A 115,387-nucleotide genomic window follows, 5' to 3' on the forward strand; every position below is an offset into this window, starting at 1 on the left:
GCAAAAAGGGTCAATGCAGAAAGTCTGGGTAGCTATTTTGTTAACTATTTAACAGACTATTTAGCAGTCTTATGACTTGAGGGTAGAAGTTGTTCAGGGTTCTGTTGGTTCCACACTTGGTGCATCAATACTGCTTGCCGTGCTGTAGAAGAGCGAAAAGTCTATGACTTGGGTGCTGGAGTCGTTGATCATTTTTAGGGCAATCCTCTGACATGTCCTGGTATAGAGGTCCTAGATGGCAGGGAGCTCGGCCCCAGTGATGTACTGGGCTGTACGCACTACCCCCTGTAGCGCCTTGCGGTCGGATGCCAAACAGTTGCCATACCAAGTGGTGATGCAGCCAGTCAAGATGCTCTCAATGGTGCAGCTGTAGAACTTTTCAAGCATCATGCCAAATCTTTTTAGCCTCCTGAGGGGGAAGAGGCATGGTGGTGCCTTCTTCACGACTGTGTTGGTGTGTGTGGATCATGATAGATCCTTCTTGATGTGGACACCGAGGAACTTGATGCTCTTGACGCATTCTACTACCGCCCCCTCGATGTGAATGGGCCGTACTCGGCCTTCCGTTTCCTGTAGTCCACGATCAGCTCCTTGGTCTTGCTGACGTTGAGGGAGAGGTTGTTGTCCTGGCACCACACTGGTGGATGTGTTATTGCCTACCCTCACCACCTGGGGGCGGCCCGTCAGGAAGTCCAGTATCCAGTTGCAGAGGGAGGTGTTCAGTCCCAGGGACCTTAGCTTAGTGATGAGCTTGGAGGGTTCTATGGTGTTGACCACTGAGCTGTAGTCAATGAACAGTATTCTCACATAGGTCTTCCTCTTGTCCAGGTGAGAAAGGGCAGTGTCGAGTGTCTGAGAGGATGTTGTTGATGTGAGCCATGACCAGCCTTTCAAAGCATTTCATGGCTACAGATGTGAGTGCTACAGGGCGATAGTCATTTAGGCAGTTTACCTTGGTGTTCCTTGGTGTTCTTGGGCACAGGGACTATGACGGTCTGTCTGCTTGAAACATGTAGATGTTGAGTGGTTGGTAAATGGGAGGTATTTCATTTAAATTCTATTGATTGTCATGTAATAGTCAGCAAAGCACTCCACAACACATTTGCCAGTTGGTTTGATGTGAATTAGTTGTGCCAGCAATAAGCTCTCTGAGGACATATTTATGAACAACATCTGTTTCTCAGGGAAGGACATCTAGATTAGAGCACACGTTTGAAAAGTATATCAACACATAATAATAAATGCCATTTAGCAGACACTTTTATCCAAAGCGAATTACAGTCATGCGTGCATACATTTGATGTATGGGTGGTCCTGGGAATTGAACCCCACTACCCTGGTGTTACAAATGCCATGCTCTACCAACTGAGCTACAAAGGACCACATGACCCTGTCATAATGATGATCCTTACAGTGAACCATCTATTCGTTTGTCTAGCTCTATATGAACTAGGTTCATGATAGATGTCCCGAAATGAACATCGTAAAGATAATAGGCTGCTTCTATATTACCTTTCTTTAAACAGCAGGGTCAAGGGTGAGCAGGTGGCATTAATGGTTTGATTGCACTGGCCTTGATCTTCTGCCTAGTCACAGGGCTCTGTTTAAACTGTATAAAGTAACACATGTCAAGCATTTGCATGGGTGAAGTTGGACATAAATGGTTAACACATGACTCATTCGTCGAGCCCTACAGCTGCATTGGCTCCAGAGTTATTGGACAAATATAATTTTCCTCAAAGCTACTCCTCAAAGCTTTTCAAATGTGGGATCTGAAATAAAGCGACAGAGAGGGGATTTGCTGTAAAGAATAGTGTTCCATGTATTCCGATCCATGTACATTTTTCCTTTACTCCTTGTTGAATCCTTATGAATTTGACAACTCTTATACTGTCAGCATTAGAAATCAAAACAAGGCTCAGGGTTGCTACTTGGCTCATGTTCCCTCACAGTAAACAGCTCACAGATGTTTAACATTGATATTAACGATCTAAATTTGCCCTCTGTTGAAAAACTGAAGCTTAGCAGGGATTATGTTCTTCTCAACCAATTAGACAGCAGTACTACCATCTAATTTAGCTTGAGTGAAGTTTACAGTGAATGGTTTTTGCATAGGTCATTAGCTGTCTCAAAATACCCTGTCACCATAGCAACTTCAAGTGAGTTCTAAATTGCCGTATAAAATGGATAAATTATTAATGCTGAGTGGTTTGCTTATGTGCTTTGTTCTGAACACTGTTTTCACATTTCCTCTGCATTTGGACTATAGCTATAATTCATAACTTGTTTCCCGATCACTGTCACTCCCTATGAAATGTACCACCTTCATTAAACCTATTACAAAAACCTTAATTGATTCTGCATAAAGACTTCCAACAGAGGTGTGACATGACTATTGAAGTTGAGGAGGCCACTCATTTTTATCACTTGTACTTTATTGAACATACTGTATAATATACACTGAGTGTACAAAACATTAAGAACACCCTCCTAATATTTTTGCCCATAGAACAGCCTTAATTTGTCAGGGCATGGACTCCTCTACAAGGCCCATGTTGACTCCAATGCTACCCACAGTTGTGTCAAGTTGGCTGGATGTCCTTTGGGTGGTAGACCATTCTTGATACACATGGGAAACTGTTAAGCCTGAAAAACCCAACAGCGTTGCAGTTCTTGACACAAACCAGTGCGCCTGGCACCTACTACCATACCCCATTCAAAGGCACTTAAATCTTTTGTCTTGCCCGTTCACTCTCTGTATGGCATACATACATAATCCATGTCTCAATTGTCTCAAGGCTTAAAAATCCTCCTTTAACATGTATCCTCCCCTTCATCTACACTGATTGAAGTGGATTTAACAAGTGACATCAATAAGGGATCATATAGTTCGTTCACCTAGATTCACCTGGTCAGTCTATGTCATGGAAAGAGCATAATGTTTTTTACTCTCAGTGTAGAAATGAAAAGACATTGAATCTTACCACCAGTGACCCCATTTAAAGTCAAATTCAAATCCCACAACCTCCCAGTTCACCAGGACTTTGGTTCTACTACTGACGATCTATACACAGTATACTGTATTATATTAGCTGCCAGAGAGTAGTAAAAATGCAAAATATATACAACTAAGGCAGCATTCAGAAGTCAACTTTGATGGTTCCTTTTAATGATGTTTTCACAGTAGAAGTCTTTGAGTCATCAGGGTCTTGTAAATTATCAATTTACCAGCAGCTGTAAATCAAGGCAACAACATTCTTCAATCATTCTCCTCTTCTAGAGTTATACACCAGATATTTGCATAATACATTATTCATTATTCCGCTAATCCCAATTTCAGATGGAGAGATACTGTGTATGGTTGGGTAGTATTCTGTAGGTAGTTAGCAAATTCAGATTTACGCAGTGCTTTCATTCCTGATGTAATTTGCATTTTATATCGCTGCAATACATCTGCAGTGATGTTAACACTTATATTCACTAGAATATGTGTTTTGTGATGCATGATTACATTCCTGTGACGCTTAATAAAACGACTCACTTGACATTATCAAACAATTCAGCTGTAATAAGGGCTGTGAATATGAAATTGCATTCTGCAGTCAATTAATTCATTATAATGGCAGCCATTCAGACCACATTTGAGAATAATTTCATCCAATGTTTGTGTTATAAATGATGATAAGTAAGATGCATTTAGACGTACGACATTGACTACGGTCCCTAATGGGGATGCAATGGCCTGTTTGAGATGTTGGGACTATAAGGTTCTATCTGATATTTGTGTCGAAAGAGATAGTCACATATAATAGATATTCATATGTCTGTGAAGTTAGATTTTTTTCTAAACTACATTTTAAGTAAAAAAAATAATAATAAAAGTTCTATCTGCAATCCAATTACAATCCTGAACAAATACAGACGGACCAATCAGAACACATGTCTTTGCCATCTCCCTCTTACATATGGTCTAGGCTAACCTAGCCAGCAATAATGACATGCAAGCAAAAAACAACACCGGCAGAAATGATGTCACATCGTTGTTCAGTGATTACGGTAATTCATCGGATGATCATTATACATTTCTTAATGTATTTGATGATGTTTTGACTCTATCTTGATAAAATAGTGTTATTCTGTCATTTATGTATTCAAATAGCTACAGTCGTCTTAAAAACTGAACATGTCTAATTCAGAAGTGTCAGACAGAACCTTATGGTTGAACCCAGATTGACATTTCAGAGCCATAAGGTTCTATCTGCTATTGCACCCCCCTAAAAAAACGGATTTACAAATCTCAGGATTTGGATACTCTGTACTTTAGGTACCATTAAAGTGAGTACCTTAATGGGTTATGAAAAAAATATTCACTACAAAACAGTTCTGAGTTCTGGGATGTGAGAACTTGGATTCTCAATATCTCAGGACTATGCTTTGCACAGATAGAACCTTATAGACCCGAGGTCACATGTTGGTGAAAATGTGGCTGGAGCGTGTCCATGTTGACTTCCGGGGGTGGATTTTAACAGAGAAATATAGTGAGCTGGATTTATATGATTAAGAAAAGTAAATGCAAGCAGAAGTAATGTATAATCTTATTATTTAGGGTAGGAAATGGTAGATTGAGTTGTTTGAATCTGTGCACTGATGCAATGTCAACCAAGGTTAAACACCTGTACAAGAAGCACAATCTATCTAAAATGGCAAAACATAATTCAACTTGATTGTGAGTGGGTTTGTGTTTGTATGTTGAAGGACTTAGTAAAAATCGATAACACACAGATGTAGCTGTCATGGGCGTCGTATGAATTGGACCAAAATGCAGCGGGTACGTGAATGCTCATTTTCTTCTTTATTAAAATAAAAATGAACACTGAACAAAAAGACCGATGAAAACAGTCTTGTCAGGTGCAATAAACACTAAACAGGAAACAACTACCCACAAATCCCATAGAAAAAACACCCCTACTAAATAGGACCTTCAATTAGAGGCAACGAGGAACAGCTGCCTCCAATTGAAGGTCAAAACAATAAACTAGACATAGAAATAGAAAACTAGAAAATAGAACATAGAAATACAAAACATAGAACACAACCGAAAACCCCCGACAACACAAAACAAACACACCCCTGCCACGTCCTGACCAAACTACAATAACAAATAACCTCTTTTACTGGTCAGGACGTGACAGTAGCAATGTACTTTGGTGGTGGATGAGACCATAAAAATATAACTAATTATATTTCTATGGATGAGACCACCCCCCTTACCCCAGTGCAAAACATGTTTAGCACTTGGAAAATGCTACAGTGAGGGGAAAAAGTATTTGATCTCCTGCTGATTTTGTACGTTTGCCAACTGACAAAGAAATGATCAGTCTATAATTTTAATGGTAGGTTTATTTGAACAGTGAGAGACAGAATAACAACAAAAAAATCCAGAAAAACACATGTCAAAAATGTTATAAAATGATTTGCATTTTAATGAGGGAAATAAGTATTTGACCCCTCTGCAAAACATGACTTAGTACTTGGTGGCAAAACCCTTGTTGGCAATCACAGAGGTCAGACGTTTCTTGTAGTTGGCCACCAGGTTTGCACACATCTCAGGAGGAATTTTGTCCCACTCCTCTTTGCAGATCTTCTCCAAGTCATTAAGGTTTCAAGGCTGATGTTTGGCAACTCAAACCTTCAGCTCCCTCCACAAATTTTCTATGGGATTAAGGTCTGGAGACTGGCTAGGCCACTCCAGGACCTTAATGTGCTTCTTCTTTGTTGCCTTGGCCATGTGTTTTGGGTCATTGTCATGCTGGAATACCCATCCACGACCCATTTTCAATGTCCTGGCTGAGGGAAGAAGGTTCTCACCCAAGATTTGACGGTACATGGCCCCGTCCATCGTCCCTTTGATGCGGTGAAGTTGTCCTGTCCCCTTAGCAGAAAAACACCCCCAAAGCATAATGATTCCACCTCCATGTTTGACGGTGGGGATGGTGTTCTTGGGGTCATAGGCAGCATTCCTCCTCCTCCAAACAGGGCGAGTTGAGTTGATGCCAAAGAACTCCATTTTGGTCTCATCTGACCACAACACTTTCACCCAGTTGTCCTCTGAATCATTCAGATGTTCATTGGCAAACTTCAGACGGACATGTATATGTGCTTTCTTGACAAGATCCTCCCATGTAGTTCTGGGCTGATTGCTCACCGTTCTCATGATCATTGCAACTCCACGAGGTGAGATCTTGCATGGAGCCCCAGGCCGAGGGAGCTGGACAGTTCTTTTGTGTTTCTTCCATTTGTGAATAATCGCACCAACTGTTGTCACCTTCTCACCAAGCTGCTTGGCGATGGTCTTGTAGCCCATTCCAGCCTTGTGTAGGTCTACACTCTTGTCCCTGACATCCTTGGAGAGCTCTTTGGTCTTGGCCATGGTGGAGAGTTTGGAATCTGATTGAATGAATGCTTCTGTGGACAGGTGTCTTTAATACAGGTAACAAACTGAGATTAGGAGCACTCCCTTTAAGAGTGTGCTCCTAATCTCAGCTCGTTACCTGTATAAAAGACACCTGGGAGCCAGAACTCTTTCTGATTGAGAGGGGGTCAAATACTTATTTCTCTCGTTAAAATGCAAATCAATTTATAACATTTTTTACATGCGTTTTTCTGGATTTTTTTGTTGTTATTCTGTCTCTCACTGTTCAAATAAACCTACCATTAAAATTATAGACTGATCATTTCTTTATCAGTGGGCAAACAAACTAAATCAGCAGGGGATCAAATACTTTTTTCCCTCACTGTAGCTATATCAATCCAATTCATCATGCTGCCCCCAAAGCAAAGGATGGGGAATATGAGACTGTATGCACAGGTCTTATATGATCGAGTAAGAAATGCTAGACCACCTCATAATGAAGGTCTTATGTGCTAAACTTAGGCTACAACGCTATTCAGGTCTCCTGTTACCTGTTCTGAATGCATCTTACTGACCCATGCCATTGTCATTTAATTATGCAAGCACAAAGCCAAGTCTATGGTTACAGCTGGAACGTGTGTGGAGGAACAAATTTGCCTGATGGATTTTTAATGATAGTCCTAAACTAAAACAGGCGCCCATTGTAAAGGGATATCTAATCAGCAGTGCATTTCTGAATGAGGCTGTGTGGAGAGGGAGATACTTATAAACAAAACTCCAATATAAACCTATTCTCACAGAGGAGACCTGTCAAATGCTATAATTTGACATTCATCACAATGCATGTAAACACAATACTATCACTATCGAGATTGATGTAAATGTACTGTATGTGATTTATGTGATGCTTATTATTAGTATAATAACAGCTACTAGCTGTCAATGATAAAAAATTTAGTGTCATGGGCATGGCCCTAAACTACCTCGCACATTCATAATTCATGAATGCAAATGTCAGCTTATTCCAACACCCAGCACAGATACAGATGCAGTAGCAGTAGCATATTCACCGTTATTGACATAAGTGATTTAAAGTTATGTTCCGATTCTGTAGGGTCCTTGAATGAAAGAGTTGTTCAATCTAAAATATATAGGTACTACAAAGACCATACAATAACTTCCCAAATGTGTAATAAAGTAGGCTATTAAATCATGTATCTTTATAAACCACTTATAAACCACTGTAAACCATGTATGTACGGTGCCATCTTATTGTAGTGAAACATGCTGAAGAAGTTACTGTGGGGTTCGGTAGCTCCCATACTCTATTCTAGAGAATACAGTGCATTCAGAAAGTATTCAGACCCCTTGACTTTTTCCACATTTTGTTACTTTACAGCCATATTCTAAAATTCATTAAAAAAATCCTCATCAATCTACACACAATACCACATAATGACAAAGCAAAAACAGGTTTTTAGAAATTTTGCACCAAAAATAATGGAAATATCACATTTACATAAGTATTCAGACCCTTTACTCGGTACTGTGGATGCGATTACAGCTTCGAAGTCTTCTTGGGTATGATGCTAAAAGCTTGGCACACCTGTATTTGGGGAGTTTCTCCCATTCTTCTCTGAATATCCTCTCAAGTTCTATCAGGTTGGATGGAGAGCGTCTCTGCACAGCTATTTTCAGGTCTCTCCAGAGATGTTCGATCGGGTTCAAGTCCGGGCTCTGGCTGGACCACTCAAGGACATGGAAATACAATGGAGGCCACTGTGTTCTCGGGGACCTTCAATGCTGCAGAATGTTTTTGGTACCATTCCCCAGATCTGTGCCTCGACACAATCCTGTCTCTACAGACAATTCCTTCGACTTCATGACTTGGATTATGCTCTGACATGCACTGTCAACTGTGGGACCTTATATAGACAGGTGTGTGCCCTTCCAAATCATGTCCAATCAATTGAATTTACCACAGGTGGACTCCAATCAAGTTGTAGAAACATCTCAAGGATGATCAATTGAAACAGGATGCACCTGAGGTCAATTTCGAGTCTCATAGCAAAGGGTCTGAATACTTATGTTTAGCATTTTTAATACATTTGCAAAAATGTCTAAGAACCTGTTTTCGCTTTGTCATTATGGGGTATTGTGTGTTGATTAATGAGGATTTATATTTTTATTTAATCAATTTTAGAATAAGGCTGTAATGTAACAAAATGTGGAAAAAGTCAAGGGATCTGAATACTTTCTGAATGCACTGTGTATACAGTATGATTGCTATCATATGTTCTGCCAGCATGGTAGAAATGTCCAAAAGTCAATGTCTCTAATGGTGATTCCACAATTCAATTATCCTCTATAACCATTAGTGTTATGTTACATTTTTTTTTAAACATTTACATTATAGTCATTTAGCAGACGCTCTTATCCAGGGTGACTTACAGGAGCAATTAGGGTTATATGCCTTGCTCAAGGGCACATCGAAAGATTTTACACCTAGTCGGCTCGTGGATTGGTTAAAAGCTATGCCACCCCTGGGCAGTGTGAATACATTAAGATTGGAATGTATCCTATTAGTAAAAGTGTTATAAGGCAGCGTTGTATCCTTCAATGTATCTTGCCTCTCAAGTCATTATTCATAACTACTGTGATTAAAGATTTACATTTATGACTAATTTCATTACAAAGCAAATCAAACTGGGAATTTGTCTTACACTGTGGTGATCACTGTTGAGTCATCTCTATTGACAACAGGCACATTCAATTACTAGATAAGGGGCAAAGTAGTCTCATTGATTGACCAGGAACTTCATTAACTTCATGTCCTCTGTCGTTAATAAAGGTCCATTGATTTTGTCATTTAAATGGGTTGGAGATTCAGGAAAGATAATAGTGAATAGTGAGACTGAGGGCATGATTCAATCTAAACCTACACTGTAGTAAAAACATACTGCAGAAAACTCACATTATGTCTTCCCAGAGAAGTTGCAACCTTTCATTGAAATCAAAAGTAGTCATAAACATGTTTATTATTGTCTAATTAACAGCAACACTTAAAAAATGAATTTTGTGTCACGGGAACAATGTAATTGTGGGTCAACAACAGTACAAGTAGGACTGCATACTGTATAATGTCAGTCATTTTATCTGTTGGTGTCTTTTTATCCACTCACTGACTAAAAGCTTTAAGTCACTTTCCCCAAATCAGTCAATTTCTGAAAAGAAATAAAGTAATGCTGATAACTGGAATGGGATCAATACGCCCTGCCTCCATAATTTCAAAGAGTTTACTGCATAAAACTGCGCTTAAAAATAGCCCTTGTCATATGTCGCTGTTGCTCTGATCTTATTCACCGCGAAGAGGGGGGAGGGGGGGGGGCAAGGGTGAATAACGAATGAAAAAAACTGTTGGCAGCTGGAGTCGATGAATGAATGACCCATTCAATCAGCAATAACCAATTCTCATGATCGTAAGTCAAATCACCATTGACAATCGTGTTAATTAACAAACTGTTCTAGTATGAGTGCCTTTAGCTACATTTGTTTGAAACTCACACAAATCGTAATAAATATCTACCTCAGTGTAAAAGAGATGAATCCCAAAATTGTTACCCCCGGTCTCTCCCTTACACAGTTCTCGGTCTAAAGGTTCAACTGATTTTAAAACCGTAGAAAAATACCAGGCATGTTTTACAAGTTTCACATCTCAAACAATAATAGTCCTCCTAATCGATTAGTGCATATCGGTCCTCAGCACAATTGAGATTAGCCTATAGCCTATGCACAGCCTGTAACCTAATAAGAGAGGCTATGCTTGTTATTTCAGTATAATGGCATGCTTCATAAATGTCCGTAGGCACTCGTGACGCTAGGATTTACCAACTCGGCCAAATTTGTCTTTGAACATTTGTCACTTATTATTTATAGGCTACTTCGTTCGAGAGCACAACCGAACGACTTTGTTCCCACATTAGACTACCTTTGAGAAAACGTTTGATAGCTTTTTTAACTAGTTCAGAGTGTTTCTTTGAGGAATCCAGAGCGAGCGCCCTTGTATCATTACTGTGAGAAATGTTCTTTCATACAAACGATCTTTACACAGGTCCTGGAAGAGATAGACATTCAAATACATTTCTTAAAAATTATAAGGTAACACAATATTTTTCTATTGCACATAACTTAAATACACTATTGAGAAATTATCAGACTGATGCACAGTGTTAATCTCATAGTTACTTTTGTCGAATTCAAATGATATTAATGGACATATGTGGTTTTCCTGATTGAAAAGGGACGGTTTTATGGGCACAATATTATCTAATGTTGATTCTTATTAGCTTAATTTATGCACAGCAACAAAAGCCATGCATTTGGTAATTTAGGAGCAACTCAATATTTTTGTAAGTGTTTAATATTATCCACAAAGAGCTTTTAAACTTAAAATAAATATAGGGTCCTTTCAGGACCTTCGGCAATCCATTCAAGCCAACAAGTTTGGAGAGCGTGTTGAGTTTAATCAATTCAGAACGTCGAGATGGAGCCTAACTCACTCAAGGTAACATTATAATCATACACCAACATATTCTATTTTCGCATGATATTAACAATATGGAGACAAACCTTTGTGTTTGCAGCTCATTTACAATTCTTTGGTGTTTTTGTTGTTTTTACATCATATTACAATAAGTAAATATATAGTTACATGGTTCTAAATCAGTCCTAAAATCAGATGCAGGTGGTATTTTGTGCGTAATTTAATGATTTGTCAAGCCAAAGTCATTGCGCATGTCGTCCCATTCAATGTTTCCACATTTTTGAATATGAATAACTCATTCATTAAGTTGCTTATTGCTATTTTCTCCACAGTGGGTAGGCTCGTCTTGCGGTTTACACGGACCATACATATTCTACAAGGCTTTTAAATTTCACCGGGACGGTAAACCAAGGATTCTGTCCCTCGGAGACTTTTTCTTCGTAAAATGTAAACCCGGAGATCCAATTTGCATAGCGGAGCTACAGCTGTTGTGGGAGGAAAGAACTACTAAGCAACTTTTATCAAGCTCAAAACTTTATTTCTTACCCGAAGATACTCCCTTGGGAAGGACAGTTAGTCATGGAGAGGTAATAACCTTCAAACATTCTGTTGATACATCGATGTGGCATTTTCTGCATTCTTTGGTCATTCGTTGTATAACGTGCATGCATTATGTGATAGCCACATTGATCCATCGCAAACTGCATAATGTGTCTGTCTATTACATTGTTATTGACTGCTTAGCCTATTTGTTCCTCATTGTGTCAACTGCTGAATGTGCAGTTCAATCGTATCCAGCTGTGCGTAATAACGCTCGTGCGCTGTATGAGGTTAATTGTATTAGGGGAAGAAAAATCCCCTACAAGTCCAACGCGTAGGCTATGTCATTTTATTTCTTCATGGTGCGTGTCAAACGGTGATATTGACTGAAATTGCGAAATGGTAAAGCATATGAGATCAAAACGCTTCGATTCAACAACACCATAAATATAATCTTTCATCATATCATATGAATGGCTGCTGAGTAAGCGCACACAACCTATTGAAGACGAGTGCTAGCACGTCTAACTTGTTCATCATTTGCATAATTTCCATGAAATCATTCGCATTCCTAACAATGTGATATCGTTGTCAGCTCAAACGTTCTGCCCTCTTATCCAGAGATTAAGATAGGTCGAAAAGACAAAGCGTTACAAAATAAGATTTACTGTAGTCTGATATGTTGCCATTGGCAATATGATTAACTGAGGTATTTTGTTAAGTGGCTAAATATGACGCCTGTATCACATTTCATAACCGCATAGAGCGACAAATATTGGTTTTGTATATTCATTTATTGTGGGGTATATAAAACAATCAAACATTTGCTATGTGCTACTGTAGCCTACACAAATAGGCAATTCTACCGAAACACATTTCACTATGCTCTGACTTGATTTTGAGGTCACATGAAATATGCCAGCGGTTGCATTTGTCATTTAGGAAGGACAAAGCCTAGTTTGTATTTGATTAGCAATGCAAACATAGAAACCGACTTTTCCCCTGCTGATGGTCCTCTTGTGTAATGCAGTAGCTATCATATTTCCTTATAGTGGACACTGCTATGAATACATGTAATTGAAACCTTTTATTTTCTTCACTCAACTAGAATCATCCAAATCCTTACTTTGCATTAGCCTTTAACACAATGTAATGACTTTGTAAATACTTTGAGTGCATGCACAGTCCATCATTAAGAAACACACTTGTGCAATAAGGGACAAGTCAGCCCCACCCCTTGAGAAGCCTGATTTGCATTGCAAAGTGGTAACATCACACACGATTGGATATCTGGACAATATTATTTGACTCCTTCCAAGATCAAAGGACAGAGTGACTCCAGAGTGTTGGCGGTTGGAAATTGATAGTTATAGCAATAGCCTAGAGCAGAGCTGAAGTAGAGTATGACACAACATACGATGACATCTAAAAGTGTGATGTTGATGCCGACGATCCCCTTAAATGTGATTTTAAACTTGATGTTCTCAGCAAATTGCCCTATAAAGATTACATTGGAATTTTACTCAAACAAGTAACTGGCTGCAGTTATTACCAGTCAGTTAATGATCTTTATTTTATGACTGCTCTAATATGCAAATCCGCTTAGCCCGAGACAGCTTTCAGTTTGTAAGATATACGTGGTAGTTATAGCCTCTGACTAATGGGTACGTGTAAGACTACTTATCTACAGCACAAATGTGCTCATGTCATGAATACAATAACAAGTCATTTTCTCAGTGGGATAAAAGGAGGTTATAAATCTCTCTGGATATCCCTTCTTGAGTTCAATGCTCAACATATTATGTCATTTCCCCTCAGGCCTGGGTATTTGTATGCTCTTTGCCCCTCCCAGTGTAGGCAGGGACAAGAGAAACCCATGTCCTACTGTGCTCATTTTGCTTTCGCTGACAACCCTTCTACTCCACCATACAGACTGACCGCATGCTATGTATAAAGGCATTGTGTTATGTGGCGCACCCATTATGATACAACCTCTATTTGCGTCTCTGCATTCTGTGGTCTGAGAACCGCTTCTTGCAAAGCAGTGACACAGTATTAAGTCTTGCCCTCAACGCCCCCCTCCGGTACATGTTGGCTCAATACGCTATCTTTTTTTGGCTCATGTTTCAAGAGAGCTTTTTTAGATAACACTTACGGCTACAACCATTTCAGTGCTGCTACAGCTAATTGCCTGGGCCTTATCGTTGTACTGCTTAAGGTACCCATCGTGGAAATAGAACATTGGCAAGTAGTCTGGTATTTCCTGTTCATACACTAATAATTTGTTATTATCTGTGATGTCACTTCTTGTTTGGCACTCTATTCCTGTAAATGACAAAGCAGTGAGGTATGAGAGCAGTGACTGCAGCAGTTGTATTGATTGCAGTAGAAAGAAATGGTGGCATCTGTCCAGAATCAGCTTTGGTTTATGGCAAATATCCATGCTTGTGGTGTTTGAGTGCTGGGGACCTGTAAATAGGGAAATCAGATTATATGTTGTTTATTTTCTTCTTCTCTGATTTTCCTGGAGGGAGTATGTTTGCAAAAGTAATTCTAGCCATAGGAATGTTTTTTTCAGTTATGTTATCTGGTAGTCCAGATATACAACCAATAGCTCAATAGAAGATTTTATATGGATTTATGTAAGATTCATACTGGTCAGTGAGCATGATACCAAGTCACCCTATTCACCCAACAATGTCAGTAATTTAGGCTGGGGTGGGGGGGTGGGGGGTGAAAACTATCCCTCCACTGCAGAACAAGCCATTAAGTCGGAAACGTTGCCCTCAAGTGAATTCCTTTTGCGTTTCGAAAATACATGTAAATTATTGTCAGGTTTTTAGGGCAGTACTGGGGATAATTTAAAATGTAATTTAAACTGAATGTCATGCACTTCAAAGTAAAAAAACACATCATTTTGGTTTGTGTTATTTCCATACACATAAATGTGTTCTTATATGCAGCTATTCTGTGATATATGTAATGATATACAGTGTTTTTTCCCTCAACACATGAAGAATTGGTGCTCTTTGGATTGGTTTACACCTTGTCATTGACAAACCACTTTAACATCAAACACATTTCCCATAATGCATGACTCTAAAGCCCCAAGCTATAGTGGATCATTATAACCTTAGAGGACTGAAACCACAGATGAGCTGTTTCCAGAGAATGTACTTAGCATATTTTTATTCTTTAGTGAATGCTCATAGCACTGCTTCAGCCTAATATGATTTAGTCTGTGGTTATACACCCCACAGTCAAAATAAGTCAAATAGTATTCAGTTCTGTGTGTGTTTAAAGTATTTTTGAAATTACACACTGTACAAAACAAAATAGTAGCTGCTTATAGTTTATGGCAGAAATCATTTATGGCCAATATCTTGCAGGCATATAAATTGTAACAACATATAACAAATATTTAACCAAGTTCTATTTTAAAATAATTTCAGTAGAATACATCAGACCCTAACCTCTCCTGTGCTCATTTTTAGATGGTTGAGTTTGTTTTGAGACACTGTATCCAAGGTCAGTGTTGAGGAGGAAAGATAATGAACTCATATTGCGTTTCACTCTCTCAGCCTAGTGCACCAAAGAGCATTGTTCATGTCACCATGTCCATTACTCAATTACTAATCTCCTTTTGGCCTAAGGAATTCCTGGGTTGACCCCCTGAGCCACCAGACTGAAACCTTCGCAGCATGACAGGGGCTGCCTGTGAGACTCTGACTCTTAACTGAAAAGCCTGTCCAACAAATGTACCGCTTTGCCCTACAATGGTGACATTTAGGAATGTCCCTTACTGTTCAAGTACTGTGGTGCTCTTTTCACAGAATGATATGGAATAATATGGATTTTATGGACATTTAGAGATCATGAAATCATAGCACAATTGTTGAATTTTAAGTCATAAAAGCACACCTTTCTACCAATTACACAGTTGACATTCTATACATGTTATATAAGCCCTCATGCATTATTTGTTGTAAAGTAAAAAAGGGTTCATATCTGCTGTACTATTTGCTGTACTATCATGAACCTGTAATAAATCACATTGTAATATTATTGCTCCATAAACCACTGAGATTGTTGTAAGCCTAGTCACAATATCAACCTTTATTTGCAGTCTGCAAAAATGATATAGCAACAACCTCTCTTGTGAATTGTTTTATTTGAAGTGTCACATCTTCCCATTGGTAGCCTACAGAGACCTCTGACCTATATGCAGCTTGGTGGTTTTATCTTCCACTTCCTTCCAATATCAGTACCTTAACTCTTTATGGTAACTCAGTGTGGGTGTTTCACAGAATTTAAATGTGTGTTGTGTTTTTGAACTCATAATATAATGTCATGACAGCTGTTGAATGACAATCACCTGTTGCACTCAAGTAAAACACATCACAAAACAGGACAGTTTGACACCCACACGTCACATACAATTCAATGATGTTTGGGAAACATGCAGTCTAAATTTTTCTTTCTGTGAGGAAACTATACAGCAGGATTTCCCAAACTAGGGGTCGCCTGATTTGAAAGTGGGGTTGCGAGAGAAATTTTGCGCTTGGTTCATAGAACCGGGGTTACGTCAGTAACCTCCGGTAGCTGCTAGATGTGGTTGTAATAAACAGAGCGGTTTCTGTTTTCTTCCTACAAATGTGGCTCTATCTTTTGAATGGTTTAAGCTACAAGATATTATGACCCCTTCACTGAAAGATCCTCAGGAACACGTATGTACATACTTTTTCCCTCTAGTTTGCCAACAAGCCGTTAGAACCGAGTGGACAAGACCAGGCACTAAATCAGACTTCTACACAGATCATACAACATTATTGCCTGATGATCTTCTGAACTTCCCAATACCTTTCTGATGTATTTCAGTCACTTCAAACCATATCGTCTTCATATTGAAATACTGTCAAAAATACTGTCAGACTGATTTGTAATAGACTGTCATAGCCCAAAGTAAATATTGGCCATTGATTACATAACTTAATTTTACATGGTTGGGTTGCAGACTTTTTTAAATATCAAAATGGGGTCGCGGGCCAGAAAAGTTTGGGAACCGCTGCTATACGGTATGTTATGAAGACACTCATTCAAGACCTAAGATGTTAACTGTAGAAAATCCATTGTGAAATCTTCTGAGTAATGTAGTATTAAATATAATGTATACTTCTATGAGTTACCAGTTTAGTATGTTTACTTAGTCAACTGTATCAAAGCACAAGAAGAATTCCAGAGGATGTTTTTGGCTGCAGGCATCACTGCTTAACAATTTCTACTTTCTGCTGTTGATTGGTACTAAAATGGAGTTCTGTTATTTAAATGTCTTCCTTTTAAAAAGAAGACAGTCATGATGCCAGCAAACAGTTTCAACCACCAACCAACCACCACTTGACAGCACATTATAGGAGTTTATATAATCATGTTTATTTACTAAGAAGACACAGATATAGGAAGCTAACCATCACAGCTTTTCTTATTTACAGCTTTGTTTTTGATTAACTCAGTTTTGTTAGCGGTGTGGAACTGGCATTGTGCAAATTTACTCTGTGTGAAACGTAATAAAGTCACTGTATGTGTGTGTGTGTGTGCGTGTGAATGCTTAAAGGGATAGTTCGAGATTTTGGCAATGAGGCCCATTATCTGCTTCCCTAGAGTCAGATGAACTCGTGGATACCATTTTTATGTCTCTGCGTGTAGTTTGAATGAAGTTGCTAACTAGCGTTAGCGCAATTGCTAACAATCGTTAGTGCAATGACAGAAAATCTTTGGGAAGTACAGTAGACTTCCAGTCATTACGTTACCGCTAGTTATGATTGGCTCGCGAAACTGTCTCTAACTTCCTTCATACTGGACGCAGATACATAAAAATGGTATCCAATATATCATCTGACTCTGGATAAGTAGACAAAGGGCTTACTTGCCAAAATCCTGAACTATCCCTTTAAAGGTTGCTTCAGGGGAGAGGTGTACAGACTGTTGCAAGGTAAACGTTAAAAAGCATGTTTCTCCAGATGGACACATCTGTCCTCCAGATTCTGCAGCTTAATAACAATCTCCTACCACTCCGGCCGGATAACAAGCCCATTACTCCTCAAAATGGAACCACATTTCAACATTTCTATGCCACAATTTTTCCATTGGAGTTGCAATTCCTCAAAAGGGATAGATCAAAAAAGTTATTTTAGTTTGCCTCAAAGGGTTGAAAGAACCAGGAACACAACTTGTTCAAGGGTTGTAGACTCTCAAGAGTATTACATTTGAACAAAAGGTTGCTTAGAAAAGTTCACCCTGGTTACCATGGCAAGCTGCAGATGTAGGATCTTAATTTGATCACAGGAGATGTAAAACTTGTAGTGTATTAGAGGTTTCAAAAGGCTTTGTAATTTCCACTTTTAAATTTCAGACTTGATTTTCCCTTTTGAAAAATGTATCAACCACTACAAAAAAGTAAATTAATTATAATATAATGATAATTCACATTCCTGTTGCTGCAAGATTATTTTCCTGCTGTAGCAAACTGGCTCAAATTAAGATCCTACGTCTGTATGACCCCATCTCTAATAGTAACTCTTATAATAGTCTTAAGATGTTGTTATGAATTGACATATCCCTGTAATTTTATTCCCTCCTGACCTCACACTCCCTACCCTCCTTCTCTTGTCTCTCTTATAGCACGAGGTCATTGCTGTGTCAGAGAAGGTGATTGTTCGGTTGGAAGACCTGGTGAAGTGGACAGTCCCAGAGTTTTCGGGATGGTCCCACGGACTGCGGGCAGCGCCTCTGAAGCCCTCTGTCCTGAGGGAGCTGGGTGCCAATGGGCGCAGAGAGGCCCTCCACAGATACAGGGAGAGCACCTTCACCAGCGGCCTCAACTTCAGAGACATCCAAAGGGAGAGGGCTCAATTGGGTGAGGACAACTGCTTTCCTGTCTCTCAAGCTATTTTGTTTGTCTGTCTATTAGTAGTCAGAATAAGTACTAGAATTCTGTCCATAACATTTCAGTTATACATGGAATTGTAACTATTTGTTAATACTTGTAAGCCTCTTATAGATGAAGGCTTTGTATAAAATAGTTACCAGTTTGGATTACACATCACTGTTAGAACCACATGAATGCACTAACACATTTATGACCAATCAAACATTTTTCATTATGCATTTATTTTTGCTCATGTTACAGTTATAATTGCATGTACATTCCTGTATAATTGCCTCAAACCTCTGGCATCCTTAATTTGTACCATTAATGTCGTTGAGGTATTTGATAGCTGCATTGTGGTATTTCACTGCTGCAGTAAAAAGAACATGAATCACAAGATATGAAGGAGGCTGATGAGTCATGCTAATCCTTGCCGATATAAAACAAGGTTTATTTAACAAAAGAAATGTGAAGGACTTAATATTCCCTTTGAAGAATTGTATGTTTTCCCCCCTTCAGATGATAGTGAAGCAGCAAAATTGTCATAGAATGTTAATGACACATTCAGAATTCTCTAACTCCAATTTCATATTTTTCTATTTGGGTTTCTCTTTTTATTCGTAGTTAACAGAATACTGACTACAGATAACTTCAACTTTTTTGCAAAAATCTCCCATTGACATCAATACAAGATATAAGGTATAGTCACACATAGTTGTATCAATTTGGGATGGGCCCCAACATCATCACCATATTCTTGGAACATTCTAGAGATACTGCTGTAATGTTTTGCAATAAATAATTTTTCCATTACCAAAGAAACATTTGACTAGAGAATGACTGAAACAAGCAACAAAATAGAGAAAAGTCCCCTTCAGAATGTGTTATTGATAGTTGTTATTGTTTGGGGGATGTGGATGATTCATAAATCCTTTAGTAGCTGGAGAGCTTGCTTGTTTTTGCCTTTGAGTGTTATATTGCCCTTGAATACACTCTATATCGTTAGATTCTAAAGAGAAAGTGGATTGGAGAATCAATAATGGCCGCTTTGTCGTTCTACAACATGAGGAATCAATAGTGTGTGTGCGCGTGTGTGTCAGTGTGTGCGTGTGTATGCATGTGTGTCAGTGCTCTATGTCTATGTGTGTGTGTGTGTGTGTAGTGATTGTGTATTAGTCATAACAGGAAATAACAGAGGGATAAAAACAGCTGTATAGATTTATTTGATGTCAGTCAGTCTCGTCACCTTCTAATATTCTCTGTGGCTGTATGATGCTAATGAGTGATGTGGCCGTTAATGACTCCATCAGGCTGTGTGTAAATGCACTTGTCCCTCCAGTGGAGTATCTCCCAGGCTGCCTGCTGAATGTGCCAGGTCAGCAGAACTCCCCTGGCAGGGCACCAGCAGCCCTAGCCCTGTGGCATGTGTTCCCACCCCTGCCAGCTTGCCGTTGTCTCTCTAACGATAAGAGAGGGATCATTCAACAAGGACACGCTATTCCAATGAGCTTTGGTTTGGATAGCAATATAGCTGTGATGAACTGATGATTGAAATTAAATATGAATTAAAGAGATATTGCAAGTGTTCATTGAGTGTCCTGCCGCTTTCCTTGTAGGTTTTGTTAGAGCTTCTGAATCGTTATTGCCCTTTTTTGGGAAATGATCATTTATAACCCAATGAGTTTCTTATTGTCGGGAAGAGCTTTCCTGCCTGCTCAGTTCTACTCATAACATGAATGATCTGTTAGCTAATTGTTGTTATAAATACGTGGATGTCCTCTCTGGATCTTGAATATCTGAGCCATTTATTCATAAAAAAACAGGATACTGCCAGAGTTACATAGAAATCAATTGTGCACTAAAGGGTAGTACAGTGTGCTATTGTTATTAAGGGAAGCATTTTTTTATGTGAGTGTATCCTAATGTTTCCTGGCAGACAGCCAATGAGAAGTACAGTGCATGGAAAGCATAAAAAATGCTCTCTACAAATGTGTCATGAATAGCAGGATCACAGTGCTATTGTTCTTCATGTGAATTATATGATGCGATATTATAGCAACTAAGCTACGTGCTCTGTTCGCAAAGGATAGGGAAACAGAGGTCTCCACTGTCATTAATTAGAGAAAGAGTGCCCTTGCCTTGCCTGCTAGCTATAGCGCCGCATCGACCAGTGATTTTTAACAGTGTGAAGCAAGTTGAGATTGCTGTTATAATTCAAGTGCCATCTTGAGGAAGAATGAACTGTTTTCAAGGCTCTCCACATTCTAGAGTGCTGAGCAATATTACACTTATCTGGACCTGCAGCTGTAAATAAACCAATTCCACCATGCCGCTTTAGCAGGGAAAGTTTACATTCATTTCCATCCATCCCTAAGAGAACTGTCCCAATTTTTGGCCTGTCGAAATTTGTTGTTCTATTCCAGTGGACTGGACAGGAAACGGAGAGATGTGTAATACAGTGAGGAATACAGAGATTGTAAGAATATAATCTGGTGTTGAATGGACCAACTGTGTTCTATCTGATCAAGATCTAATTTCTATGGAAGATAGACATAGGAGCAACCTCAATGTGTTTTTACAAGAATAACGTGATATGGGCTCTCTACCGTACAGGACATCTGGCAAAAGACATATGGCTTTAGATGTTGTCTTTTTACATTAGAGCTTTTTACATACAGTATATAACTGTGACATCAATATCTGCATCTAGCCATCTATTGTATGTTCCTACCATTTTTTTTTTTTTTTTAACCATTATTTAACCAGGTAGGCTAGTTGAGAACAAGTTCTCATTTGCAACTGCGACCTGGCCAAGATAAAGCATAGCAATTCGACACATACAACAACACAGAGTTACACATGGAATAAACAAAACATACTGTCAATAATACAGTAGAACAAAAGAAAACAAAAAGTCTATATACAGTGAGTGCAAATGAAGTAAGTTAAGGCAATAAATAGGCCATGGTGGCGAAGTAATTACAATATAGCAATTAAACACTGGAATGGTAGATGTGCAGAAGATGAATGTGCAAGTAGAGATACTGAGGTGCAAAGGAGCAAGATAAATAAATAAATACAGTATGGGGATGAGGTAGGTAGATAGATGGGCCGTTTACAGATGGGCTATGTACAGGTGCAGTGATCTGTGAGCTGCTCTGACAGCTGGTGCTTAAAGCTAGTGAGGGAGATATGAGTCTCCAGTTTCAGTTATTTTTGCAGTTCGTTCCAGTCATTGGCAGCAGAGAACTGGAAGGAAAGACGACCAAAGGAGGAATTGGCTTTGGGGGTGACCAGTGAGATATACCTGCTGGAGCGCGTGCTACGAGTGGGTGCTGCTATGGTGACCAGTGAGCTGATAGAAGGCGGGGCTTTACCTAGCAGAGACTTGTAGATAACCTGTAGCCTGTGGGTTTGGCGACGAGTATGAAGCGAGGGCCAACCAACGAGAGCGTACAGGTCGCAATGATGGGTAGTGTATGGGGCTTTGGTGACAAAACGGATGGCACTGTGATAGACTGCATCCAGATTGTTGAGTAGAGTGTTGGAGGCTATTTTATAGATGACATCACCGAAGTCGAGGATCGGTAGGATGGTCATTTTTGCGAGGGTATGTTTGGCAGCATGGGTGAAGGATGCTTTGTTGCGATATAGGAAGCCGATTCTAGATTTAATTTTGGATTGGAGATGCTTAATGTGAGTCTGGAAGGAGAGTTTACAGTCTAACCAGACACCCAGGTATTTGTAGTTGTCCATGTATTCTAAGTCAGAGCCGTCCAGAGTAGTGATGCTGGACGTGCGAGCAGGTGCGGGCAGTGATCGATTGAATAGCATGCATTTAGTTTTACTTGCGTTTAAGAGCAGTTGCGTTTAAGAGCAGGCCACGGAAGGAGAGTTGTATGGCATTTAAGCTCGTCTGGAGGTTAGTTAACACAGTGTCCAACGAGGGGCCAGAAGTATACAGAATGGTGTTGTCTGCGTAGAGGTGGATCAGAGAATCACCAGCAGCAAGAGCAACATCATTGATGTATACAGAGAAGAGAGTCGGCCCGAGAATTGAACCCTGTGGCACACCCATAGAGACTGCCAGAGGTCCGGACAACAGGCCCACCGATTTGACACACTGAACTCTATCAGAGAAGTAGTTGGTAAACCAGGCGAGGCAGTCATTTGAGAAACCAAGGCTGTCGAGTCTGCCAATAAGAATGTGGTGATTGACAGAGTCGAAAGTCTTGGCCAGGTCGATGAATACGGCTTCACAGTAATGTCTCTTATCGATGGCGTTAAAGATGCTCTATGCAGAAATGCTCCGCCATTTCCTGGTTGAAAGAAATCGAATAGTTCGCCTAATTTCAGTTTCTGTGACAAATAAAGCAAGTATAGTGTAGGTGTAGAGCATCATTGTACCATCTCAACTGCTGTGAAATATATTTTCCATAAAATAAAATATAGCATTTTCAGCTGATGTACAAAACCGAAAGTAAAAGACGCAAAAACGAAACTTAAGAACGGGAAGCATAGGAATATAGCACATAGAACATCTCTACCACTTTTTAGACTTGCTTTCAAGAGAGAGAGAGAGAGCAAGAAGAAAAGAGAGAACATGTGTGGATCATTAGTCATGATTCATCATTCACAACTGCCGCTCCTTCCCCCAGCAAGATTTGTGCTGTGACATGATGACAGGGATTGTGCAAGGTCACATTTTTGACTCTCTACCCCCCTCTCTTACTTCTCACCTAGCTGGAGGTCGATGATGAAATGATTTACAGGAAGCAAATTAAACCATGCTGCTTTCTAGTTAACAACACTGTGCCAACATATACATTCCTACTAGAATGAATATGGTATGTTTCACAGGTGCCCCATAGAAATATAATGAATCCAGTGCATAACGCATTATACATTATTTATGTCTGTCCAGATGCAGCCACTGGCAATCTTCAGAAAATGTTTCAGTTGGAATATTTTAAATTGACGCAGTCGATGGATTATAACCTTCGCAGCATCTTTCAGAGTTCACCAAATTATTTATGCTGACACAGACCCGCAGAATGATAAAGAGAATAGAAAACAGATTTCTTTCACTGGGTTGAGTTATCCTGGAAATATACATATGATTGTAGTTGATGTTGCTTTTCTATTATACTATGGTAGAAAACCGACCATGAAAAATATTTTGTGATCCGATAGACAAAGGCATGGATTTGAAATGAAAGAATGTCTTGTTGTAAAGCATATTCTTCATTCAACTGTGTATTAATCAGATAGATGCCGTACGCTCCCTTTGTCATTTTCTCTCCCCTATGCAATTTCCTCAAACTAATTCTTGGAACTATCCAAAGCTTTTGAAGTAATTCAATGGAGTGTTCTATTGATTGTGTGACTCTGATAGCAGTGGGTTTTGGTTTATGGGCATGTTCTCTTCATTATTTTCAGACCTGTTGGAGAGAGAATCACAAGCTGTTTTTCCCTCACTGATCTGCTCATATCATTAATTCCCTTGACTGAAGTTTGGCCGGAAGCCAAAAAATTCTAAACGTGTAAGCAGTAAATTGTGTGGCGGGGTGGAAAAATCTATTAGATGTGGGGAGCGTTTGAGCATGCCTGGAATTTGAATGGGCCAGAAAAACACGTCCTAGCAGGCATGTGCTTTGTAATCAAATTTGGATTCCGATGGCAAAAACGGTTTAGTAATTTAGTCCTTTCAAAATGTCAGATAATATTTGTGTAATTTCCAGCTGTTTTTTGCCTGTGTGCTCCAGGGGGTGAGATGCTTTGCTGGTGGATTGTTAAACAATGAGTTTGGATCCCAGGGGTGACCTCACAGAGGAAGTGAAGGGTTTTGTCTGTCCATTAACTGGCTCTGAAACAACAGACTTGTTATTGATGTGACCTCTCCTAGAACATAAAAGGCATCCCAAACAGCTAGTATAACACTCACACGCTATGCTAGTGACATAGAGGGAGCGTTATACCATTCAAATATTCCCTAATCTGGTTGCCTTGATTGGATTAGTTTTGTTAAAGTCGAGCAGAAAAAAACTATAAAAATAGACATCAACATGGACACACAGACAGACCCAAATACTCAGACACCCACCCACACACATACCCTTCTCTTAAAGCCATCATAGTGACATTATTAATTTCAACCTGGGGGTATTCATTTTGCTTGCGAATAAACAATGTGGCTTTTATTAGATAGGTTGCCAAGGCTTGTTGAGTCAGTATGCCTTACCCTTTAGTTTTTATTGCCAGCCAATCATCCCACCATAATGTCCTTGAATATTTCATGAGAACATATATTAGTCCATCTGTGTTATGAATGCATTTCAAGCTGCTCCAGTTGCAGTCTTTTTGTGCACATTACAGTTACAGCCTGGAATTCAATCAGATCTGCACTGCGGGCAACCCACACTGCAAAAACAGCTTTACCATTCATATTCACTGCATAGGAACAATGGAATTGTTGTCAGTGGGGGGTTATTAGGGCTGTCAAACTCAGGTTAAATTATTGCCTTTCCACTGACATTGTTTAAAAAAAGTTTCAACATCAACCACAAGTTGCAGTATTCGTAAATCGTCTTGAATAATGTGCATATTTTAAATGGCATGGTTAGTTTGCCCATACAAGTGTTACATTGCATGAGGATAATATCACCCAATTCGGGAAGTACTTTTGGACAGTTTGAGAAATGTTTTGTTGTTTCTTAAAAAGTATGATACTTCTCCCCAGGAGAACAAAGAAAGGCATAGGGCTAGTTCATAGACTGTTTTCCGTCCTGTTGTCCTGGCAGTTATTTCATTTCCGTCCTTTGTGTGTTGGCCACTTGGTAAATCCGTATTATTCAGCAGCTCTGTTACTCTCCACCATTTCCCCCAGTCATTGTTGTGAAAACTCATTAAAAAGTGAACAGTTTCTTTGAGGCATAGATAGTGGATCTTTTGAGGAAGTTTGTCAGTGTTATTTGTGTGTTGTGTTACACATCAATATGAGCAGAGGGGCAAATAGGATATTTTAAAATGTAACGCCTCAAGGTTTTTTGGGGAACAAAAAAACCTTTGTTTTATCAATATGGCACTAATGTCATTATTCCGTTAGTAGAAATAAATGTTCCAGTAGTTGTTCTTACATTAATCCATGTAAATTGTTCATTGTACTGGATGTAATTATTTAAATAGGTCCAGTTGGCTTAGCCTATCTACTGTTTATTTTAAGCTTCCCTGTACAGATCTGCTGAAATGAGAGGTTCTTACATAATGACAGGAATTCACAATGGGCTCTGTTGAGTGACAGCCCCCACCTCGTCCTCTCTCATTATAGTCCTTAGAATGGGAAACATGCATGTCCTGAATAGCCTGTTGTTTTCTCCCCTTTCCTTTCTGTCCTTAACTGAAACATATTAAATCATGTTCCTTTCTATGTCTGTATCCCCTCAGTGGTCTGCCATGATTTACAATGGGGGGCTTTGAGGAAATATACACAGCAAGTTTCGTCAGGAATGACATGTAATTCCCTCTGACCCAATTCCCAATCTTCAGATGAATAGTTTTCTACCCTTCCCATGTAAACCTCAACTAAAGTGGGAACTCTGTGTCCCATTAAAGGTACATTTTAAGGAAACATCACATCCATTTTATTCCAGAATGCATAGAGAATGCACAGGCCAGGAACTCAGTCACAATCTTTATGATCCAAGATCACAGCTGCTCAATTGAGTTTGTGTCGAACAACGCCGCGTGACAAATGGAAAGGTCGGTCCATCAGAAGAGATTGTATATTATCATCTGGGAGAAAAGGCCTTTAGATTTAGACATAGAAATAGTGGAATTAAATGCCTCAGATTTCCACTGACCTTCTTTTCATCCTCAGAACTAGTCATTTACACTGAAAATCTCCTTCTTTTCATCCTCAGAACTAGTCATTTACACTGAAAATCTCCTTTGGGCAAGGTTTTCTATGTAACAGCCTGGCCACTGTTAATAATTTGTGAATGAGGAGCAGCGCAACAGTGCAATATCTAGATTGGGAAAGGCAAACAGAGCCATTAATCTCTCTGGATGAATAAAACAAAGAACAAGGTGCAATGTTGAGGCCTGTTTACCACAGACAATAGCTATTGACTGTCAGTTCTGTAAAATCTCTGTTTCTGCTTGTCTAAGTCGACTTTCTTGTTCCTACCAGTAATACCTCGCTGGTATATACAATTATGGGTCTCATGTTTGGAGTATGATTGTGGTTATGCAGGGTTGAAGCTATAATTTGGTTCAGGCTTAAAAGACCTCTGGAACATTGGGATGCTGCCTTGTTTGTAACCGCCATAGTCTTTGATAGTCAAAGGAACCAATTTGGCGCAAGGAGCTCTGAATAATTTTATCATGTATTACAGAGCCTATTAAATGCAAACTTTTCAATCTAGCAATCAATAACACAGACAGCTTACACTGGCCCCATGCCAACGACATTAGAGCTGCTAGCGCTTGTTGCTAGGGAGCAGAGCCCGCTTAGGGGAAGGAATGTTTAATGTAATAGAATCACATAAATCAACTCAGGGAAAGTGCTCTTGTTTTTTTTCTAAACCATTTGAAATGGGAGTATGTTTTTGAAAATGTCGTTTATTGCAATTTTTCAATGCAAACTGTGAGAACATCTGGAACCAAATTAAGAACAGTGTTCAGAGCAATTGTGCTGCATTTTTTTCTGTACGCATATAGCTGGCCTAAATTCTTGCGCAGCACACTTGAATAAATTGAGGTGAAAATTATATAAACGTTTCTTTTTTGTTTCGGGACACCCTCCCCTCCCTCCAATCCCCCCAAAAAATAGAACAGAAAGAGGCACTTTAGTGCCATTAGATAATTAAGAACAGGAACCAACTTGCCGAGAGAGCAGCCCTCTGCTGTCCTTCCTTCATACAGTTTTAATAGAACATTTCCTCTGGGCATTTGTGCCCTTTTGTGAGAATACCATTCCCTTTGAAGGCTTTACAGATATGCCTTGTGAATATAATGGCGACTAATAGTTATCTTAAGGCTGATCTAAACCAGGAAATGTTTTGATGCAACTGATATTATGGGTTGTTGTGAAGAGGCGAGTCAATACTTGATTGGAGCCCATTGAATCATGGTGGCTACATTATGCGTCATGAATATGAAGGGATAAAAAAAAAATCTCCCTAGGGAGGAGAAGCTAGTCGTTACTGAAATATGATTGTCTTTTTGCATTCCGTCCAATATTTATTACTGGCAGATGCCATGCTTTTTTGGTTCAATAAAGACAAACAGCTTGAGAGCCAGCCTGCATATAGCTCTCTGTGTCACGTCCTTTATATGAAAACCGTAGATGCTGCAGGAAAGAGAGGCGGATGAATCAGAGAGGTGTTATACATTATGAAAGGAGTCTTGGGTAAATGGAAACAGGGCAACCTCTGAAATCAATACAGAGCTGAACAGCAAAAAAGGCAGTGGATGGGGAGAGAATACAAAATAGTCTCCTTGTCCAGTTTCCCTAGTTTATTCCCTGTACTTTGATAAGCTTTACATTTTGTTTTGATATCCGTGCGGTACCTACTGTAAGAACAGATATCAACGTGTCGCTATTGCCTCATAACACTAGGCTCCAGTAAATTCCTTGTCTGGTTAGATGATGTGGAAATGTTGACAACAGCAAATTTCAGCCGAGTGAGTGATTTAGGACTTAGTGACTGAAAGACAGTATGAGAATAATGGTTTTCAGCATTTTTGCCTCAGTGAACAGAACTTCACTCACAGTGTTTGAAATAGTTTTTTTCCCTGGTGTAACAATTTTAAGCTTGTTTGAAATGTAAGCCATACAACACCAATTTCGTTAATACATTGGTCTGTTACCTAGCATAAAACCGTTTTTTGGAGACTGTGTTGGAAAATAGATGTTCTTTTACTCTTCATCATGTAATCTCTTTTGAAGGAAACCCAGAATTATGTTTGAAAGGGTTGCTAGCATTGACCGGAGAAGTGGAAAGCAAAAAAGCTCTCATTGCCTATGGTTGTTCAGAGTAATGGTGATGCAGGAAGCAGCAGTATTATAAATAGTAGGCCTATATCCCAGAATCACTGACCTTGACCTTGAGTTGTCTTGGAGTTCTGCACTTGCTTATGCAGGCACTATAATCCATCTGCTGTATAATTACGGTTGAATAGCATATTTTGTAATACACTATTATATGTCCTCGGTTATGAATAGTAATGAACTGTCTTGAATGGTTATGATGACATCCTGTCACATTGTGTTTATGCTGATGATACAGACCCTGTTGTGTATGTTAGCTTTGAGATGACTTGACGATCCATTTAAAAATATATATATATATACGTTACATGGTAGTTTAATCATCACAGAAGGGCCTCTAGGTCCTACACTAAAGGCTGCTTGTCAAAACCAGCTGCTTTAGTAAAGAGAGAGAAAGAGAAACGGCATAATGTTTTTTCTCTCCGTCTTTCAACTCTCTAGTGACAGAGCTAAGGCCCCAGCCAATTCAAATTTGTATGTAAAGATCCTTTATTTGAAAAGATCAGATTTGATGAACAAAGGGACATTAAGTGTGTACATACCATTCCATTATATACCATTCCATTATATACCATTCCATTATATTATATACCATTACATTCCATTATATTATATACCATTCCATTATATACCATTCCATTATATTATATACCATTACATTCCATTATATTATATACCATTACATTCCATTCCATTATATTATATACCATTACATTCCATTATATTATATACCATTACATTCCATTATATTATATACCATTACATTCCATTATATTATATACCATTACATTCCATTACATTATATTATATACCATTACATTCCATTATATTATATACCATTACATTCCATTATATTATATACCATTACATTCCATTCCATTATATTATATACCATTACATTCCATTCCATTATATTATATACCATTCCATTCCATTCCATTATATTATATACCATTACATTCCATTCCATTATATTATATACCATTACATTGCATTACACACACACTCTCTTGCACACACCACACGCACACGTTTTGTTCTTCTATATTTGTCGGTACCTAAAATTAATTTCCTTTCAAAATCCTATTTTCCCCTAAACATAACCCTTCCCTAACCTTAACCCATAACCCAAACCCTAAACATAACTCCTAACCCTAAACCTAACCACTAACCCCTACCCTAACCCTAATTTTAACCTTAATTGTCACCCAAACCCTAAACCTAACCCCTAAGCTTAAAATAGCCTTTGTCCTGATGGGAACATGGGAAATATCCCCACGAGGGAGAATTGTTCTTGTTTTACTATCCTTGTGGGGACTTTTGGGAATTTTAGGTCCCCACAAGGTTAGAAGAACCAACACACACACACACACACACACACACACTTAGCCCTACTATACAGTAAATCCCCCATGGCTTCTTCCCCAAATTGAATCTAATCAAAAGAATGCTGGGAGGGCCCTCAGGAGATTGCCAGGTTCCATAGTTGGCTAGTTCAAATAGAATCCTTGACATTTGGAAACAAACCATGTGCCACCAAGCAGTAATTGCATACAACCACAGAAACACACATCTGTGCTGTGTGTGTTTGAGGATGGGGGCTTTCATTGCCTGCCTTTTGAAGTATTATTAATGTGTAGTTACCTGGCTCTGTTGTCTGTGAAAGGTACCTGTATTGGACTATGGTACCTAATAGGGCTGGGCTGCGGACACCAAATTGGAGCAAATGGTGTCAAATGAAGGTGTGCCACCAAACCCTGTTCAATAGAAATGCTCATTTTATATTCAGATCATATTTCATATAAATTATTATCATCAACACTGTCAATAATATTGATAACTATGATATGAATTATTCTCCATATCGCCCAGAACCTAGTACAGGTACTTCATATTAAAAGTCTCATTGTTATATTGTGGAATGTTTGAGTAGGTGCTACTATAGAATGCCTACATTCAAAACCTCATTATGGATTACACCTCTGGCTGGATATGTGCGAAGAAATGCCACCCAGGGATTATTCAACATTTTCAGTCTATACTTATACTGTATGCAGAGTGGAAGAGAGTGAAAGTGAGGAGTAGGGAGAGAGAGGGGATGATCAATTAGTGTTTCATTTCTATGTGTGTAAGGTTTCCATTGTACTGGTCTACCAATTTGGCCAACTCAACGTTACTTTTCTGTACGAGGGTTGCATACATGGTGGATTTTTATGCTTAGATGGACAAAGGGGTATATATTATTCTTTCACGGCTAACAGTACTTGTTTGGGCTCAATACTAGTATATTTCACCACTATAAAGTATATTGTTTTTCTTGTCACACAATTGCATGATATGCTTATAGATTGGGGCGGCAGGTAGCCTAGTGGTTAGAGCATTGGACTGGTAACTGAAAGGTTGCAAGATTGAATCCCCGAGCTGACAAGGTAAAAACCTGTCATTCTGCCCCTGAACAAGGCAGTTAACCCACTGTTTCTAGGCCGTCATTGAAAATAAAATGTGTTTTTAACTGACTTGCCTAGTTAAATAAAGGTAAAAAATTGTGATGGATTGTCTGAGGTTCTCTCTAACCAGGTTAACACATTTTCTACCTAAACTTCTTGTTTCTGAAAGACAAGACTGCCTTAAGGGGCATTTCTTACATGCTTGTTTTCCTAAAGTGAGCAATCCTGTGAAAACTTCTGCTTGAATTTACTTATAAGTTGCTTATTAACACCTGCCAATCTAGATGTGAAGATCTTTTAGTTGTCTTGACATTTGCCTCTGCTATTATCAGTATATGTCATACATAAAGTCGTACACATTCCCGTATTCAAGTGAAATGTGTCATTATCAGGGGGTGGGGGTGGGTTTAAACTATATTTGTTTGGAACTAGGGCTGACTGTTTGTTTGAAATATTGTTTTGCTCCAGGTCAGGAAGATGACGGCAGGAAGGTTCTGGTGCTGAGCTATCCCCAGTACTGCCGTTACCGCTCTGTCCTGGCCCGGCTCAGAGAGCAGCCGTCGGTCCTGCTGACAAACCACACCGTGCTGGCTCTGGGCGGCATCGCCTCCCTACACAGCACAACACGCATCCTCTACTGCAGGGACACCTTTGAACACCCCACCCTGCTGCAGAACGAGAGTGTCTGCGACGAGTTCGGTAAGTCCCAAAATGCTAGGGTGCAGGTAGCACCTGCTCTGCTTAAAAAGGTTTTCTCCAATTTTGCACCGACTGAACACCACACAGGGTTGAGGTCACTTCCACTTTGATTCAAGTCACTTCGAGGGATGGATTGAATTGAAAGTCTCTGTGACCTTGAATTGAAATTCCCTATGTGGACTTGAGATGATTCAGTTCACTTCCAAAATTGACTGAATTGAAATGGAACTGATCCCAACACTGCAAAACACACCATACTGATGATTATCATCTGTCCTTAAGATAATCTTTGTTTAAAGGCCCAGCGCAGCCCAGTGATTTTCCTGTGTTATACCTATATATATATATATATATATATATATATATATCTACAGTATGAGGTTGGAATAAGCCTCTGAAATTGTGAAAATTATATTAATTCCCTTTTAGTGTGAGAGCGGTTTGAAAAGACCTACTGAAATTTCAGCCTGTTTTGGTGGGATGGAGTTTTGGCCTCCCTAGTGACATCAGGCGGTAAATTACTTAATAGGTCGTTATCAATAAAACGTCACAATATGGTGCAGAGCGTTTGATTTGCCTGTTAGGAGGCAAGGACAACCCCAGCTTCGCTAAAACCATTGACAACTGCGTGCCATTTTTAAGGATTTTTTAAATAACTGTTAACTATTTGGTTGTAATAACATCAGCTCTTGAAGAGAATAGTCAGAACTACACAGTTCTGATTATTCTAGGAAAAACAATTGTGCACATTTAGCTCTTTCATCTCTCAATATTGGCCACCATTAATTTGATATTTGTGTAATATAAATTCAAAGTGAACTATACCTGCCAAGTATGAGTGGTTTAGGTTTATTTCCTATCCTTTGTGGGTTCTGCCTGTCAAGCAGCAGAAGGGCGCATTTGCCAATGTACTGTTAGCTGGTAATGTTTACTTTGCAAGCTACCGGTAGAAACTTTGCACAGTTGGCTAAATATAGTGGTAAGTCGACCTAATGTGTTTTTTTCTCCAACCAACGTAGGCCTACCAAGTGAAGTTAGCTAACATGATCCCCTTTTCAACATTGTTTTTAGTCACGATTGGCTGCATTGATTGATGGACCACATCAAATTAACTAGCTAATAACAGGTCACGTTAATATGGCTAATTAACAAGCTAAATTTCAGGGGATAAACTAGATGGCTATATTGTTAGATTTGCTTGCCATTTATAGTGGTGATGACAGAAGTCCGACTGCCAACTTTAACGATGTCAAGCTCTTTCCAAAAGCATGAAGCAAGCTAAATATCACATATTGCTATCTAGCTAGCTACATGCCAAATGGATACGCTACCCTCAAGTATCTGAAATGACATGATAATTGATGTTTACTGATCATGAAAAGCATGCAGTTACTTTCTGTATAACTCTGATGATTGAGCTTTTAGATGTGGAATAATCTGAACTGTGTTGTTCTGACTATGCTCTTCAAGAGGTGATGATATTAAAACCAAATACACTATATATACAAAAGTTTATGGACACCCCTTCAAATTACTGGATTCGGCTATTTCAGCCACACCTGTTGCTGACAGGTGTGTAAAATCGAGCACACAGCCATGCAATCTCCATAAACAAACGTTGGCAGTAGAATGGCCTTACTGAAGAGCTCAGTGACTTTGCAACAAGTCAGTTCATCAGATTTCTGCCCCGCTAGAGCTGCCCTGGTTAACTGTAAGTGCTGTTATTGTGAAGTGGAACAGTCTAGGAGCTGTGTGGCCTACCGTGAAGTGGTAGGCCACACAAGCTCACAAAATGGGACCGCCGAGTGCTGAAGCGCAAGGCGCGGAAAAATCATCTGTCCTCGGTTACAACACTCACTATCGAGTTCCAAGCTGCCTCTGGAAGCAACGTCAGCACGATAACTGTTTGTTGGGAGCTTCATGAAATGTGTTTCCATGGCCGAGCAGCCGCACACAAGCCTAAGATCACCATGCACAATGCCAAGCGTCGGCTGGAGGGATGTAAAGCTCGTCGCCATTGGACTCTGGAGCATCTGGCAGTCTGATGGACGAATCTGGGTTTGCCAGGAGAACGCTACCTGCCCGAATGCCTTGTGTCAACTGTAAAGTTTGGTGGAGGAGGAATAATGGTCTTGGGCAATTTTTCATGGTTTGGGCTAAGCCCCTTAGTTCCAGTTAAGAGAAATCTTAACGCTACAGCATAAAATTACATTCTATAGGATCTGTGCTTCCAAATTTGTGTCAACAATTTGGGGGAGGGCCTTTTCTGTTTCAGCATGACAATGCGCCCGTGCACAAAGCGGGGTCCATACAGAAATGGTTTGTCGAGATTGGTGTGGAAGAACTTGACTGGCCGGCACAGAGTCCTGACCTCAACCACATCGAACACCTTTGGGATGAATTGGAACGCCGACTGCGAGCCAGGCCTAATCGCCCAACATCAGTGCCCGACCTCACTAATACACTTGTGGCTGAATGGAAGCAAGTCCCCGCAGCAATGTTCCAACATCTAGTGGAAAGCCTTCCCAGAAGAGTGGAGGCTGTTAGAGCAGGAAAGAGGAAACCAACTCTATATTAAGGCCCATGATTTTGAAATTAGATGTTCGACAAGCATAGTTATAACAGTTATTCAGCAATCCCTTGAAAATGGCAGGTAGTTGTCAATGGTTTTGGTGAACCCCCAGCAGCCAAATCTAATGCCCTGCACCATATTGTGACGTTTTATTGATAACGACCTATAGACCAATAAGAAAGCGTTCCAAACCTTTCTGCCAATAACATCTAGTTTTCAGTTTTTCCTTCCCCACTCAGACCACTTGCAGACATTCCTAGTTAATTTCTTGAGAAATTGATCTTTGCAAAAAAGCTGCTTTTGTTTCTTTTTGACCATTTTGATTTAAAACAATCACAGTAAGGTACTTAATTGATTTGATATTGAGATAAAAACGGCTGCCTTTAACCCATTTTTTTTTATAGCTTAACTCATTGGACCTTTTGAATTATAGCTTAACTCGCCGTAATTGTGGAACAGGTAAAACATTTGGAAAGATTGTCTGTGTGGGTAATTGAATTTTAAAAGAGAAACGAGGAGGTGAGGGGAAACTGTTTTATGCGTAGGAAAATCTGGTATGAATGAATAGCAAGCTCACATTCTCCTGCTGCTCATACTGTTGGCTCATTGTGCCAGCACATGTAAGTGTCACACCGCATTCAGGCACAAGTCTTTTTCACTCTCTGACTGAAGTGTCATTACGTAAACACCACTTCTTTCAGTACGCCACATTAATGTGTGTTTCATTCATATTAGGAGACATTAAATTCACCCATGTTTAATCCAGATTTGTATTAGGTCAAGTGCCAGGGGCAGTGAATAATGGGCCGTTGTTAAAGCTAGAAGTGACTGGAAACGATTGTATTTATGCTTTTCCAATGCTAATCCTGACCTTTAACACTGGCCAAGTCTTTTTCTAGCGTTGCTAGCATTGCCCATTTAACAGACATTCTTTTTTTATTCAAGGGAATTGACAGCCACCTCACGGTGTGTGGACAGAATGTCATTTGTGTCACTGCAGAACTACTGGAACACTGCTAATAATTACAATGCTGCTATCTAGAGAGGACTAAGGAGTGCCACTGTCATTTAGAGAACGTTAAGGGTTTATTTTGGTTTGGTTACTCAAGGCCCGTGTAATAGCAGGGCAGCTTGACATGATGTCACTTAGTATCATGTACTTACTTCCTATTTCCATATTCATGTAGCCTCATTTCTACCAAACTGTGGAGAGGATGATGACAATGTGACTATTGCAAATTATTATCATATTTTCTGTGAACATACTCTTCTGTACAACCACACAGATATGACAGAAGAAAAATTAGTCATTACATAACATAGTCTACAAAGAAAGGTTTGAAGAAATGTTAGCGTTCCAAAACATTTCCTCTTGGGAGATAGTTAGAGGCAGTAAGATTAACTTTGCTCTGTGGTAATCATACTAAAATTGTAATTCTGTGGTTGGAATATGCTGTGAGAGAACATGTTGTCTTGAACATTGGTATAATTACATGCCTGGCAACAGTGGAACCATGCGTTGAGAATATTGTGAGACAAGTTCTTCTTATTTTCCTGCGACAAAGTAATAATGTTGCTTACCCTCCCTGTCCCCACCTCTGAGAAACATAATACCCATTGCTTAAATAAACGGTGTTTTGAAAGCTGATGAGGTACTTATGTTTGAGGTGAAACTACAGGCTCATTCCTTCGTTTTAGTCTTTTATTCAAACTGCTATGTCTGGGAAGGAGATCAAATCTATATGTTTTTGTGCAAAAATTGTTGTTATTGTTTGCCTGTTTGAAATGTTTCTGCTCAGATTTTGGGGTTTTACGTTTATTAAAGTGGAACATTTTCTGGAATCCATCTGAATCCTTTTAGTAATCCTCGGGGGGAAAGATTTATTGCTGGATATTAATGCTACCCAGATGCAAAGATCCTAAAGAGATTCTATTTTTATCGTATTGTGAAATGAAGGGCACTCGCTCTGGAGTGTAAACTTTGTAAATGTTCCTGTAAAAGCACTGTAGCATGGCCAGGATGAGAGCAGAATATAAACACACTGATAAAGGAGTGATTTCCTTTGTGTGCCTGTGTCACTCCCCTCCACTGAATCCCAGTAGAGCTGGAGATTGCCTAAGACAGGCCCATTTTTATCCTGCTAAACTGTTAACATGTGCTCCCCTATAGATTGGAAGAATTCCTGCTCTGAAACCTTTCTTCCAAAGCTAAAATCAGGCTATATAGCTGCCACTGTTTTAATGTATTTGGGTAATCATAGAGATGTAAATTTCTTATCTTTCTGAACCTCCCATCAATTTGGAATTGTCATGCATTTTTTATCATCCAAATGCCATATCATTGAAACATTAGATTAAGGATTTAAGCATGTGAAGAAAAAAAATGTCATGTTCAAGAATCTCACATTGGTACTGAACTAAAAGCATTTTCAGTCCACTGATAGCATGACTGTGTGGTGAAGCATAATATCCCTCGTTTTGTATCCTAATCAGAAACAAGCTGCCCAGATGCACATTATTACAGGCCTTTTGTCTGTACATTAAACAGCCTGGAGAGGTATGATTTATCTGGACAGAGAGAGGAAGGAGAGGACTTTCACGGGCTCTTGAAGTCGCTTAATTCCTACACAACACATCGTATAGAGGTTGTGGAGTAGCATGCTGGGGCCTGGAGTCAATGAGTCACGAGGGATGATATTACACACCCTTGAAGTTTGTATTTTAAATGGGAAGTTTGAGTGAAAATAAGGCCACATGCAAAAATGGATGAACTTCCCCTTTAAGTGCGTTGTGTGGGCAGTCTTTTGCTCCTATCATATTTGCAAATAGAGGAATGTTGGTATTTTTGAACATCGTTTATGAGTATCGTAAATAGCATCACTCTTACTAACACTACTTCCTCATCACGGTACAATGAAGAAGGAAGGCATCTGTGTTATTCAGCGAGGGAAACATCTCACTATCTCTCAGAGGAATAAATTACCCTACAAACAGACAATAGGTAGTGGAAAAGCATGCCCTGACCTATTTGAAATGAGTATACATGTATTATTTATCACCACCACAGTTTAATGCTCAAAGATTTTACTTGACAAAGTCGTCACAATAGCTCTTTGGTTAACTCAATCCCATCAAATGTAACTGGAGCGTAATCCATTGGAATGCATTATGGTTTATTGATGTATGGGTGTGTTTATTCATGCATTCATTTATTTATAGGTCGCTGTGATTTCTCTTTTCCCGGTAATGAATAGCATAAGTCTTGAGCTCCTCCACTGCTGGGTAGTTATATATGAAACAGATTCTTTGATTTTTAAAAGTCCCAGCCAGACCCATTTCGTTTTTGTTTCACTCTGTCAATATCAATAATCTGGAAACGTTTGAAGGTTAGCCCGTTTTTAGCAAATCCCACATTACGTAATTTTGTCTGTTTTACATTCGCTCTCACAGAAAGACATGCCGTATTTGGGACAGCCCCTCTGTGTGTTGTTAGGCTTGACTTTCATCCTTAAAAGGGATTTTCTTCTCTCTAAACAATAGCCATTTAGTGACACTGCCAACTCAAAGGCACAAGGCAAATCTGAACTCTACTGTATGTAAACTGCTCAGATTTATATTTTTAGAACATGACACTATTAATGTATCTGTTTGATATTTTCCTCCTTTTTGACAACAGAGCAACTATTGTATCTTTCTTAATGGGACAGGGCAGAGGAGATGTATGGTGGGGTGGGGACAGAGCGCTTGGTGTGTTCAAATCACACACTGTGACTGGATCTAAATGGAGCACGGGGATGTTGTCAAGTTTTTTCGAGGTCAGAGTTCAGATCATTCCTTACTCTGCTTGTCAGCTTGGTTGTGGTTTAAAGCTGGCAGAGTTTGGAGAATGATGTCTGTTAATGAGTCCCAATGGCACGCTGCAAAGATCATGAGTGTATCACATGAGGAGGAAAGTGGACAGCGAGAATGAAAGGCAGAGGGAAAAATTGAGTGTGTTTAAGTAAAATTCAGATTTATATATGCATCATTTTAAAAGAGCAGGATTAAAGAATGCTCGTTAAACTGTACGTTTAAGTTAAATGTATGGTATTGTACATGTGAGAATGGTATAGGGGCAATTCAATGCTTGAGTGTACTTTGAGTGTATTAGTGTACACTCAAGCACTGCTACTTTATGAGTTTGCTCAGCACAATCACACACATTCACACCCTCTAACACACTCCACCCAATGAAAATGATTTCATAATCCTCACCATAATAAACGTCTTTGAACAGTTTAATTGGCTCTTCCTGGAATCACTCCGTTTCACTTCATTTGATCTGATGAAAGAGTAATGTTCCCTTCCCAAGGGGTGCATACACAACACAGCACAAATAAAGCTGCAGTGGCAAATGACAGCAATAATAAACAAGGCAAATTCATACGCACTTCTGATAATTTTAGCTCAAATTGCTTTTGTTTATTCGCTAATCATGTTAATTAGCGGATCTTGCTTAAAGTGAATTTCATATTTATTCCAGGAGGATGAAAGACCATGGTTATTCGGTATAAGTGATGTATCAGAGGGTTGTTGGGTAAGATGTGACACAAATATTCTTTTCACACAACATTTTAAAATGACACACAGTAGACACTATGCTATCTAAGAAGTATTTTGAGCCTTTGTGACATGGAAAGTAGTTCTACACGAAGACATGTATTATATGTAAAGCTGAAACAGAGGGACAGAGACATGGACAACAGAAAAGAGCATTGGTCTTCGCAGGGGAACATAATAAACCTTAGGGCCATTATTAAACAACATCCAGATATTACAGACGTGTCTTCAGCTGTATCAGGAGCTTCGAGGGCTGTTAACTTTAACTCTGTGGTTAAATAAAATAAAGATGTTTTATTGTCACACACTGGATAGGTGCAGTGAAATGTGTGGTTTTACAGGGTATCCCAACCAGATGGAATAGTAGTGGACATAAAGGAAGTGTGTATGCCCTCTTAAAGGAAAGATTCACCCATTTTGAATGTTATATCATTTTTGGGCATCTCCGAGTGATGCTCTACACTCTTAGAAAAAAGGGTGCTATCTAGAACCTAAAATGGTTCTTCTGCTGCCCCCCTAGGAGAACCCTTTGAGAAACAATTTTTGGTTCAAGGTAGAACCCTTTTGGGTTCCATGAAGATCCCTTTCTACAGAGGGTTCTACATGGAACCAAAAAGGATTCTACCTGAAACCAAAAAAAGGGTTCTACCTGGAACCAAAAAGGGTCCTCCTATGGGGACAGCCGAAGAACCCTTTTGGAGCCCTTTTTTCTAAGAGTGTATCTGAGCTCTAGCTGTTCACGCAGGCAAAAATACAGTCAGTATGACGTAGCATTGTGTAAAAGACGCTCTCACTACACTGGAACTTAATAGGGAGATTACTTTTAGATCGCAAAAACGTCTATCATACAGGTCAGATTTCAATACTGTCTGATGTCATAATGCGGGAGGTCTTCTCTCGAATGAGCCATTGATCATATTTATTTTTAGATATTCCTACCTCGAGATATGTGTAATTTAACAGAGGGTGGATCAGATTTGTCCTCTTCAGTCCAGGGTGCATTGCATGGTGCTGTTGCAAACGTCAGACTCCAATGCGAAGCACACAATCTGCAGGTTGAACATGGTGAGATTGTAGACTCCTAAATTGATAGTGCAGTTTGTTTAGGCAATTTTACAGCTAACTAGCTACTTCACATGCTGATATTGACTTTCGTATTATTGTGTGTAGCTACGTTTGCTAGCTAGCTAGCCAGCCAACTCCATACTCACAGTCGGTATTAGATAGAAAGTCACGGCTCAGGCCGCCTGTGGGGAAAACAACCTGTTGTTACCTAGGTTTCCCTCAGTGGCTCACAGCAAAAACGTAACCTTTTTCAAACGCAATTTTCTTGTTGTCTGCTTGTTTTAGTCAATTACAAAACTACATTGAAGAAAAGCACAACATGTCTAAAGATGACTTTTCAACATTGCCTGCTCCCAAGCGTTCTCACTACTTGGAAAAACGTTATATTGTAGGGCTTCCCTCATGCCCCTTTTCATGATGGTGTTAGCAGCCATGTGAGTGAGTGCTAGCTAGCTACCAACTGGAACAATACGCTAGCCAAGACCAACAACACAAACAGACTATACAGCTACAAGTAGTGAATGGAGTTACAAACGGACTATACTAAACAAGTTAAATACCTTACCAGTGAGGAAATGTTTTCCACACACAGAGCTATAGTTACGTGTAGCCTACTTGGACACCTGCTCCCCACAATTTCCCACTAAACCACACCAAATAGCCTGAAGCCACAGGGCTCTTCTCGCAGGCTGTATCTCCCTACATGGGTGCATTGCGAACCGTAGGTCGGGATTTCTGACCTGGTTACAAGTAAATCGAACAACACAGCAGCTTTTCGGCATGTTTTGTTATTTCTGTATAACTAAAAATGTACTACAAAGTTGGGTCTTTTACACTGGGGTCAATGTGCAAGAATGTTTGTTTTCCCCAATTTGTGGGCCGGTCAAGGGGAATTCCTTATTATTACTGAATATCAACTTGGAGTATAGGGTTAGGAATTAGAATACTAGAATGGACATGAACCGTCATATGATGGGATAAAGGTCAGCCATTTTGGTCAGGGAGTTGGTCAACCATGGTTTGCCAGTGCTGTGATAAGATATTGTGTAAAATTTGGAGAATTATCTGCAATGCATGTTTGTTAGTTTGCTACGATGCAGTCAATCAACAGCCATACACTGGCTGAAATCAGTTAATGACAGGACTTAGACAAGTTGTAAATGCAACAAGTACTATATTGTATCATAATTGGATTTATTTTTATTCACCTTTATTTAACCAGGTAAGCTAGTTGAGAACAAGTTCTCATTTACAACTGCAACCTGGCCAAGATAAAGCAAAGCAGTACGACACAAACAACACAGAGTTACACATGGAATAAACAAGCGTACAGTCAATAACACAATAGGGAAAAAAATTAAGTCTATATACAGTGTGTGCAAATGGCGTGAGGAGGTAAGGCAATAAATAGGCCATAGTAGCGAAGTAATTACAATTTAGCAAATTAACACTGGAGTGATAGATGAGCAGATGGTGATGTGCAAGTAGAAATACTGGTGAGCAAAAGTGCAGAAAAGTAAATAAAAACAATATGGGGATGAGGTAGGTAGATTGGGTGGGCTATTTACAGATGGGCTATGTACAGCTGCAGCGATCGGTTAGCTGCACAGATAGCTGATGTTTAAAGTTAGTGAGGGAGCTATAAGTCTCCAGCTTCAGTGATTTTTGCAATTCGTTCCAGTCATTGGCAGCAGAGAACTGGAAGGAAAGGCGGCCAAAGGAGGTGTTGACTTTGGGGATGACCAGTGAAATTGTCACAACTATCAGGTAGCGGAAAGGGTCAGAGTCAAAAGGCAGGAGACGGAGGTCCCAAAAACAAAGATGTTTATTAACACCTTCAGGGGAAAGATGCAGACGTAAGCTGAGTGCGCTTACCCACCCGACAGGAGCACAGCTCCAAAACAATAAAGCGCACGGGGCGCAACCCGGCAACAATAAACAAACAGCTCCACAAAAACGGGCAGCGTGAAATACGAAAACCCTTTCAACAGACACAAAACAATCCCGCACGAATACCTGAACAAAACGGACAAACTAAATACCCCCACACTAATTACAAACAAGGAACAGGTGCAGACCTAGAAAGACAAAACCAAACAACACAGAAACATAGATGGTGGCAGCTAGTAGGCCGGCGACGACGACCGCCGAGCGCCGCCTGACCGAGGAGGGGCGCCACCTTCTGTGGATACTGTGACAGAAATATACCTGCTGGAGCGCATGCTACAGGTGGGTGTTGCTATGGTGACCCGTGAGCTGAGATAAGGCGGAGCTTTACCGAGCAAAGACTTACAGATGACCTGGAGCCAGTGGATTTGGCGATAAATATGTAGCGAGGACTAGCCAACGAGAGCATACAGGTCGCAATGGTGGGTAGTATATGGGGCTTTGGTGACAAAATGGATGGCACTGTGATAGACTGCATCCAATTTGCTGAGTAGACTGTTGGAGGCTATTTTGTAAATGACATCACTGAAGTCAAGGATCGGCAGGATAGTCCGTTTTATGAGGGTATGTTTGGCAGCATGAGTGAAGGAGGCTTTGTTGCAAAATAGGATGCTGATTCTAGATTTAATTTTGGATTGGAGATGTTTAATATGAGTCTGGAAGAAGAGTTTACCAGACACCTAGGTATTTGTAGTTGTCTACATATTCTAAGTCAGAACCGTCCAGAGTAGTGATGTTACTCGGGGCGGGTGGGTGCGGGCAGCGAACGGTTGAAAAGCATGCATTTGGTTTTACTAGCGTTTAAGAGCAGTTGGAGGCCATGGAAGGAGTGTTGTATGGCATTGAAGCTCGTTTGGAGGTTAGTAAACACAGTGTCCAAAGAAGGGCCAGATGTATACAGAATGGTGTCATCTGCGTAGAGGTGGATCAGGGAATTACCCGCAGCAAGAGCGACATCGTTGATATATACAGAGAAAAGAGTCGGCCCGAGAATAGAACCCTGTGGCACCCCCATAGAGACTGCCAGAGGTCTGGACAACAAGCCCTCTGATTTGACACACTGAACTCTGTCTGAGAAGTAGTTGGTGAACAGGCGAGGCAGTCATTTGAGAAACCAAGGCTGTTGAGTCTGCCGATAAGAACACGGTGATTGACAGAGTCGAAAGCCTTGGCCAGGTCGATGAAGACGGCTGCACAGTACTGTTTTTTATCAATGGAGGTTTTGATATCTTTTAGTACCTTGAGCGTGGCTGAGGTGCACCCGTGACTAGCTCGAAAACTGGATCGCACAGCGGAGAAGGTACGGTGGGATTCAAAATGGTCAGTGATCTGTTTATTAACTTGGCTTTCGAAGACTTTAGAAAGGCAGGGCAGGATGGATATGGGTCTATAACAGTTCGGATCTAGAGTGTCACCCCCTTTGAAGAGGGGGATGACCGCGGCCGCATTCCAATCTTTAGGGATCTCAAACGATACGAAAGAGAGGTTGAACAGACTGGTAATAGGGGTTGCAACAATGGCGGCGGATAATTTTAGAAAGAGAGGGTCCAGATTGTCTAGCCCAGCTGATTTGTACGAGTCCAGGTTTTGCAGCTCTTTCAGAACATCTGCTATCTGGATTTGGGTGAAGGAGAAGCTGGGGAGGCTTGGGCAAGTAGCTGCGGGGGTGGCGGAGCTGTTGGCCGGGGTTGGGGTAGCCAGGAGGAAAGCATGGCCAACCGTAGAGAAATGCTTATTGAAATTCTCGATTATCGTGGATTTATCGGCGGTGACAGTGTTACCTAGCCTCAGTGCAGTGGGCAGCTGGGAGGAGGTGCTCTTATTCTCCATGGACTTTACAGTGTCCCAAAACTTTTTGGAGTTAGAGCTACAGGATGAAAATTTCTGTTTGAAAAAGCTAGCCTCTGCTTTCCTGACTTGTATATTGGTTCCTGACTTCCCTGAAAAGTTGCATATCGCGGGGACTATTCGATGCCAGTGCAGTCCGCCACAGGATGTTTTTGTGCCGGTCGAGGGCAGTCAGGTCTGGAGTGAACCAAGGGCTATATCTGTTCTTAGTTCTACATTTTTTGAAAGGGTCATGCTTATTTAAGATGGTGAGGAAATTCCTTTTAAAGAACGACCAGGCATCCTCGACCGACGGAATGAGGTAAATATCCTTCCAGGATACCCGGGCCAGGTTGATTAGAAAGGCCTGCTCGCAGAAGTGTTTTAGGGAGCGTTTGACAGTGATGAGGGGTGGTCGTTTGACCGCGGACCCATAGTGGATGTAGGCAATGACGAAGTGATCGCTGAGATCCTGATTGAAAACAACAGAGGTGTATTTGGAGGGCAAGTTGGTCAGGATAATATCTATGAGGGTGCCCATGTTTACGGATTTCAGGTTGTACCTGGTGGGTTCCTTGATAATTTGTGTGAAATTGAGGGCATCTAACTTAGATTGTAGGACTGCCGGGGTGTTAAGCATATCCCAGTTTAGGTCACCTAACAAAACGAACTCTGAAGATAGATGGGGGGCAATCAATACACATATGGTGTCCAGGGCACAGCTGGGAGCTGAGGGGTGTCTATAACAGGCGGCAACAGTGAGAGACTTATTTCTGGAGGGATTAATTTTTAAAATTAGAAGCTCGAACTGTTTGGGCATAGACCTGGAAAGTATGACAGAACTTTGCAGGCTATCTCTGGAGTAGATTGCAACTCCTCCCCCTTTGGCAGTTCTATCTTGATGGAAAATGTTGTAATTGGGTATGGAAATCTCAGAATTTTTGTTGGCCTTCCTAAGCCAGGATTTTGTCACGGCAAGGACATCAGGGTTGGCGGAGTGTGCTAAAGCAGTGAGTAAAATAAACTTAGGGAGGAGGCTTCTGATGTTAACATGCATGAAACCAAGGCTTTTTTGGTTACAGAAGTCAACAAATGAGAGTGCCTGGGGACACGCAGGGCCTGGGTTAGCCTCCACATCACCCCAGGAACAGAGGAGGAGTAGGATGAGGGTACAGCTAAAGGCTATCAAAACTGGTTGTCTAGTGCGTTGGGGACAGAAAATAAAAGGAGCAGATTTCTGGGCGTGGTAAAATAGATTCAGAGCATAATGTACAGACAGGTGTATGGTGGTGTGCGGGTACAGTGGAGGTAAACTCAGGAACCGAGTGAGGATAACAGAGGTTGCATCTCTGGACGGGCTAGTTATGCTGGGTTAGGTCACCACATGTGTGGGAAGTGGGACAAAGGAGGTATCTGAGGCATGTTGAGTGGGACTAGGGGCTCTGCAGTAAACTAAAATAATGATAACTATCCTAAACAACAGTGTACAAGGCATATTGACATTTGAGAGAGACATAAAGTGAGGCATAAAGCAATCACAGGTGTTGATTGGGAGAGCTAGCTAAGACAACAACGGGTAAGACAACAACAGCTAATCAGCTAAGAAAACAACAGGTAAAATGGCGATGAATGGGCAGAGAGGGACGGTTAACTACACACAGGGCCTGAGTTCGAGGCTAGGGCCGACAGATAAACAAAAATAAACAAAATGGAGTACCGTGATTAATTAACAGTCCAGCAGGCATCAGCTATCTAGCCAAGTGATCATAGTGTCCAGTGAACAGCAATAGATGGAACAGGGAAGCCGCGGGGTAGTCGTTACGCTAGCACGCGGGAGACACAGCGTTTAAAGTTAGCAGGCCGGGGTAAGTAGAAGCATCTGCTCCGACGTCCGGCAAAGGCTGGTTGAGGGCACAGAGGATGGAGTTACGTCGGCGGACCAGTCGTGGTGGTACGGCGGGGCGCCGTGTCGACAATGGGTCCGGGCCAGATGGCGAAAGAGGTATTGTAGTACTAGTAATTTTGTTTGCTAGCCGGGAGATGCGCCTGGCTCGCGGCTAACTGATGCTAGCTTCGGGGCAGGGGCATTAGCCACTATAGCCACTCAGTAGCAGCTAGCTAGAAGCGATGATCCGATGCAAAGGTCCAGAGTTTACGGCAAGGATCTGGTGGAGTAGGTGATTCTAGCCGTGTTGGGGTAGAGTCCAGGAGGCATCGGCTGAGTAGCCGAGTGATCACAGAGTAGGCCGGGAGGTGGGCCTGGCTCAGGGCTAGCTTCGGGGCTGGGTCACTCGGTGGCAGCTAGCTAGCTGTGATGATCAGGAGTGATGGTCCAGGGTGTACGGCAGAAATCCGGCGTTGTAGTGGAGAAAACAGTCCGATACTGGCAGGCTGGCAAGTATTATCCAGCCTAAAACAAACGGCTGGTGTCTGTGCAGAAGGTAAAGGCCGCTAGCAGTGGCTAACAATGAATAAATAGCTAGTAGCTAATTAACTGGTTAGCTTCTGATGGCTAGCTTCTGATGGAGGGTCTGGCTATAAGGTCTAAAAAATAGTGTATCTGTGTCACATTGGGTGAGGTGGGTTACCAGAAGGTATATTTAATTTTAAAATTGAAAAGAGATTGAAAATAAATAGAAATATACACAAAAAAGACGAAAAATACAAAAAGTAAACGAGAAGATGTTTAATATCATTCACAGCTTTCCAAGAAATGTATTAACTTTTATTTATTCAGGATAGCCCAATTGAGACCAGGGTTTCATTCCTAATGGTGCCCTGAGTACAAAATAAGGCTTCCATTTCCCCCCCATTCTGGAACTTTGAGGGTTTATGACAGGGTTTCCTAACTGGCGGTCTTTATTCGTTTTTTTTTTGTCTCCCCTCAAGTTTTCTGTGCAAAAAAAAAAAACATGTAAGGAAGGTTGGAAATTATGATGTTTTAGTAAAATATTTGATCTGTTTGGGATTATTGCTGTCAATTTGCAGTCTACAAATGATTTGCAATTATGTTTTCCGGCCCCCCAACCATCCGCTCAAGAAAAAAATTACCCGCGGCTTAATCTAGTTGATGATCCCTGGTTTATGACATAGCTCCTCTAGTAATTTCATATGTCGTTATCAATAAAACATCACAATATCATGCATAGTGTTCAATTTGGCTGCTGGGAGGCAAGGAGACACCCAGCTCCACCAAAACCACCTTTTGAAGAGCATAGTCAGAACAACACAGTTCAGATTATTCCACATTTAAAAGCTCAATCATCAGAGTTATACAGAAAGTAACTGCATGCTTTTCATGATCAGTAAACATCAATTATCATGTCATTTCAGATACTTGAGGGTAGCGTATCCATTTGGCATGTAGGTTGCTAGATAGCAATATGTGATATTTAGCTTGCTTCATCAGAGATTATGCTTTTGGAAAGAGCCTGACATTGTCAAAGTTGTCAGTCGGACTTCTGTCATTACCACTATAAATGGCAAGCAAATCTAACAATATAGCCATCTAGTTTATCCCCTGAAAGTTAGCTTGTTAACTAGCCATATTAACGTGATCTGTTATTAGCTAGCTAGCCAATGTGATGTGGTCCATCAATCAATGTATCTAGCAAAGACTTATAGATGACCTGGAGCCAGTGGGTTTGGCGATAAATATGTAGCGAGGACTAGCCAACGAGAGCATACAGGTCGCAATGGTGAGTAATGCTAGGGTCACCATAGCAACACCCACCCGTAGCATGCGCTCCAGCAGGTATATTTCACTGGTCATCCCCAATGCCAACACCTCATTTGGCCGCCTTTCCTTCCAGTTCTCTGTTGCCAATGACTGGAACGAATTGCAAAAATCACTGAAGTTGGAGACTTATATCTCCCTCACTAACTTCAAGCGTCACCTGTCAGAGCAGCTTACCGATCGCTGCAGCTGTACACAGCCCATCTGTAAAGAGCCCATCCAACCAACTACCTACCTCATCCCCATATTTGTTTTTGTTTTCTTCTCTTTTGCACATCAGTATTTCTACTTGCACATCCTCATCTGCACATATATCACTTCAGTGTTAATTGCTAAATTGTAATTACTCGCCTTTATGGTCTATTTATTGCCTTACCTCCTTACTTCATTTGCACACACTGTATACAGATTTTCTGTTGTGTTATTGATTGTATGTTTGTTTATCCCATGTGTAACTCTGTGTTGTTGTTTTTGTCATACTGCTTTGCTTTATCTTGGCCAGGTCGCAGTTGTAAATGAGAACTTGTTCTCAACTGGCCTACCTGGTTAAATAAAGGTGAATTTTTTTTTTAAAATAATAAAATAAAAAATGTAGCCTATCATGTCTGTCAGCAGCAATTAACCTAAACCACTCATACTTTAATAGTTCATTTTTATTTTATATCACTCAAATATCCAGTTAATGGTGGCCAATATTTAGAGATATCGTGAATCAACCCTCACATAGCTGAAGTTATATGATCAATTGATGTTTAATGATCATGTTGACTTTGGTGCATGCAATTACTTGCTGTATAACTCTGATGATAGCTTAATGTGCGCAAATGTTTTGTATGGAATAATCAGAAATGTGTAGTTCTGACTATGCTCTTCAAGATCGAGGTGATGATATTACAACCAAATAGTTACCATTGCAACCAAATAGTTACCATTGCAACCAAATAGTTACCATTGCAACCAAATAGTTACCATTGCAACCAAATAGTTACCATTGCAACCAAATAGTTACCATTGCAACCAAATAGTTACCATTACAACCAAATAGTTACCATTTATTTGCCAATCCCTTGAAAACGGCATCTAGTTGTCAATGGATTTAGCAAAGCTGGGGGTCTCCTTGCCCGCCAGCAGGCAAATCGAACACTCTGCACCTTATTGTGACATTTTATTGATAACAACCTATAGGATCTCTATGGCCAGAGCATAGAGAGAGCATTGCATTGTGGGTTGTGTAGTCAACTTGAGTTGCAACAGATTTCCACAAAGATTTTCACGTTGCTACCAACCTTACAATGCCAAAATTAAACATTTGTTCACAAAGAATATTGTTCTCACATATTAGTGTTATTTAACACTGTTCATTATAGGAATTACTGGTTTTGGGTGGATCTTTCCTTTAAGGACAATGTAGTTAAATGCTGCGTTCACCTGTGAGGTAGGGAAGAAAGAGGCTCAACTGAAAAGGCACTATTTCATTTCCTGTAAACATACATGCTGCGATGTGGGCCTGTTGCCATGGGGACTGGGGTCCAGGCAACCTGCTGTTTTGACTGGATTTTGATGATGATTGATAATTACTACCTGGCATTTGGTCCCCATCTTCATAAACATATGGCTAGATTTGCCCTCCACGTTATATCTGGCAAATTGTTCCCTTTGATAATAGGTTTTTAATGTTCCACAGTTGACGTTTGTTGGGCATAGCAATCATTTTCTCATGTAATTATATTTGCTGTGTGCGGTTATACAAGTCCCAGAAATAGAATCGATTTCACATTGAATTTATGTGACCTATCGAGGATGGTGGCAGAATTTAATTTACAAATTCTTGTGACAAAATAAAAGGATAGAGGGTGTTGTCGGTTGTCACATATTGAAATTTGAGCATTTGAAAATGGCTATTGTTGCATTGACTTTTATTGTTATTCAAATGGAGATTTGTTGTATTTTTAATTTCCTTGATAAGAGCATTATGATAGTCGTTAGCTTACATAAAGAGGCAATTGGAAGCCATCTCAGTATACAGTATTAAGCTCTGAAGGGATAACAAGCTGTCACGTTGTTTAACTACCTAAACGACCCACTGTGCACTTACTAGCATACTTCTGTACTTGTCACACTATATTTCACATCTCTGAGCTCCTGCAGTATAAGTAAACCACAGAGATGAAAGGAAATCCAAAGGCAAAGCTTTATATGAGTTACAAAGACTATAGGAATGCAAAAAAGCCCGGGTTCTGTTAGAGAGATAATGATCACTCATCCTCCCCTGTCAGTCAGCGTACTGAAGGAATCGTCTTTGAGGAAATGGAAAGGACCACATAATACACAATTTGTTGGAAATTAGGAGGTTGGCTGGTGAATAACATGTGAAACATAATGCCAGAGGATGAGAGAAGATCAAATAAAGATCAAATACATTTTTATAAAATCACAGTGCTGCCCCCATCTCCCTTACTCCACGCCTCTCTATGTTACCCTCACTGTGTGACATTTCTAAATGAGGATCAAAGGCAACCTGCATACACTGAGGGTACAAAACATTAAGAACATCTTCCTAATACTAATAATACCCCCAATTCGTCGGGGCATGGATTCTACAAGGTTCTGGCCCATGTTGACTACAATGCTTTCCACAGTTGTGTCAAGTTGGCTGGATGTTCTTTGGGTGGTGGACCATTCTTGATACACACAGGAAACTGTTTAGTCTGAAAACCGCAGCAGAGTTGCAGTTCTTGACACAGTCAAACCTATGTGCTTGGCACCTACTACCATACCTCATTCAAAGGTACTTACGTCTTTTGTCTTGCCCATTCACCCTCTGAAGGGCACACATAAAATTGTTTCAAGGCTTAAAAATCCTTCTTTAACCTGTCTCCTCCCCTTCATCTATGCTGATTGAAGTGGATTTAACAAGTGACATCAATAAGGGATCATAGCTTTCACCTAGATTCACCTGGTCAGTCGTTGTCATGGAAAGAGCAGGTGTCCTTAATGTTTTGTACGCTCAATGTATATGGAAGAGAGATATATACTTGTGTAAACATTAGGTTAAGACCTTAAGGCTGGGTGGGCCCCACCTTAGGCTGTTGTTCACTGGGGGATTTAGCTCATTTGTAGAAGTCTGTTTAATCCTAGAGTACATGTAATACTGTGTCCTGACCTGCGTCAGGAGTAGTGAGCTGCCCTCTGTTAGAGCCCCCTTTCAAACACATCAGACTCAGTGACTGTGAAAATGTCAGGAAAAACATACACAATCAGAAAGTTTGCTTCCAGTAGGGATTTTATGTGCTGTTATTTAAAAAAAAGAAAGGTTGTTTGCTGTAGAGTTGTACATATGCTTGAATAATGGGTGAATCATGAATAATGGCTGTTCACTAAAAGTGGAAATAATGGAAATGAAAAAGGAAAAATATGTATGCAAATCCTGTCTCTTTCAACCACCTTCCGCTTCCTCCATCCTAATCTCTTTCTGTCTCTCTCTCTCTCTCTGGTTAGTGAGCAGGTAGAACAGTAATCACTAACGAGTGATTGCATGCTTGGCATTATGTGTTGTGTTTCAACGTCCCCAGTGTTCACTGAGAATAAGCAAACCACATTCTTCATTAAATTTAGAATAGCTCTCAGCAACTAAATTATGTATTATGCCGTGGTTGCATTTATATTCTACATGGCCTCTTCACTAACAAATACTTTTTTCTGGGAACCTTACAAATATTCGAGTGTACACGACTATCATGCAACGTCTACAAATAGGGTGAAATACATTTTTAAAAACCTTAAATTCCTATAAGATTATAATAATAAATAAACCCTGTATACTGTTTATTTTGAAAACTGTGTCATCTGTAACAATTTGTATTCTTTTGTAAATAGAACGTATCTTTTCAATTTTGATGCATCTGATGTTCTGACCATTTTCTCTAAATGACTAGGCATGGAAATAAGCCTGAGGCTACACGAGGGGCGTAGCTGTCAAACGCCAGAGTGAGAATTATTAGCATGTCAGACAAGTCAGACGCTGACTGCTGTTCATAACTTAATAACACAGATCAAATGTGTTAGCTCACCACATACTAATGTCCTCTCTGAAAAATAAATCAACTTTATGTGGACATTAGCCTTGTTTTGTTGTTCAAATAGTACTCTGCACTTTAAACAACACTGGTGCTCAGAGGGGATTTTCTGAAGGACAAAACATGAAGTTGTTCTGCAACTAACAGGCTTTCTCACTGTGTCTCCCTTCTCTGTGTATGAACTTTGGCCTCATTTGGGTCACAGGGTTGTAGTGAAACCATCTCTCCCTTTTGTTGGGAAGATGTCGGACTTTCAAAAGCATATTTGTACGTCAATGAAATATAGGCCCTCCCCTGATTTACTTTCATAGTCATGTAGGAATAAAAACAGAGAAGTTGCTATTTTGGACCAAGAAAGTCAAAGTGGCACTTGCGTCAGCATTGCTTCAGTAAAGAGGGCAACTAATTTGTATGTGGTTGTGGATTTATTTCACTGAGTACAGCAGCATTTCACAAGATGTTGTTGCAGCAGCACTATTTTAGCGAGGAAGCATTTTAGTGTTATATTGCACCATCGCTCTACCATTGCCAGCTCAGATTTAAATAGTGTTGTTCAAAACAGGAGAGTACAGTATGTGTATGAAATCTATAATTTCAAGCTATCAAGACATAATCATGGTAGTATTTAGATTGAATGTTATTCCATTTTTTTACAGTGTTCTTTTTATTCATTGCTGCATAATCTCAGGAAATCTGTCAGATGAATGTCCACTGCTGACGAGTCTTTCAGATCCTGTGGCAGCGCTGTCTATGTGGAACTTCAGAAACCATTCGGAGGTGTCTAAGGGCTTTTTCAAACGTGCCGTCCACGGAATGATAATGGAGTTCTAGCCCTTAATTGAATTGGAGAAATTAGACATGGTACTGTCAGACGTTAAGAGGAGCGTTGGACTGCATCAAAAGATCAAGTTGTCAGCTTGCATCGCTGCTGAATTCCTTGTGACTTTCATGCCTCGGGGGTCCTGTTCATTGACAGAAATGATGGATTTGCCCCAAGGGGTTACTTTATGTCTGCCAATGCCAAGAGAGCAAGCTATTATCCAAGGTAACTTATGTATTCGACCTGCACTCTAAATCTCTGCCAGTTTTTACAGCTGGCCATTTAAACATCTGTGTATTCCTCAAGGGGTTTAAACCAGCAACCTTCATATTCAACCTTAAGTCAGGTCATTGACCCAAAAAAGGCCAGAGTAGACATAATGCATGTGTGTTATTGTGAGGAGGGTTCCTTATTTAACTGCCATCAAGGAACATGATCAGTGGCATCCAGGCCCAGAATAATAAAAGGATTCCGCACATTTCTCCACTTGACCTTGAGGCTCATTTGAAGTCGATATCCTGAAAGTCTGAGGGGAGCTTTGTGATGTTTTTTTTTTAACTAGCACAGATGTCCGCAGATCCATGTCAAACCCATGGCATCAGCTCAAAGACAAATATCTGATGTAGTCAGAGGAGTTAACACACACGATTAGTTCTGCCCCAGAAAAATGGTTTGCACTATAACCAAATCACACGTTATAAATTGTGAATGAATTGCATTATCAGTTTCTAAAGTGTCAACCTCCTCAATCCTGGACACACTGCAGTGTAAATCAAACGCACTTCTAAAAGCACTACCTGGAAATCTGTGAATCTCAGCCATAGTCATCATAAAGGGCATGTAACCTTTGACTCCCAGTCTTCACATCTGCAGCATTTGACCTGTGAAATGTGCACCGCACATAAAGTGTTTTTACGCGATACGCTCTGAGTTACATGCTCAATGTCATGAGTTTACGGATTTGGTTTCTAAAAAAGGCCCACATCAAGAGGATTATTTAGTCACGTCCCACTGTGCAAAAACTGGTTGATTCAACATTGTTTCCACGTCATTACAACCCCAAAAATGTATGTGATGACATTGAATCAATGTGCAAAAAGTAGTCAACGTAAAGGCATTTCCTATTTTTTTTCACCCAACTTTGAACCGAAATCTAATGTCATGGTGATATTTTTTGTTGATTTCACATTGAATTCACAATAGTTGACAACTCAACCAAATGTAAATCAAAACTAGTCGTTGAACTGACCTCTGTGCCCAGTGGGTTATTCCTACATAGGCCTGTTCTAGATATGAAATCTCTTGTTTAAACTGATGATACATGGTGAAAAACAAATCTAAGTGAGGTAGAGCTCAGGTCAGCTCGTTTGCATTACCATTCATGAGTCATCCATTATGCACACTATTGGATTTCATGTTATTATAAGACTTCAACTTTATAGAGAGAGAAAGAAAGAGAGAGAAAAAATACAGTACAGCAAAGCCAAGTAGCCTGAAAACTTGCAGTTACCAAGCTGATTGCAGATCTTGGTGTAATTTTCCTTGCCTTTTTCCCTGGCTGTTTTGGAAAGAACGTGAAGTTAAAGGTCATTGAGTCACAATAGCTTTCACCTCCTGTAATTACTTCCTCCTCGATTTCATTGGGCTTTGTTTTGCTTAAGTTTTTTTTCCTTCAAACCTTGATGAGAATTTGATCTGGCAAAAAATTATTCCCCTTGGCTGCCTCTAACCTTGGACATGATTTAATTGTAATTGCACACGAAATGCCTCTTTGAACTACTTGACTGAACCTGGCTCGAATCGAGTGCCTCCTCTCTCCTTCGAGTTTATCATTGTTTTTGTTACCAGGGAAGGCAGTCTGCCAAGGTGTTACAATACAGTTGTTGCTCAATGTAAAATGTGGGCGTTCAAATACTTTGGAGGTTTTAAATACTTTATGGTGTAATGAATGTATACTGTGGAATTATCTGCCTACAAAGAAGTCCAATCAAACATGTTTATGTCTTGTTAGCAATGTTGAAGGTCTCAAATCACCAAGTTACAAGGAAACTAATAATGGGAATAATGATTAGATCGGTGCATGTGTTGTGCAACAACATGACCTAGTGTTCTCATAGATTTAACTTTACAGGATGGGAATTGCTATTCAGTTGTTTATATAGTTTTAACGCTACACTCCTGCAACATAGAAAGGAAATGTTTATTTGCTAAGTGCTTATTACACAAATGATCCAGAAGAATCAGCTTGCTTGTCTTCTTTCCCTGGGCTCTGTGTGTGGTTGCCTTCCTTTCCCCAGAAACATTGCCTCTAGGATACTAACCAGCGTGTGTTTTTCCCCCATCTTCTCAGCCCCTAACCTGAAGGGTCGGCCACGGAAGAAGAAGCTGTCAGTGTCCCAGCGAAGGGACTCCCAGGGTCACAGTCAGGGGCCTCAGGGGCCCCAAGAACCCAGCACCCTAGAGAACAAGTCTCCCACCAAGGTATACAACCCACCTAACATTTGATTCAATTGCGGACATGCATAAAGATGGCGGCCACCATGTACTTACCATAAATATCTGAATTCCTCCATCTTTATGCACCTTCGCCATTCACTTCAGTTTACTTCATATTGATTGAATTCAATTTTTAAATGTCGCAATTTGTATGGATGACATCTTTTTTTTTCAGTGGGGGATATAATTATTTTGACAGAATTATTAAATAGCCCCCCCCCCCACCCACACACACACACACACACACACACACACTTCACGTCGAGTGTAAGCCCTTCATCTTCCACTCTTTTATTTCCTACAGGTAAAACCTAACTGCAAGATAACAGTTCCTACCAGCAAGGGCACAACAGCCAAACCCAGGATCTGTAAAAAGGCATCTGTGGAGGAGAAGGTGGAGAGGGAGGAGAAGGTGGAGAGGGAGGAGAAGGTGGAGAGGAAGGAGAAGGTGGAGAGGGAGGAGAAGGTGGAGAGGAAGGAGAAGCATGAGAAGGTGGAGAGGGAGGAGAAGGTGGAGGAGGAGAAAGAAGAACCAGAAGAGAACCAATCAGAAGAGAGTGGTGCAGACGAGCAGGCCTTCCTAGTAGCCCTATACAAGTACATGAAAGAGAGGGACACACCTATTGAGAGGATCCCCTTCCTGGGATTTAAGCAGAGTGAGTGAAATATATTTATTTTATGTTCATATAAGCTTTGGATATATGATCTTCACACACCTGTCAAAAGCATTATATGTGCATTCATAAGGGTTCTACTCACACTGTCAGAGCGTCGCATGCAACACATCTCGCTCAGATGTTTCAACAATGAGGCTTCACATGCTAGGGAAGATGATATCTTATATATAGAACCATACAAGAATGGTCATTCAATATTATTTTCTTGGCACAGCCATGCGTCATTGTGGTGCATTCACTCTATACGAAAATACGCAATTTGTATTGTACGTTACTCTCTCTATACAAGTTTTACATTAATGTAAGTTCCGGGTTCACAAATAACCCCATGTATATATTTAGAAAGAGATGTCATCTGCACACCAAAGATGCAGTTCTTAAGTAGGTCATTGTGGTTGAGATGGTATGAGAGTGGCTCAGTATGCATGCATACGGTAGTTACTGAGTCTGCAGCATCGTTTGTATCGAGGCATAATGCCAACTGTTTTACATACAGTACATGTTCTGAATTACAAACCAAGCAACATCATAATGCTTTTCTCATTAAAGCCCCCAATAATGCAGTTTAAACTCGTCCTTGGCAACATGACTGTTTAAAAAAAACATAACTAATTCAAAATATGCTCAGACGCAATCAGCTTTCATTATTCCTTTCAGCCACTGCAATAGCCTCATTTATCAAAGCAAAACTTTCCTATTATGGAAATTGTGTTTCTGGTATTTTCTTTCATGAGTGGTTTATAATTAAGATAACGACTGTTTAAAAGCACTGGATTGTTGAACGGTATACACATGTATTCCTGTCCTCTTTTGATGTGCCTCCTACACGTTTTGTGTGATTGTTAACAGAAGCCATTCAATTACATCTTCCTTTCTAAGCCATTGGCTCTGAAATGCACACAGAGCTACCAATTCCACTTCGTCTAATGCACAATGTAGGGCAGACAGCGCAGCGTAGATAGAGGCAAAATACTGTAAATGAATCTTTCAATCTATCCCCTTTTATTTGAACGGCATATTCTACACAGTGCAAGGCTATAGCTCTGGCTCAAAGTTTCTTATCTGTTCCACCAGAAAGGAGGCTTATTTTCTTTTATTTAGCTTTAGCAGTTTGCCTGGATGCTGCACAGGACGTAAGATAAATGGACTTCAGAGGAAGAAAAGGTCACATGACAAAAAGAGGTTTCATTATCTTCCATTCAGTTGGGTAAACAGCTATTCCCAGTGTTGGTACCATATTCTGAATGTGCGATGGAAGTGAGTGTGAGGAAGAAATGGGACAGGGAGGGGGTTGGGAGTGTGTGTCAAGGTTGGTACAGTTTGACATCACATTGCACATTTTGAATGGCCTTGGTCGCAAATTGGAGAGTGGGGAGTTAGGGAATTGGTATGCGTGTTGTTGGGTGGGGAGTTAGGGAATTGGTATGCGTGTTGTTGGGTGGGGAGTTAGGGAATTGGTATGCGTGTTGTTGGGTGGGGAGTTAGGGAATTGGTATGCGTGTTGTTGGGTGGGGAGTTAGGGAATTGGTATGCGTGTTGTTGGGTGGGGAGTTAGGGAATTGGTATGCGTGTTGTTGGGTGGGGAGTTAGGGAATTGGTATGCGTGTTGTTGGGTGGGGAGTTAGGGAATTGGTATGCGTGTTGTTGGGTGGGGAGTTAGGGAATTGGTATGCGTGTTGTTGGGTGGGGAGTTAGGGAATTGGTATGCGTGTTGTTGGGTGGGGAGTTAGGGAATTGGTATGCGTGTTGTTGGGTGGGGAGTTAGGGAATTGGTATGCGTGTTGTTGGGTGGGGAGTTAGGGAATTGGTATGCGTGTTGTTGGGTGGGGAGTTAGGGAATTGGTATGCGTGTTGATGGGTGGGGAGTTAGGGAATTGGTATGCGTGTTGTTGGGTGGGGAGTTAGGGAATTGGTATGCGTGTTGTTGGGTGGGGAGTTAGGGAATTGGTATGCGTGTTGTTGGGTGGGGAGTTAGGGAATTGGTATGCGTGTTGTTGGGTGGGGAGTTAGGGAATTGGTATGCGTGTTGTTGGGTGGGGAGTTAGGGAATTGGTATGCGTGTTGTTGGGTGGGGCGGCGGGGAGGGGATGCGCATTATTTCAGGCTGCCTTTAGAGAGGTTCTTTATGCCTTGTTTCTAATTTGCCTGTTTGAATGTCTGTTTTAGTGTACATTGTGTTTTGTCATGCTTATCGTTGTGATAATGCCAGGTTGAATAGAGTGAATTAGAGAAAAAACAGGGAGCAAGTCATCTAAGAAAGAACTATTCTCCCATTTTCTTTCCCTTTTCTGTCCTTCCTAATTCTGCTCACTGTTGTGGTAATTACAGCCGAAGCATAACAACCCCATTAATAAGCCATAGCTGCTATCCAGTTGCAAAACACAATACTACTCTCTGCAGTTCAAATAGAACCCACCAGCTTCCTTTGTAATTCTCCCAGTGCATTGACAACAGACACGGAAGAGCAGGGAGGAAAAATCAATGCTGTCAAATGCGGAGATAGGAAAATGCCATTTTGACAAATGCAAGCCTTTGTGTACGCAGAGATTGAATTTTGATGGATTTCTCCCTAGGCGAGCCTTCCTTATTTATAGGTCTTCATATAAAAATGTTAAACAATGATGTTACAGAAAGCAGATACCAATGTCATCGTTTGGAAAATCTTACAATAACCTGGGTTAATTGTTTGCAGGGAAATATACTGTCTTTGTTGTATTTTGATTATAATCACTATTTTGCACAATACCTATAATCAATTTGATATCGTCTGTCATTGGATCTTCGCATGTAAAATTCTATGCAAAATTGCATTTGCATTTGTGCCAACATTGTTAATGAGTGCTAAAATGTTAAGTATTACCAGATGCTCATAATGGTCTTTATTCAAATCCCCTTCAGCTGAATTGTTACAAGAGCTAGCTAGGTGTCAGGCTGTATCTACCTGTAGTTTATGTAGCTATGTGACAGTATCTTTGTATGTGGTGATCTAGCTGAATACCATTGATCTCCCTGTTTGTTGTCCCTCTAACAGTAAACCTTTGGACTATGTTTCAAGCTGCTCAGAAACTCGGAGGATATGAGTTGGTAAGTGTTTACATATGTCCTGCTCCATACTTAACTTTTATTTTCTTTAGGCTGCCTCAGTCGTGTTTTTCTCCAAAAATCTTGGTCAGGCCCACATTTTGCAAAATGATGCCGTTGTTTTAAACCCCCTCTAAGTGGAAAACACATGTTACTCTCCCATGTCAAGGAAATTGGCGAAGTCTGTCATTTTTTCCCATGTTCAGGCTCTAAAATAAAGTGCACTATTATACACAGTGAGACAGCAGAGCAGGGACATTTCACTTGGCAGCCTACTCCACATTTGTTCAGTACTAATGTGGGAAGTGTTTCCAACATTTTTACGTCTTTTGATGTGAAGAGTAAACGCATTGCGAATGCCGGTTAGTTCATTTGCCACATATAGTCATACAGACAGACGAGCCGCAAACTATAAACAGGAAACTAGTCATGTAATCGGGATGTTTTTCCTTTTAAAGCCTTTTTATCTGCGGATGATTATCAGTCTTTCATGCCTGCTGCTGTCTTTGTGAGCAGGAAGTTGTGTGGTTGGTTTGAGTATATATTTAATGGTGTAACTCGTCACTCTGGCATCTTAATGCATATATACCACTGTACTGTACTTTTCCCTCTGTCCCTTGCTGTGGTACAGACGGTGGTTGCCAGCTACAGCTGGCGGCATGTTATGGAGATGGTTTTGCATTACAGTAGTGTTATAGTCTCTGTAGCAAACTGAATAACTTTGTTAATGTTATCCACTCACGTCGGAGAAATGACTAGCATCTATAACGATGTTGTTACAGCATTTTATTATGTTATATGATACAGCGTTATAAAAATCAGTTTCTCTCTCTCAGATCACAGTTCGCCGACAGTGGAAAAATGTATATGATGAGCTGGGTGGTAACCCAGGAAGCACAAGTGCCGCCACATGCACACGAAGACACTACGAGAGGTGAGTTATTAACAAAGCGCTGTCCCATTTTCCTAATGCAGTGGAGGAAGAGGAATGCTACTCTCAGCCTCAGTATCAGGTGCATGTCAACTTTGCTTAGGGAAGTAAGGCTTCCTTCCTATCTCGACATGATGTCCTAAGCCGTGCCCACAGACACTCTCTCACCCTGCTGCTCCATGCATACTAACACAGAGCACAACTATATTCACCAAACCAGTCACACATCTCTCTCTAACCAGCCTTTATTATTGAGAGGGTCCCTGAACCAAAGCAAACAGCAAACAGATATGATCCTGGGGGAGACTGGAGGATATTATGCATGCACACACACATTCTCAAGGTTAAACAAATGCTGCGTGCTTAATACAAGATAACCTCTCTTTCATAAAGCTTTCCTCTTACGGCTAGTCGTCTCTGAACCGTCGTCCCCCCCCAGGCTGATATTTTCATGCCTCCGCAATGCTATGGAACAGATTTACCTGTCAAAAGAGGGGCATGCAGAGCAATATCATGCATGCATATGGGTGAGTATGTGTATAAACCTAGGCAAATGACAAACAAAGTCAGGCTGAATTGCTCAGTCATTATGTGTAGGTTTATCTATGCTCTATGTACGAGTGCATACAAAATTGGATACAGTATTTGAATTATATAAAATAGCACTGCAGCTTTAAACCTCTTGCGCAGCCAGAAGGAGCTGTATTTGCTCTGCCATTAAAAGCCCTTTCACAGCCCTGCATGGTTAGGAGGACTGGTATAGACAGTGTCAGCACAGCACACAGCACAGGGGGCTAGAGGGGACCAGTGAAGTGTTACTGCTGGCCTTTCTCAATAGAGCCACAGAAAGCAGGGAAATTGTGCTGAATCAATACAAACCAATAATATCTCCACTGCAGTGAATATCACCCTGTCAGAAAGAGAGCGGGAAATCTCAGCTGAATCCAGACAGACCATGGGATGAGAATTTTAGCTGAGGCTCTCTATTCCAGTAGCTAGGAGGGCAATTAACCTCATTGTATTAGCTCAGCAAACAAAGCTATTCTCTCTCCCTTGGAAGTGTATGATAAATGACCCCATTTGTGGGTTTGGTGAAGTATATGTTTGGTCCCTGGTGGCATCTTTTATTTCTCTTAATGATTACTCAGCGTTGAAAACACAATGAGGAATTTAAACTGGAGCATGCAGCATTTCTCCCAACGTCTTTTGATTTGGTATTGGAACATTTCGGTTGTAATTGCACTAGATTAACTGAACGCACTCATCTTGGTCTTTTGTTCGGGACTTTGAATGTCCCCAAGCCCTGACTCTAATTTGAAATGATCCACATTATCCATTTTCCTCTTCAATGGAAGTCATCTGAAACGGTTGCCTTGGAGACATTATTTTGAATGATAAAGATGGAAATAATGACTGTATTTATGGTGTTGAGCAGCGGGCAGTAGAGAACATAAAACGAACAGAACACAAGATAACCTGAGGTACTTGTCATTTGGAAAGTTGCTCATTGCAGCCATTCTACTGTTCATTAGCTTAAAGGGAAAAATCAATATTTAACATCCAACCCAAGGTCTAAAGCTCCAGCTGGGAAAGCTTTAATGATATTTATTTAAACCGTTTCCCAAGATTAGCTGTCAGAGCTCAGCTCCCTGAATTAAAAATGAGGTCATGAAAAGATGGCATCAATAACCTTGAAATAGACTGCTGCATTCTCTCCCTGCATGTCACTTCATGCTAATTCTTTGATTATACAGGTCAATGCCTTTTAGCTGCCGTTAGTTATTTAAGCTCTCACTTTCTATGTGAGCTGCTGCTGCTGCTACAGAAACAGTACATTTATACCGTACATGTTGTTACTCTAATAGCTCCTGTGTTAATGCAGAATTAATGCCTGCCGTGCATAGGCATTTTTATGTAATTGCAGGGGGGAAATATCCATGGCAACAGTGGAGGCAATTGAGAATAATTTTCTCAGAGGTTGTACCGAGTATAACAAAGAACAAGGAATTCCACTCATTCTTTTTTAATACAGCAGCTAATTTCAGTTATTAACTGATGAATACCAGATGTGCACACTAGATTGTAAATATTTATTTGGTTTGGATGCTGGGTTTGTTTCTTTTGGATACATTGCAGACGATATTATTGATTCTTGTATGTATTCCTCGTGGTATTGGTGTGCCTCTGCACTCACTCAAGCTGCACCTCAGATTGAAAATATATCCCTTAGTGTATAGGCTCATAACAAATTGGAAAACCTTGGCCAGTCGCCACCCCGTGGATCATGTTAGAGTAGACTCAATCCTAAATAAAGCCCTTGCTCAGCGTTGCATCTAGTTCCTCTATGCAACACACTGGTCTCTTTGGCTATGCCATGGTGTTCATATTATTTAGTTACGAATCTTACAACATGAGTTTAAAAAGACACATTGCTGTAACAGCCTGATTAAATGACCTGCTATAGGAAAAACCTACGGGACAGATTACAGCTGTGATAGCACTCAGATGAATGACGTTTGATTGCTCTCCCTCATCCACCTGCCATAATAAAGAAATAACTTACCCACATGAAATATACTAGGCTTTTAAACCTAGTGCTTTTTGCAATTAGGGGCTTGCAAATGGTGCCATACTTGCGCAGTTAGACATTCAGAAATACTGATAACAAGTCAGAGGATTTGTTGTTGTTGCATTCTTGCCTTTGGCTTAGGAACAGTTAATTAGATATTTCTTCATATAGGACTTAATGATGAACAGACTTTTCATCATATTATAAATCTGGTCCTAATGTTGAGATTGGATCAAAGAACATAATATTCCACATAGTGAACTGCAGACATGATACAGTATCTAGCAGTTAATCCAAACACTTACCAGTCCATTGCTCAACACCTGTCATGATTAAGGTTTGCTGTGGACAGTTTAATGCAGTTTAGCCTTAGGGGAATGGTAAAGGTCACTTTTAGATCTGGTATTTCTAGACTGGACAAAAGGCCCTAGTTTAGTATTCCTTCAACGCCCTGTTTAACGGCATGAATCAGGATCACTTGAAGTGACAAAAGAAAGGCTTTGGAGCCAAATCTTTCCCGAGCTGAGGGAACAATGACCGTTTATCCCACTCTGATTTGGCTCTGAAGATCGATATTTGCATTTGCACAGACAGGAGTTATTGTTTTGCCAGTTCTTTGAAGCAGCCTAATCATAACACATGGTGATGATGAATATGGATTCGATTTCTTTTACTTCTTCTTCTCTTCCTGAGGTTGTAATACAAATCATTCTTTCCTGTAAATTATTTGGCAGCCTATGGGCCTGTCCATCAACTCTCAAGATATGATTCCTTTAATGAATTAAAGGTCAAATGCAGCGGTTTTTTTATCTAAAAATCATGTCTTGGTAACAATTAAGTACCTTACTGTGATCGTTTTTTAATTAAAATGTTCAAAAAGAAACAAAAATAGTGTCTTAGTAAAGAGCAATTTCTCAAACAAGAATTTAGCTAGGATTGTCTGGGAGTGAGTGGGGAGGGGAAAACTGAAAACTTGCTGTTGGCAGAGAGGTTTGAAACTCTCTTTCTTATTGTTCTATTAACTAATCTATCGCCTGGTGATGTCACAAGGCAGGCCAAAACTCCGTCCGACCAAAACAGGCTGAACTGTCAGGCGGTCTTTTCAAATAGCTCTTTCATTAAAAGGGCATTATCATATTTTTCACAATTTTTGGGGTATTATTCAAACCTACAGTACCAGTCAAAAGTTTGGACACACTTACTCATTCTAGGGTTTTTCTTTGTTTAAAAAACTCCTTTGTTGCCTTGGCCGTGTGTTTTGGGTCATTGTCATGGTGGAATACCCATCCACGACCCATTTTCAATTCCCTGGCTGAGGGAAGGAGGCTCTGACCCAAGATTTGACGGTACATGGCCCCGTCCATCGTCCCTTTGATGCGGTGAAATTGTCCTGTCCCCTTAGTAGAAAAACACCCCCAAAGCATGTTTCCACCTCCATGTTTGACGGTGGGGATGGTGTTCTTGGGGTCATAGGCAACATTCCTCCTACTCCAAACACGGCGAGTTGAGTTCATGCCCAAGAGCTCCATTTTGGTCTCATCTGACCACAACACTTTCACCCAGTTGTTCTCTGAATCATTCAGATGTTCATTGGCAAACTTCAGACGGGCATGTATATGTGCTTTCTTGAGCAGGGGGACCTTGCGGGCGCTGCAGGATTTCAGTCCTTCACGGCGTAGTGTGTTACCAATTGTTTTCTTGGTGACTATGGTCCCAGCTGCCTTTAGATCATTGACAAGATCCTCCCGTGTAGTTCTGGGCTGATTCCTCACCGTTCTCATGATCATTGCAACTCCACTAGGTGAGATCTTGCATGGAGCCCCAGGCCAAGGGAGATTGACAGTTCTTTTGTGTTTCTTCCATTTGCGAATAATTGCACCAACTGTTGTCACCTTCTCACCAAGCTGCTTGGCAATGGTCTTGTAGCCCATTCCAGCCTTTTGTAGGTCTACAATCTTGTCCCTGACATCCTTGGAGACCTGTTTGGTCTTGGCCATGGTGGAGAGTTTGGAATCTGATTGATTGATTGCTTCTGTGGACAGGTGTCTTTTATACAGGTAACAAACTGAGATTAGGAGCACTCCCTTTAAGAGTGTGCTCCTAATCTCAGCTCGTTACCTGTATAAAAGACACCTGGGAGCCAGAAATCTTTCTGATTGAGAGGGGGTCAAATACGTATTTCCCTCGTTAAAATGCAAATCAATTTATAACATTTTTGACATGCGTTTTTCTGGATTTTTTTGTTGTTATTCTGTCTCTCACTGTTCAAATAAACCTACCGTTTAAATTATAGACTGATCATTTCTTTGTCAGTGGGCAAACGTACAAAATCAGCAGGGGATCAAATACTTTTTCCCCTCACTGTATAGAAGACAGCCCTATTTGGTAAAAGACCAAGAACATATAATGGCAAGAACAGTTCAAATAAGCAAAGAGAAATGACAGTCCATCATTACTTGACATGAAGGTAAGTCAATCAGGAAAATTTCAAGAACTTTGAACGTTTTTTCAAGTAGTCTCAAAAACCATCAAGCGCTATGATGAAACTGGCTCTCATGAGGACTGCCACAGGAAAGGAATACCCAGAGTTACCTCTGCTGCAGAGGATAAGTTCATTAGAGTTACCAGCATCAGAAATTGCAGCCCAAATAAATGCTTCACAGAGTTCAAGTAACAGACACATCTTAACATCAACTGTTCAGAGGAGACATAGTGAATTAGGCCTTCATGGTCGAATTGCTGCAACAACAAAAATCACTACTAAAGGACACCAATAAGAGGAAGAGACTTGCTTGGGCCAAGAAACACGAGCAATGGACATTAGACTGGTGGAAATCTGTCCTTTGGTCTGAGGGGTCCAAATTTGAGATTTTTGGTTCCAACCGCTGTGTCTTTGTGAGATGCAGAGTAAGTGAACGAATGATCTCCGCATGTGTAGTTCCTATAGTGAAGCATGGAGGGGGAGGTGTGATGGTGTGGGGGTGCTTTGCTGGTGACACTGTCTGTGATTTATTTAGAATTCAAGGTACACTTAACCAGCATGGCTACTACAGCATTCTGCAGTGATATGCCATCCCATTTGGTTTGCGCTTAGTGGGACTATCATTTGTTTTCAACAGGACAATGACCCAACACACCTCCAGGCTGTGTAAGGCCTATTTGACCAAGAAGGAGAGTGATGCAGTGCTGCATCAGATGACCTAGCCTCCACAATCACCCAACCTCAACCCAATTGAGATGGTTTGGGATGAGTTGGACCGCGGAGTGATGGAAAAGCAGCTAACATGTGCTCAGTATATGTGGGAACTCCTTCAAGACTGTTGGAAAAGCATTCCAGGTGAAGTATGTGAACACTTCTTCAAATTAGTGGATTCGGCTATTTCAGCCACACCCGTTGCTGATCGGTGTATAAAATTGAGCACACAGCCATGCAATCTCCATAGACAAACATTGGCAGTAGAATGGTCTTACTGAAGAGCTCAGTGACTTTCAACGTGCCACCTTTCCAACAAGTCAGTTCGTCAAATGTCTTCCCTGCTAGAGCTGCCCCGGTCAACTGTAAGTTCTGTTATTGTGAAGTGGAAATGTCTTGGAAAAACAACTGCTCAGCCGCAAAGTGGTAGGCCACACACGCTCACAGAACAGGACCACTAAGTTCTGAAGCACAGAGCCCTGACCTCAACCCCATCGAACACCTTTGGGATGAATTGGAACTCCGACTGCGAGCCAGGCCTAATCGCCCAACACCTCACTAATGCTCTTGTGACTGAATGGTAGCAAGTCCCTGCAGCAATGTTCCAACTTCTAGTTGAAAGCCTTCCCAGAAGAGTGGAGGCTGTTGTAGCTGCAAAGGGGGGACCAACTCCATATTAATGCCCATGATTTTGGAATGAGATGTTCGACGAGCAGGTGTCCACATACCTTTGGCCATGTAGTGTAGCTACAGTAGTTGCCGTGGTAACCAAACAAACAGACTAGTTTAGCTAACCAAACTGTTATGAAAATCAAATTCAGCAAACGCAATACTGTTTTCAATTCGACTTTTGCTTTCAAAAGCAGCGCAAACAAAACTTGTAAAAATTAACTATAGCCATTGAAATCTATCGTGCATTATAGGGAAATAATGCACACTCTAGAATGCCCTTCAAGCCAATCAGAAAGGAGTATTCAACAATGCCATGGCATAATTAAGCAATAAGGCACAAGGTGGTGTGGTATATGGCCAATATACCACGGCTAAGGGCTGTATCCAGGCATTCCGCGTTGCGTCATATGAGGTGCCATATTGCTATTATAAACTGGTTACCAACGTAATTAGAGCAGTAACCAGAAATGTTTTGTCATACCCTTGTTATACGTTTGATATACCACGGCTGTCAGCCAATCAGCATTCAGGGCTCGAACCCACCCAGTTTATAAATATATTTCACAGTTTTATCAAGTTGGCTTGATATTATTTGGGTGGTGGACCATTCTTGATACACACGGGAAAATGTTGATCATGAAAAACTCAGCAGCATTGCAGTTTTTGACACCAACCGGTGTGCCTGGCACCTACTACCATACCCCGTTCAAAGGCACTTAAATATTTTGTCTTGCCCATTCACCCTCTGAATGTCACACATACACAATCCATGTCTCAATTGTCTCAAGGCTTAAAGATCATTCTTTAACCTGTCTCCTCCCGTTCATCTACACTGATTGAAGTGGATTTAACAAGTGACATCAATAAGGGATCATAGCTTTCACCTGGTCAGTATATGTGATGGAAAGAGATTTCTTAATGTTTTGAATTCTCACTGAATTCTCAGTGTTTTTTGAATTCTCAGTGTGTATATATATGTATGTATGTATGTATGTATGTATGTATATATATATATATATATATATATATATATATATATATATATACACTGAGAATTATATATATATACACACTACTGTTCAAAGGTTTGGGGTCACTTAGAAATGTTCTTGTTTTTAAAAGAAAAGCCATTTTTTTGTCCATTAAAATGACATAAAATTGATCAGAAATACAGTGTAGACATTGTTAATGTTGTAAATGACTATTGTAGCTGGAAACGGCTGATTTTTTATGGAATATCTACACATGCGTACAGAGGCCCATTATCAGCAACCATCACTCCTGTGTTCCAATGGCACATTGTGTTAGCTAATCCAAGTTTATCATTTTAAAAGGCTAATTGATCATTAGAAAACCCTTTTTCAATTATGTTAGCACAGCTGAAACTGTTGTTCTGATTAAAGAAGCAATAAAACTGGCCTTCTTTAGACTAGTTGAGGATCTGTAACATCAGCATTTTTGGGTTCGATTTGATATGATTACAGACTCAAAATGGCCAAAAACAAAGTACTTTCTTCTGAAACTCGTCAGTCTATTCTTGTTCTGAGAAATGAAGGCTATTCCATGCGAGAAATTGCCAAGAAACTGAAGATCTCGCACAACGCTGTGTACTACTCCCTTCACAGAACAACGCAAACTGGCTCTAACCAGAATAGAACGAGGAGTGGGAGGCCCCAGTGCACAACTGCGCAAGAGGACAAGTACATTAGAGTGTCTAGTTTGAGAAACAGACGCCTCACAAGTCCTCAACTGGCAGCTTCATTAAATAGTACCTGCAAAACACCAGTCTCAACGTCAACAGTGAAGAGGCGACTCCGGGATGCTGGCCTTCTAGGAAGAGTTGCAAAGAAAAAGCCATATCTCAGACTGTCCAATAAAAAGAAAAGATTAAGATGGGCAAAAGAACACAGACACTGGACAGAGGAACTCTGCCTAGAAGGCCAGCATCCCGGAGTCGCCTCTTCACTGTTGATGTTGAGACTGGTGTAGACTGACGAGTTTCAGAAGATAGTAGTTTGTTTCTGGCCATTTTGAGCCTGTAATTGAACCCACAAATGCTGATGCTCCAGATACTCACCTAGTTTAAAGAAGGCCAGTTTTGTTGCTTCTTTAATCAGAAAAACAGTTTCAGCTGTGCTAACATAATTGTAAAAGGGTTTTCTAATGATCAATTAGCCTTTTAAAATGATAAACATGGATTAGCTAACACAACGTGCCATTGGAACACAGGAGTGATGGTTGCTGATAATGGGCCTCTGTACATCTATGTAGATATTCCATTAAAAATCAGCCCTTTCCAGCTACAATAGTCATTTACAACATTAACAATGCCTACACTGTATTTCTGATAAATTTTATGTTATTTTAATGGACATAAAAAATTGCTTTTCTTTCAAAAACAAGGACATTTCTAAGAGACCCCAAACTTTTGAACGGTTGTATACAATAATAGAATAATAGTAAAGACATCAAAACTATGAAATAACACATATGGAATCATGTAGTAACCAAAACAGGGTTAAACAAATCAAAATATAGTTTAGATTTTAGATTCTTCAAAGTAGCCACTCTTTGCCTTGATGACAGCTTTGCACACTCTTGGCATTCTCTTAACCAGCTTCATGTGGAATGCTTTTCCAACAGTCTTGAAGGAGTTCCCACATATGCTGAACCCTTGTTGGCTGCTTTTCCATCACTCTCCCAAACCATTTCAGTTGTGTTGATGTTGGGTGATTGTGGAGGCCAGGTCATCTGATGCAGCACTCCATTACTCTCCTTCTTGGTCAAATAGCCCTTACACAGCCTGGAGGTGTGTTGGGTCATTGTCCTGTTGAAGAACAAATGATAGTCCCACTAAGCGCAAACCAAATGGGATGGTGTATCACTGCAGAATGCTGTAGTAGCCATGCTGGTTAAGTGTACCTTGAATTCTGAATAAATCACAGACAGTGTCACCAGCAAAGCACCCCCACACCATCACACCTCCATGCTTCATGGTAGGAACTACACATGCAGAGATCATCCGTTCACCAACTCTGCATCTCACCAAGACTCAGTGGTTGGAACAAAAAATCTCAAATTGGACTCATCAGACCAAAGGACAGATTTCCACCAGTCTAATGTTCATTGCTTGTGTTTCTTGGCCCAAGTAAGTCTCTTCTTCTTATTGGTGTCCTTTAGTAGTGTTTCTTTTGCAGCAATTTGACCATGAGGGCCTTATTCACACAGTCTCCTCTGAACAGTTGATGTTGAGATGTGTATGTTACTTGAACTCTGAAGTATTTATTTGGGCTGCAATTTCTGAGGCTGGTAACTCTAATGAACTGATCCTCTGTGGCAGTCCTCATGAGAGACAGTTGAAGAAACTTTCAAAGTTTGACTTACCTTAATGTCTTAAAGTAATGATGGACTGTCATTTCTCTTTGCTTATTTGAACTGTTCTTGCCATAATATGTACTTGGTCTTTTACCAAATAGGGCTATCTTCTCTTTGTTTCATTGTCACAACATAACTGATTGTCTCAAACGCATTAAAAGGAAATAAATTCCACAGATGAACTTTTAACAAGGCACACCTGTTAATTGTAATGCATTCCAGGTGACTACCTCATGAAGCTGGTTGAGAGAATGCCCAGAGTGTGCACAGCTGTCATCAAGGCAAAAGATGGCTTCTTTGAAGAATCTCAAATATAAAATATATTTTGATTTGCTTAACACGTTTTTGGTTACTACGTGATTCCGTATGTGTTATTTCGTAGTTTTGATGTCTTCACTGTTATTCTACATTGTAGAAAATAGTAAAAAATAAAGAAATACCCTGGAATGAGTAGGTGTGTCCAAACTTTTGACTGTTCTGTATATGTAAAACACACATATAAAATCATGATTTTGGCTGCTCTGGGCCTTTAAGAAAGCCTCTGAAATAAACAGAGCGCCAGCTCAAATTAATTTCAGCACCAGGAAAAGTGCTTAATGGAATAGTCTGCAGGGGTTTTCCACCACTTTGGTGACTTGGCCTTTCCTGGATTCCACAAACCAATCCCCCTTTAACTCAGATGAAAGACCAGCTTATTGTTTTTAAAAACATAATGTTATTGCTTAGTTGCTTGTTTGGCATGTAAATCCATTATTTTAATAGGACGCACATGCTTAATTGAATTTGTCACTGAATTACAATTGTATTGATTTCCAAAGAATCTTACAATAATAGGCCTACATTATATTAAGACATGTAGTTGTAGCCTAATTACATTCCAATATGAAAGAGAAAGACCTGTCTGTCTCTTTTGCCTATTTAACTTTTGTATTTTTTATTACTGGTTAGGTTGCATACTGGAATGTACTATGAACATCATGGAAAATGGCTGCTCATGTAAAGAAAGGCTCAATAGCCACAACCGGAAGTTAAGTATTTATTGACCTCGCCAAAATGTAAGCTCTTGTTCCCTCATTGAGTTATTCCCTCATTGACTTTTCCATGTCTGTCATGTTGTGCTCTTTCTGCCCTCTAGTGTGCAAGAAAATACCTTGCATTTGATTTTGATATTGTGTCATATTCATTACTAGAAGTGTTCCTCAGAGACACATTTTCTGCTTTGAACTCCACCAAGGATTTATATAAGAGAAATCCCTATATTTACATAAATGTAACCTATTAGTGTCCAAAGAGCCTTCATAGGGGACTGAATTCCTTTCATGGCCTCTCGATTGTAGACTGTCCCAGGCACCCTGCTTTCAGGAAATTACATAAGTCATATTGTATTACCATTACTGTATTATGTGATCAGGAGAATGTTATATGCTCTCCCTGTACTTATTCTCTCAGTGAGTCTTTTACAGAGCGGGTGCTATTTATAGTGTGACTCTTCATAGTTAACTGTTCAGCAACAGAGAAGCAGAAAAGAATCAAGCACCCTGTCGTGCCAAAAGAACATTGTTATTTTTAGTTAATTTCAGAATAAAATTTAAATGACAAGATACTGTGTCTGGAATATTGAGTTTAACACTTTGTGTGATGTAACATGGACTTTAGGAGAATGTTCCACCGAGGTGTGATAACCACACCAGTATGGACGGTACCTTCACCTCTCAATGGCATTCTTGAGAATTGATATAGGGAAAAGCAGTCATGTTCTTACCCAGATATAAGACAATGGGTCTTCATCTCCCAACACAAAAATGCCGGATTATGTCATTCTCATCCATGTCTGCCGATAGATACTGATTTATAATTGGTATTGCTAGGTGCCAAACTTAGCATGGCATGGTATTCAATCTTACAGCAGATGGTTTCCTCACAGATTGGAAACGTGAGAGCAGCTCGACAGTGTGTATATGAAATTACTCACTATTTTCCTCACCCTATTTATATAGTTAGTCACGTCGAGTTCACCACATTATTTCTCAACGGTGCAGTGGTTTATGGTGAATAATTGTTTCACTACATTAACATCTGTCTTTTCTTCTCTCCTCCCTCTCCCTCTTTCAAATAAGTCACATTTAATTGTATATTTCCTTTCTTGGCCTGGGGCCTGGTGCCAGCTGTATGAAATGTAGTTTTACTGCCTCTGCTGCCAGCAGTTTGGTTTGTAGAAAAAATAACTAAATTCCCACTGAGCCACTTCAACTCTTAAAGGCATTTCTCTTTGTGAAGAAGAAGCAAACCACTCATGCATGATTCCTTGTTTGTTCTACCACAATGTCCCTTAAAGAGGAAATTGAGCAACAACTTTATGTGCACACATGAGAATAATTCTATGCCTTGAGAAGGTTTGCGAAGTTATTTCCAAATAGCATTTGGATTGTTGTTATAATAGCTGGCCTTAAAGTTATGGGCGAGGCTTTCCAAATAATATTGAACATTCCATCACTGGTTGCTACTACCTCTGTTTAATATTTGATACTCTGTTTTGTGGTGTTCCACCTGTACAGTATTATTCAACATGTTTTTCTCAGTATTTTTGTTGGTTCATATTTTGTTTCACACATTTGAAAAGATCTTGGGAATAATAACCCCCTTCATGTCACAATCCACCCTGTAATTAGTCTCATCAACAGCACAGCTTAGTCAGAATGGATGGTTCTTTAGTTACTCTAGTCTAGCAGCTGTAGTGTGTTAACCGTTTCCACGGTAATGTGATGTAAAGATTAACAAGCCCTGACTGGGGGCCTCTGCCTTGCCTCATCTGCTGGCTCAGTGCCAGGTGTTAGTTGGCTCCCCAGCTCTCTCAGCACATACCAGCTCTGTGTTGCAGCATGTTCTCTAGTCTATGCTAACTGACTCACATCCACCACCACTGTGTACTCTGGTCAGTCAAGTGTCAAAATGAAGGTTGAAGTTATGTGTCTTTGTCTACGCCACAGTTGTAGGCCTAGCATCTCTGGTAAAGGGATACTTCGGGATTTTGTCAATGAGGCCCTTTATCTATTTCTCCAGTCAGATGAACTCATGGATAGCATTTTTATGTCTCTGTGTCCAGTATTAAGTTTGAGGTAGTTTCGCAAGCCAATGCTAACTAGCGTTAGTGCAATAACTGGAAGTAATAACTGTTAGCATTATGCTAACACTAGTTAGCAATTGCACTAGTTCTAGTTAGCAACTCCCTTCAAACTGGACGCAGAGACATAAAAATGGTATCCACGAGTTCATCTGACTCTGGGGAAGTAGATAAAGGGCCTCATTGACAAACTCCCGAAGTATCCATTTAATCTTAATATAACTTCCTAGAGCGAATGTCCTCTTCCAATATAAGTTGGAGCTTTTCATTATTGTGTGGGGGAGTTATCTTATAAATTGATTTATTTTTTATTCCCAGACCCACGGTGGTTTGCATGTAAACATTCATCTTTAGCCTCCCGAGTGGCGCAGCGGTCTAAGGCATTGCAACGCAGTGTTGTGGCGTCACTACAGCCTGGGTGTCGTTACTGACCGGGAGTTCCATAGGGCGGTGCACAATTGGCCCAGTGTCGTTAGGGGAGGGTTTGGCCGGGGGGGCTTTACTTGGCTCATCACGCTTTAGCGACTCCTTCTGGTGGGCTGGGCACCTGCAGGCTGACTTCGGTAGTCAGTTGAACGGTGTTTCCTCCGACACATTGGTGCAGCTGGCTTCCTGGTTAAGCGAGCAGGTGTTAAGAAGCGCGGTTTGGCGGGTCATGTTTTGGAGCACGCATGACTCGACCTTTGCCTCTCCCAAGCCCGTTGGGAAGTTGCATCGATGAGACAAGATCGTAATCACGAAATTGGGGGTAAAAATATAAAAGAAAAAAAACATGAATCTTTAAAGACTTGTTGATTCTTTGACATGTTACGTTGCAGCTACATGGGCAGGGTAAGAGGTGATAAATCCATATTAACTTTGTGTCAGATTTAGGTTAACTCAGTCTCTTCCACTCTGACCTTTCCAGGCTCCTGCTACCTTACGAGAGGCACACCAAAGGAGAGGAAGACAAACCCCTCCCCTCAGCAAAACCCAAAAAACAGGAGCATGGGGCCCAAGAGGGGGGTGCCAAACACAAAGGGGTCACAGCGAAACGACCTAAAGGTGGACTACACCAGAGGCAGGGGGCCAGGAAGAAGAGGGAGAGAGGGGACACTGCAAAAAGCCAGGAACTCTCACAGGTCAGTCCCACTAGTTTTCTGTCCGTCTGTCTCAGGCTCTCACAAACACTGGTTCACACACACTCTTTCTTAGAAAAGATAACATATGCTAACATCACACACGCATCATGTCTATGTATTGAATAACAGTATGGAGGCCTCCCGAGTTGTGCAGTTCTCTAAGGCACTGCATTGCAATGCTTGAGGTGTCACTACAGCCCCGGGGTCGATCCCAGGCTGTGTCACACGGGTTAAGCAAGCAGTGTGTCAAGGTCGTGTTTCAGAGTAAGCATGGCTCTCGACATTCGTCTCTCCCTAGTCCGTACGGGAGTTGCAGCGATGGGACAAGACTGTAACTACCAATTGGATATCACGAAATTCAGGAGAAAAAGGAGTAAAAAGTACACACAAAAAAGAATAACAGTATGGCATGTGTTTTCCCACTAAGGTATCTGAGAAAGGGGACAACCAGGAGCCAGCAGCCATTAAGCAGGATCCTCTGCCCAGAGAAGAGCCTGAAGAGGAGGAGTTACAACTCACCCTGAAGAAAGAGGAGACATTGAGCGAGGAGGAAACATCGCGCCTGAATCCCCCCAACGCAGACTGCCACAGAGCCACACCTGTCCTCCACAGTGAACTGTCTCCACTGTCCGAGTGGAGACATCCCCACCAGCCACAGTCAGACAAACTCAACCCTGAGCAAAGGGACGAAGCTGATGGAACCCTGTCTAAGACCCCATATCCATACCACTGGGACAACAACAGTAAACCTGGGTATAGCAGTCTACCTGACACAAGCAAACCTGACATTACGGTAGCTAAAGACACAGACAGTCACAGTTATGGACATGGTGGGAGGGTGGGGAAGGTGCTGCCCATGTGTAAGCAGAGCCCACCCCCACTGCAGCAGTACTCCACAGAGCTAATCACAGACAAACAGGACTCCCCCAGTAAAAACAAAGAGATGAATCAGTGTCACATGCCCATGCCAACAGCGTACTCAAAGGACAACCTGGGGGTCATGTCTCCACTAGCCAAGAAGAAGCTCCTCTCCCAAGTCTGTGAGACAAATCATTACTCGTTCAGTTCCCCTCCTCTTCCTCCTCCCACTCCGTCAGCCAGCGTGGGTGATGTGAACGACAGTTGTGTTGAAGAGGTGGTGAAACTGAGGCAGGACTCCCTGCCAGATAGCCCAGAGATGGCTCCCATCTTCAGGCCTTCTGTCATCCAGCACGCCCAGAGCATCAAACCCCAGCAAGAGAGGAGTCCTCTGGGGGATTTGTCTGAGCCCTTCACTTGCAGAGTGAGCCACTTCCAGCCCCAGCTCCACCCCCCCTGGCACCCCTACCTCCACAGGACTGAGACCCAGGATGGAGAGGAGAACGCAGGGGAGACACGGATGCACCAGCAGCAGCCCAGTCAGGCACCACCAGGCTACGCAGGTGACTGCTACTCCTCCCCTCACTTACACAACCTCTACCGGCAGACAGAGAACTGTCTGAGTCAAGAGCGAATGGACAGCTATCCCAACAGAGACAAACATGGACATTTTATCAGGGAACGCCAGAGCAGCGAGGTATTCACCTCAAACAATTCTGACAGAGAATGTTTGACTTACAGAGCTCCCCACTTCTCTGAGAGGACACAAACACATGGGGATAGACTAATGGAAGAGGAACCTCGAGATTTCAGTATTTCCAAGCCTGTCTCTCAAAGGATGTCTTTCACAAAGCCCTCTTTCTGTGGTCTCCCGTATCCCATGATGCACCAGAGTTTAGACTGTCACCCCAAAGCGTGCAGAGTCCCTCCAATGACTATATCTACCACCAAACACCTGGAACCCCTTCAGCCCTTCTTCAACCCTAAAGGCCACGCTGAAACTGTTGGTGCCTCTAGACCCAGTAAGAGAAGCCTGGGGGAACTAGAGAACGAGGGGGTGCCAGACCGCAAGGTGCGAGTGGTGACCCCCATGCACCCCGCCGGCTCTGTCCGCCGAGGCGACCCACAGGGAGAGGAGCTCAAACCAGCCGAACCGGCGCACGCCGTCCACTTCCACCTCCACAGCCACATTCCCGAGGGCCACACCTACCCTCCCCACGCGCCCTTCTACCCAGGGATGTACCCCGGGATGCAGGACGCCCTCCATCACAACCTCCAGTACCTGAAGAGCCAGACAGCCGTGTCCCCTCTGGTCCCTCCGCTAGCCTTCCACTCCATGATGCTACAGAGGCAGTTGATGGCCTCCCAGCCCAGCCCCCACCACTTCTACAGGCACCCTGGGGGGGCGGCCCTGTACGGGGACCTCCTGCACCACCTGTACCCCCTGTCCACCCTCACCCACCCACAGCTGTCCTCCATGCACCCCAGCACCAGACTCTAACAGATGGACCCACATGGAGCTTAACCGTCTCACCCTGGGACAGGGGATCTAGTGTTCTATTCTTCAGTAAGCATGACAACACTGATTAACTGTAGATGGTGGATTAACTCTTTAGTCAGGCACACAGTTCCATTTTTGTGTATTTTTTGTTTTTTGCACTGTATCACCACTTAGTTACTTTGGATAAATTTGCACTCTATGTAGTGTTTGTGTTCACCAACCAGGTTGTTTCTCTCACTCAACAGTCAGGTTCTTATTATCTTTGAGTGTGGAGGGAGACAGAGAAAAGCCATTGGCATGCATGTCAGGGGGATAATCATATTTGCTGGGTCTCCAAAGGATTGGATTCCAAATCACTGCAATGCGACAACTTCATCCTCCAAATGTGTTCTGGGGATTTTTATCAGGTTGAAACACTTAAAAACATGAGGGGACTATCTAAAATAAACTATTTTCACAAGATTTACCATCGGAAAAGTTCATGCAACTGTTAAGCATTCGGCTACTCCACCTTCAATCAATGTTCTGGATCTGTTTACAGCTCTCTAGTGTGGTGCTGTGGCCTGTTTGTGTTCATGTATTAGACCACTACACGTCTTAGAAATGACTGTGTTAAAACAAGGTGCTGTACAAAACCACAAGGTGCTGAGGTATTGTATGTAGATAACAGCTCATTTTCATCAGAACACCCAAGCTGTGAAGAAACCACATTTGACGTTTTTCATCAGTTGTTTTTAAGGCAAGTCGTATCGTTTGTCAGGAACATTCTCTCAAAATGTTTTGTTGACCCTTGAGAGGTGGGAAAGTGACCCAGATACATTAATATATTGAACAGAAGGTATTTATACTGCGCTTAACATGAGTCACTGATGCTGCCTACTGTGACATCTGACAGCTCTTATCTTGACATAGCTCTGAAACATCACTGGTCTAAGGCTGTTTACTGCGCCTCCTTCATTCAACAGCATAATGCATGATAAATACGAATGTGTCTTGTAGATTATTGCTTTGTGAATATCTGTGCCTTTCTTAATCTTCGATTAGGGGTTGCAGCACTAGTTTTCTATCATGACTGACTTTCAGGAGACTGTTGTAGGCTTGGCCTACAGTATGTGCAGCCCACCGGAGTTGGATGTGACCTGGACGCGCCAGCCTCTGTTGAAGACCATTGTCCAGCCCAAGAACTGCATGTACTTTAGTTTTTTGTTTTTAAGCGTATTTGAGATTATCTGTATAATGGAAAGCGCTATATAAAATAAATCTATTATTATTACAGTTATAAGGTTCCATTCTATCATCACATTGCAGTACAAACTCATTGGACTGTAATTGTATAGTACCATAGTTACCGTTTAGCACAGGGATAGTTAAGCACTGGTGTAGAGAATGGCTACTATAATAGATTTATGTGCCACTGCCAGACATAGTGATCAAAAGGCAGCGTGTAGCGCCCGAGGAATAATAGCACCTGGTCTGGGTTAACAACCATCATAACTGCTTTTAATGGGTATTTGGAACATGTGAAATATAGGTAACACATTTGCTGTTTAAATTTGTTTTAAAGCCAATCGACTGAGATTGAGCAGACACTTAAAGGAAAACTCCACCCAAAAACTATATTTTGCTATTTGTTTCATTAGTTCATTGTTGATATAGTCCCAACATGTTTTGCATGACAGCAATCACGTTTTCAAGATATACAACTTGCAAGATGCAGGAATACAGCCGTTATGATGCATTTCGCATCATATGATGCTGCGTATTTCTAATGTTATACATCTTGAAAACTTGATTGCTGAAATGCAAAACATTTTGGGACTATATCAACAATGGACTAATGAAACAAATAGCAAAATATAGTTTTTTGGGTGGAGTTTTTTCCTTTAAGATAAACATTCATTCACAATTACATGCTCTTAATGTCATATTTGCCTCAGCAGCGTCAGTAACTGACGTTTAAGTTCCTTAACATTCAAATCCATTCTCTGGCATCTTTCTCTGTCTGACATTTTAATAATGTAAATACTGTTGACTTTTGACTGTCTGTTATCATGTGTAATATGTTATAATCTGTAAATAGTATAAATGCATACAGCTGGTTACACAATCTAGATGTCACAGGTCACCTTACATTTAGATCTGAACACTAAAGTTAGGACTTTTTTATTTGCTTGTTTTGTGTTCTTGTTTTCCACATTGTTTCCATGTTGTTTTTCTTTAAAGTGTTTTTGATACTATGTGCCATCTGTTTACCAATGATTCAGCTGGCAAACAAGAAAAACATTTTGTATTATATGATCCTCTGTATATTTAATTAAAATATTTTACTATCTACGAATGTCTTTCTCCCCTTAATTGTGGTGGTACTATACCACAGATGGGTGGGATTGGGAAATGGAACTCATTTCCTGAGATTCATTGTGAAATATTGAAATGTCATGTAGACCCAACTACAAATCTATTCCAAGGCGTTTTACCAGTGTTGGTCATATACATAACATCTTAATGCAATTTGCTGACAGTATGTCTGGAACAGAAGGTTGCTAATAATTCAAAGAAAGGTTTTGTGTTTCCATTAATAGTGGCTGTATGCAGACTGGTAATATGTTTTCAGTTGAGAGATATTCTCGGTATTTCTAAAAGTACAGACCTAGGTCGGATTAGGGAGTGATGAAGTGTCCTTATATTAGAATGGTATTAGCTGATATTGGGTGTTATCTTCAAATGCTGTTATCTAGGACAAGCAGTATTATTCACATTAAAACAGACTGCAGTGGTCATTTATATCAGATAGTTATATGCAATGTTACATTAGTGAGTCTGCCCTTTCTAAAAGTGATTTGAGTCACGTTACCCAGAACTGATTATACGGCATTTGCTGCAGTGTGTGGATGTGCTTAGCCTGCTTAAGGTGTTACCGCCACCTACTGGTACAACTCCACTATGACGGAGGATATTTTGGTTACTAGTTTTTACATTGGTAAATGGCACAAGACCGTCAACAGTCTAAAGTCAAAGCTCACATTAAGCATTAGTTGGACCAAATCAACAAAAAGTTAAAAACATTTTAAAAAGTAGTAGAAATGGGTTTTAATCCACAACATCAAAGACCGTTAGATATCTTACAGTATATGAGAGGGAAACAAGAATCGAATACGTTAGGGCTACACAGACCATCAACAATACACATTTAACAATAACAAATCAGAAATCTCTAGTATAACCATTAACTTTAAACATATTCCACCGAATATGGTTAACGAATACTTAAATTGTATTAAAAAACGACAAACAGCAAGGTGCTTTGAAATCCTGTGTATTTTAGCAAATGCTAGCCTAACTACTAAACAAGTGCTAACTACTAAATAAATTGCTAGTTATTTGGTACAATAATGATACGTCTACAATTCCAAAACAGTTCCTTAAAACCCATTGTCGCTCTACTTATTAAAAAGAGAATAGAAAACAAAGTGAAAACTGGCTCAGGCCACAGTGTACTGTGCATTAGTTTGGGCCGCTAGAAAGTGTCATGTCCCATTTCAATCTTCAGGCCACTGCTTATATTGAGTGCAGCGCAAAACTGAAATCATTTTCTCCTCTACTGGCCAAAAAATCATTTCATGCAATGCTTACATTAGATCCACTATTCGCTGTGTCTCTGATAAGTGTTCAATATATATTGTTTCAGTGATATATTCTGGTTAGAAAGGCCAATGCATTAAGGACTATTATCATAGTCTATTATCATAGTGGTTAGGTACACCATGTCAAAAGAACCAAGAGAACATTATTTATCCCTAAGGTCCCACATTCAGAAGTGTATTTGCAGTCCATACATGCTAATATTCCTACAGTGAGTAATTGGACACACATTGGAATAAGACAGTTTCATTAAAGGAAGGTTGCTTAGTCATTAAGAAATGTCCCTAAAAACACCCAAATAGGTCCTATTAGTAAAGGTTAAAAGGCATATTTGGGCCACTGGCGACCCTGGCTTCAGTCTTTAGTCCCAGGTGAGGTCCCTTGTTCAGTCAGTCACCAGGCTTTAGGGTTCATCTTCTCCCTAAAGGACTTGCTCAGTTTGTTGCGTGGAGCAGGGACGGGGGCAGGCCTGGGGGGGACATCAGGAGTCTGGGGGTACTCCAAGTCCTGCTGGGGAGGCTCTATCTGGCCCAGGGGGGCGTTCTTTCTGGACAGGCCACCAGGGTTCCTCTGCAGCTGCTGGATGATGGCAGAGAACTTGGCATCCAGCGAGGGTCGTCCCGTCTTGGTTCGCGCCCTAACGTTCTCCTTCTCCTGATATGGAGGAGGGGGTCTGGCTGGCGGGAGGCCGAAAGGCTGCTTGTCAGCAGGTGGGGGCGGGGCACGCCTCTTCTTGTTGCCGTTGGAGACAGCGCTGGGAGTTGGGCTGGGACTCTCTTTGCCCGGAGACAAAACACTCTTCTGCACCACCATGGGGATGGACCCGTCAAACAGAGTAGACCATTTAGGAGGCTCCCTTGCCTCCTCCTCACCAATGAGGAAGTGGCCCCCTGTTTCCTCGATTTTGTTGTGGATGATGTCGGTGATACTCTCAAACTTCCCAGGAGAATTTATACCTTTAGAACAAAAGGGAAAATTGACTAAATGAATCATATAGTATATAAATAGTGTCTGACAGCCAAAAGGTGCCAACACTGGTTTCTGTAAGGCAGTTTTACAGAAACTTAATTAGTGACCTCTTCAGAGGAGTTCACATGATCTGACTGATTATTTGATTATGTGATGGATTGTATTAATATTTGATTTCTTTATTATTTGATTGACTGCATTTTATATTTAATTTGTGTTTATTGCAGGGCTCATTTGAAAAATAAGTAAGTCGTATTTTCTCACCCAAAACTGCATATCAGAAAAATCTAAGACAATATGTAGTCAAAGGTTCAGGGCACTGGACTTACTCAGGTCATTGTAGACAGAGTCAGCCTGTTTGGTGAGAAAGAGTGGGGGTTTCTTTGGTGACGTAACCTCAATCTTCATCAGCTCACTACAGCAGTGCTGCCACTGACCTGGGAGAGAAGATAAATCAGATCAGAGCATTGGGTAGAGATATACAATTTGGATTAAATCTGTGAAAGTAACAGCATGAGATTAAGGTTTTTGCTAACTCTTCCAAACACTCACTCTGGTCGTAGAAGTGCTGCCAGAATGCTTCCATCCAGTCCTCCAGCTCCTCCCTGCTGTCAGTTGTGAAGATGTTGGTCAGAGCCCCCCCCACCACTGGGTTGGTGATGGTCAGACTGTTGGACCTCTTCTGAGGGCCCTTATCCACCACACGGATCCTAGTGTCCTGGACAGAGAAACAGCAGGAGAGCCAAGGGATGAAAAACTGAAAACTAACAGTTATGTGCTGTTCTATCACAATCATCTGGGTCGGTTACCATGGCAACGTCTACCTTGTTGGTGGGTATGACAAGGCTGGGCTCCACCTTGGCAGTAATCTCCTCAGGGGTGTAGTAGCAGAACAGACTCCCAGCCCTGAGCACACAGTACAGGCTGCAGTACCGGGACAGCCCCTCCACACTTTGCTGGAATAGAAGACAATTATTATTTATTATGGGTATTATGTGTTGAGCTACGGTAAGACATTGGTTTAATCATCTACGCCATAGAATGGTATGTTAGATGACTAAAGAAGGTTTTAGCTCTACTTATCAGGGCTTGACTGGCAGGGCCAGATAGGGTACTCTATAGTTTGTCAGGGAGCAGTCAGAGAGTTGATAACAGTTAGCTCACCTGCTGAATCAGATAGCCATTCATCATGTCCTGGGTCATACAGACGGGCTGGGCAACTAGACGACAGCAGAGGTTCCCATAGAGGGGCAGCCAGGAGGACGACTCAGCTAAAGAGAAAACAGTCCAAACAAGACATATTGTGACAATCCTTTCTGAAGCCAAAAACATGCAATGAAATGTATCTTTAACGCAAAGCGGTATATAGGAATGTCCAATGAAGTGTTGCTCTTACCATCCTGGAGGACTATGAGAGAATGGGACTGGAAGCCCCCATCGGCCCAGGCCAAGCCCAGAGAGGTGTACGCCAGCAGGCTGTACCTTGCCCCCCTAGGAAGGACAGACAGAGACCCAAAGTGATTTAACATACAAGACTAACCAGATGACTGACTAGGCAAAAGGCAACAACTGCTAAACCAAAAGGGGTGACTACAGTACAGTAAATCTGGGCCCTACCCATTACATATAATCAGCACCCAACGTTGTTCCTGACCAGGGAAAACTCTGGGCCTTAACTGTACAGCTCACGTACAGGGGTATTGGGTTGGACTGCAGGAAAGCATCGGGGTCTCCAGCTTCAAGCAGGGGGCAGAGTTTCCTCCCAGGTGCCCTGCCGAATGAGCTGCGTAACTTCTTGGCCAGTTTCTTTGGGGTGTTGACCAGGATGGTCTCCTCCTCTATGGCACAGCTATACAGCTCCACTTTCAGCTCGAAGGCAGGCCCAACACTGTTACTGTCAATCAGTAGGGAAATGTCGAATTCAGAACACTTAAAGATGCATTCTCAAACTTTTGTATAATTTCAGCCAGTAGTTTTGATAGTGGTGCTCACAAGCCAAAAGTGGTCCCTGTTTTTTTGTGTACTACGTCATCCATTTTGTATGATATGTTACGAATTTTGCAATTTGTATGATATCATACGAACTTTGTAATTCGTTTGATATGTTTCGAATCCAATTTATGCAATACGTTACAAAATTTGGATCCCGGAGTGCATCATTAACAAGAGACTGGAGAGAAGATGATAGGGTCCCATAGGCATAGAACCAAGGTATCCCATTTCAACAATATGAGTTTGTATTTGTGGTGAATACTTACAAAACTGTTACACCCTCAAAACAAACATCGGTCATCGATCTGTCCACAACCACCATCTCAGTGTCAAAAACTTCAGATCCAATTCTCATCAGGCAGAAGATGGCAACCCGCCGCGTGCCTAAAACCAGGATTCACAACCATAACTACATCCAGACTCAGAATACATATTTTGAATATTGGCAAGGACATGGCTTGTATATGAGAATTGCTTTAGTTATTAGGTTCAGTCTCAATGAACTGAAGTGAATTTCCAGAGCGTCAGTTTCTCCTATGTTGCTTTCCTTTTCCTTCACTGAAAACTATAAATGACAATCTACTCACTCCCTTTGTTATTAAAGTGGTCAGAGTCTTTCCACATCAACGGTATGCGCAGCCCTACAGTGGAGGACAAAGACAAACCTGTCAGTAAATGGAAGAATCCCAGTATACTTTCCAACAACAGTGATAAGACAAGCGGCTCGGCTCAAATATCTAATGATCTTCATGAATATCAAAAGGAAACGTATGATACAGGAAAGCCCTTGTTCCCTTCTGACAAAAAAAAGAGAAGGATCTTACCAGACAAGGCCACTCTTCCTCTGCAGGCCACACGATCATCTGAAACTCGATCTGATAATCTATGGCACACAAAACACATTAGAAATTCAACTTCACTTACGGAGCATGACTCCACAAACAAAACACACATAACCAGACAATAGAAGGTTCGATATCTTTACCTCTGAGATGCGACTCTCATATCGTGGTTCTCCTTGTGCATTTCTGTCATGTAGGCCTTGACCCGAGTGTTGCAGGTCAGGAGGTTCTTGGAGGCAATCAGGATCTGCTCTCTATTGGTGCTGGCCACCAGAAGCTTGTAGGCCCCGTCCCGCATGCGGATCTCAAAGTCTATCTTCTCCTGCATGTTAGTGTCCTGTAGGAGGGGGATAACACCATAGTAATAGAGTGAATTACAATAGTGTGGATTCACAGGAGACAGGTAGCTAAGGAGTTTGGTGATATCCTCTAGCTAAAGGATGTGACATGTCACAGACAGGAGACAGTGATGGGTTCTGGGTGAGAGAGGGGGGAGGACACAGATCTTGATGAACGAGGGATACTGGAAGGCAAGTCAATAGAGCAAAGACAAAATGTGAAGAATGTTAAATGGTTCGAAAACACTCATTTGAAACAGAATTTAATCCCTCTGAAATAAAGAAACTCAAAACATGACACAAATGTATGGTTGGGCAGACAAAAGATTGACAGGGTTTGATGTGCATGGCATGTTGGGTGGTCTTTGCTAGAACACAAGAGGAAAGACAACAAATAAACCATTAACATAGGGATTATGATGACGTTTATTAAAGGACAAAATCATTTGTTGTAATTTCTGTTTACACCACAGACATCTGATGGTGGGTAGAGGCTAAAGAAAGTATAGGCTATAAATAGTACACTGTTTTCTGATTATTTAGCCTGAATCTCTTTCTCCTCTATTTTGTCACCTGTAGTTTCTTAGAAATCTGTCTTATGTACAACAAATTCATGTCCTCTTTAATTTCATGAGTGTCTTTCATATGTAGACATTTTCATGCATTTTGCCTGCAAGAACATTCGTTTGTTAATAGAGCAAAAAAAAATGAACGTTTCGATAAACATGCAAAGCAGAAGTGTTCTTCATGGCCACTGAAAAGTTATGTAGGAGAGAAAAGGGTCCAATCTATACAGCTAACATACTGTAACGGGCTATGTGACGCTCCATTAGCCGTCACAGGACAGGTGCTATTTGCCGTAGCAGAGATTTTTCGACCAACCTTTAACAACATAGCCCGATACAATCTGCTAGCCAGTGGTGGAAAAGGTACCCAATTGTCATACTTGAGCAAAAGTACAGATACGATAATAGAAAATGAATCAAGTAAAAGTCACCCAGTAAAATACTACTTGAGTAAAAGTCTAAAAGTATTTGGTTTTAAATATACTTAAGTATCAAAAGTAAATGTAATTGATAAATGTACTTAAGTAGCAAAAGTATAAATCATTTCAAATTCCTTATATTAAGCAAACCAGACAGCACCATTTCCTTTTTTTAATTTACTGATGGACAGGGGCACACTCCAACATAATTTACAAATGAATGATGTATTTAGTGAGTCCACCAGATCAGAGGCAGTATTAATGACCAGGGATGTTCTCTTGATAAGTGTGTGAATTGGACCATTTCCCTGTCCTGCTAAGCATTCAAAATGTAATGAATACTTTTGCCTGTCAGGGAAAATGTACGGAGTAAAAAGCACATTATTTTATTTAGGAATGTAGGGAATTAAAAGTTCTCAAAAATAATAATAGTAAAAGTACAGATACCAACAACAAAAAAACTACTTAAGTAGTAGTATTTTTACTTAAGTACTTTACACCACTGCTGCTAGCTAGGTCCTATTCAGAAATAGCCACTATCAGAAGGAAGTATACATCTCTATAAGTGTCAGTATAAGTGCCTAGACAGGCTATGTAGCCAAGTGAAACTCCACATATCGTGGAGATGACGTTTAACATGACATAACTTGGCTACAGCGAGGCTGGGTTGTTTCTGGACAGGGCCAGAGTGGATTTAGTAACGTATCACATAGATTGAATGGAGGCCAGTGTTTTACAAAATCAGTGATCATAAAAGAAAGCATCGGAACAGTTAGCGAACCACTAATATTTCGGCATTTACGTTAGTTAGCTGGAGCGCAAATTATAACACTACTGTAACGCTATGTAGAATAAATCGTAAACTCAGCTGGATACGTTAGTTGTTAGCTAACGTTAGCTAGCTGACGCGTTCGTTAGACAGGCATCAGTTACAGAAAAACGTCAGTTTGCTAGCCTAGTAGTTAGCTAATCGGTTGACAACAAACAAACTGGCACATTACCTTTGATTGCAAGAACACAGTGCTCTCACTTATCTTCTTTCTTTTTATCTCCATTGCGAGAGAGGAACACGAGGACCTAGCACTTGCATTTCTCCTGAAATTTTGAACGTCCCGCTGATAGTCCATATTCGCCATTCGTCCAGACAAGCCCCCAGTGCTTTTCCTATCAATTCAGTGATGACGCGTTCCGCTGCCAAACAAAACTGGATTCTACCATTTTCAAATTCGAATTTCAAATTCGATTCTAGGATGTCTGATAACCACAACAGTGGCGTGTGTTTGAAATTCTCTGTATGTGTTTTACCTCCAAGTAATAAGTGAAACATTACATTGATTCATGCATTTTACCAAGATATGGTCTGATTTTATACCCCGTCTGTCTCAGAGAGTGGTCACGCCGAATTGTCTGAGCTGCACATTATGGGATACAAACAACAATAATAATTCAATGGCCTGACAGTTAATAATTTACAATTACTTATTTATTAACTTAGTTGGCAATTTGTACAATTACATGACTATTTATTCCATTCAACAAAAACTTATTTTGCGCCGTTATATATGCCATCATGTGCAACGCTACTGTTCTGTTTCAGTATCCATTAAACGCGACATTGTAGCAATTTACTAGCAACATTCCCATTGATATTTTGTAGCTGATCGTCACTAGCTAGTATTCTTTCCCTCCGCAGCTTCCCAGACGCGTCTACTATAAAGGAAGTTGGGGAGGCTGTGCTCATTACTCTCACTGACTAACATTTTCAAAAGCGTTCGCAGGGGGAATTCTTTTTTTGGCATGACACTGTTATTCAAATACAGGTAAACTATATGCACACGAGATTACATGTATACACAGCTTAAAATAGATCATGTTGTACATTTATTAAACACCATATGGGGCTATGTATCGGCAGCAGCCGCCTGGCTAGCTAGCTAGTCCTGGTGAGCCATGCATGGGGTAGGAAGAGATGCTAGCAGCGTTAGCTAATAACTAGCCTACATAAAACATTACCTGTTACATGTACGACATAAGCTATTGTACACAGTTAATATTGAATGCCGTTATGTATCATTGCTTAGCTAAATACTTGAATTGCATGTGCTTGAGTCTGCTGTCAACCCAGCCTGATCTCATAGACTAGACGTAACATAGTAAACGTACATCCGGGTAATTCAAATTAGTATGATAAGTTTGGTAAGCTTACATAAGACCAGGGGTGAAAGTAAGGTGGTCTGGTATTGTGTCCCTGCAAATTAATAGTGGGGGTACACCTTACCGGTAAAACATGAGCATATCACAATTAATACATGCCTCAAAAAATAGGCTACTACACCATTATTGAACATTACTGCATGTCAGCCTCATGAAAAATTTGCAAATTGAATGGAAACTGGGTGGTATATGCACCAAATTGCGTTGTGGTTTGAGGACACCACTTACATTTTGTCAAGGTGGAGATGAGTGGCTGAGACGCTCACGGTCGACAAAGCGGAGATAAGCGGCCGAGACCGAGGTGCCCATGGACAACAGTGGATGCACCAATTCAGGCTACAAGTGTAGGCCTAATGACAATCGCAGAATGTCATTAAAATACACATACAGTACCAGTCAGAATTTTGGACACACCTACTATTCAAGGTTTTTACTATTTTCTACATTGTAGAATAATAGTGAGGATGTCAAAACTATGAAACACATGAAATCATGTAGTAACCAAAAAAAAGTTAAACAAATCAAAATATAATTTATATTTGAGATTCTTCAAAGTTGCCAACCTTTTGCCTTGACAGCTTTGCACACAGCCAGCTTCATCTGGAATGTTTTTCCAACAGTCTTGAAGGAGTTCCCACTCTGCGCTCCAACTCATCACAAACCATCTCCATTGGGTTGAGGTTGGATGATTGTGGAGGCTAGGTCATCTGATGCAGCACTTCATCAATCTCCTTGGTCAAATAGCCCTTACACAGCCTGGAGGTGTGTTTTGGGTCATTGTCCTGTTGAAAAACAAATTATAGTCCCACTAAGCGCTAACCAGATGGGATAGCGTATCACTGCAAAATGCTGTGGTAGCCATGCTGGTTAAGTGTGTCTTGAATTCTTAACAAATCACAAACAGTGTTACCAGCAAAGTACCATCACACCTCCTCCTCCATGCTTCATGGTGGGAACCACATATGCAGAGATCATCCGTTCATCTAATCTGCGTCTCACAAAGACATGGCAGTTGGAACCAAAAATCTAAAATAAGAACTCCTCAAACCAAAGGACAGATTTCCACCAGTCTAATGTCCAATTGCTAGTGTTTCTTGGGCCAGGCAAGTCTCTTCTTATTGGTGTTCTTTAGTAGTGGTTTCTTTGCAACAATTTGACCATGAAGGCCTGATTCACACAGTCTCTGAACAGTTGATATTGAGATGTCTGTTACTTGAACTCTGAAGCATTTATTTGGGCTGCAATTTCTGATGCCGCTAACTCTAATGAACCTATCCTCGGCAGCAGAGTATTCCTTTCCTGTGGCAGTCCTCACTAGAGCCAGTTTCGTCATAGCGCTTGATGGTTTTTGAGACTGCACTTGAAGAACCGTTCAAAGTTCTTAATGTTCCGTATTGACTGACTTTCATGGCTTAAAGTAATAATGGACTGTCATTTCTATTTGCTTATTTAAGCTGTTCTTGGCATAGTATATACTTCGTCTTTAACGAAATATGGCTCAAACGCATAAAGAAGGAAAGAAATTCCACAAATTAACTTAACAAAGCACAACTGTTAATTGAAATGCATTTCAGGTGACAACCTCATGAAGCTGGTTGAGAGAATGCCAAGAGTATGCAAAGCTGTCAAGGCAAAGGGAGGCTACTTTGAAGAATCTCAAATATATTTTGATTTGTTTAACACCTTTTTGGTTACATGATTCCGTATGTGTTATTTCATAGTTTGTCTTCACTATTATTCTGCAATGTAGAAAATAGTCAAAATAAAGTGCATTCGTAAAGTATTCATACTTTTACTTTCCAAATTTTGTTACAGCCTTATTCTAACAGTGATTCAATTATTTTTCCCCCCTAATCAATCTACACACAATACCCCATTATGAAAAGCAAAAACAGGTTTTACAACAAAACATTTTTTATGGAAATATCACATTTGCATAAGTATACCCTTTACTCAGTACTTTGTTGAAGCACCTTTGTCAGCAACTAAAGCCTTGAGTCTTCTTGGGTATGACGCTACAAGATTGGCACACCTGTATCAAGGGGAGTTTCTCCCATTCTTCTCTGCAAATCCTCTCAAGCTCGGTCAGGTTGGATGGGGAATGTCGCTGCACAGCTATTTTCAGATCACACCAGAGACGTTATATTGGGTTCAAGTCCGGGCTCTGGCTGGGCCACTCAAGGACATTCACAGACTTTTCCCGAAGCCACTCCTGCGGTGTCTTGGCTATATGCTTAGGGTTGTTGTCCTGTTGGAAGTTGAACCTTGGCCCCAGTCTGAGGTCCTGAGCACTCTGGAGCAGGTTTTCATCAAGCATCGCTATACTTTGTTCCGTTCATCTTTCCTCCGATCCTGACTAGTCTCCCGATCCCTTCCGCTAAAAAACCTCCCCACAGCATGATGCTACCACCACGCTTCACCGTAGGGATGGTGCCAGGTTTCCTCCAGACGTGACTCTTGGCATTCAGGCCAAAGAGTTCAATCTTGGTTTCATCAGACCAGAGAATCTTCTTTCTCACAGTCTGAGTGTCCTTTAGGTGCCTTTGGCTGTCATGTGCCTTTTACTGAGGAGTGGCTTCTGTCTGGCCACTCTACCATAAATGCCTGATTGGTGGAGTTCTGCAGATAGTTGTCCTTCTGGAAGGTTCTCCCATCTCCACAGAGGAACTCTGGAGCTCCTTCAGTGATGGCCAGGTTCTTGGTCACCTCCCTGACCAAGGCCTTTCTCCCCCGATTGCTCAGTTTGGCTGGGCGGCCAGCATTAGGAAGAGTCTTGGTGGTTCCAAACTCCTTCCATTTAAGACTGATGGAGGCCAGTTGTCTCAGTTGTCCTCTGAGTCATTCAGATGTTCATTGGCAAACTTCAGACGGGCATGTATATGTATTCTTGAGCAGGGGGACCTTGCGGGCGCTGCAGGATTTCAGTCCTTCACGGCGTAGTGTGTTACCAATTGTTTTCTTGGTGACTATGGTCCCAGCTGCCTTTAGATCATTGACAAGATCCTCCCGTGTAGTTCTGGGCTGATTCCTCACCGTTCTCATGATCATTGCAACTCCACGAGGTGAGATCTTGCATGGAGCCCCAGGCCGAGGGATATTGACAGTTCTTTTGTGTTTCTTCCATTTGCGAATAATCGCACCAAATGTTGTCACCTTCTCAAGCTGCTTGGCGATGGTCTTGTAGCCCATTCCAGCCTTGTGTAGGTCTACAATCTTGTCCCTGACATCCTTGGAGAGCTCTTTGGTCTTGGCCATGGTGGAGAGTTTGGAATCTGATTGATTGATTGCTTCTGTGGACAGGTGTCTTTTTTACAGGTAACAAGCTGCGGTTAGGAGCACTCCCTTTAAGAGTGTGCTCCTAATCTCAGCTCATTACCTGTATAAAAGACACCTGGGAGCCAGAAATCTTTCTGATTGAGAGGGGGTCAAATACTTATTTCCCTCTTTAAAATGCAAATCAATTTATAACATTTTTGACATGCGTTTTTCTGGATTTTTTTGTTGTTATTCTGTCTCTCACTGTTCAAATAAACCTACCATTAAAATTATAGACTGATCCTTTCTTTGTCAGTGGGCAAACGTACAAAATCAGCAGGGGATCAAATACTTTTTTCCCCCCACTGTATAGCTAACGTCTAGCAACCCAATGGTTGCGAGTTCAACTCTCATCACGGACATCTTTAGCATTTAAAGTTTTCAACTACTTACTACTTTTATCTACTTTGCAGTTACTTAGCATGTTAGCTAACCCTTCTCACCCTAACCATAACCCTTTTCTCTAACCCTTCCCTTAACCTAACTCCTAAACTTAACCCCGATTTCGAACTCCTAGACTAGGTAAAGTTAGCCAGCTAGCTAATGTTAGCCAACTAGTCACCTAACTAGAATTCGTAACATACCATACGTTTTACAAATTCGTAACATTATACGAATTGTAATTTGTAACATATACGAAATTGGTGATGGACATCCACAAATTAATACATACAAATCGCAACATATACTAAAATGGAGTGTCTCGAATTTTTTACATACAGAATATTATGAAATGCTCAGACCAGGTAACAGCAACCCATATTACTGTCACTGTCATCTATTGTTGGCTGGTTGTTGATGGGGATCTGCAGGCCTTTTTATTTTACGACGGTATTTGTCGGTTAGGTGACATTGATTGAAGAGCATCTTTATAGGGACAAACATAGTCAATGGTTTTGATTCAAACAAATGTAGGATTGATTTGATAGAATAGCCTACTATAATATGAATATTAATCCATTGCAGTAATATAGCTGAGTGCTGTATGCATGAGGTGTTAGCCTTATCATAAGTCTGCTGTAGTTGGATTACTTATATCAAAGTCATATCAGCCGTTATGTGTTTGGCTTCCAGGTCGTAGGTGAAATGCAGCAGAAGGTATGTGCCAGGATGACCTCTCTCTTCACTGAGAATGGGCAGGCTTGTGGGGCATCTGCTGACCCCCAGCTCCCATTCAGGTGCCCTCGGTGTGGGGAGCATAAGAGGTTCCGTAGTCTGGCCTCCTTGAGAGCCCACCTGGAATACAGCCACAGCTACTACCACACCATGCACGAGCTGAGCCTTCCGACCCGCAGGGGGCATTCTCACCCAGAGAGAGCCCTGCACGGACGCTCCCTGAGTGACACACGAGAGGTCACTATCTGCATAGAGGGGTGTCGTATGCCTAGTGTGGGGACGCAGGCAGCTGAGGAGATAAAGACGGAGGAGGAAGAGGCCAGTAAAGATGGTCTCAAAATCCACAAGTCCAGCCCTGGGACAGATCATATCCCTTCCCCCTTTCTATTTGACGAACCTCCAGACCCAGGCAGCAAGCTTGAGGTAGTGTTTCCAGAGCGGAATGTCTGTACCGAGGAGATGTCGCTCCAGTGTAGGCTGGCCAAGGTCCTACGAGCAGTGGACAGCACCATGCAGAGGAGGCTGCACAGGGTCAGCACGGAGCTTGCCAAGACGGACACAGAGCTGCTGTGTGAGCGTGCCCTCTTCCAGCACCTGGAGCAGGAGAGGCAGGAGGTACAGGAGAAGGAGAGGGCGCTGAGCCGGCAGGTGGACGTGGCCGTGATGGTGATTGCCACGCTGAAGGAGCAGCTGAAGGAGTCAGAGTATGAGCTGGAGAGGCGAGAACAGTGAGTGTCTGAGCCAGTAACTCAATCTTAACCTAAACCTTTACTTACTGTATTTTTAGTCACAATCTTAACCATGAGGTCAAATGCCAGACAACAGTTACCAATACACTAATCTGGTAACTCCTTATATTGTTGCTGTTGCAAGTGGAGTAAGACTGTAATCATTGCAGTAGCAACATTCTTTAGTATGTTACTAGCTACTCTCCTCATTGTTCCCTTCATGTTTTCATTTTGTATCGTTTTTAAAAAAAAAAAAAAAAAATTTTTTATAGAGAAGTCATCACCATTCAGAATTTCCTTGAGGCTGCCACCCAGCATGAGATATGTGGTAAAGTTCGGATCCGAAGTTTCATTGAGAACCTGCTCAAACGCATCGCCCTGGCTGAGAGGCTACTGGAGTACTATCAGAGCTCCCCCAGTCCACCAAACTACACAGATTACATGGTACTGTACAATATCAAGCCTTTTTCCCTACTACTGATGGCAATATGTTTACAATGGCAAATATATTTTCTGTGGTAGCTGTTATTACATTTTTGGTTTTACGCTTGTCATGCATGGCCATGGAAAGACTGTCAGGGAGAGAGTAGAAGATATCATAATTGTTACACATTTGAACCCTCGTGAGAACTGTTGATCCTAATTGGCATCCCAGATTCAGTTTGGGAATTGAGAAGAATCAGAATCACCTTTATTTGCCAAATACATTTGCCTATACAGGAATTTGACTCTGTGAAATGGTGCTGTCACAATAAACAGAATATACAGATAGCCTTTCAAATGTGTTTTCTTCCGTCCTCCCTACTGATCTAAAAAAGGGAAACATGATAGTTTACCAAACATTTCAGAACTGGATAATATCAGCTTTTGCGCTTGGGTGTAAACAGTATAAATACCTGACATCCTTTTCATCTCCCCTGCAGCACCAGACAGCTGAAAACAGACCTCATAGAATCCCCAAAAGCAGGCAAGTTTGTGAACTAGATGTTTTACTGTTGATATACATGATCTACACTTTCCATAGTAGGCCCATGTGTTTTTGACCATGGCTTAGTGTCTCACTTTGATTATAATCCTACATTTCCAGTTTCAAAGGTTAGTACATGGTTACATATAAATTATACATATGGATCCCTTGTCACCAATGAGATTTTGTCAGCCTCATTCATTAGTAATGATTCTACACATGAGACGTTTTATCTTCTCCACTAATCCTGAGTCTGTCATCGTTGCCTGCTGTTTGTTGAAGCATTGGTTTCGTGTCTGACGTTTGTTGAACTGTCCTCTGATTCTAGGTCAGCGGGTTGTCAGCTGTCACAGTCCTGTCCCCAGGAAGGTAGAACGCACCCCTCCCAGGTAGGACGGAAAGTGGGTCACTCTGGCTACTTCAGACCTGATCGCAGAGATGAAGTCTGGACCCAGTGCAGCAAATCAGCTGGATTTGAGGACTAGGTAACCTGACCAGGGCCGACAAATGAATGTAATATATGATATGTATTTACTCAATGTATAGCTAATACTGAGCAGGGTTGCATCAAAGTCTTTATGGCCATGTGTACGCTGGTTTTTGCTCCATTCTCAAATCTTATTTTGTCACATGCTTCGTAAACAACAAGTGTAGGCTAACAGTGAATTGCTTACTTCAGGGCCCTTCCCAACAATGCAGAGAGGGAAAAAAGAAATAATAGAAACATTTATAAATACACAATGAGTAACAATAACTTGGCTATATACACAGGGTACCAGTACTGGGTCTATGTGCAGGGGTACAATGTAATTGATGTAGGTATGTACATATAGGTATGGATAAAGTGTCTACGCAACAGGATAGATGATAAACGGTAGCAGAGGCGTATGTGATGAGCGCAAAAAGGATCAATGCAGATAATCAATAGCTACCCGGACTAACTATTTAACTAACTATTTAGCTGTCTTATGGTTTGGGTTAGAAGTTGTTCAGGGTCCTGTTGGTTCCAGACTTGCCATGCGGTAGCAGAGAAAACAATCTGACCTGGGTGGCTGGAGTCTATGACAATTTTTAGGGCCTTCCTCTGACACCGCCTGGTATAGAGGTTCTAGATGGCAGGGAGGTTGGCCCCAGTGATGTACTGGGATGTACGCACTACCCTCTGTATCGCTTTGTGGTCGGATGCCAAGCAGTTGCCATACCAAGCGGTGATGCAGCCAGTCAAGATGCTCTCAATGGTGCAGCTGTAGAACTTTTTGAGGGTCTGAGGGCCCTTGCCGAATCTTTTCAGCCTCCTGAGGGGGAAGAGGCGTTGTCTTGCCTTCTTCACGACTGTGTTGGTGTGTATGGACCATGATAATTCCTTAGTGATGTGGACACCGAGGAACTTGAAGCTCCTGGCCCGCTAGGTTGTCTCATCGTTGTCGGTGATCAGGTCAACCACTATCGTGTCATCAGCAAACTTAATGTTGGAGTTGGGCGCGGCCACGTAGTCGTGAGTGAACAGGGAGTACAGGAGGGGACTAAACATGCACCCCTGAGGGGCCCCTGTATTGAGGGTCAGCATGGCAGATGTGTTGTTGCCTACCCTCACCACCTGGGGGCGGCCCGTCAGGAAGTCAATCCAGTTGCAGAGGGAGGTGTTCAGTCCCAGGGACCTGAGCTTAGTGATGAGCTTGGAGGGTTCTATGGTGTTGACCGCTGATATGTAGTCAATGAAGTCTCTTGTCCTAGAGGCATCTACTGTCCTAGTTGCAACTTTTGAAGTACTGTAGTAACTTGATGGATAGGTATTTCTGATCCTTATTGTTTTTCTTTTAATTAGTATTAAGTCATACTGTTGACTAGTGTCAATCTAAGAAAACACAATGTTTAAAAAAATGTTTTTACTAGATGGGCACAAAACAGCTGATACAAAGTAGTATTTTATTCCAGCCCAGGTTTACAGGTCTATATTGCGCTTCTGCACCTAACCGTATATATTAGTGTAATTAAATTATTCACAAATCATATACTGTAGGCCTAGGTTTGTGAACTGAGGAACAGTAGTGAGTTCCAGTAGAAGTCTATGAAATGAAAACACCCTGGTACCTGAGCATGCAGCTGTGTCTGCCAAGCACAGAGCCTAAAGCTGTTGTTGTCAACAACAGGCTGATCATGCTTGCCTTGTCATATTTCATAACAGGCGTTAAGGTTCCATATCACGGTCCTCTTTTTTAATATACAGAGATGCATACTTTGAATTAAAGGCCTGAGATTTTTTCCATCAACCAAAACACTTTGATCTGGTAGGTCAGAGGCAGTTTTTTTGTTTCAGGCCTAACAAGCACACATATTAAAAAACAACATTTAAATTGAAGTGTGAAGGGTCATCCTTTCTCTTGTAAAAAATAAATGGAAACTAGATGAATGAAGCAAAATATACATTTGGTATCACTTTACTTGACACCCAGTGTCATAACACAGTCATAATGTCATAACAGCTGACATAACTTGTCATAACCTGTCATAATGTGGTCATAAAACTGTCTTGACCCATATATTTACACCTGTTGTGACATATTGCCTTATTCAAATTTGTTTTAACCTGCCAAGAAGTTCCCTTTAGTTTGATACTTTGTTGTTGTTATACATTTTTTACGGTCATGTTTTTTCAACAAATACACTTTGACAATTTCATGAAGCATTATGAGCATCCTGTGTCACTTTACTTGGACTAAGAAAATACACTTTATGACACTGTCAAAAAGCATTATGACCATCAGACTCATATAAGCAAGATAGGCCTATCACGTACATTACCTTATATCAGTCATCAGTCAAAACGTGGGTGTCTTGTCCTGCTCCTGAAATCTGCTCCTGCATCCATCCCAGTCATCAGCAACAGAGCAATTACAATGATAATTTTGATATGGTCAATTAAAAAACGCATGTATACACACTGTAACATAAATATACTGTTGACATGTAGGCTCGGGTGTAACAGAATGTTTTGCCTTGTGTGGTGGGTTTTGACACTGTTATGTAGGTGTCATAACTAGCCATAAAATAATGCTATATACAGTGCATTCGGAAACTATTTATTTATTTATTTTATTTATTTGACCTTTATTTAACCAAGTAGGCAAGTTGAGAACAAGTTCTCATTTACAATTGCGACCTGGCCAAGATAAAGCAAAGCAGTTCGACACATACAACAACACAGAGTTACACATGGAGTAAAACAAATATACAGTAGAAAAATAAGTCTATGTACAATGTGAGCAAATGAGGTGAGATAAGGGAGGTAAAGGCAAAAAAGGCCATGGTGGCAAAGTAAATACAGTATAGCAAGTAAAACACTGGAATGGTAGATTTGTAGTGGAAGAAAGTGCAAAGTAGAAATAGAAATAATGGGGTGCAAAGGAGCAAAATAAATAAACAAATAAATACAGTAGGGGAAGGGGTAGTTGTTTGGGCTAAATTATAGATGGGCTATGTACAGGTGCAGTGATCTGTGAGCTGCTCTGACAGCTGGTGCTTAAAGCTAGTGAGGGAGATAAGTGTTTCCAGTTTCAGAGATTTTTATTGTTCGTTCCAGTCTTTGGCAGGAGGAATTGGCTTTGGGGGTGACCAGAGGGATATACCTGCTGGAGCGCGTGCTACAGGTGGGTGCTGCTATGGTGACCAGTGAGCTGAGATAAGGGGGGACTTTACCTAGCAGGGTCTTGTAGATGACCTGGAGCCAGTGGGTTTGGCGACGAGTATGAAGCAAGGGCCAGCCAACGAGAGCGTACAGGTCGCCGTGGTGGGTAGTATATGGGGCTTTGGTGACAAAATGGATGGCACTGTGATAGACTGCATCCAGTTTATTGAGTAGGGTATTGGATTCTATTTTGTAAATGACATCGCCGAAGTCGAGGATCGGTAGGATGGTCAGTTTTACGAGAGATGTTTGGCAGCATGAGTGAAGGATGCTTTGTTGCGAAATAGGAAGCCAATTCTAGATTTAACTTTGGATTGGAGATGTATGATGTGAGTCTGGAAGGAGAGCTTAGTGTAACCAGACACCTAGGTATTTGTAGTTGTCCACATATTCTAAGTAAGAACCGTCCAGAGTAGTGATGCTGGACGGGCGGGCAGGTACGGGCAGCAATCGGTTGAAGAGCATGCATTTAGTTTTACTTGTATTTAAGAGCAGTTGGAGGCCACGGAAGGAGAGTTGTATGGCATTGAAGCTCGTCTGGAGGGTTGTTAACACAGTGTCCAAAGAAGGGCCAGAAGTATACAGAATGGTGTCGTCTGCGTAGAGGTGGATCAGAGACTCACCAGCAGCAAGAGCGACATCATTGATGTATACAGAGAAATTGAATTGAAGAATTGAACCCTGTGGCAGCCCCATAGAGACTGCCAGAGGCCCGGACAACAGGCCATCCGATTTGACACATTGAACTCTATCAGAGAAGTAGTTGGTGAACCAGGCGAGGCAATCATTTGAGAAACCAAGGCTATTGAGTCTGCCGATGAGGATGTGGTGATTTGACAGAGTCGAAAGCCTTGGCCAGGTAAATGAATACGGCAGCACAGTATTGTTTTTTATCAATGGCGGTTACGATATCGTTTAGGACCTTGAGCGTGGCTGAGGTGCAACCATGACCAACTCTGAAACCAGATTGCATAGCGGAGAAGGTGCGGTGGGATTCGAAATGGTCGGTAATCTGTTTGTTGACTTGGCTTTCGAAGACCTTAGAAAGGCAGGGTAGGATAGATATAGTTCTGTAGCAGTTTTGGTCAAGAGTGTCCCCTCCTTTGAAGAGGGGGATGACAGCAGCTGCTTTCCAATCTTTTGGAATTTCAGACGACACGAAAGAGAGGTTGAACAGGCTAGTAATAGGGGTAGCAACAATTTCGGCAGATAATTTTAGGAAAGGGTCCAGATTGTCAAGCCCAGCTGATTTGTAGGGGTCCAGATTTTGCAGCTCTTTCAGAACATCAGCTGACTGGATTTGGGAGAAGGAGAAATGGGGAAGGCTTGGGCGAATAGCTGTGGGGGGTGCAGTGCTGTTAACCGTGGTAGGGGTAGCCAGGTGGAAAGCATGGCCAGCCGTAGAAAAATGCTTGTTGAAATTCTCAATTATAGGGGATTTATCGGAGGTGACAGAGTTTCCTATCCTCAGTGCAGTGAGTAGCTGGGAGGAGGTGTTCTTATTCTTAACTATTCACACCCCTTGACTTTTCCACATTTTGTTAGGTTACAGCCTTATTCTAAAATGGGGTATTGTGTGTAGATAGATGAGGAAAACATTTAATCAATTTTAGAATAAGGCTGTAACGTAACATTTTTGGGGAAAGTCGAGGGGTCTGAATACTTTCCGAATGCACTGTATGTTACAACAGGTCTAAATATGTTATGACAATGTTATGACATGGTTATGATCGTGTTATGACACTGAGTGTCAAGTAAAATGTTAGGGTACATTTTAATGAAATCCTGTTTTATGAAATCATGCATCCTAATTTGCTGTGATATAGTAGTATCGATGTTTACAAGTCATTGCACTCCATCAAACCATGAGAATATATTAGAAAGAAATCAAAATAAAACATATCTCTTTGGTATTTGTTGTAACTGTATGTTTTGTTAATCTTGTTGATATTTTCTATAGAGCTACTGGATGTCTCAAAGTGAAATGTAGTTTTATGGGGAAATGAAGGCAATGTAGCAAATGCATGAATATACCCAATCTTTTTATAGTTACTGTTATTTACTTGGTGCTGCTGTGTAGACCACGGTTGAAGTCTAAATTCTGAAAAATTATTTTATTTTCAAAATGGAACTCCTAAATTGACTGGAATTGACATAGCTTTATAGTTACATTTACGTCATTTAGAGGTGAAAGAAACGCACACCTATTTAGGTGAGATGCTGGCTAGCGGAGTAGAACACTTGAATAATTAAAGGACACTCTAGGAGCTCAGATGCAATAATTTAATAACCAACGTTTTGACAGACAAGCTGTCTTCGTCAGGGTATAATGACAAACACTGCGGGGTGACTAGTTTATATAGTGTCAAAGGACACACCGGTGTCTATAATCATGGCCGGGTGTGGCCTGATATCAATGGTTAATTCTCATATATAAAGATACCAAAAACATGAATGGATAGCATAGGATCATAGATACAATTTGGTTACATTTCCGTCATTTAGCAGACGTTCTTTTCCAGATTGACTTACAGGAGCAATTAGGGTTAAGTGCCTTGCTCAAGGGAACATTAGCAGATTTTTCACCTAGTCGGCTCAGGATTTGAACCAGTGATCTTTTAATTACTTGCCCAACGCTTTAACCGCTAGGCTACCTGCTGCAAATTGGCAGCAATCCTTGTGTAGACAAAGTCCTATTTTTTGGCTTTGATATTGAATGTTGAGCAATACTGTTCATTTGGATATTTTTCTGACATTTCATAATGAAATTGTGGCACACCGGCCATTCACACTGGAAGTTTACGTATTGTAGATCATGGGGAATGTCTATTGAACAAGATCAGAGTCTCGTATGTTGATTTTGACAATGCATAGAGGGCCCTGGAAAAAGTCATCAAAAGTGGTTAACGGATTGCTTATACATTGAATCAGATTCAAGACTGTGATATAGTGACTTTGTGTGTGCTTCAAATACGTTTTTGTTGCAGGTGTTCAGTTCGTTACCTTTGTCTATTTTTGCATTTTGAAAGTCATTTGCATTAGGTGCATAGCTATTGTCTATTGTGAGAGCATGCTCCTTATATAGCAAATGCATTATGTACTTTTGTAGCAGAACAAGGTTTATTTTAATGGCAACAGAGTTGCACAATTGAGTAAAGAGCACTTTGGGGCTTATGGGTCTCATAAGGAGATTGTTGCTAGCACTAGACAATCAGAAAGAGAGAGGAGGATTCAGGTGTTGAATATGACCAGAGATAAAGTTAGTTTAATTATGTGTTACTGTTATATTTCAAGTCTAGTCTCCCTGGTTTATGTTTGTAGGTAGGCGGGTTTATTTGCAAGAATAGTATCTTGTTTTGTGCCTTCACTTGAAACACTGTAGTCTAACACTGCGCAAAATGCAATACTGTGAACAATTATACTACTTTTGTTTAAACTTGATGGTTTGATGTGTGACATGAAGATTAAAGAACAAATTACTCAGACTTTTGTTTTCAGATGTGAAAATGATTGATTTCCTGTATACATAGCATATGGTTGTTCTCCCTATGTAGTTTTTGTAGTGTGGATTTATTTCTGTCTTTTCAGTCATCTTTGGTGACATTTAGAGATTCAAGAGCAGTGTTGATGGTGGGATATTAAGCTACTACTGTACTTGAAACACCATATTACTCTACATCAATAAAGCACTTAAGCATGATCATTCACAGAAGTGTATAGAGTGGAAATTGAAATCTTTCATCCTGCATGCAAATCTGTGAGTAGTTTAAAGGTTGGAGATGGAGAGAACAGGCTAGTCTTGTTGAGAATTAATAGGTCGCTCTCATTTCACTTGAACAGTGCGTCACAAAATACTGTTCATTTGACGTCAGCCCTTTGTCCAGTGCCCTTTCATATTCTGTGTGTAGTGGTTGGAGCTTTGGTCATCCATGCACACCAAGGAGTTTGTGTGTGCGCGTGCGCGTGTGTGTGTGTGTGTGTGTGTGTGTGTGTGTGTGTGTGTGTGTGTGTGTGTGTGTGTGTGTGTGTGTGTGTGTGTGTGTGTGTGTGTAATGAGCTGTCACATGAAATAACAAAAATGAATGTATGAACACTGTTTTAATTATTAAATGACCACAATAGTGTGTAATTAAGAGGCATTGGGAAGTCATGATTATTAGAAGTTGATGTCAGTTTATCAGAACATATTATTTGGGAATATATAAAAACATATCCTATAACAGGATTTCCCAAACCTGGTCCTGGAGCCCTAGTCCTAGTTTTTTGCCCTATACACAGCTGATTCAAACTCATCATTGAGCTTTGATTATTTGAATCAGCTGTGTGTAGGGCCAAAAAACTAGTTTGGGTGACCCAGGACCGAGTTTGGGAAGCCTTGGCCTGTAACACACACAAATGGTTGTTTTTGGAAGTGCCACATAAACATGCAATACTCACTGGTGCCCACTGAGTGTCTCCCCTGCTACAGTTATAATAATGTACCTGACTAGCAAAGATTGATATACTCGTACCCATACCCTACTAACAAAGATTTTTGGTAGATTGTGAAAACCTGAAATTAAATATCCAAAATGTTACATAAAAATATATATCCATCCCCCTTCTTTGAGTGACAGAACTTTGAGTAAGAGAGTTTTCCCCATAAAATCATATAGCATGCACTGTAGTTGCTACATTGTAATTGCAATACTGTCAACATTGCGAGAACATAATAAGACAGGATTCATGGTAGGCAAGTCCTTTGTAGACTTTTTCTATTTGATTCATATCTGCCTACTCTACACTGTTTCCAAACGAACCCTTGAATGCCCTATAATTGTTGATCCATTCACAAAACTGCATTTTGAATGAGATTCTTATGAGGGGCTGCTTTGTCCCTTTTGGGGGGGCAATTGGTGAGACAGTCCCCTCTCCTTTCTCTCAGTTCCCATGAAAAGGTTGGCAAGTTCAAAATCTCATAATGAATGAAAGTGTTGTGGATGGATCATAGAAAAGAGAAAGAAAAAAACTTTGCAATTGTCCAGGCAGGAAGTTCACAGGTCAGGGTGAGATCTTTAAAATCTGTGGGGATGGCTGTTGGCCTGGTGCAGAATGAATGAATGAATGATATGATCCTCCAAGACTTACACACTGTATCTCTCATCGAAAACTAGTGTTTGGAAAATGACAGCTCACAACTGGCTTGTTCTCAACACAATACAGAACACTGATATGGTAGAGATGAGCAATACTTACATTTTGAGTTGTCATCATTAAAACTATGTGGACATTTTGTTAATTGTTGCATCATGGATGCAGTGGATTCTTCGCTGATGTCAACCTCTATGTATCAGGTTGACCTTTCAAACTACACTGAACAAGTGTTGGTCCCATGTTTCATGAGCTGAAATGAAAGATCCACAAATTTCTCCATACACACACAAAGCTTATTTCTCTAAAATGTTGTGCACAAATTTCTTTACGTCCCTGTTAGTGAGAATTTCTCCTTGCCTAGATAATCCATCCACCTGACAGGTGTGGCATATCAAGAAGCTGATTAAACAGCATGATCATTACACAGGTGTACCTTGTGCTGGGGACAATATAAGGCTCTAAAATGTGCAGTTTTGTCACACTACACAATGCCACAGATGTCTCAAGTTTTGAGGGAGTGTGAAATTGGCATGCTGACTGCAGGAATGTCCACCAGAGCTGTTCATTTAATGTTAACCTCTACCATAAGCTGCCTCCAATGTCATTTTAGAGAATATGGCAGTACGTCCAACCGGCCTCACAACCGCAGACCACGTGTATGGCGTCGTGTGGGCGAGCGGTTTGCTGATGTCAACATTGTGAACAGAGTGCCCCATGGTGGGGTTAAGGTATGGGCAGGCATAAGCTACGGACAACGAACACAATTACATTTTATTGATGGCAATTTGAAAGCACAGAGATACTGTTACCACCCATTTGTTTTTTAAGGTATTTGTGACCAACAGATGCACATCTGTATTCCCAGTCATGTGAAATCCATGGATTAGGGCCTAATAAATGTATTTCAATTGACTGATTACCTTTTTCGAACAGTAACTTAGTAAAGTCTTTCAAATTGTTGCATGTTGCTTTTATATTTTTGTTCAGTATAAATTGAACAGAAATGAAAGCCAATGCTTAGTGGATTGATTATTAGAGAATAGAACATGTGTACATGAAAATGGAATACCTGTCAGACAAATTACATAACTTGTTATTACGAGGAGTATTAGTAATACCGCTGCTGCTTTCCAATGTGAAAAAAGGAACTGACCATGTTCATCATTCTATCCAAGAGTCATGTGTGGCTCGGATGAGGGACATTTAGCTGTTTACTCACCCAACACTTATTTTTAATCCTGTCTTCTCCCCTCACACACGCACCGATGACACACACGAATGATGTACCAACACATTGGCTAACCGTAACTAATAATAACATTCCTGATGACAAATCATGTTGATTGACAGAAATGGGATGTAAATAGGTTATGTTTCTACACATTGCTTGACAACAGTAAGTTGATTGTGTGGTGTTACCATTTATCGCTGGACCTTCACCATATGCCAGCCGTTGACATTATCATCTCAACTCTGCTTCATACATTTAACAGGGACTTGATTTGTGTGCACTGAAACTCATGCAGTCCATTTGGAAGTGACATTCTAAACATACACTATATATACAAAAGTATGTGGACACCCCTTCAAATAAGTGGATTTGGCTATTTCAGCCACACCCGTTGCTAACAGGTGTATAAAATCAAGCACACAGCCATACAATCTCCATAGACAAACATTGGCAGTTGAATGGCCTTACTGAAGAGCTCAGTGACTTTCAACGTGTCACTGTCATAGGATGCCACCTTTCCAACAAGTCAGTTCGTCAAATTTCTGCCCTGCTAGAGCTGCCCTGGTCAACTGTAAGTGCTGTTATGGTGAAGTTGAAACGTCTAGGAGCAGCAACGGCCCAGCTGCGAAGTGGTAGGCCACACAAGCTTACAGAACTGAACCACCGAGTGCTGAAGCGCCTAGCGTGTAAAAATCATCTGTCCTCGGTTGCAGCACTCGCTACCGACTACCAAACTGCCTCTGGAAGCAACGCCAGCACAATAACTGTTTGTCGGAAGCTTCATGAATTGGGTTTATATGGCCAAGCCTAAGATCACACAGCCTAAGATCACCATGCGCAATGCCAAACGTCGGCTGGAGAATTCTGGAGCAGTGGAAACGTGTTCTCTGGAGTGATGAATCACGCTTCACCATCTGGCAGTATGACGGACAAATATGGGTTTGGAGGATGCCAGGAGAACGCTGCCTGATGCATAGTGCCAAATGTAAAGTTTGGTGGAGGAGGAATAATGGTCTGTGGCTGTTTATCATGGTTTGGGCTAGGCCCCTTAGTTCCAGCGAAGGGAAATCTTAACGCTACAGCATACAATGACATTCTATAGGATTATGTGCTTCCAACTTTGTGGCAACAGTTTGGGAAGGCCCTTTGCCGTTTCAGCATAAAAATGTCACTGTGCACAAAGCGAGGTCAATACAGAAATGGTTTGTCGAGATCGGTGTGGAAGAACTTGACTGCCCTGCACAGATCCCTGACCTCAACCCCATCGAACACCTTTGGGATGAATTAGAACGGCGACTGCGAGCGAGGCCTAATCGCCCAACATCAGTGCCCGACCTCATTAATGCTCTTGTGATTGAATGGAAGCAAGTCCCTACAGCAATGTTCCAACATCTAGTGGAAAGCCTTCCCAGAAGAGTGGAGGCTGTTATAGCAGCAAAGGGGACCAACTCCATATTAATGCCCATGGTTTTGTAATGAGATGTTCAATGAGCAGGTGTCCACACACTTTTGGTAATGTAGTGTATAGTGTATATCAGTATCTCGTTGGCTCTGTATTTATAATTTTATTTATATGTCACCTTGACTATAGGATTCATAAAGCCACCTTGGTTAAGTCTAAATATCTGCTCAATCATAACTTTTCACCCTGTAACACGAACTCAAACGGACAATATGAAATCGAGCATATGAAGTCAGTGGGCCTGGCCAGCGAGAATGTTTGAATATTCCTCTGCCAGAGATAATAAAACTCTCAAATAGGAAACAAGCCCCATTAGTAACAGAGCCCAAGTCCTCGGAGTCCCCTGGTCACAGTGCAGGGACCCTATGTCGAGAGGAAACAAGCAGAGAGAATGAGCTGTTAGTGGATTGGGGCCAGGAGGCCCTGCACTTGCAAACCAAATCTTAAGCTCAATCTTCTCCCCGCCTCCCTCTCTCTATCCCTCTTCCTCTTTTTCTCCCTGAAAGGCCAGCTTGGATCCAAGGCTCCGGCCAGAACCTTTGTTTTCCTTGGAAGCTGTGTAAACACATTAAGGGGCTTTATGAAACCAGTGGGCTGGATTCTTAAGCATGAAACAAAGTCAGAAAGACAATCAGTGATGACAAATATGACTTTTTTTGCATTCAATAGCGTTTTTCAAATGTTTCTCTGTTGACAGAATGTAGTGCATGCAAGATTTTGCCCCCCTTCACCCTAGAATACTTTGTCGTCAATGAGTTGTTGTTTTTATCTGATTTACAGTGCCTTCTGAAAGTATTCAGACCCCTTGACTTTTTCCACATTTTGTTACATTACAGCTGTATTCTAAAATGTATTAAATAGATTTTTCCCTACACACAATACCCCACAATGACAAAGCAAAAACAGGTTTTTACAAATGTTTTACTAATTTAGAAAAAATTCTAAACTGAAATATCACATTTCCATAATTATTCAGACCCTTTACTCAGTACTTTGTTGAAGCACCTTTGGCAGCGATTACAGCATAGAGTCTTTTTGGGTATGACTCTATAAGCTTGGCACATCTGTATTTGGGGAGTTAATCCCATTCTTCTCTGCACAGCTATTTTCAGGTCTCTCCAGAGATGTTTGATCGGGTTCAAGTCTGGGCTCTGGCTAGGCCAGTCAAGGACATTCAAAGACTTGTTCCGAAGCCACTCCTGCGTTGTCTTGGCTGTGTGCTTAGGGTTGTTGTCCTTTTGGAAGGTGAACTTGAGGTCCTGAGCACTCTGGAGCAGGTTTTCATCAAGGATCTCTCTGTACTTTGCTCCATTCATCTTTGCCTCGATCCTGACTAGTCTCCCAGTCCCTGCCGCTGAAAAACATCCCCACAGCATGATGCTGCCACCACAATGCTTCACCATAGGGATGGTGCCAGGTTTCCTCCAGACGTGATGCTTGGCATTCAGGCCAAAGAGTTCAATCTTGGTTTCATCAGACCAGATAATATTGTTTCTCATGGTCTGAGAGTCTTTAGGTGCCTTTTGGCAAACTCCAAGGGGGCTGTCATGTGCCTTTTACTGAGGAGTGGCTTCTGTCTGGCCACTCTGCCATAAGGGCCTGATTGGTGGAGTGCTGCAGAGATGGTTGTCCTACTGCAAGGTTCTCCCATCTCCACAGAGGAATCTAGAGATCTGTCAGTGACCATCGGGTTCTTGGTCACCTCCCTGACCAAGCCCCTTCTCCCCCGATTGCTCAGTTTTGCTGGGCGGCCAGCTCTAGGAAGAGTCTTGGTGCTTCCAAACTTCTTCCATTTAAGAATGATGGAGGCCACTGTGTTCTTGGGGACCTTCAATGCTGCAGACATTTTTTGGTACCCTTCCCCAGATCTGGGCCCCGACACAATCCTGTTTCGGAGCTCTATGGACTATTACTTTGACCTCATGGCTTGGTTTTTGCTCTGACATGCACTGTCAACTGTGGGACCTTATATAGGTGTGTGCCTTTCCAAATCATGTCCAATCAATTGAATTTACCACAGGTGGACTCCAATCAAGTTGTAGAAACATCTCAAGAATAATCAATGGAAACAGGATGCACCTGAGATCAATTTTGAGTCTCCTTGCAAAGGGTCTGAATACTTATGGAAATAAGGTATTTTTGTTTTTCCAAAAACGTGTTTTTGCTTTTTCATTATGGGGTATTGTGTAAAGATTGCTCAGCTGTTTTGTTTATTTAATCCATTGTAGAATAAGGCTGTAACGTAACAAAATGTGGAAAAAGTCAAGGGGTCTGAATACTTTCTGAAGGCACTGTATCTACAATTGATATGTTCCATATAAACTGTGGTAACAGAAGGAGACAAAACCAATGTTGTCAACTGATGTTGCCCCGAGTATCAGTGTCATAATACCATGTCAGTGTAAAAATACCATGTCAGTGTAATAGTACAATGTCAGTGTAATAATACAATGTCAGTGTAAAAATACAATGTCAGTGTAATAATAACTGATCGGTCCTCTCAAGCCCTCTACCTTATAGTGGCTCCCGATTGGCGCAGCAGTCTAAGTCACTACATCTCAGTGCTAGAGGCGTCACTACAGACCCTGGTTCGATCCCAGGCTGTATCACAACCGGCCGTGATCGGGAGTTCCATAGGGTGGCACACAATTGGCCCAGCGTCGTCCGGGTTAGGGGAGGGTTTGGCCCGGGGTAGGCCGTCATTGTAAAATAAGAATTTGTTCTTAACTGACTTGCATAGGCAAAAATAAAGGTTAAATGAATAAAATAAAAAAAATGCTGTTGTTGGGACCAACTGTTCACTAACAAAGATTGGGGCTATAAGTAGAAGTTGTTAATAAGACTGTGTCAGTTAGCAGTTAGCCACTCCTTATTCATCCTTAGGGATAAGATAGCATGTGTGGAGACTGTACAACAGCCCTGCTTCCTGCAAATACCCAGCGGAGTGTCGGGAGAGCACACATTGACTCTGGTTTGAGAGACCCGACAACTCTAAGCACATTATATCCATCATGACCTTGAGAGTGATTCTGGAAAACATCAATCCTGTTTATTGCCCAAGTGTAGCATTTGATGTGAAGAGTTTTTGGGGATATAGGCTAGTCTTGCCAAAGCACAGTGGATATCTGTTTAAGATCAAACCCCAAATAGTCCTATGTAATTTAACTGCAACAATGCCCTATTACCATACTGCTGTTTCACAACAAATCAAGCCAAGTGGAGTCCTCCACAACTCATTGCAGGCCCAGAAGCATAACCTTGATGTTGTTTTCAAAGATGCTACTGCTGCTCTCGCAGAATTTCTAAGACACAGTGATAAATATACAAGTGGCGTGTGGGGTTTGCTGGCAAAACAAGTCCAGAAATAAACAGCTTCTTGCATATATAAATCGTGCTTGTTTTGCTTGGACAGAAACACCACAATGGAAGCAAGGAGGCATGACAGAGTCCTCTTGCTTTAACTATGCTTCTTGCTAAGCTTTGCTTTAAATTTAGCTCTCCAGAGTTTCCACCTGCTTCCATTGAGTTGATACCTCACACAAACCCCAAATAGGGTATCAACCTATTCAATCAAGGGTGCAAAACCCATTTATAATGTGGTTAGGCTATGCATAAAATGATCTGTTGCTGGAATACGCTGATCTGGGAGCCAAGAAGAAGAGGAACAAGGGAATGGACGGAGGCGTTTGTTTAATTTCCTATACATGAGTGTATCCTATTTTTAGATTTTAAAGTTGACTGTCATGGGTGTGTGTGTGCGTGCTCTGAATATTGAGAATTCTGGAGCGAAAGAACAAAAAACAACCTGATGAGGAACGATTACCAAATGTGCCACCATCTGTCACTCTTTTTAGATAACATGCAAAATAGCTTCCACGACAGGTCACACATGATTCATAAAATACATTTGGGTGGCCAAATTGTTAAAAGGCAATTCGGTTGTCATAACCTACATTGGGCTTGCTGCTGGGTGAGATTAATAGACCCTCTTATTTTCCGGAGGAAATTCTACCATTCTTTCAAAGTCTAATGCTGCTCAGCTTTTTCCATTGATAGAATAATAAACGAGTTTAGTCTTATATGGTAGGCCTTATATGGTAGGCGTACTCATACTAAACTGCTGGCACTGCTGCTCTCTGTATGGTCCAGAATCAGTAAACTTACGTAGAAAGGTCAAGAACCTCACTGCTGTTCCCCTTTAATGAGATGAGGAATGGTATTTTGGTTATTGTAGTACATAATTAAGTAATAGTATTATCTCTCACAATGATATATTATTTAAGACGTGTAATTGAAAACAGTATCATAAAAAATAGCATACACATTTCATATGCATTATTTTTTTATCTAATAATTATGTGTTTTGGGGGAAGATAAATACTAATACAGTCCATTATTAAACCACATTTCCCATGATGCCCCGCGTTACGTACGAAGCATTTTCTTTGCGGACGTGTGTGAAAGATATCCATGAATGGTGTGATGGGAGATACATTTGCGGTTGTGCCAGGCAGTGTACCCCTCACTTAAAATTGTATTAGACTTTCTTCTTTATTTTTTTATTCATTTGAATGTGAAGTTGTCAATATTTCACTGGGTTTAATCAATCATTATCAAGGAGAGAGAGGCAGGCAGAATCATCGGCAGCTGTGCTTGAAGCCCTTGCCTGCTGCTAAAGCTAGCAAGCGCGAGACTTGTGTAGAATTACAGGACAGCGCTTCACGGGCTAGTTAGCGATCATGCTTCGAGACAACATGACCTCCATCGTACAGAAAATTGCTAGACAGGCGCTTGTAACTTTTAGAACCCCGTCTTCATTCGGTGATAAAGCGTTTTTGGGTAATCAATGTAAACTCCAAAGCCTCATGACCGAAATCAGAGCTGCGGATCTGAAGATAGCTCCAAGGAAAGTTGACAGCGTTTCTACGCCTTTGCCACACAACCCCCCGGTCACATACATGCACATATGCGAGACAGACGAATTCAGCATGGGGGTGTTTCTGCTAAAGAGCGGTGCTTCCATCCCCTTGCACGACCACCCGGGAATGTACGGAATGTTGAAAGTTTTGTATGGCAAGGTCAGGATCACCTGTTTTGACAGGTTGGACAAATCAACTAGCGTGGCCAGTGACACGCAGTTCAACCCTCCCCTGCTACCTTTTCAGAGAGGTGCGCTGAGGTCGATACTCGGGTCTGTCGGGGAGTTTACAGAAGAAAGCGGACCGTGTATCTTGACCCCTGACCGAAACAACCTTCACCAAATCGATGCAGTCGATGGGCCCACCGCTTTCCTCGATATTTTGGCACCCCCATATGATCCAGACGACGGGAGAGACTGTCATTATTACAAAGTTCTGCAGTCTGCCTCGGATTCTGAGGACAAAAAGGCAGAGGGTCAAAAAGAAGTTTGGCTGATGGAAGTATCCCAACCTTCTGAATTCTGGTGTGGTGGTGAACCATACCCCGGCCCTGAAGTGAAGATCTGAAGCGCACTAGCTATGAACGCTGAATTGATTTGTGAACCATTGATTCTCAGGACCATGTGAAAACAATATGTAAATGTGTGACGATCATGATTCCTACAGTGATGGATTATGGAATGGGATGTGTCACAGTGCTGTGTAATGGGAAAACATGTCTTGTGAGCTAAAAGCACTTATCCTAAGTTGGACTAAGCATTCTGCCTGTAATGAAAGTACTTAAGCAGTTGATAAATTGTGATCTTTGCACATCATCTCTAATGTATGTGAATTTTTGATAAGCATTTCATGTCTTGAAATGAACTGAAACCATACACATTACTCAAAATAAAACAAAGGTAGATAAAAAAAAAAATGCACTGACTAAATGGTGGTGTTCAAGCACTTTAAAATGTCAAAAGGCATGATTTGCTCTAAGCATGTTTCGATTGGATCAAACTCCATTATTTGAGTTAGTCCCATGGGACATGGATTACTGAATGACCATTTTATAAATTGCTTCATTAATTGAGCTTCCCTAATTAAACTTAAAACCCATACTAACCTTGCTTGCTTCATCATTTTGGGAGCTTGGCTCAATGTGCTGTGCTTTTAGGAGAGCACTATTGAATTCATTGCTTGTGGCCCAGGGGCCTCTTGTGGACATACTGGGTATTACCTCAGAAGGACAATGTGACTCGTAGCTCACTGTACAGTTGGAGTTTTTACAGCATAAACCTTGACCTATACAGTAGCCTATAGTCTACTTTCAAATGACCAAAATTAGACAACAAAAAAACATTCTACAACACAAAGTGGATTTCTTTTTTTAAATAATAAACCATGTCCTTTGCCCGGTTATTTAATTTGGATTAGGTTTAAGAATGCATTTGTGAAACAATGAACAAACACACAAACAAGCAGTTATCTTTGTCACCAATGACAACACATTCTACATTTATTGCAAGAAGCATCAAGTCAGTTAAAGAACAATGCTCAGTGTGTAAAAACACGTAAAATGACGCATGTAAAATAAACGTATTTCCCCTTAGTTACTTTCTGTAATGATCTTACACAGATTTTACTTTCATCTTCATCCAACAAGTAACAGGAGATTTAAAAAAATGAAAACTTAAACAGTTCAGTTCTTAATTGTCTCTCTTGACAGTACAGGGATCCAGTTTTTACACATGGGACTCTAACCCCCCACTCTCAAAACTGGATGTGAGGATAATATACAGAACACACACGCCCCTGGCCAGACCACTCAGCTCGGTGATATTGGTCATGGCACTCCTTTTCCAGCTATAATGCAGGAATACCCATCATGGTCTCATCTATTGTGGGAAGTCTCTCAACACTGGCAAAAGTGAGGCTACTTGCTGGCTGATACCCCTCAGTGTTGGAGCTGAGTCTTGCTGCTTGCCTGTTATTCAGCATCTCTGTGACTATTTCCCCACCTACTCTATTTAAACACTTTCTATACTGAGCACTTGTGTTTGTGCACATTTACAGTTAAGTTATGAAAAATGTATTCTATACCTAATATAAATGTGATAGCTCCGTCCGTTTATGTTGTTATTCATTCAGCACCATATATCCAAATGCATTAGTCACCCTAATTAACCCTAGTCTGCTAAATTCTGTGTGAATGTTTGATTAGGATATTATTTAATTACTTGGTGCTGCAGGGAAACATCATTTATCTGAATGTTAAAAAACATTCTGCCTGGTTCATTATGATGACTTTTTCTCTTTCTGTCTTAAGTGGATTTTCGTGTGTCTCCTTCTTTCATCACTCCTGGCAAACTTTCTTCCACAGTGGTCGCAGGAGAAGGGTTTTTCTCCAGTGTGTGTCCGGATGTGTGTAGTGAGGTGGTCGCTGCGACTGAAACTGCGCATGCAGATCCGACACTGGAAGGGTTTGTGCCCTGTGTGGATCCTGACGTGTCTGCTCAGCTCGTCCGACCGCGAGAACCTCCTATCGCAGCTCTCTGCTGGGCAAGGGTATGGTCGCTCATGGACAGGCGTTTTGCTTGGGAGGTTTGGATACTTTCTCGGTCTCAATATTGGCCTCAGGGGTAAATTCGGAGTGTTATAGGGATTTGGTGGACAGGGGCCCTCTGTCGCAGGTCCCCCAAGCGTAAAATTCCTTATTGTGTTCAGAGGTGTCAGAGGTGGTGGAGCCCTCAGAGAGTCCAGTGAATATGGTAACGCTTTCCTGTCAGGAAATGCCTGGATGTCTCGTTGGCAGTTTGGCTGGAAGAACCCGCTGTAGTCAGGCATGATGTTTAAGAGTGCGCTGTCCACTGTCGACTTTGGTGATGTATAGGATGAGTATGACGGCTGTGGATAAGACATGGGACAGGTCGACGTTGCCAGGTAGGTTGATTGATCCTGGTACATTTCCCCGGTACAAGAGTAAGACGGCGTAGCATACATGTGGTTTATATCGTGTTGACTCTGCGCCATGGTGCAGCTCACAGTTCCTGCGTAAAGGTTTGGTGGTTCAGACGAGGGCAAAGCAGACACCAGGGACGAAGCTGCCACCCTTATGTCAGCACTAGCTACGTTAATGGCACCCCCGGGACTCCAGTATCCTCCTACACCTCTAGAATTGATCGAGAACTTCCCGGTGTATGCCACAGCCTGAGTGCGCGGTGGCTGCGTAAAGTTGCCGTGGTAAGTCAACTCGAGGGTGCCCTTTTCTTCACTAAAACAGTCACCTGCGAAGCAAAGAAAAATAAATGTTAGTTATGTGTCCAAAAACCGCTGATTATTGCTTTTACGCAAGGGTTTTTACTTTAACGCTTTTTGTTTTTCGCGCGGTTGCGCACCACTTTGTGGTTTTGTAATGGGTATGTAGGAGGTTTGAAGTCACATAACGATTTAGAAAAAATACATTGATTTACCATAGCAGACCATCTACTTGATTAATATTGACCAATAATATGGATTATCCTCAATTTAGGATAATTTCAAATATGACTAATAATGCATTTTAATCCTAAAGTTTTTGTAAAGTTGATGAGGACATATGGCTTCTTTTCTATTGGCCATAACAGCAAAATAGAAATGAATATTTAACAAAAATATATTAAATGAATTCTTACCCCCCTCGGTTTCACCCAATTGGCCGCGCTGTTTCCAATATGACTCACCTTTTAACCCAGTTCCCGTCTCTGGCAATGATGCGGATATTTCCTCTTCCATTGAATAGATTACCTCTTGAATGTCTCGTATAAAACTACTGGTGGGTAACCAAACTTTGTCAATGGTTTTAGCTGTCATTTTTTTGACAAGACTGTGCGCTTCAAGCCTTTACGCGCCTTTACGCACACAGTATATAACCTTCAGCTGTCATGGTAAAAACTCTCTAATGCTGTATTCACTGCCATATCATAATGTGTCCCCTACGCATGGGAAATATCATCTCATCTCGATATATTATGGGGATGCAATATTGTAATATGCATTTAAAGGGAGTCTCTGAATGTCCCGAACGTCACTGACCATACAAGGACTTGGTGGTTAATAAGGGAAAAGGTTGGGCTAGGGTTGGGCCTCAGGCTTGATGACGACATCAAAGAACACTTGTCAATGAATAAAAAAAATACATAACCAAAATTACTTATATTTTTGCATCGTTGTTGTTAGCCTGTTTAAGTTGAGTAAATATTAACACATGTATGGCCTATTTTATTATCAATATAATAATCGGTATGCTGCCAAAAGCTTGCAGGAATTCCGGTAACACTTCACCAAAAATGGATTTATCCGGTTTAATAGACGACACCCTCTTTTTACTTATATGGAATACATCCGCTAAATTGGGGTTCATGAAATATCGGGTCGTGCCAAGGAAGAAGCCCACACAGAAACATACGAGACGAGCGACTTCCGTTTGGCACTGTGGTTTAGAGTGGAGCGTTCCTTAGGAAAGTTGGATCAGTTGGTTAAATTAAGTATATTAATTTATCATTCTATAGCCATTTATCGTTCTATATCCTTTTATAGTCTGGGCTAACATTTTGCAAAAATGGAAACTTGAATTGATCGAAGTGCTTTATCTACGTACATGTTTTTTTGTTATTGTTGAAAAATACGTATAGGTAAACAACACATTCATGAAGCCTTCATAAACCCTAAATTAGGCATGTGCTTCAGGATGCTTTATAAGACATATTCCTTAGCCTATAGCATCCTTTATGTAGTATGACTGTTTATAAATGATTTGTGCACTATATATGTAGTGCCATGAGTTGTCCATTTAGAGTTGTCTATTTAAAGTTGGCCCATTTGTAGCCAGTGTATAGGAGGTTCATTAGATAGGCTATTAATCATTTGTGAATCTTGAGTTATGGGTTGCCCATATGTATAGACTGAAAATATGTATGACATATCTCTCCACCTACTCAAGACCCCACTGTATTGAAGGGATCATCTTGGGACAGTAACCCCTTCCTCTCTTCTCAGCAAGCTGCCCTCCGTTGGTGTAAATGACACCTGGCTGATGTCTGTAGGTTTACATGTGACAGGGTTGTTGATCCAAGGGCTGTGGTAGATAGTGATAAAGCAAGGGGAAGCCCTTTAAACACTGTCTCAAGCCCTGCACGTCCACTATGACACACAGGTAATGAGACTGCTCCTCACGCAAGTAGAGCTAATTGCTATTCTGTCACAGGGGACACTGTCTCCTGATAATGGAGATGATCTTTGGTCTTAATATGCAAAATGTGTCTGACATGTTCGTAATGACATCATACTCCCTAGAAGTTGTTGGCATATTTGTTTCCGAAGGTAGGAATCCTTAAAAGACTGGAAACTTTCCACATATGCCACTGTAGGCTAATGTATGTCATTTTCTATACCCAATATGACAATGTAGGAGACACAAAAAAATAGTGCATAGGCTTTTTCATATTGTCTATAACACCAGCAACAACTTTAACACTTGTCCAATTGAACATGATAGACCTACTTAAATAAGACGAGAATAGAAAAGAGAGAGGAGAGAAGAGAGAGTGGAGAGAAGAGAGGAGAGAGAAGAGAGAAGAGAGGAGAGAAGAGGAGAAAAGAGGAAGAGAGGAGAGAAGAGAGGAGAGAAGAGAGGAGAGAAGAGAGAGAGGAGAGGGGGAGAGAAGAGGAGAGAAGAGAGGAGAGACAGAGAAAAGAGAAAGAGAGAAGGGAGAGAAACAGAGAAGGGAGAGATGAGAGATAAGAGAGAGGAGAGAGAGAGGAGAGAAGAGACAGATAAGAGAGAGGAGAGACAGAGAAGAGAGAGAAGAGAGAGTGGAGAGAAGAGAGAAGAGAGAGAGAAGAGAGAGAGAAGAGAGGAGAGAAGAGGAGAAAAGAGAGAGAGAAGAGAGAGTGAGAGAAGAGAGGAGAGAAGAGAGAGAGAAGAGAAGAGAGAGAGAGGAGAGGGGGAGAGAAGAGGAGAGATAAGAGAGAGGAG

General features: G+C 41.1%; 5 protein-coding genes across 6 annotated transcripts; 3 read left to right on the forward strand and 2 right to left on the reverse strand.

Moving 5' to 3' along the window:
• The first annotated feature begins 10,901 nt into the window (after positions 1–10,901).
• Positions 10,902–78,188, forward strand: LOC106577140 (AT-rich interactive domain-containing protein 5B). Of its 2 annotated transcripts, XM_014154904.2 has the most exons (10): positions 10,902–10,976; positions 11,288–11,542; positions 18,174–18,408; positions 31,387–31,617; positions 54,610–54,740; positions 55,060–55,411; positions 58,464–58,516; positions 59,350–59,447; positions 73,282–73,495; positions 73,923–78,188. In XM_014154904.2, the coding sequence occupies exons 1-10, from the start codon at positions 10,956–10,958 to the stop codon at positions 75,852–75,854; spliced, it is 3,522 nt and encodes a 1,173-aa protein (XP_014010379.1). In that variant the 5' UTR covers positions 10,902–10,955; the 3' UTR covers positions 75,855–78,188. The 2 variants fall into 2 exon arrangements, with proteins under 2 accessions (XP_014010379.1, XP_014010380.1); XM_014154905.2 differs by lacking the exons at positions 10,902–10,976; positions 11,288–11,542; positions 18,174–18,408; positions 31,387–31,617 and adding an exon at positions 39,626–39,853.
• A 731-nt stretch (positions 78,189–78,919) lies between these two features.
• On the reverse strand, positions 78,920–85,819 carry rtkn2 (rhotekin 2). The gene is made up of 12 exons (XM_014154831.2): positions 85,624–85,819; positions 83,443–83,636; positions 83,282–83,340; positions 83,045–83,098; positions 82,724–82,841; positions 82,159–82,359; positions 81,862–81,956; positions 81,630–81,736; positions 81,290–81,421; positions 81,018–81,183; positions 80,795–80,902; positions 78,920–80,452 (listed from the first exon to the last, which is right to left on the reverse strand). Exons 1-12 carry the CDS (start codon positions 85,756–85,758, stop codon positions 79,890–79,892), a joined length of 1,932 nt encoding a protein of 643 aa, XP_014010306.1. The 5' UTR covers positions 85,759–85,819; the 3' UTR covers positions 78,920–79,889.
• A 245-nt stretch (positions 85,820–86,064) lies between these two features.
• LOC106577139 (protein ZNF365-like) lies at positions 86,065–94,112 on the forward strand. The gene is made up of 5 exons (XM_014154903.2): positions 86,065–86,442; positions 91,226–91,995; positions 92,268–92,439; positions 92,919–92,962; positions 93,291–94,112. The coding sequence occupies exons 2-5, from the start codon at positions 91,238–91,240 to the stop codon at positions 93,445–93,447; spliced, it is 1,131 nt and encodes a 376-aa protein (XP_014010378.1). The 5' UTR covers positions 86,065–86,442; positions 91,226–91,237; the 3' UTR covers positions 93,448–94,112.
• A 14,818-nt stretch (positions 94,113–108,930) lies between these two features.
• On the forward strand, positions 108,931–110,296 carry aedo (2-aminoethanethiol dioxygenase). The gene is given in 1 exon segment (NM_001140795.1): positions 108,931–110,296. A coding segment is annotated over 1 exon segment (747 nt). The 5' UTR covers positions 108,931–109,212; the 3' UTR covers positions 109,960–110,296.
• Positions 110,297–110,861: 565 nt separating this feature from the next.
• Positions 110,862–113,436, reverse strand: LOC106577138 (early growth response protein 2b). Its single transcript, XM_014154902.2, has 2 exons — positions 113,094–113,436; positions 110,862–112,658 (listed from the first exon to the last, which is right to left on the reverse strand). The coding sequence occupies exons 1-2, from the start codon at positions 113,221–113,223 to the stop codon at positions 111,670–111,672; spliced, it is 1,119 nt and encodes a 372-aa protein (XP_014010377.1). The 5' UTR covers positions 113,224–113,436; the 3' UTR covers positions 110,862–111,669.
• Positions 113,437–115,387: the final 1,951 nt, after the last annotated feature.

The sequence above is a fragment of the Salmo salar genome, chromosome ssa18 (genome assembly GCF_905237065.1).
Source record: "Salmo salar chromosome ssa18, Ssal_v3.1, whole genome shotgun sequence".
NCBI lineage: Eukaryota > Metazoa > Chordata > Actinopteri > Salmoniformes > Salmonidae > Salmo > Salmo salar.

Bases quoted from the DNA above. Each gene is read 5' to 3' on its own strand.
- LOC106577140 (XM_014154904.2), top strand. From the start codon at position 10,956: ATGGAGCCTAACTCACTCAAG. The intron at 11,543-18,173 runs GTAATAACCTTC...TCTCTCTTATAG, and splicing joins GGACAGTTAGTCATGGAGAG to CACGAGGTCATTGCTGTGTC. The intron at 59,448-73,281 runs GTGAGTTATTAA...TGACCTTTCCAG, and splicing joins ACACGAAGACACTACGAGAG to GCTCCTGCTACCTTACGAGA.
- rtkn2 (XM_014154831.2), bottom strand. From the start codon at position 85,758: ATGGCGAATATGGACTATCAGCGGGACGTTCAAAATTTCAGGAGAAAT. The intron at 81,184-81,289 runs GTAGACGTTGCC...TTCTCTGTCCAG, and splicing joins TTGTCATACCCACCAACAAG to GACACTAGGATCCGTGTGGT. The intron at 80,453-80,794 runs GTAAGTCCAGTG...TTTGTTCTAAAG, and splicing joins CTCTGTCTACAATGACCTGA to GTATAAATTCTCCTGGGAAG.
- LOC106577139 (XM_014154903.2), top strand. From the start codon at position 91,238: ATGCAGCAGAAGGTATGTGCCAGGATGACCTCTCTCTTCACTGAGAAT. The intron at 91,996-92,267 runs GTGAGTGTCTGA...AATTTTTTATAG, and splicing joins GAGCTGGAGAGGCGAGAACA to AGAAGTCATCACCATTCAGA. The intron at 92,440-92,918 runs GTACTGTACAAT...TCTCCCCTGCAG, and splicing joins CAAACTACACAGATTACATG to CACCAGACAGCTGAAAACAG.
- LOC106577138 (XM_014154902.2), bottom strand. From the start codon at position 113,223: ATGACAGCTAAAACCATTGACAAAGTTTGGTTACCCACCAGTAGTTTT. The intron at 112,659-113,093 runs GTGAGTCATATT...TTTGCTTCGCAG, and splicing joins GACGGGAACTGGGTTAAAAG to GTGACTGTTTTAGTGAAGAA.